Source organism: Hyalella azteca, unplaced genomic scaffold (assembly GCF_000764305.2).
Source record: "Hyalella azteca isolate HAZT.00-mixed unplaced genomic scaffold, Hazt_2.0.2 contig4222, whole genome shotgun sequence".
Classification (NCBI taxonomy): Eukaryota; Metazoa; Arthropoda; class Malacostraca; order Amphipoda; family Hyalellidae; genus Hyalella; species Hyalella azteca.
In genome coordinates this window covers 3513-118111 of record NW_025934443.1, presented here as the reverse complement: position 1 = coordinate 118111, position 114599 = coordinate 3513, and the positions used below count along the sequence as shown (strand labels likewise).

Sequence of the window (114599 nt, the reverse complement as noted above, 5' to 3'; positions counted from 1 at the left end):
GTTAATGGCAGCAGCCGTAGATTCTCGAGTCAAACGTCAGAAAAATTATTTATTACACACAAAGAATTTTTGCCACAAAATCTTATGTCCAATCCTTGAGAACTCGAACTTACTCGAATACACTTGTTCATTCTCAATACAATGAAGAAGCTATTTCATGCGATTTGGAGGGCAGACTATAATGCATGGTTCGAGCCTTCATTTTTTTATAAATGCCGCAATGTCTTTCAATTATTTATAAATTGTTGAGTTATAAATGGTTAAAAATTTAAAATCAATCACTATGCACTTGTCCGCTTACCCAGCCATGATATTTGCTAAGTTATATATTTTTAAGATTTAGTTTAACGGCTTTAATAGATCTGTTACTGTGTCTCATCGGACGTCTTCAAAATATGCGCTCAAGATCATTTTTTCTAAGGACAAGAGATAAAACTTGCAGGCAAAGCCATGGGATCATTGAAGCTTTCCGTTCACGACAAATGCGATCAGAGACTTGATTATCAATTTTCCGTTCTCGGGGTATCTCATGAAGTCTCGAGGTAATGAGATTTGGTGAGCTTTCATTCGTCCACGCTGCAGCAGCTAACGCGCACTGCAGTCTAGGGCTTCAATACGGTAAAAAGAGGACGAAAATCTTTACATTATTGCGGCAAATGTTGTGTTGCTCAGGTTGCTTTTCTTGTGTGCCTTGCTTGAAAAGTTAATGTTTTTCCTGTTCTTATCAATGTAATACTTGATTACTTTCATCAAAATTTGACTCTGGGCTACCACTGTTTCGGTGCTAAATTTAATAATGGACTAAAAAAGAAAGATGTTATTATTTTAACTTGTACAGCAAATCTTAAAAGTGAAACAGATATACATTATATAATGGTTGTGCATAAACACATCCTTCTGGCTAGAAATGAGTAATTTGATTGTTATTGATTAACATTTTCTAAAAATTTCACTATCAATTGCCTGTTACTCGGACAAAATAGGATCAATTCAATTGCCTGTTACTCGGACAAAATAGGATTTTATTATTATCGATCATAAATTCATTGATTGTTCAAATTAAAATAAATAACTCCATCTTAAATAGCACTTCTCTGTGCGTGAGGCTAAGGTGCGCTAGCTTACATGGAGGAGCAAACAAGGCACATACATCGCAGCAGGGGCTGTAGTAAAAACTCCTCTAACTACAAATGAAACTAACATGCAATGCGCCTATGGCATTCCCCGCCGCCGCTTTCGCTCCAAGAGATAAAATTCGAATACAGAACAGCCTGAGGCCCTGGTTTGGCTGTCCATTTCCTCCCGTGAATTATATGCACTTGTGCGTTGCTTATAGTAAGGGTTGAAGTTCTAAATAATCAGACCCTTAATTAAAGGAAATCTGATGACTAGAATTAAATTTCAAACATTTTAAATTAACCATTTAAATCAGCAGAATGTTGTCTATTAAATTTAATGGAATAAAATGAGAGTAGAAACTCCAAAATTTTACACAAGAATTAATAAATTTATGGGATTGAAAATATCATTCATACGGCAGCTCCTTTTCAATTTACACCAAAAATTCTGGATAATTACATGATATAATCGAATTGAATTATTTTCGACGGTCAAAACATATTTTTTTATTTGTATGCTGAGCCTGAAACAAAACTCGCGTCCTGTCAGGTGCGACACCTCCAATAATGAGTTCTCTGTTTCAATTCTTTCAATCCGAAGGTGCCGGATTTGCCCGCCCTTGGAATCGCATTTGATAGCATCGCATCGTCTCGCTTCAGCTTCCCTGTCTACAGGCGATACAAGGGCCGTGTTTTTGGTCGCCGCAGCGCCCGCTTCTCGGGCAGCGGTAATCTTGCGTCTATTTTGTTCTGCTTCGTATAGAGTCGCCGAGGTTTTTGTACAACACCGCCTCATAAACACGCACTTGAGCTTCCGATGGCGCTCCTTCTCAACTGCGACTCGAGAAATCTCTGCCGCTCGCGTGGTCTTTTCACCGGGCTATGTCCAGAGTCTGGGCAAGTTTTGTTTTACCTAAATATGAATCTTTATGCCCAAATATGCTCTACTGTTTCAGGGTTTGCAGAAGCTTCTGCTAGAGCAGAATCGCACTGCTCTGGGATGAAGCGAAAGTCAGATCATGGGTTCCACATCTGCATTTAGGTGTATGCTGGCTTGTTATATTGTCCACGTGCATTTTTAAAACTTGATTAAATTTTTGGATACTTCTGAATGCAATGAGTCTCGAAAATTTCTATTTGTAATTGTGCTTAAGAAATATTGTTTTATTTTAAAAGGTTTAAGGCAGGAAATGTTGTAGTTTTATTGACCGACAAACGTGAAATAAAGAGAGAATCTACAGATTAAATTAATTATTTTGAAAGCTCCGAATGAAGAATAACGGTTTTGGTAGCTTTAAAGTTTGTAATATTACACGAACACCCAGTTAATGTGATCAACACTTGTGTTTGAACGAGCGCATTTGCAAAAATATATGCATTTAAAAAATTCATGTTACACCCTTTCAAATATGCATTTAAAGGGAGTGATTTGGAATATAAAGAGACAATATCAAAATTTAGGTAAATTTGCATTATCTCCTACTTCCATCAAGTTATTTCATACTCGTATATCAGCACAATAACGTTTCAGTAATGATAAAAATGCATTAAAATAATTTTGTGAGCAGGGCTGAAGGTAAGACTCTACAGCCGAATATTAATGTAAATAGCAAATAGTAAAGTCTCTGGACGTCATTATAATCGAGAAACGTTTTTATTCCTAAAACGTTTTGGAAGTTGATTGCACTCATCGAAATATGTGATGATTCTTTGAATTAGAGTAATCGTCATAATGGTTTAAAAAAAGATCATTAGAATGCGCCTAGATCTTTTTTAGTATAAGAAACACAATAGATGAAGTGCATCTGCGACTATTTACGCAACAAAAATAGAATAATCGGACAACGGTCCTGTTTGCGCTTATTATCACTAAGAAGCAATCTATTTCTGAGCTGACTACGTTTTTAATTTTGAAGGCGAGGATGTGTCAGCAATGATTAATGTTTTTATTCATACATATGCGACAGCTCATTAACAATTTTAGTGAAATGCATGGGTAATCAATTTATGCCTGCATTTGATCATCAATATGTATAATCAGTACCCGTAATATATCTTCGAAATGCTGCAAAGAAAGTATGTAATTTTCATGTGAAGAAAACATCACAGAGTAAATCAGTTCCATTGAAATTAATTTCCATACCTATATAATAAATACAATCTAAGGTCTTTTCTTAACATGTTTACAAATATTTTTTATTAATTACAGGCAATTTTCATGTTATTTATTTTTAGAGCTTTTATCAAGATTGGCCTTTGAAGTCACACGAATGGAAATATGAAATTTTACAAAAAATTTAGTTCGCAGAGTTGCATAAATATTCGATTGCTTCTATAATTTTTATGTTATCGAATTTAAATTAAAATGAGCGCCATTTGCATGCTAAAAAACTGGAATGTTCACTAGTTGTGTCTTATTTCATAAAAAACGTAGTCAAGTGATTGTATAGACATTTTTCATACAATTATTTCAGTGGCTGCAGACTTAAAGTTCCCTTAGGTTGTACAATTATCTGACTTCAATGATTTTTTAGTGGCTCATTCTTGAAATTGTAGTAACAGTTGAAAGTGGAAAACTAAATTTTTCGTCTCATTAGCAGCTCCTGACAGTATAGATCTTCAACGACTATTACTCGCCGTCGATTTTGTCCTTAGACCGATTTTTAGAGAAAAATTCTATTAATTTCTTATTAATCAACTCGCACTGATTGGCAACATCAAACCCATGTTGCAAGCTACATCCAATAAACCGCAATCAAAATAATGAGTGAGAAGTCGGGCATGGAGGGAGCGTTACTTTGAGCGCAACTGGCTCCCGGTGTCAGACCCGCTTAGCACCAGCATTGAAAGCAAAGAAATTATTACATCTAAATTGAAATTACGCAAACTTAAAAATTATATTTTACAGATACCAGTTCAATCACTACGTGGCCCACTACAAACTGATATTGATTTAATAAGTTGTAATTATTACAGCTGAAACAACAGCTTGATGGCAGCGACCATCAAATCTATCCCATTTATTAAAAATAAATTGGTTGATACTAAATTTTTGGAGTAATTGTAGAAAACAATCAAGTAAGCAACATGAAGTCTTGAGTTAAATAATAAAGAAATGACCACTGATAATAAATATATCGACTTCAACCATACGTCTGGTAAAAGTTTTTCTGAATTAATTCTGCTCATTTATTAGTAGCAGGGATCATCATGCTCACTAGCTTATGAGTTGATATGAGCAGAGGGTAAAATGAATTTAAATTTTAAGTTGCAAAGTAAGCCGCATTTCAAACAAATTTAAAATAGATTAACATATTATCGATTTATTACTGCAGCTTTCTGCGCCAGTTTCATACACAGAGTGCACGTATTTCTCAAAAATGTCTACCAGAAAGAATATTCTGGATGAAGTGTCAACTGTCCTTTGCAAATCAGACCTGGAACGGAAGACGCTAAATAGTCCGCCACGCAACTGCGAAGCTAATGCAGATTTCTTAAAATAGTTTACACGACCTTAAGTTTTGATTATGATACTTTGATTTAATAAGTTAAACTCATGACACGAAATTTACTTTGAAAATTATTTGTAATGAAAGGAAAATTATAATTATTGACGTAGTGAAATCTTAGGAAGTAATATTTAGTTAAGTTTTCATCGGAAGTGAAAATATGAAACTCGCGGTTTCCAACATTTTTCCGAAATAATTTTAAGACGAAGATAGTGAATCAATTTTTTATGATCGATTATTATTATCGCGAAAAAGGTTTTTTTTGTGAAAAATGTATTTTCTGATCGAGTTAAATCGTTCAAGAAAAGAGTTTTTTCGTTCGCAGTTGAACCTGACAAGAAGAATTGAACAGGAAAGCTTGCCTCTGGCAAAGATAACTTCCAGAGACTTCAGCGCCGGGGGCAGTACAAAAAAACCATTTACGTTGATTTACGGAAAAGTTTGACAAAATATTAAAATACAAATAATATGTCACGTACATTTACAAAATTAGAGTAAACTTTATATTGAGTTATTTTCGAAGGAAGTTTTTTGATACAGGTAAAATAAATTTTGACACCGCGTGTGGTAGCGAGCATGCGAGGGCAGAGCAGCGCGAGGAGCTCCAACGCAACACCACCTCTGGCAATGGCCACAGACCAACTGATGATGCGCCGAAAATGTTGCTGCCTTGATTGCTACAAAGATGCGCAGTCACTCATTCGATCTTGGTTCCCCCTTTTGATCAGAAGAAATTTTTTGAGAAGACAGTGAAATATATTTTTAAATGTTATTCGCCAAGGGTAAGTTAAGTAGCCTACAGTTTTCAAGTTCTTTCTGGGAGTTTCATAATTAGTAAATTTTTTATGAACTTCTTCCGTTTTAATGCAGTCATATAATCATTTTCCCAGCACAGCCGAAACTTCTGATAGTTGATAATTTCATTAATTGATATGCGAGTATAAATTAAAATGCTATCATGTAATTTAATGGGTTATTAGAACTACATATTACATTGAAACTGAAATAAACTATGCATACTATTCAATCCAGTATTAATGTCGAAAAATTTAACTAGGAGCTTCATGTCTTACTTAGAAAATAATTTTCTATGTGATCACAGATGACTCATTTACATCCATGTTTCAAAAATTAGTATACCTGAATGATGAGTACCTTCTTCGTAGAGTGATGCAATTTTGATGCTAATTTATTTATATTTATAAAATTCTAAGTGGTTCATAAAATTCATAATTTTAGCCATTAGTGACTTCTCTGATAAAAATTTTTTTGGTGTTTGCTATTACTAGAAATAACGCAAAGAATGACCATGTCAGAAAGCAATATAATGTTACACATTAGATATTATGAATTATATATTATATATATTCAAGCTTCGGTCAATAGCCGTGTAGGATTGGTAAAATTACCGGAGAGGGGTTAGAAATCCGGATAAAATTGCGTCCTGTTATATACTCTGTAATTAGTTTGCACTTGAAAACCGGACGCAAAAATAAATCAAATACATTACCGGATATTCTAGAAAACGCCAACCTCGTTTGGTTAGGGGTAGAGTTAGGGTTAATGGTGTATAAAAGACTTTTTGATGTTACTAGACACCTTTCTATAGGTGTTAGGTCCAGCTAGGTAAACTTTTTAATTTTTTCCAATTTCATAAAGGTCATTGGGTACAAAGTGATCATAGTCCGGATAAACTTATATCTATCTATAACTATATAAATATGTAAAACGTATAAAATGAAATTGAAGAAAAAACTAGAATTATTCGGGTCTTCTCATGTTGTTCGAACTATTTGGCTGCTAATTCGCTAAAAATTTTCAGTGATCGAGAATGATACTCAATGAAAAAATATGAGTTTTTGAGACCCACAAATCTGAAAATAGAATAGCTCGCTCAACCGCCACATACGTCGCGTTATCGCCACCCAAAGCTTGTTTTTTTTTTTAAAGAAGAGCGCGATATTATTCAACGATTGGACACACACAATATTTGGTGCCGGCTGTGGCCTTAATAAAACACTCGCGCATTTATTGCATTTATTTTCATCATGTCTAAAAATTGTGCCGGAACGCAAATTTTTTATGAATATCCAGCTTATCGATGCCATCTTCAAGGATTGAATATCATTTGATTAAATGAAAAAAGTTTGGAAAAATAGAATCATCTTATTTTAGAAACAGAAATAAATATTGAGGCAACTCTTCATGAAGGATAATTCAACTAGGCAAATATGTATTGGTGGAAAAACCTTGTTGCTTTAAAAAGCGCATTTAAAATTGTCATAATATGATATAAAATTGGAAGATCGCACTTTACTCATGATCGTCTTGTTCACCAAATCTCGTTCTTTAATTAATTATCTCATAATCAACAGATACAATGTATTGAGGATGTATTACCATAGACGTCTTAACCAAAATCTAACCAATCGAGCTTAAAATTGTTGTCTGTCATTTGAAAAAATTAAAAGGTCTTTTTGCAATTACAGCCTCATCAAAAAATTGAGAAAAACAAAATACTGAAACAACGACATTAAAATTAGCTCTGTTTGTTGCAGATGTTCGACGTTACCGACTCTGTCGCCAAACAAGATAGCGTACAATTTAAACGATTCTTCAGTCATCCACTATGAATTTAGATAAATCCTGTTTTGGAATCGGCCGGCACTAAGCCGCTGTTCTCACGTGTATGTTTGAGCGGGGACTATAACAGATGAGGCAGCGTAATCGATGAGAGGTCTCGGGGCGCACGCCACTTTACACCACCGCATTGCCATCAATAGCGCTCCTCCAACACCGCCTCCTCGCCAAATTGGCCGCAAAAATCTAGCGTACGTTGAAATTTTGATATTACTGTGAGGATCGCAATTTAAAGCTGGATGATTTTGTTAGCGGCGAGGCGTCAGAGGCTTATTGCTTCAACGATGCTTGCGCTGAAGACGCATGGCAGCGGCTGTGCATAACACTGCTAAAGTGCTGTGGACAAATAATTCAGAGGGTGAATAATTCTCAGAAATGTGTTTTGAGATAAATGATTTTAAAATTAATTTTTACACATGTGAGGAATAAAGGAAAGCAACTAAATTTAATTTCACGAACTTACCTGTGAAGAGCTTCTTAAATTAAATTTGGCATAAAAATTTTACCCGCTGAGTTTACCTAAAGTCATAAATTTAGACAATATGTTTATTAAACAGAAAGTTAACAACATTACTGGATTTTCTCGTTTGAAGAATAAAGAAATTTGTACAATTAAACAATAATGATTGGTTGTCAGAGCGAATGCTACGATAAATAAAGTAAAAATTCTTCGTCATTCTTAATTTATGGCTGAAAATGATTATTTAAAAGCGTTAACAGATTTACATATAGTTCGTGACTTTGATGATTAAACTCAGTCGTCATTTTTAAACGGCTATCCTTGTTGTTGTTGTAGCTTCATCCTTCGCTTATTTGCGCTTCATTATTCGTTTTTTCGGCCTTGAAAAATTGCGGTTTGGTCACGATAATTCAAGAGCATATATGTCATAAATATTAAAATGCAAAATTACGGCATGATGGTGGTAAAGCTGCTCGCACGTTTGCAGCAGACAGAAAATTTTTACATAATTTTCAAATTAAGTCTTTGGTGGCCGGCTATATTACACATGGTGACATTGCACTAGGGTCATCTTTTTTTTCGCACATGTGTAAAGCAGGCTATTGAAACGCATATCATTGCGTACATGCGTAAAGCAGGCAATTAAATGCATCTTTTTCGTACATGCGTAGAGCAGGCTATTTAAACGCACATTTTTTTCGTACATGCGGAGAGCAGACAATTAAAACGCATGTTTTTTCGTACATGCGTAAAGCAGGCTATTTTAAACGCGTATTTTTTCGTACATGCATAAAGCAGGCTATTGAAATGTATATTTTTTTCGTACGTATTGAAAACCATCTTTTGCACGCCCATTCAGATTAAGCAAATCGATATTTTTGTTACACAAGAAGAATGAAGCAAATTTCCGAAAAATGCCGTGTCATCACCATACAGAAAAAACTACTTTTAGTTTATATAATGCTTCGTCAATGTGCGTTTCAAAATGTCAGGGAAATGTTAGTTTCAATCACGTTAGTCAAGGTCAATCTGGTATTATCCCTGAAATTTCAAATGAAAATATATGCACTTAAAATACTTATTGATACACTCATATTGAACTCATAACCATACACATAGAATACCAATATGTTGAAAATCAAAGTCTTGCGCTATTTTACGGTCTTTCAATTTCCGGTCTCTAAACCTTGATAACTTAACAGTTATTATATTTGAACAGATCTATGAATCGATTTGAGGCAAATAATTTGAAAATTGAACATAGCATATAGAATATGTATGTAAAAAAGTACTGGCGAAAAATGCAATCGAATGATTTAGGTCCTTATTTTGGATGCTAGATCGAAAATAAATTCCACGAAAATTGCCCGTGTTTTCAGGAAAAGTTCGTCATTTTTCTTTTCCGAGCTACTTGCTCTACCGCCTCTACGAGCCTGCAGTCACCCTCAACCTAGTATTTAAACAAACATAAATCGTGAATTTTTTCTAAAGTTTCATTTTCCTGAAGTTTTCACTTGATTTAATTATGATTTCAACCTAACTTCAACCAATACAATTGACTTGATCAATATAGCGACCTTGAAAAAAATATACTAGCCTCTTGATTTCGAACCCTATAAAGATTTGAGTAGAAACCAAATCCATGTGCATCTGTTTTGTAATAATATTTTCACAAAAATCTTCAAAGAAGCTCTGTTTGCTCTTGAGGAAATTTTTTCTGGTGAGTCACGGTTCTTTTGGTGCGGCGTGAGTTCACCTTAGGTGCTTTTTAAGGCAGCCATTAATCAGAGAACATCAATAAATCATGGCGAGACTAACAAGGCTCTGGCGCGCGGGGTCGCTAGGTACTGGCTCGCTCATCTGCATCAATGGTTCTAGAAAACATATGCACCTAAATTAATACAGCTCATCGTCATTCATAATAGGTTAAGTTATTTATTAATGTCGAAACGAAGTTATTATCTAACAAATAATCGGTTCCATGACCAATCTTTCTTAGCGATTAAATGTGAAGTTTAGCAATTTTTTTCTACACCACAGTAAGAAGCATTAAAATAGTTAATTCCTAAATAATTTCTGGAAAATAAAAAGCTTCAATAATAATTTATTATAGAATTATGTGTGACAACCTACTATAAAACAGGAGCAATCTCAAAGAATCGAATAACGAATTTATTTGCAAAGTAATATCAATAAAGACATTAAATGATTCATCAAATTCAACATACATCATCGTTGATAACATCAGACATTATTTCGAAAGGCAAATGGAAGAAGGAAAATGCTTCTCATTCAGTTCACAATACACAGCAAAATATACACCTAAAACACATAAAAACATCTCCAAGTATATCCGCACCCGACCAGACGTCATGCGTAGCAAGTTGTCATCGTTCAGAGGCATGGCGTAAAAAATATAACTCAGTACTCACTGCAGTGAGTGACAAAGAGCGCCTTTTCTCGTCGACGAAAACGTGAGGTCGCGGATAGACGGACAGACAGACGGACAGACAGACAGACGGACGGACGGACATGGCGAGCACAATAGTGCATTTTTTCCATAAATGAGAAAATGCGCTAAAAAGCGTGTATATGATTGAATAAAAACTACAAAATGATGACCTCAGTATGAGGAAAAGGTTTTTAAACGACCTGACCTCAGGTCGATTTTTTCAAATCGTATCAAAGACGGACATTGTTTGATGATGTCAGATGTTTAAAACAAAATGGCAACGTTGCTGAATTTATGAAGCATTTTTGGAAGTTTGTTGCTTTGTCAGTGTGCTTGTGGGTATGTTTGAAGTCTATCGTTGTGAAAATAAAGCGATATCGAAGTATTACCGGCATCTGAAATTAAGGGCATAAAAAATCGGTTACTGGCATCGAAAATAATTTTTTATTTATTGGATTTACTTCTAAAAATTCTGAATTTTCATGCAAAGTTTGAGAGAAGAATTATTTGCGAATACTATGTCAACAGAGAGTTTGAACGGATTTTTCTCTCATTATAATTAATATAATAGAAACGCAAATATAATTAGAATAATATTATTTCGGAGTGGAAAATAGGAACGGAATTCGGGATCAGAAGCCACATATCTCGGTCAACACATAGAGCTGCTGGTAAAAATAATTTGTAGTCGAGCTTCAAAAACGGCAAGTTTAGTAACGATCTTAATAGGAAGACGATCTGATATCTCACGACAGAAAGATAATAGAAATCTAATAACATATGAATTTAAAAAATTGATAATAATTTTCTGTCAAATTTTTTTTCTTCTATCTTATTCCTTATCACTGTATTTATACAGTGATATGTATAAATCTGTCTTTTTTCTTTCTATGCTAAATTTCACAGCGAATTTTAACCGGGAACAAATTAGTTCATAAATATTTCAAGATAGCTTAAAATAATAACTGACTAGCTTATTTTATTTCTAAGTGAAGACCAAGATTTTAGTTTAATATTAGCTTAGGTGTATTAAGCACTAATCCAGCAGTAGGACACGGCAAGAAAGCTCGTCAGCAGCTGCGAGGTTCCCAGATTTCTTCATTTGCGTCCCGTCTCGCCGCACAAAAGGCGCTTGATGGGACCTGCTTTGCGGAGGCGCCGTGCCGCGGACCGGCAGGCGGGGGATGAGGGAAGGAATCACGTCAAGCGCTCGACAAATCAAGGAAATCCCGCCAACTTCTTGCTTGAGAACAAGAATAATAATATTGAAAAATTACAGAATTGGAAAAAAAAAGTACGGAAAAAGTACAGAATTTTTGTCTTGAAGGTATAATATTTAATTGAAGAAAAGTAATAGGGAATGCCTAGTGAACATTGTGCAAAGCTTTTTTTATGTTCTTTACTTTTTAAAGGAAATAATAATAAGTAATTTTAATTTGACTCACTTAGCTTGTACGAATAGGAAATCCCTAATGACAATTTTTATGATATTTTGAAAAGTTTGAGTCATATTGTCTAAATTGTGACAAATTATTGCTCACAGTACAGCAGAGAGCGGACGTAGCATTGATGCGCCCTTCTGCCGGGATTAAACGGGTCAAAATGACCCACATAAGCGCAATAATTGCGTCGCTATTCGGACAAAGTCTCACTTATTTCTTTGAGTGCAAGAGTCACAGAAGTATTAAAATGAGGTTTGTTTGCTTGATGAGGCAATTATCGCCGCACTTGTATTGCCGGCCTGCAAACTGACCCCCGCTGAGCACTTGTGGTTATTCCCAGGAAACGAAAATCGAAATAATAATTTTTTATGTTATTGTCTATTCAGGTATGCAATATATTCCTTGTGCAAAGACGCAACATAGTTTCGTTGATCGAATCAAAATATGAATACTATTTAAATTAGCAGTAGGAATAGGCGTAAGCTATGAGAAAAATTACAATTGCTGCATTGATATTGAGGAAACTTGAACCTTCAGAAAGAACGTCACAAATCTAAGTCCCGATGATTAAATCCGGCGCATTTAGGTGTTTCATTTTGATAACTAATTTCAAGAAGACATGTACATTAAATGTCCGTGATCATAGCGCAAGATTGCTATTTCCTTGCCGTACACTTCTGAAGCAAATTAGTTTGTTTTGCGATATATCATATAGGGTATAATAACAGGTTGAGGTTCCAAGAAACATTGACTATACGTCTTTTCTCTGTTGAGATCATCAAGACACCCCAACTCGGCCTGATGCTGGTCACTGCTAGTCTTTTCGTCATACTATACATCAAAAGAAGCTAAATTGTGAGATAAATAATGTTTGTACTTCTATATTGAGTGTTGTTTGGTTAAATATTTTGTTCATGGAGATTTGGGACCAATGTTGCTATTTGGACCAATCGCCTTTCTCCTGCAAAAGAGCAGATGGCCCTTGTCACATCAGCATTCAGTCATAAGTTGAAATTCTTGAAAGATCATTGACGGAAGTTAAGTTGTAAGTTACGCCGAAACTCAGTGAGGTTACAAGAACTTCTCAATACCGAAAACGAAACCACAACAAAGACTGCAATTCTGTTATATTGTGTGGTAAGTGCCAGTCATTACCCACACAGTAAACCAACAGGATTGCAAATGAAAGAGACTGGAACTGAGATTTTAATGCAGTGAAAATGAATAACAAAGTGGGCTTTGAATATAAGTATTAAGATGTCTTAATGTCTAACACTACAATATGACGCCAAAAACAGTGTCAGGAATGACCTTCGGATCACAATAAGAAACATGGCTTGAGTTCAACTATTTTTATTAATTTAATTTATAAATAAAGCGCGTTCTGAGAGCGAAAAAATATTATTGGTAACTATAAAAAGTGCGACTCTGTCCAATGTCCATATGGCTGATCGGCCTAGTCCCGGCTGTTATATAATGTCTCAAATACTCTCAATTGAAAAAAAATTCCTAGATAAAATCTTTAACGCGTAAAATTTTAAATTGAACTGCAGATTATTAATGTCGGATATCGAACAAATAATTATAAAGTTTCTCCTTATGATGCCCGTGACATATTCACGTATCTTCTTTAACTTTGAAACATAATTGAATAAAAATATACAATTGTGCTTGCGACTTTTTCCATTAGTCTATTTTGTATCAATTATTTTATATGCCGATATGCTCCACTGATTTTTTTTGTTATTTCTTGATTTCTTGTAATGTTGAAATCTGTGCGGTCAAACGTAACACGAACTAATAAAATTTGTCAATGATCATAGGTTTATTGCCACATGTAAGTTCTGGCTATAACTTATAATGAATAACGTGGGGAAGTTATATAAAGCAAGTTCATAAAAATTGAGACGGAAAAGACATACAAATTATTTTCTTACAAGTCTAATCATTAAAACTTAAAGCAAGAGTCTTATGAATCCTCTATGACTTCCAGAAAATCGGTTTTCCCATGTGAATTTTAAGGCTAAATTTTCTGAGGGAACCGTAATGTGCTCATCAGACGATCGTAAGTTGCAGACACATTAATTCATCTGAGTCTCCCGAGACGGCCATAATTTCCATCGTTCACAACTTGTGGTTCGCGTACAAGACGCAGATGCCGTGCTCCTGTAGGGTTTCTTCGTCTCTGCCGAGTAAACGTTATTCTCGAGGATGAAGATGAGAAAATAAGTCAATTAATTGATTAACTAAAATAATTGTCAGACTTTCCCATAGCAGTTATCGTATTTATTAAACTATTATTATTATTCCACGAAGAGATTGTCGTGGCGTCTCGTTCAGATCGAACTTCGAGGGCACGTTACAAGTGGCTAAAAAAGACACGAGAGGATAAAAAGAGATGAAGTTTAAACAGAAAACAGAAAACCTATTCGCTATATATAGGTGGGAAAAGATACGAGTTGGTGAGTAGATTAAATGCTGCACGAAGGCAAGTGTGTTGCAAATAATAACGTTAATTTGCTATAAAATACGTCGCAAATTTATCGAGGCTACCTCAGCAATTGCGCAAAATAAATAATTGTATGTTTTAGATACGGTTCTTCAATATTTGTAGGTTATGACAGGAATCATAACGATTTTTTAGAGTTAACAAATAGTTTAATTGAGGAAACTTCCTACGTAGAAAAAGTAAGAACATTTTAACAGTTTGAAGGCGTTCTAATAACGCAACTGTTTATTGAGAAGTTCTATGTTTCCTAAAGAATTACTCCTCGAAGAGGCAACGTTTTTCGCTCCTAATTTACAACTTCAGTATGGCGATAGTTGTCGTTTTGTAGGTGCAAGATTTCCAACCTATTTTACTTTGTTAAGGAGTTATTGTTCTACTGAAAATAATATAATTGTTAACTTAATAAGTGGGTTCGCTGAAATTTAGTTCTTTATAAATGTTTTTTCTCCGCTGGATGAATCTTCTCGTTTTCTGACAGCTTTATTTAATACATAATATTTTAGTTTCCAGCTATGTTTGATATCAAACATCTATCATCATTTTAATAATCAAAACATAATCAATTGATTTGTTTTAATATTACCACAGAAATAAGATATTATCTTCGTGACGGCATTTGTTGCAAGGGACCCATGACACTTCCCTTACCATATATATTTTTCCGGAATGAATCATAAAAGCATCTAATATTTAATAGGTAATCAAACCAAAGTTGTTCAGAAATGTGTTTTTTCGTACTCATAAAATTACCTCTAAAAGATCAAGACGATAAATGAGTAATGAATCGATTTAATTTATTCTAATTATGGATTAACACAAATTTTACCTATAATAAAACCTTGGCTCTAAAAATTAATTAACCATCAAACAGACTAAAGTAAATTCTCAAGTAAATGCACTACAAAATAATTTTTTCATCAAGAAAGCAGCGTTTTCTCTACGCGGGCAAAAACTGCGTTTCGTGAATGTGACGGATCACCTGTGGAGGTTTTAATTAGGCGTCTCGGACAGCCCTTGCAGACTTAATTCATTTTAAAGTTTTTTTGCTCTATGAAAGAAATCGGCCATTTTTCCAGCATGTTCTCTAATTAACTGAGAAGGCTTCTCATTTTGAACCATTGATCTCGTAATATGTGCGCTCGGTAGGCTAAGTGACTGCATAATGTGTTCATAACGGTGACATTGTGACCGTGAATCTATGGACTTTCGAGCCCCGTATGATGAGCTTAAAATTCATTGATATTAGTTTTTGACTTTTAGGTTTTTATGCTAGGAAAATGTATAAATTTGTTCAGGTTCAGTTGATTGAGATGAATGGACTTCAATTCATAGGCTCCAATTTAGATGGCTCGGGGGTCAATAAAGTCTAAAAATCAACTGATGAATGCATGGGACCTATTATTCATTAAAAACACAATGATGTATTGTGATTGTGCTGAAAATATTCACTAAGATGCGTTGAACAATCACAGTTTTCACTAAGATACTGCAAATGAAAGAAAAAATGCAAAACTGAACATGCCTGATCAGTTTGAGATATTTGTGTCCATTAAACCTATAATAGAGTGAAGGAATTATCTCACACATCCGTCTTGGTTATTCACAAGTGAATTCAGAATTCATCTAACAGGCATGTCACCACTCACCCTAATAAAAAAAATAAAAACGAAAATATTAGATGTTTCTTAGCTTTGTATTTCGTTTCGGAATTAAATATATTTTATACAGTTTGGCAATCAATTTTGTATGGATAAGTGGCAGAAGCATAGCTACTGGAAAAACAACTGAATTTAAGATGAGATTCGAGCGTGTGTCCATGATTAATCCATGCACTACTCCAAATGGACGAGGTATATAATTGTAAAGTGGGACTTGATTAATCATACTTTATTAAAGAACAGACAATTGGACTTGAACGAGCATTCTCATGAATATACATGCCCATAGAAGTTACATATCTGCAAGTATAAATCACCATATTACTAGTCGAATGGAGGAGACGAGGCACTATTTAGGGTAACATGGGGCAAAGGGACCACTGCGGGTCATGGGCCCATAGCGGGTTTCTCGCTAAGTATGGCAGATATTGGTCCGTGTTCTCTCCCGCCGGTCCACAGTTTCACTGGGATGAAGTGTATGGATTTACGTTTTGCTAAGAGTTTGCGTTATCAAGTTATTTGTGAATAACTGTTTTAGCCCAGATAAAATTTTTTTGCTGCTAAATTAAATTGTTTTCGATAACTGTATGTGAAGCTTTTAAAACTACTGTGAATTATATTTTAAAAGGATTATTTATAGGGACAGTTTTGAGTTCAAGTTTAGACTATTAGCTTTTAATATAAAATGTTCACACGATATAAATTGAAATAATACCTAGTGGGAAAACAGGCCCACGCGAGTCACGGGGCAAAGCGCCCATGGTGGGCTCAATACCCCTCGGTGAAGACTTGTGTTTTATATCATTAGATTTGTGTCAATGAGCTTTTCAAAACTATGACTAGCTTTGTGAATTACAAATTACACTTTCGTATTGTATGATTTTTTTATTTGCCGCCTCAAGGCAGCAGGCTCTAGTTTCTGGTTATGCGTATTTATGACCCCGTATCGAGTTATTGACTCATGCCTTGCCAACTTGACTCATGCCTTGTTGATTTCAGCCAACACCAATGAGCCAAAAGTGGATGAGTTTCTATGGTGTTGGCTGATATCACGATTAAGTACTAATTCCCTGCACATAATATCTGGATTATGGACGAAACTGCAACGAAGTTTTTTTCTGATCAAGTAAATATATTTTTTCTTGTCAAGGATACATTTTTTCATGTCAAGAATGAATTTTTTAAAGCAAGGCTATATTTTTCAAGTCAAGGATATATATTTTTATGTCAAGGAAATATTTTTTTCACGTCAGTGATAGATTTTTTAAGCAAAGAATATATTTTTTTCGTGTTAAGGATATGATTTTTTATGTTGTTACTAAATGAATGACTGTAATATATTTTTCATTACATTTATCTTATTTTGAACTGTAAAGTGCTGCTTTATAATTTTTGAACAGAAAATACGCAATTGTAGTAAAGAGGCCAGAGGTCCCAAAGCCCATGGGCCCATTGCCCCAGGGGTGGGGCAATGGGCCCATTATGACACTTTTTACAAAATAATGTTTCATTAAAAATTGAATAACTCTATTGGCGTCTAATTCACATCATACATTCCTCATTAGTTGTAACTTTAAACAAAACAAAGAACCACCTCGTATCAATTAAAACTTCATCAAAAATTTAGTTTAACAAAAGGGGGGGGGGGCGCTGCCCCACGTTACCCTAACTGTGGAAACGCCTTCATAAAATCATCGCAAACATTTTTTTCGTTGGCCCACGCAAATTTTGGATGCCCAAACCAACTAAGCAAGCTTATTCGCTAAACAGGTGGACTTCTTTCGTTTATTTGTAACTTAATCTCATCTGCGAGATATCTAGCTACTGTACCCCATCAACTCTATCTAATCTAAACCTATCAAGGCAATGAACATTGAACAGTACTCCTGCAAAATATACAGTAGATTGTTGATGAGAACAACGATAATGTTCCAATTATAATTTTAGATTAAAGGATCCTGTAAAATATATTAGGATAAAACTGACAATCATAGAAAGCTGAATCGATACCTAGCGTCGATTGCGCTTATAAAAGCACTCTTGTATTATTACGGATTACTGAAGGCACGTTAAACATATGAAGAACACGCGAGTTCAAAGATACGCTAGTACTAGCTGAAAAGCGGAACTGGCTTTCTATGTTTTTTTTCTAATCGGAAAGAAAACTTTAATTGGACTGTCTAAAATTTTTACTTCTTGATGGTGTTGCAATGCAACTGCGAAATGCAAATCGAATGTACGGAGAACGCCAACATACCTTCTTCTTATTTAATTAGGATCTGAAAAAATTAGAGTACAAACCATGTTATAAATTAAGCGAGATCTTCAGAAATTTCTGAAGTAACCGTGTCGCGTACCAGTTCAATAATCAATTGCAAGCCAGCGCAGCCCACCTGCATTCGTTTTACTATAGACCTCAATGTATTTACTTAAAAATAGAATGATGCTTATTTTTATATAGTTTGACCTGGCTCACAGAAAACCGAGGTTATCTCTTGGTTCTTCCACTCGTTTAACGGTTACCAAGATTTGTCATATGCCATATCCACTGATTAAAGTCACCAAGGAAACTGAAATATGTAATTTAATCCAGCGTTTAATGCATCCAAATATCGTACACCACTACACAGAATATTTATAAAACGTAGATTAATTTTTATGCGAGAGGCTTTATTGTACAGTTTACAATACACAACTAAAATATTATAGTTTCGATTAAACAAAATATAAAACTCACTCAAGATGCGCAAGCAATTCATTTAAGTGACAATTTGGGGGAACCAGGAAAATTAATTCCGTGCGTTTGCATTCCATAACAAGTGCAGCATTTGTCAAATTGTGAACCAAAAGGATTAAAAATTTCGTAGTTATTTATTTAAAAACCACTAGCTCTAGTCAGTTCAATGCTTTGTAATAACAACGCAGCATAATTTTAAAAATTATTAAAAAAGTTCCATAAACTTAAACTAAAATCGAGCAATCCGGGAGATGTCGGAGTAAGATTTGCAAAAATTTATCGAAAAAATATGTTTCTCAACCGTTATTCATGGAATATGAAGGCGGTTAATTAATTCTCAATCATTGGATTTAAACCGTCAGTAATAAATTCGCAATTTTGAATTTAGCAAGAAATTCATTTAAAAACATTTCATTAATTGCAGAAAATCAAGTTCCTTTGGGTGCAAATACCAGTGAAATTACGTATATAGAATGGTTGAAACATGACATCGAGACCGTAATTTTGTACACCGAATTAACGACGTGAAATAGTTGAGGGATAATTCCTTACTGTTCTACCCAAGTTAATAATTCAAACTTGGTGGAATTACGATAACTATATATGTGAACAATATTTTTATTAATGCCGGGCCAAATACAAAACAAAATATTAAATGGATAACAGCCGCAAAGCTGGAATGTGAACTACTTAACATTACATGCAAAGCTAAAGCGTTCCTGAAACTAATGCACCAGTATCAATAGATAGAAGCAAAGGAACGAACGATTGTCCTAATAAAAATACGCTGTACAATATATTTACAATTGAAATTTCTGAAATTTGGGAAATTCTAGCAAAAATTTAGTCATGGAATATAAAGAATTGCGACAAGCGCCAACTTAAAATACTCGTTTAAAACATTGCATTGTCAGCATTCATTAGTGTCACTTATTATGTAGGAAAGCATACAGAGGAAGATATATTATCGGGTTATGCTTAAAAACGTGTAAAATAACACGAAAATATCATTTATTACCGCCATCAATTCTGTCGAGAACATCTAATTAAATACGATAAATTATAACTTATCTTCCGATCATCATAAAAATGTTGAACGAAGAATGATATAAATTTTTTGGCCAAATTTTCGAGGTGAATCGAAAATTTGATTGCTTTTACTCCATCAATTACACGAGTCAAATCTAGCTGTTAATCATTATAAGGTTCATTATTACGGAATTTCGTTCATATGCTCTATTAACATAAAATCATTTACATATATGAAAATACCATCCTATCAATGTGTTTCTGCTAAAATAACTGTAGTTGAAGCTAAAGCAAACATTTAGAATACGAAAACACGTGAATTTGTCAAAACACGTAAACTTATTTGTCTGCGTAATCAAATGTATCCTATTTTGCATATGCCAGATAGGCCGTTTTCCACGGAAATGCAGAAGTTTATCGCTATCGTACTAACAGATAATCAGTTGGCACGATGCATTGACCTTTCTCCGCTCACAATAGGAGCCTCTTTCTTTAGAAATAGCACTAAAGAGGAAACAGTAAAGTGAAAGTTGTGTGTAATCGATGAAAATAAAGATTGTGTTATCTTTCCTTCTGTAGATACACGCAAATTTGACAATATTCAACACGGACATAACCAGTTTGCAGACAGTTACCGTTTAAAATAATCATCTAATATATCAAAAACTCTGCGCTCACTGCTCAGTCTCAAATTATCCTGACGAGCAGGAGGTGGACGCGCGGCACAATCTGGCGACGCCTGAATCTTCCAGAGCCGTGTAGGTGCCGCCATGGTTGAATGTATTAAAAAACCCTTATTCTATGATTTTCAAACCATGGAACCCTTAATTCAACCATGGGTGCCACGGTCTTCAGGGTGCAATATTACTCGTGCAGAGTCACGTAACAAAATTTTAGCAGCGCATCGCGAGGCCATGAATGATGTTTTACTGAAACAGCGACGAAAACCAGCAAGTAAAGCTTTCAAATTGATCGCATGAAAAATGTCACGAGCCAATTCAGTTTACACGCATTAGAAAATGAAACAAATGTACGAAATCATTATCTGGCCGGTGCTAAATTATCTGCAATTATGACCGGAATCAGACTGAATCTCAACGACGATACTTACGGAAATGCTATTATATTTACAGCAGTTGTGCTTTTAGAGAATCCAATGATTATTTGTCCTCTCTATATAGATGACCCGACATTATTGTCGTCTATAGTCTAGACTCTCATGTTACAGTAATCGGGCTTAGGTGTCGCAAAGGAATCTTCATTTGTCACACAATCATCTTCAGGGATAGGTAAAAGGGTATTAATATCTTGCCCTTCATCATCACCTCCGTGACATTTGTCTTCGCCCATTTCACAACCATCGGTCGGACTAGGAGTTTGCAGTAAAGGCACATAACAAGAAGAAACACTAGAGGGAGTGGGAGAATAGAGAATCTCTGTCCGGGGTAAGTCATCTGAACTGTGAAAAGTGAACCTGAAAAAGAAATAAAACAGAAAATAAACATCACTAAGTTCATGCAAATGAACCGTTTAATTCGCCGGTGGAAAAATCAAATGGCGTGCAAATGAATCTGGAAAAAAAGTTTTTAATGCACATTTTGAATGGGAATAATAAGAATATTATAGTAAATGAAAATGATTAAGCCCAAATACCGTCTCGGGAATAATACTTAGAATATAGAGCACATGCATTGCCGACAGTCATTAAAAACCAAAACGTCTGAAAGTAAATAACAAATCGAATGCAATGCAGAAAGTATAATTAAAAAGAACACCGGCTCAAAATAGAAACATTACAACCGAACGTGCAATGCCCAAGTCTGAAAATGGTACTAAACGAAGCGGAAAACATTGAATAATCTAGAACATGCTTGAAACATCGAAAATACATAGAAAGAAAACTACACTGAATTGGCTAGCTTCTTTTAACTTTTTTTCTTGAAGTTTGCAATAATTTTAGGTTTCTTCTCAGGTCTGATAGCGGAGGAATCTGACCATATTTTGATCATAAGCATAACATTATATTTTATTAAGTAAGTGGGGTAAATTGGCGCGAAATGGTCCCAAAGCTCATTATATAATTTGGAAACATTTTCTACAGGATCATGGGCTTATGTGCTTAAAATATTGCTAATTTAATCATGTTAGCAGAGATGTTGCTACTTCGCAAAACGAGTGAAGGAAACTTGAGAATAAAAGAAGCAGATTTGTTTATGACGTATATGGACATTAGTATAAATTAATCTACAGTATATACAGTACTAGAGAACATTTCCCTGAACTGTAATTTTAAATATCCTGGTGGTCCAATGTCTTTCATTTAACAGTAAATATTTATTTGAATGATTACCGTTCAACCAGGATTAATTATACGACAGTAAGCATTCAAAATAATTGCTATATACTTAATATTGCAATATTAATATTGCATATTGCAATTAATTCCAACTTGTAATACGAGAACGTTACTCGCTGGTTTTTAAATACAAAGAGATTTCAGACAGATCTCTAGCTTTGAAAGAGCAATCAAGGTTGTTGCTGAAAACACGGCTCATGAAATCGATGCTCTCACTGATCAAGAATTTCTGCACTCATAAACGACTAAACTCTCTTCGCCTCTCTGAACTTGAGGGGCGAGTGCCAATTGGCATCAAAACGAATAGGGAAACTCGTGTAAAATCTAAGAGCCCAAAACCATGTTACTCGCATATATGTAGTATAAATGTAATTATCAAGAATTTTTCACAAGGTGGCAATGTGTAACGACTACAAAGCATGTTCCAAAAGTTTAGAAGTAAGCCCTCACGCTAGCCAAGTGAATAGCGCTTCAGTGCTACCTGCTGCCATTGGGTAGCGAAGTGTCCCGAGGGTTGGGGCTGAAGATATCGACGGGATCAGTAGCAGGAGGAGGAGGAGGAGGAGAAGGATGATGCTCAGAGAAGGTTTTCATGCTGAGATATCCCGGCACTTCGCCCTGGTCGGCGTACGAGGACTTCCTCATACTCAGATACTCGCTGGCTTTCTGGCGTTCTTGGTCAGTCATGTCCTGTACACAAGCGGGCAGGCTCATGATTATATGAACTTTCTGTGCGAAATGGGACTGTAATTTGGAAATAATGTAAAGAAAATAGTTCACTTATGCTATACAACTAACATCGAGTGTAGGAAAATCTGACGATATTATTTATAATGATATTATTCAGTGTTCAATCTTGCCGAAGTATTCGAAATGAAACGGGATCCTTTAAACATATAAATTTGTTTAAGCGAGACTAATTAAAGCCACTAATAAGATGCCTAAGTATTTTCGACGCTAAAGAAAAAATAATATTTGAGTCAAACCTCCATATTGAAATATCGACACTCGTCGTTCTCCGCTTTCTGTAAGTTGTTGAAGTCTGGGGAAGAGAACATGCTGAGGTAGTCCGTCCGCCCAGCGAAGTAGTTCTGGTTGCTGCGATCGTATTCTTCGTTCAGCTTCTCGAAGTTCTGAAAAAATCACCATACGCGATACAAACTAAAGTGAAATGTTAGATACTTTTTCAGAAGAAGAAATGTGAATTACCAAGGTTTATGTAACAAAGAATGACAAGGTATGTATACAGTCTAATATTAACTACGCACCACCACAGCGGTCATCCGAGAACATGGTGAGGAACCTGCATTATAATGACTGATACCGGAAATGAATTATTGTAATTAAAAAATGTAAGCTGATGAAGAAATGGAATAGTTACAATCAGTTAACCCTAATTATCACAAGTGTTAGGCGCGCGATGAAGGAATTGATGTAAGACATAATGACAGTATCCTAATCACACTAGCACGTGTCCGTATCCCCAGCCACACGGCGAGCTTGGCTCGTCTCACCTCGCGGACGTCGTCGTGCAGGAGGTGGTCGAGGCGAGCCAGGATCTCGGAGAAGCTCGGGCGGTCGCTGGGCTCGGCGATCCAGCAGTCCTCCATCAGCTCGTATCTGCCGCGGGGAGCATTATTATTACTTAACATTGACATGTTGTTGAGGCTCATTAAAAATCGGAGTAATGAATACAATTGCAGAGCCTGTTGGTGTAAAATAGTATGAGTGAAACGGCATTTTCAGCTGTAGTGGACATTTTTCTCAGAAATATTTCACCCGAAGTTAACAGTTATCAAAGCTATCTTGGCGAAAATGAGCCTTACATTATCCCGTTGCTGTATTTGGGCTTGGCGTTCCTCATGCCGTTCTCGAGGTCGCTCAGGAACTTGGGGTTGACATCCACCCCGGGGTACGGAGCCATGCCCAGACTGAAGAGCTCCCACAGCACGATGCCGTAGGCCCAGATGTCGCTCTGGGTGCTGAACATGCGGTCTCTGATCGCCTCGATTGACATCCACTTGATGGGCAGCAGGTCCTGATCAGTACAATACTTTAGTAATTTAGGAAGCGTTATACAATTACGTTGAAATCAAACGCGTTAAAGAGTTCCCGAAGAGTATTAGACTTTTTCGAGTCATAGGCAGCAGGTCCTGATCACACAAAATTACAGCACTTCGGTAATTTATCAAATGACGTTGCAATCAAGCGCGTTAAATATTTCAGGATGAGTTGTAGAATTTTCCAATTCATAGTACATATTCACGTGCGAAAATTGATTAACAAATAGCATAAGTGACAATAAATTCTTATTGAATCGTAAGTGATATAAGTAAAGTCTCCATTGAACTGGGATTTAAAACAGCGTATTACTGTTAAGATATATTCATATTAATTTAATGAGGCTATAGAGAAAGAACATTTCTTCAGGCCAGCAAATTATCTTCGTATATCGTACACAGTCAAGGTTTAAAGCTGAATAGCTCCTATGACCAACGCTTGAAGAACGCTAAGCATTGTCGAAAAGTAGGTGGTCCTAATAAAAAGGCTTCTCGATTCGAAAAACTGTTATAATTAGTATATATAGCCAAATAGTCATAAGAAGCACCGCGTGATGCTCACATCTCCTTGCTTGGTGTAGATTTCTTTCTTGTACATGTCTCTGGAGAGACCAAAGTCGCTGATCTTGACGATGTTGCCCTCGGCAAGTAAAAGGTTTCGTGCGGCAAGGTCGCCGTGGAGGATCTAAAGCATTTAGAGATTAATTTCAATTTATGATACAATGAATATATAAATTTGGAACGATGTTTGAAAATGACATAAAAAAAAGCTTGAAATGAATGCCTTGAGTTGCTCAAGGAACAAAACTTAGACAACGACAATTATTTATGAATCCCGTTCCTAAACATTGAAGCCGTTAAATAGGTTTTCGTTAATGACTAATAAATAAAGAACATATGTAGCCCTTATTTAATACTGAGAATTAAAAACCTAATATATACTCTTGACTATCTTGGCTATGCTACATTCATAAGACACCTTCAATCAATAAAAAACTTCTTCGATAAAAAGACATAATTTATGACTACATTTTAAAAAAAGATTTAATACGTATTTTTCTATGACTATCTGTGGAAGTAATTGCAAAAAAGGAGGACTCTAGAGGCAGGAACAATAATTTAGCATCGCTTGCCATGCAGTACACGCAAATTGCAACGACCATGTTAATCAAGACAGTGAGCCAGCCATGACAAGTTTACCTTCCTCCGCGTCAAATACTCCATGCCTTGGGCCACTTGCCAGGACCAGCAGATGATCTCCGTGGTAGTGAAGGGATGTCCAAGGCCTGGGATGGCCGTGCCATCGTTGTTGATGGGGTTACCTTGAGAGTCCAGCCAAACATCTGCTATGTGAAAGGGCCTTAATTATTAACCGTGTTTTAAATGATGATTGGATTGCGAGCAAAGGAAACAAAAGAAGATACAACAGAAATTACGATTGTAACGAATTTTGAACGCGAGAAATTTTGAACTAAAAATGACTGAATACATTTATCGCTGTAAATTACCGATTAGAATTAATCTCATTGTATCATGATAGTTTTTAAGCCATGTAATAGCTGAGTACGATGAAATGAAACGAAAAAGCCTGAGCAAGCATTTTGGACAGCGAATATTTCAGCAAATAAATTCGTTCATAATTGAAAGTAAGGAAAGTAAACACCGACCTGGCGAGAAAGGCCGTCCTGCAGAGCTGACTGTGGTCATGTCCGTGTTGTATCGTCGGTAAGGTCCAGTCATTGATCCTGACCTGTACGAGTTAGAGAACACGTTGGAGCTGGTGCTATCGTGCCTACGCGGGGACTTATTGGGTGTAAAGCTTTGTGTTACGTACGGAGGGGGACTTGTTGGGGATGAAAAAACGTCTGTATTGTGGGATTGGGTCACTTCTTCTTTGGCCGACTGTACCACTCCCATATTGACGTAAGGAGCGGTGAATGAGGGCGGTGTTGGTGGAGGAACAACGTCTGGTGGAACAACGGTCGGTGGTGGCGAAGCAGGACATTGAGAATCTGAGCCTGGTGTCGGTGGCTCTTGGTTCACAAAGGTGCTCAACACGCCGTAGCCTGGGTTGCCTACTAAGAGGTTCTCGGGCCCAGCGGCCTGCGAAAAATACAGCATTGTTAAATTGTATTAAGAGTCTTTGACAAGCAATAACTTTGGTTACACGCAGTCTGAGAAATAACAGGCGAGCTTAAAATACTCACGGAAGAGGGAAACGGAGTTGATTGAGGCGAGGTGTCGCGAGAAGAGCGAGCGGAGTGACCCTTCGGTGGGTCCGCCAACACAATGGGCTTTGAGAGCGACTGGGGCACCATATAACCACCGGGGCTCGGGACTTCGCTACACTCGCTCGGTCTGTCATTTCAAATGAAATAGCTGTGCATTAAATATGTGAATTTGATAGATGATGTAAGTGAGCTACGAACGCAATGAACTTTGCGCAGTGGATGCAGGTTGAAAAGTTTCTAAAATTTGTTGCTCTGGATTATGACAATTTTCTAACATATATTGTGTGTAAGTCCCTGAAAATGAGCCCCATGACCTTAAAAAAATGCTATCAATAAAATGTATAGCATAAGTTCAAACGTTCATCAATCGTTATTTGTCACAGTTACAACTCGAAAAAAGTCTCTTAAATACTTGATACACTGGCCACTGGAAATAATTATTGACAACTTCCTCATCAAAATATTAGCTAACCTATCGCGCTTCTTGTAGTTGTTGACTCCAGGAGAGAACGGAGACGCGTAGCAGTTGGGAGTGACCGCCATGAAGCTGTAATTGATTTCGTCCGTCACAGGATCAATTTGATCAACAAACTTCTTGCGGTAGCGATGTATGAATGAGAGAAGATCGCCGTACTGGCAATACTCGACCAATAGCCACAGCTCGTCTGAAAACACATTTAATAAATTAGAATTTATAAATTAGAATTTATAAATTAGAAGTGCAGACTAAATTCAAAATAACATAAATATTTCGCAATCATTTCAATGTAAATATTTGATTAGGCGTATAAATGAATTTTTAGTGAACCGTTGCATGCTAATTCAATGAGAAATTTGCCCAATTGATCAGACTGATCATTAGGTCAAGGCGTCGGTAACACAATTGACCAAAATTCTGCTCAATTCTGTAAGTATTGAAAAAAATGAAGTAAAAATACCTACGCTTATAAGTCGATAGAATTATCACCATATTTCCCAGCGTTCTATGGAACAAGCGAAAGCGATAACCAACACTAAATAAACAGTTGAGAATTTTCAAGGTAGGATTCAAAGCCAAAAGTATTTGGTTCATGTGCATAGGCTTTTAAAAACATCAGGAAAGCCGAGCCATCTATACATAATGCGAGGGCCGAAGAGAACCTTTATCAATATTTTGGGTGTTGGCTCCGATCAGGTTGACGATGTTGAGGTGCTTGCCAAGGTAGATCATAATTTTGAGCTCGATGGCGAGGCTTTTGACGTGAGAAGCATCGCTCATGGACTTGGTCATCTTGATGGCAACAGGAGAGTAGTTTCCATCATCATTGAGGTCAAAAACCTCGGCTTTGACCACACGACCGAAGGCGCCGCTGCCAAGTTGACGACCTTACCAAAAAAACGGAGACACTCAAGTTACATGAAAAATTTATATGCTAAAATAAACTTTTTCGAAACAAATAATACACCAAAATGCTCATTAGCACTAGCCGCGTGCTCATATGAAGATTCATAGAACGCCTCTTGATCCGATGTAATTTAGTTCTCACCAATTTTAATCCTATCTCGCGGCACTTCGAAGGATGTGTCGTACGGTAAAAGGTCTGCTTGGTCCTCGACCATGAGCTGTGCGTTGATCTCATCAATCTTGCCAGTTTGGAAAAGAATGCGTCTGGCAGCCTTCCGTTGCTCACTTTTGGCTTTTTCTCGTTTTAATCGCAGGACCAAAGACGTGGCTGCACCTATCAGGATGATGATGAAAGCCCCTGCAATACCCAGCACCCACCAGATAGCCGACGCTCTAGGGTCTGAAAATAAGTTATAGCATATTAAGTTATTACCTGATGCTAAGAACATAATTGAGAGATTACGACCGATTCAACGCCATCGGCTGCTTACTATTAAATTCAAATAGAAAAATACTCAGCCGCTTGCTATGAGCATATTTAGGCATTCACAATAAATTTAATCAAAACATAACCATGATTACTTTTTGCAAAGCATCTAGTCTGCTCTCCGGTTTTTAAAAATTGTATACTCATCATTGTAAAGAAATTCAATGTTTTCCATTCTAGCTATGCAGTTAACATGTTACTACTTTAAAATAATTATATCTGTTCAATTCGTTATTGTGAGGTCAATTTGTCAAATTATACTTTTGGATATACGAAGAGGAAGAATTCTACGTGGAAAATTAAATGTCATAATTTCAGCATAAATAGAAGCATTGAGTTTCGGCCTCATGGGCATTCCTGCCAACAAGTGCAGGATAGTAAGACAGACTGCTACACACAATATTGCAGAGAACCACTGCCAAAACAGCTGAAGTCTAACTGAAGTTTCTGCCTTTTAAATCGTTCAAAAACTGATTGGCTGAATGAACGAGGATGTTACATCATAAATCAGCATAGTTTTTATTTTTTGATTGTTTTTATAAAGCCATAGAGCTATGGTGCGGAAGGTTTGGTTAACGATGGGAAAGCTCGATGGCACTTGCATTTCAACCCAGATGCAGCAGGTGAAGTTCCGCAAACTAAGATACGATAACAAATTCAGCACACCTAAGTGTATATGGCAACCTTATCCAGCCGAAAAAAAAATCGTCACCCCGGCTAAACATCCCCCGCTACATATGCTGTGCAAGGAGACGCCATGCAGCAAGAGGGACGTTTCAAGATCACCACGTTTTCTATTTATCCGAATAACAATTTACAACCTATAATGTCGCAAACCGTACAAGTATAAGCCCTCATTTTCATTATAATATGATTTTTGACCATTCGCATTATGAATGCCAATTAATACATGAATAACTAATGAAATCATTATCATGAAAACTCGTTCACCTGAAATGTAAAGGGCGAGGGAGGCTTTATACTCTCTTCTTCGCCAACTCATAAGGCAAGTGTAGGTGCCTTCGTCCTCAGGCTCCAAGTAGTCGAAGTGCATGATCGTTCTGTTGAAGTGTATGTCCTCTCCGTCCTGTGGGTGAGGGAATGTTTCAAGCGAGGTATGCATCAGGGGTTAGTCCGTGCTCAGGACAAGAAATGAAGCAGTAAAAAGCAAGAAATCGCGGTTAGGAGAGTCGAATGTCGGCCGGCGAATCAGGAATTGTGTGTTAGTACAACCCCCTACCTTGAGCCACTTGATACGAGGCATGGGCTTCGCTTCAGGTTCACAAATGATGGTGTAATTTGTTCCGCGTTCTCTGTAGTCCTCGGGTATGACATCGAGCTTTGTATTACTTGAGGCCGACAAGGTAATGGGTTTTTCGTCTGTAAAAGGAAGAAATATGTCAGTGCATATAGGAATAGTGTGCATCCAATGTCAAGGATGCGGCCCAGAATCCAGAAATCCATTATAATACTTATCAAAAAATAAAATAATGAAAATAACATGTTTTTGCACAGCAGATCAAATCGAATCAGTTATTTTAATTCTTCTATTATACAAATAATATGACCATTAAATGTTGATAGCAGTTTGTCTAAAAATTATCATACAAAATTCCAATCCGGTAGAGACGTGTAACCCGTTTGAATAACAATTATCATTTATAGAGAATTATGTAATCTTTTCAACGCCATACCTTCGACGTTGACGTGGAAGCGTTTCACTTCAACTTTATTGCTTTCATTTAACGTAACTGAGCAGGTATAGGATCCAGTCGTGGATCTGCTAACAATTGAATCAATGCTACTAGTGGTTGAGTAGTGGCTGCTAGAGGTGTTGACCAGCGGCTGCTCGTCTCCTGAAAATACAAAAGCGAGAAATGTTGCCAAGAAGAATTAGAAGATTATGACCTTAAATAAAGCGTAACATTAAAGTAATCTATCATAAATTCTTTGTAACTGATATTTTATGGCATTCACATTTTTTCTAATATTTCTGAGTGAAGAAGCTAACACTCGTGGATTGAGCCACTGCTAAGAGATGAATGTAAGATTAGTGCATTTTATTACGAGCTAAAATATTCGATCGTTCAAGGTAAAAGTGTGTAAAAAAACTGTAACTGAATTTGGAGACTGTTTTGAGGATGAGATTTTTCAGTGTTTTAATTACAGACGTTGATCAGTGAAAGCCGTAAAAATTTGTGCAGCGAGGTGGGTATCAAAACCCCGCAGGTAGCAGGTAGCAGAGTGGGAGAGTGGTAGAAGATGTTGGTATTTAACTAGTAAAGTGGATCGAGTCCAAGTGTTTGAGGCTGTTGGTATGGGTATATAGCACTTGTAAAAGAGACAGTGGGGCGAGTGGTAGGCGCTGTTGGTGTTTCACCAGTAAAAGAACCCACGAGGGAGTGGTAGAGGCTATTGGTATCGATCACTAGTAAAAGAGATCTAAAGAAGTGGTAGAAGCTGTTGGTCTCTTACAACTGAAAAAGATCCTGGGAGAGTGATAAAGGCCGTTGGTATCGATCACCAGTAAAAGAGAGCGTGGGGGGTTGGTAGAGACTTTCTGTATCTCACCATTAAAAAAGATCATGAGGGAGCGGTAGAGGCTGTTGGTATCTCACCATTATAAGAGATCATGAGGGAGTGGTAGGCGCTGTTGGTATCTTACCTTCAAACCAGATCATTGGGGAGTGGTAGAGGCTGTTGGTAGCGCTGCACCGCAATAAAAACTTGTCGTTCATCACAACCGTGATGAGGCTTTCGCGCTCCTGAACGTATTCAACGGATCCGTCATCACCAACATGAGCAAACTCCCACCGATTCGTGAGATCTGAGCAAATTGTTAGAAATTTTTGATTCGAAACTAAATATAATCTAATTATAATTTGGACGGAATCTTATGGTCACTGGTATCGACAAGTTTCATCGCAAATCTATAATTTTTGACAAGAAAATGGGAGATTTTATTCGAAATTTGCTAGTTTTATAGCCTAGTTACTATCAAACTGAGAAACCAAATATTTGAAATGCGGAGCTGATTAGACCATAACAGCCTGACAAAAACTTGAGCCTTAATCACTAATTAATTACCAAACGTACCAGTAACCACAATAATTTTCTCGTCCGAGTCTTCCTCGGTGTCGGTCTTGGCCGAGCACTTGAGCGTCGCCGATGAGTTGATGTACTGCAACTTGGTGCCCTGCACTACAGGCGTCGCCCAAATCTTGTTCCCACTTTCACGTGTGGTCGACTGTACAGTAATAATTGGTCTAAACAATTTTTCATCCCAAAACATCTCAAAGTTCAGAATTTTTTATCAAAATGAGTGCGAATTTTATACATTTGGATTCGTATTACCTCTATTTCCAATGGTTTTAATTCGCAGACGGATAACTGGGCAATGCAATCAGCAAACAACCACGTGACGTTGACGCTTTGTTTGGTGCGGTTGCCTCCCTTCGCAAAGCGGTAACCCGTGACGTCACAAACAACTCCTTCTACTGAGCCAGGTTTTATGGAGTTCGGCACATGCAGTTGTACCTCTGGTGAACCTGATTACAAATACATGAAACATAGGTGTTACGTAAAGCAACATTGATCGAATAGTTCAAGATGCATACAACAACATTACTGATTTTAGATATGAAGGGATGTTTTTATGGAAACGAGACGTTGGCAATCACGAAAGACTCAGGAGTTGGCATAATAATGAGTATGATTTTATTACACGGTACGCACTGAAAACGATGATTTGTACACTCGATCGCACGCGCAAATTGTCCATTTCTGCGATCAACGTCCAGTTGCCGAAATCCGACGTTAAAACATTCTTTATGTAGAGCCATGCTTCTCCAGTAGTCGAATTGAATGCCCAGCTCACCTGAAGTTACCAAATTACAATTCATCAGGAATCTGTATAGAGCCTGCTTCCAACACCCAGCAAATTCGAAAACCTTATGAATGTGAGAGTAGATGCAATTCTGTTAAAACACTATCGCAAATGAGAATTGAGAGAGGGCATCTTTGAGAGACTGTATCTGCAGAAGACAACACAATTCTCTTGCGATCAACGGCATCTCGCATTTTACGCTACGAAAACTGGTACGACATTGATCAGTTTGGTATCGAGCTAGTTTTGTACATGATATCGAACCAGTTGTACCAAATTTAGTAGGCTTTCTGAAACTTTAATTTATACACAACGCTATTGATGATCCTCGTACTCTAAGTTTGAAAAATATACTTTTGACTACAATCAAGTAACCTAATTTAAGAGCTTCTCACCTATACTGTGAATTCTAGCTCAATTGTAAATGGGCGCGCTAGAAGATCATTTCATTCTGAAGTAACTTTATTAACTGTTCTCTCAGGGAGGCCTATGATCAAACTAAATCCATGTACAGAATCGTACGTACCCTTTTACCCGAAGACGAGATGCTCTCATTGCGGGGATTGTAGTAAGAGAGGATAGGATTGTCAGGGTAGAACTCAACCATTCTCTTCCACGACAGGGGCGCAGTTTTATTTACATGAATTACTGGCGGTTCCGATGACACGTTCAACACTGGAGCTTTAGTCTCTGTTGGAAAGTACACAAGGAAATACAACACTCGAAACAAGGAAATACAAGAACACTCGAACACCGCAGCTAGTAGGAATTCCTGCACTGCTTCCCCTATCTGCAATTTATCGTGCGAATCGGAGTAGTTTTCAAGGCTTAAAGAATATTTTACGTTCTATTACGTGATTTTCCTATAACTTATTATAGTTATATTATAATAATATTATTATTATACTATAGTTCCTAACGTGATTTTGCTATAATTTCTCCATAACACTTTCATGACTCACCAAGGATATTGACATTGAAGTTACGAGATGTGGTCCTGGCGTTGCCTCTTCTCACCTGACACTCGTAAACTCCAGTGTCTGATTTTTTGGCAGAAGGTACTGATAAAACCGACTTCTTAATACGGTCCTTGTTCCGAACTTCTTCTGTCTGTAATGAAGTCAGTCTTCAGCCTTATTAATTCTTTTCATAATGCAGCATTAATAATAATGAAGACTCATGCAGCAGCTAGTGCATTAAATAAAATTGCATGAACGTTTCAATATGTCTTACTCTTGCAAGATATACATATATGCTTTATGACCTGTTTGGCTCATTTTTTTTCCCAGGAATTATGATCAAGCTAAGCAAAATTAAGCGTAACTGCAAGCACTAATGCGTGCTTTTAATTTCATATACTCCTTGGTGTCATAAAACACAATGAAAATAAACTTTATAAAGCATGATTTACATCTATTATTGTTTTGCCTAGATGAAATTATAACGAGATTTACAGTATTAAATCTACTGCGCCCACCAGAAAATTATCGTCATTACACCTTTCGTGCAATAATTTCTCTCAATTAAACTGAACAATGATTTAATCGTAATTCGCACAACAGGCCATTCTCTTGTTCCTAAATTTCCACATACTGAACCCTTTCTCTGAATTGACCTAGTCATTATTTAGTAATATTGTGTATCAATTCGCACTTACAAACAGTCCAGTTGGAGTCTCGTCCAAGTGCATCCAAACGAAGGTAATTTCGGCCATGCTCGGCACAACACACTCCAAGTGGAACGGGTGACCCACTACGAAATGAGTGTTTGGCAGCGCTTGGATGGTGGGCGCAGGGAGCGTCGGCAAGTTGCTTGCTGTTTCAGAGAAAAACTGCATCATTTGACGATCCATTACGAAATCTTGTCATGAACTTGAGATATGATTCGAGGGCCATTAAAATTAATTACTATATATATTTTACATAATCACATAATCTTTTTGAAATTTCGACAACGTTATATGTCGGAGAATTTTTGAACAAATAATAAAATTAGTTAAAATAATGTAAAATAATATTTTTAGTGATATAAACTCAATAAGGCAAGAAAATGTGTTCTATGATGGTCGAGTTTGTGTTCAAGATATGAAGATCACAAATTCAGTAGCAAGAAAATTCAGTAGCAACAGCCGAGTAGACAATTAAGAATGGTAGATAACGTGCATGTAACTCCTGGTATGCTTGATAACGAACACAGTAAACATACCCTTACTTAATATAGCCAGTATACCATACCAAAAGTTATTTATACATTGGGTACAACAGTCATCCATCAAAAAGCTCAACTATAAAAATTAACGCATGAAGAGATTTCTATTTGATTACAAATACATAAAACGGGTAGAGGACGTGAAGCAATTTCATTTTCCAATTTAACTCAAAATTTTCAAGTTGGCATTTTAAAATCCTTTTTTCACTTTTTTCGTTCTTTAAACTAAGGCTGACTTAACAAGCTCAATATTTTAACTGTAAAAATTTCCTTCATTAAAGGTTGTATATACATACACAGATGTTATAATATGCGCAAGGTCTGCGCACACCGATGCATTTCTAACAACCCTTTGCATGCATTTAATGTGCAAAGAGGAAGCGTTAAATAAACATTTTAGGTTGTAAAAAAATGACTGTACGCAAAAGGACGGCATCCGATGACTCACGTGTGATGGTCAACGAAGTGTCTCTTGTCAAAGAATCAATGCGTTGATTATTAGTGTAGCAGTTGTAGAGCCCACTGTCTGTCACGGCTGGATTTCTGAGCACGAAACCCCGTCTTGCATCGAACATAAATCGGCTATCGTTTACCTGTTGGAATACGATCAACATCAAGACCTCGTGGAAGACGAAAAGTTTAATTCTTCGCTCTAAAACAGGACGGGTTTAAAGATGTTTGCAGCTGGTCGGTTGTATATTCGTTTTTGACAGTGGCAATGAGTGGCTATATAAGTACAGTAAAAAATTTGAATTGGAGTGCAACTGAGTTTGTTAACTAACTCTATTGCGGTATGATCATCATTGCTTCGTTCTTTTAATTGACATACTCGTCACCTGATTTTCACTCGATGGAACGGACTATTGTCACATTCCAGCCTCTAGACACGTTTTCTTCTTCCTGTGTACTGTATTATGGACTGATTATTCAGTCTTTGTTTTGAAAAAGTTGTTTGCCATTTTTCTTGAGTCAAGTTTTACTCAAAATACTCTTCTAGGATCTAGCATGCATTGCACAATGATTGTGCATTGCACAATCATTTTACAGATCATCGTTGTAACATAATTCAATTTGCGACCGCAGGAGGCTAGAATAATTCGCTCACTGTTCGCGGATTGCGGGAACAGCGTTAAGTTTGATGGAGAAGACAAAACTCGGAGGTTGAATTTACAGTTATTCATCCATACGAGGGATCTGTTTTAGATGAATGCATTCAGCGTGATTATATTGTAATAATAATAATAATAATAATAATAATAATAATAATAATAATAATAATAATAATATTAAATAATAATAATAATAAATAATAATAATAATAAAAATAATAATTGCGGTGTCATTGTTGATTACACCATGTTGGGCTGTCTCCGATTCTTGAAACTTGCCGATAAAGATCATATTTTTCACAAGTTGCAATGGATTTCAAACCAGCAACTCTCTGCTTTTCTCTTGGTGATTGCAATCGCTCGGTCGTTCCGAGCTTGATGGTGAACCTCTAAATTTCCAATATTCATAATTATTTACATTCTGAACCAGTGATCTACACCAATCTCAGACGCTATTAATAACATATATTATTATAATATTATAATATAATAACTCTATAGCTTACAATTTTTTTATCCTTCTTGAGGTAGACGGTTGTGTCAGGCCTGGTGGTCCTACAGTCGATTATGGTTTCAAGATCTGAGGTCATGGCCTGGCTCGTTTCGTATTCATGAGGGTTAACGAAGTCATGCGTGCCGTCTGAAATACGCGCATAGACTTGTGACTAACAGTTAATCGTGATTAAATTTCACAAATTTTTGATAGCATCAACCCGAACTTCCGACTCAAGAAACTTAACGAAGTTAATTGTTTTAGTAAAACATTTTTCATCCATCATTTGGATAATGAATATAGTGAGATTAGAAAAAAAAGTTTCATTTCTATTGATAGATTATTTGAAAACTTTTAATTCGTTTCCAGCAGAAATGTCTGTTACACTGGAAAAGTTTTAATTCTACTAAAGCATTAAGCTCAAAGTAATATACTCTTAGGTTTGTAACAAATTACAGTGTTTTAAAACGAGAAACTTGAATTGAATTCTAGAATTGAATTAAGCATTTCAGGAATTAGCAGCAATGAAGTATAAAATGTGGGAGCGTAATATGATGGGTTTTATTTTATTGATAAATGGCAAATTAAACCATGAATAACACGAACAATTCCGAATACTCACTGTCAATGAAGACGTAAACTTGCGCTGAACAATTTGAATCGACGTAACATTTGAAGTAGCCAGTGTCTTCAACATACAGATCAGAGAGCTGCACAAGAAATGGGGCTCAAATAGATTTTATTTCACCAGAATTCCGCTAATGATTAAAATATATTGATTATTAAAATATATTAATTATTAAAATATATTAATTATTAAAATATATTAATTATTAAAATATATTAATTATTAAAATATATTAATTATTAAAATAATTAACACGGACGAGATTAAAATATATGCTGATGCATGCCACCGGATTAACATCTTGAATGAGGGGTACATCCAATTCAATTTATACATTTATACCTGATCCGAGCGTGATCTAATTTATTGTAACTTTTAGGAATCATGTTCATATATTTATATATTTATTTTATTTTAAAGTAATATGACAAAAATTTAAAAGTCATGATAAATTGGATCACGCACGGATTAATAATGAAAATATGCAATAAATCTCGGGAGAAGGTGTTGACTGAGTTGCAATTGTACAAGTCATTTGCAGAACATAACATCCATTTAACCAATCGAATATGAATAAAACCTCAATATATTTTAAACAATACAAATTCACATTTGAATAATGTTTCGAAGAGGCTCATATAATTTTCAACAAATAAATAAAAATTTACCGTCAAAATTGCAGTATAAGGACCATTGTGTGTAATTTTCGCAGTCTCTCCCCAAACTGCCTGCAGAAAGATTAGATCAAGTCAGATTAGTTGAATAAAAATAACAGCCGCTACAAACCGCTATAACAACCTAGTTGAATGACTAAACAGGCTTATTGCACACTCATCCATTTTTTTGTTCACAACACTCGACACCCGTTGAACCTATTCCACTTGTCTCAGCCCCGCAAGAATTATTATTACTTTTAGTTATTATATCTATTTGTTCAGGCATAAGGGTAATCGTCATCTGTATCACTTGTACGGTTAGTTGATGAGGCAGTTACATGAGCATCATGGACATAACCATAACTCCTCCATTGTCGATTGTCAAGCCAAATATGTTATTTATGTGGTAACAGAGGGTGGTCGATTGGCTAGATATCAAAAAGACTCGTCGCACCATTCAGTATTACAGTGTGTGTTCGTCAGATGAGAACATGTATTCGACACACTGAAAAATTAAGGTTACAATGTATGCAGGCAACATTTGGTATTGATCGCTTAGCAGAAAATAAAAAATTAAAGTGCTATCACTCAACGATTAAACATTTTGCCCAAAATATTAAAATTATTAAATTTTGAAAAAAAATGTTCGGGCTGTAGCTACTGAACTCCCTAATAGCAGTCGAGCTCCTTTCACCAACATATTATAGATATTTGAGTAAAATTAATTGGCCCCAAAGTTTTATTAACAAAAATTGCTCATGACTCACATCAAAATTGTTCAGCTCTCGTGCAAAAGAAGTTCAATCAAACTCTTATCTCATCTAGATTACGGTGCCTCTCACCTCCTCCGTGTCCCACGTCACACCGGGGTCGCCGCCCTCGCAGTGCAAAACCAAGTCCGTGTTCGGCCGCATCTTGAAGACGTATTCGCCGTTAGTGTCGCTCTCCTTGATGACGAGTGGTCGGGTGCAGGCCTCGCTACCTGCAACAGGGGAAAACGTTCATTCTTAAGCCAAGTTTAGAAAATTACATGATTGACGTTGTTGATGTTGCAACGTGTTACAGTCAAGAGAAATCATATGATAAATAAGTATGATAAAATTAGGTAACATTTTACAGACTACCATAAGTGAATTTAAGGCTCGTTCATTGCATGATGTTTCCTGTTCGGTGAAGTTATGCCAATGTGGCGTAGGCAAATGATGTCGTGTTACACTCATGTCATACCAAACCTACATTCACTCCCTATATTCTACAACCTGTACACAATACGTTGTAGAATATAGGAACGAAAGTCATTCAGAAGATTTTCAAATCAGAAGAAAAGGAACATATGAGATAGAAAACGGAAAAATTCCCATTCTTGCAAATTACTAATTGAACTCGACAATTGAAAAGAATAATTATTTTTCAGCTATCCTCTATCAAAAAAAAGAACAACTGGAACTATAGGAACCATTAAAAATTTGTGGGGGAAATTTGATTAGTCAAATTTTAATTAAGTACGTACACAAACACTTACTTGGAAACTTGTCTACATGTACAGTCTCCATTACCCTGCGATTCACGTTCAAATGCGGTTATTACTTTGCGCATAATTTGGGAAGTATCATGTTCATAAAATAAAGAAATTTACTTACATAATGCAAGCGATGCGTAAAGAAGCACGCGTGCAAGCAGCGTGCCCTCCCTCCTAAGCCAAGTCATCATGGCAGAATCATTCTCTGAAAGCAAATTCATCTTCAAGCACTTGGTTCAAATGATATAATTCAAAACAATTTTCTGCGTTGTGAAATAAGTTAAAATTTGGCCTATTGTATATGAACATTCTCCGCTCAATTCGGCATGCCACACAAAATTGGGCGTTGGATCATGCAACAGAGAAAACCTTCAAGGCACATGAAAAACATTAAACCTTTTGTCTGGCGGCCTCTCAACTGTCATCAAATGGAAATAAAATTATAAGCAGTTTATTTACGCCTGCTACGGTAGGAGTATTTAAGTTTTAACAAGATACCCTGAGCTGCGAACGTAATAAATGTAACATTATATGCTGCGATTTTCTAGCGGAAAGAAGAAAACTGCATTAGAGAAATTACATGGTTGATGAGCGTATGATGAATATGAATTATAGACGGAGCTTTTCATTACTTACCCACTGCAGTGTACTACGTTTGGCTAGGAAAATTCTGTACTGGCTCACTTGTGAACTGAAAGCGACTGCTTTAGCCGACGGATGCAGGGTGTGAAAGGAGCGGATGCGACTCACAGTGATAAAGAAACTGGCAAATGATGTTAAGTTGCTCAATGCATTGGTTCTTTTTTCGCCGAAAATGACTTTGCAACAGCACTGCTAATCCATCCATCTATAGCACAATTTTAAAAAATTCATGGATTTTTAAAGAATGGATTTTTGAGAGAATGGATTTTTACCAAAACATGTTTGCTTTGCAGGAATCAAACTAGAAACTTTATAACTTTATAAATGAGAATCAAATTTAGATTCAAAATGTAAAACTTGGATACTAATACGAGATAAATGCATTATGAAATTCAAAGAATTCAGTTAAATCATTAGTTAACATGCGAATAAAAATCTTGAGCAAAATGCTTTTGTATGTTGATAAAAACTTAAACTCAATATATGCATAATGAATTGAATATATGAATATATACATAGATTGTGGAATAATATATGCGCCAACACTGGCCATTCTTCTATAATTTCACAAATAAGTCTGTTCAACACAAAATGTTAATACTAATACTATACTTTTTAAGCTGGTGTAAACGTAAAATTATTTTATTCAACTCGGTCTAATCACAAATTTGTTTATGAATTTGACGACGTGTGCGATTTGGGACATACCTTAAATATCTCATGAATTATATTATGTGACCATAATGTTACATAATATGAATTGTTTGATAATTTGTTAATACTAAATAGCTTCATAATAAATAATAACTATTTATAAAATCAGCTGCTTTCAGACGACAGGACTTGAAATGAACGAATGACTAAAGCGTTGACGTATGACCGCGATTCAAGCATGGGCGTTCAGTTCTCAAGTTACGATAGCTCTGCATTGCATGCAAGACATAATTAATAATTATAGTTATGTTTATTCGGGTTATTATTCAAAGCTTCCGGCTTCCGATCTCTAAAGAGGTGACGATATGAAGAAAAACTGTTCGCATTTGCGATGTTTTCAACAGATAGCCAATGTGATGGGCCGGGTAGAGACAGAAGAACAATATTATTATTGTTATAAAACTCACATCAGTACGGCAATCATCAATTTATTCGAAGGATGGTTTGATTTTGATTATTCTTAAAGCAAGCGTTCATAATGAAGACATTAGTTATGCATGTAGTTGATTGTTTTTAGTTTTTATTCATTTCAACCATGTTTTATCCTTAAACTTAATGATGCAATGTGGCCAAGAACGCGTTAAAATGTGGCAGGAGATGATACTGTATAAATACTACATCATATTCAATAAGAATTGTTGCAATATTTATTCCGATTTTCAACTGCATGGATCTGCCAATCAATTCTTAATTGGCCTTCTTGCGCAGCTTCAGATTCATTTTTTAGATTAACGGACAATACAGGAATTAAATATCGTTAAAAAATGGAAAACACAGTATGCACTCATGAGTTTTCGTGCAAAATTTATTTTTGAATACATTTTGCTGCTATAATTTATTAGTGAAGACATTCTGTTGCAGTAATCGGGAGGCAGGACGCCCATATAGATCAGAATTATTAATTGATAAATTTACGATACAAGATGCATATCTGCTACACAATACGAAATAAAAAATTAATTTTACCAAAACCTAACCGTTTTTGCCAGTAATCCATCTTGGCTCGCAATCTGAACTTTCATACAGTAAATTTATTGGCCTTTTAATTTTATCCACGATGAGGTTTATGTCCACTTTACTTATGCTACGCGTAAAAACCACAATTTAAAAAATTACTAATATTTGGGGACATCTTTACTATATATAGTTCTCACTTAGGAAGGAAAATAACAACGTGGAGTCGTCACACTAGCACGAAAGTTGTTCTTTTACCTTCTTTACATTCATTATTAAAATAATATACATTTTGCATTGCAGATTCTTTTATCACGAAGCAAACTTGATGCCAATCTAGACTTTATTATGAAAATTTTCTTACTACGAAAAGTTAAAAGTTTTTCTGGAAATAATCAACTTCATTCGTTCAATTTAGTATTAAAACTTCATCGAAATATTAAAAAACCGCCTTTATTATTGAATATTATTGTGCGGACTTCATAAACTGTCAACAATTCTTGAGAGCAAAGTTCACGAAACCCAAGAAACTGACACTCAATCGTTCATATTTCCAGAATATGTGTGCGAGAATATTTCCTTTGCACACTTCACGATAAAATTTGCTCAAGAAAAGAATAAAATACTCCTTCATGTTATAAATTAATTTAAAACGATAACTCGGTGTTTATTTCGTGGGTAAATAAAATATTTGTTACGAGGTTCACATCATGAGTGAACAATAACGATTATATTAATAATTCTCTATGGGGTCGTTAGTCACTATAAAGTCAGCATTTGGTAGTTTCAGTTAACGCCTCACACATTAATGCACGCAATCACATTATTTATTTTATACATAAATGACAGGCTTTTAAATGAAATGTTCAGGCAGTCTGATGCAAGCAAAAATATTTAAATAAAAAAATTTCTGGTAAAATAATGGTCTGAAATCTACAACTAATAGCGATGAGCGTCTAGGTAGGAAAAATGCCGCCGCAGAAACATCACAGTTGACTGAAAAATTGATTGTTGCAGAGGTAGTTATATATTTCAGCCATAAGCCAAACTATTTAGACATAATAAAATAACTTTGTTAATCACAAACTTCAAAAACGATGAATTGCAAGCAACAAGTAAATTTCCAAATTATTATTCAAACTATAAGGCAACTGCATGATAGTGGTTAGTCAACACAAACCAGTTGTATTATTTGTATATAAGTTGACCAGTTGACCACTTGTATTATTATTATTATTTATTTATTTAAATCCTAACGATATATACCAGCATGAATTAAATTTGAGTTTACTCAACTCCTAAAATAAATTATTATCGTGATGGACAAATTAGATTATTATAATATTAAGAATTTGGCGGGAATAATGAATATATATAGAGCAATGAACCACATCAGTACCGCGCACCGCACCATGAAGAGACTTTGAACTGCACTGCACACGTATACGTCGTTAATTCACTGCTGCCTCAAGGATCGTCACTCGAGTGAAGTGGCGCGCATACACCACGAGCACAGCAACTGAAGTGGACACCTGTAGCTCGTATAAATCTACATGTCTATTGCCTATAACTTAGTTATTTTTTGGTTTAAAATAACACACATTTTTTCATTTAAAAGAGTATCAAACTGTCGAATAATAAAAAATATAACTCAGTACTCATTGCAGTGAGTGACAGAGAGCGCATTTTCTCGTCGTTGGAAACGTGGTCACGGACGGATGGACGGACAGACGGACAGACGGACAGGCGGACAGACGGACAGACGGACAGACGGACAGATGGACAGACAGACGGACAGACAGATGGACAGACAGACAGTAGGACTGACATGACGAGCACAATAGCGACTTTTTCTATAAATGAGAAAATGCGCTAAAAAGAAACACAAATAAAAAACACAACGACATACTCACATTCTAAATTTTAAGTTTGAATAAAATTAGAATAATGTTCATTAGTTGCTAATTAAATTGACTGCAGCGCCAAATAATTTCATCAGTGAAACCATAGACGACATGCAGCGCTTTCTCGTGTCTTCATAAACGACGCGGTCGAGTATTGAAGCTTGCAGCATCCGTTAAGATAAATTTTTTCAGATATTCACGAAATCAATCGGAAAATGCAATATTCGTAGGAAATAATTAAAAATGAGTTTTTATTCTTCAACGAAGGAATTTGTTGCATATTTTGCGTTAAGGAGTGCTTGGTTGTTTGTCTGGGTCCTTGCTTGCGGTCGAGGTTAGCATCAAGGTATTTTTTTGCACTATAATGTTAACTTTTTGGATTTTCTCGATATTTTGGATTGATATTTTCGTAGTTTTTTAGTACACCTCTGTAACATTTATCGTCTTAACTTATTTTAATTTCACGCATTATATACCATCCATTTTCATAATATTTTTACATGTTTAAATTCACAATGGAGAACATTTCAAAATTGTTCAAATACTTTCTCTACGTGCAGAATTTATTCGCTTCAAAGGATTTGAGTACGTGAATTCTCGTCATTTCTTCTTAAAATCGGTTTCTGCAAAACGAATATACAGTAATTTCTGATAAATTAATATTGCACATTGTGCTAACAAACTAAGGAAAATGATGAGTATGAACACATTAGTGAACACATTAATGCGAGTATGAACACATTAATGCCGTAAAACGACCGTAAATTGTCTGAACATGATTCCTAACAAAAACACGTACCAAATATTCTCTTCAACCACGGAAGTCGAGAGCTAAGGTCGAAGTACAATCAAACACGGGGATTAAAATCATAGTTGAACTATACCGGGTGTCCAAAAAAACTATATTCAACTTTGAATGGCTGAAACTGGAAAAGTAATAGATTTAAAAAAATTTGGAAGGTCAGGATTTATTCCCTATGTTTTTCTGCATCTCTCCACCAAAAGTCCGACAGATCGATGTAGCCATAAGCGTTTGATAGAACTTTCAGTGACGTGTGCTAAAATCGTGCTTGCGCAAAGTTTTAGTAAGATCATTTTGCATAATCATTACGTTGTCTTGACATGTTTTCTTTTCGCTGTTTTATTTTTTATATCTTTGGTGAGACAAAAACATGGCAATCTTTGGTGAGGGGCAATCATGACAATTTTGGTGAGACACAATCATGGCAATCTTTGGTGAGCGAGGCAATCATTACAATCTTTGGTGAGGCACAATCATGGCAATCTTTGGTGAGAGACATTCATGACAATCTTTGGTGAGGCACAATCATGGCAATCTTTAATTAGAGGCAATCATGGTAATCTTTGGTGAGAGGCAATCATGGCAATCTTTGGTGAGACACAATCATGGCAATCTTTGGTGAGAGGCAATCATGACAATCTTTGGTGAGACACAATCATGGCAATCTTTGGTGAGACACAATCATGGCAATCTTTGGTGAGAGGCAATCATGACAATCTCTGGTGAGAGGCAATCATGACAATCATTGGTGAGACAAAAACATGGTAATCTTTGGTGAGAGACAATCATGGCAATCTTTGGTGAGAGGCAATCATGGCAATCTTTGGTGAGAAGCAATCATGGCAATCTTTGGTGAGCGACAATCCTGGCAATCTTTGGTAAGAGGCAATCTTTGGTTTTGAAATTCACCAAAGATTGCCATGATTGCCTCTCACCAAAGATTGCCATGATTGCCTCTCAGCAAAGATTGCCATGATTGTCTGTCACCCAAGATTGCCATGTTTTTGTCTCATCAAAGATTGCCATGATTGTCGCTCACCAAAGATTGCCATGATTGCTTCTCACCAAAGATTGCCATGATTGTGTCTCTCCAAAGATTGCCATGATTGCCTCTCATCAAAGATTGCCATGTTTTTGTCTCACCAAAGATACAAAAAATAAAACAGCGAAAAGAAAACATGTCAAGACAATGTAATGATTATGCAAAATGATCTCACTAAAACTTGCGCAAGCACGATTTTAGCACATGTCACTGAGATTCAGAAAAACATAGGGAACAAATCCTGACCTTCCAAATTTTTTTACCTTTATTACTTTTCGAATTACAGCCATTCGAAGTTGAATATCTTTTTTTTACACACTGTATAAGGTTGACCCACGTGAATTTCCGTCTTTCAGTTCAGCTTTCTTGTTGCGTCACGTAGATCAATAAACGTAAACAAACCCGTCATTCCCATTACGGATTGGTCGACTGGTTTGATTGCGTTTTGGTGATTGGTTAATGCCCGTGACGTCACTGAGATCAGTGACATCACAGGAGAACATCAAATTACATCAGCAAAAATGAGCTTCTCATGGGTCAACCTTATACTAGTTCAACCATGGATTGAAATTGATTAATAATAATTAATATCCATATTAATAATAATAATAATAATAATAATAATAATAATAATAATAATAATAATAATAGCGGTTTCAGCGTTTAGTAGGCCGTTGGCCTGTCGCCGATTCTTCACATTGCCGAACATCCACAGCTTTTAGCGGTCTCGAACTCGCAACTCACTGCTCCAATTCTGCTGTGCTTAACCGCCCGGCCTTCTCGCCGATTCTGACCAGAAACTGGCACACAGAGCTGGGATCGAACCCGCGCCTCTCTGCGCCAATCCTGGTACTCTGAACTTTAACCAATGGGCCACCCTGCCCAACCACTGGGCCGCCCTGATATCACCATCACATGATATATCAGAAATGTTCTAATGGGTAATTCAGCTGCACCTACCCATTGCGTCGAGATCTAACCATGATTATCGCAAAAGCAACATGATCTGGCATCTGAGATTTAGAGAGTTATGATTTAAGTAATTATGCATGGTATAATCCATACAAAAAACTATATATTACAATTTTCGTCACAATTCCCGACACCTAGAACTAGAAATATAGCTTCTTATACTGTATTCCATCCGAGAACATTAGGAGCAAAAATTATTCATTTGGAGATCCCACGTCAGAATGATATAGTGCTGCTCGTTCAAACGAGTCTTTTATGCTACTTTATATTGGAATTTTAGAAAGACCCATGTTAGAAATAAATCAAATAATTATAAATGCATAAAAATATGATTTTTTTCTGACCAGCATTAATCCAAAATGAGATTTTCAAGTCTCAAAGATCATTTATGTAAAGTTGATTCTTATCAAGTGGATTGCACAAGCTTTTTGATATTGTAAAGCTCCCACACAATTTTTATAATCATTTTGAGGCTAAATTTGTAACTGGGATTTAAGTTCATTTATTTTATCTCCACTTACTATTCGACCAATTTATTGTCATAAATTCAGTTGCATGAACAAACTATAATTCATTTTATTCCATACCTTAGGATAACAATGCAAAATTATGGACTGATATTACTGCTTCGTATACTTTATCCGTACAGAGAATCACATCAATGATAATAAAATACATACAAGCTATTTTTCCAACTCATACGGAATGAATGCTGAGTAAACGCAATAGACACGCATTTAATTATGTACGTCACTATATAATATCAATAGAATGTACGACACGCTATAGGATGAGCTAATTTGCTTAAGCCTAAGGTATGACTTGTCTATGACCTTTGGATGTCAAACAAAATAGCCTTTAAGAGGATTGTATGGAAATTATCGCCGTGATTGAACCTTTGAAAAATGATGACAGTCACTCTAGGGAGAAACATATGTCCTTTAATTAGAAGCTAGCGACATTGAATATGGTTGTTAGATTTGAAAAATAGAAAGAATGCAAAATATTCCATAAATATTACAGGATAAAACTTATGCTTCAATCAGTTATCTGCGTCGTCAATTCTTACGCATATTCACATCTTACACAATTCTTACGCATAGATATTCACATATGTTAGAATCAACTTATTAGCAAAGCTCATGCGGCAGAATATTAAGATGATTTTCTACGCTCCATTTTCTGAAAAAAATAAGAAAATTGTTTATGAAATTCCTTCGTTTCGACCTCAACTCCTGCCTTATTTCATATCATGAATTCTTGGCGGTATAATTAATTTTCATCATCGAGCACAAAAAGCATAAGACTGTAGACGAGCCACTGGTCCACTGTGCAAACTCAGGCGCTGGAGGTTTTATGTGTGCGTCTCAGGAGCGGTGGCGTTAGGTTTTATGTGTGCGTCTCAGGAGCGGTGGCGTTAGGTTTTATGTGTGCGTCTCAGGAGCGGTGGCGTTAGGTTTTATGTATGCGTCTCAGGAGCGGTGGCCTCAGCAGCAGTAACATTGAGGCAGTCACTTCTCCACTAACCAACTCCGTCAGGACCGCCAGCCAACGACTGCTAAACACAGGAGCCTCTGTGTCTCTGATCCCCGAACTTTTGTGATCACGTACCTTCTTAAGATCCTTTACTACCTTCAATCGAGGGTTAAACGGTTCCTGGAAATTGACTGCTTTCACTTGTGTATTAAGTATGAATTATTAAAAAAGTAAAAAAGTACTTGATAATTGTAGTATTAGTTTCAACTTATTTTGATTCAGGCGCAAATGATTAGCGCATCAATGAAGTGTAATGTTTTCATTTGATTGTGGGTTGCCGACACCAGGTAAGTGGCTTGCGACAACAGCTGGCATTTCATTGCCAATTATTCTAGTTTAAACTTGCACACAATTGTTCTTGAAGTCAAGAAGCCTAGGTTACAATTACTTTAACCATGTTTCAACTCGATCAAATATGGTCAGCAACTGGTCGCCCTCCATGTACGCACAAGTCCTATATTTATCATGTTCCGCTCAGTTCGGCCATGGATGCCAAAAAGATCTCACACTTTTCCCGCGATTTTAAAGAAGTTTTAACAGACAGCAGGCACTTAAACACCAAAATAAGATCTCCACCTCAATTTAATAAACCAGCGGTTTAGCTTAATAATCTTTGTCGGCACACATATCTTTTGATGATATCAATAAATGAATTGGTACTAGAAAAAATTATGGAACTTCGTTGTGGGAGAGCTTCCTACATATATTTTTTTCGCTTGAACGTTGAAAAAATACGTTTCGCTTGAAATATGAGTTATAAGTTGAATGCTTCAAATCCGTTAGTTTCTCAGGACTGGTCGGCAGATACTTTGGTAATTGACGTTTCAACCGACAGTTCCATGCGAGCTAGAGCAGGCGAGCTAAAATCTATGTAAACTGCAATAAATTATGGAAGTGCAGAGTTATTCGCTGGTAACAACTCAAAACGTACGCTAAATCTAAGATTACGTCATAATTCTAACTTGAGAGCACTAAACAATGACTTACTTTATGCCACTGAGGAATTGAAATGGCTCCTAATGTGAGGAGTAACTCAAAAATATCATCGGCTGAATGCTTAATATCAGTTCGATTAATACTGATGACACAAACCTCGATTGAATATCTGCGTGATTCAATGAAGCATTATTAAATTCTGTTTTTTAAAATGCATTTGTCTATGGATAGAATTGGCTTACGAGGAACTAATTAAATCAAGTGGAGTGGAACTAGATTTTGTTGGGTTGAAGTATGGCCAAAAGTTGAAGTGGTAGAGCTCTGTCCTCACCGCCTGCCACTGAGGGGCTTCACAGACTGGGTTTCCCCGCCCGCTTCTGCCTGCACTGCCAATAGTCGCGAATTGATGACACCGCTGCCAAGGGCACGGCCAATGTTGTTAGGTAATCCGATGATGTAGACAAACAATTCTTTTTTTAATTATCAAACAACGGGCCTTTAAACCAAGGGTTGACCGGGATTCGGGCCAACCTAGCAAACAATTATTTTTTTAATTATCAAACAACGGGCCTTTAAACCAAGCGTTGACCGGGATTCGGGCCAACCTAGTACTAGATTTGTCTTATTATAATCCGAGGGTTAACCTTGATTTGTTTCAAATCGTGCCAAACTGTTCTCTAGATTTATTCAATCTTATTACGGGGATTTCGTTGAATTTGGACGAAACTGGCCCGATATCTATGCGAACTTTATCCGAAATTTTTATGTACATGAAACTGCGAAACTTCGTAAGACCTTTCACAGGAGAGTGTTAGACTTTTATTTAAATCGAACTCAACTTCGATCTTCAAACTTTCCTCCAGACAAATGACGCTGAAACAACGTTTATTATCAGTTGATAACTGGATTTCGTTGAAATAACATTTAATCAACGTTATTACCTCATCAGACATATAGTGGGCTACAATCCATTTTCACCCGGATCCTTTCCCAAGTCGAGACAGTGACATGGTATATATTATACAACTTAGTTCTTATTGATATATTTTTATATATTTTTCATTTTTTTCCTACGCAGAGTTTCCTAAAGCCACCACAGACAATCGCTGAGAAAGGATGTCCATCCTACGACTGAGTAACATGCAAGTGATACTTTAAAGCCTAAAGTAACCCTAACATGAGAGCAGATTTGACGTCTGAAGGTCAGGAGGCAAACCAATAGACAAGCTTTCTTTGTATTATGAAATTAAATGTTCAATAATGTCGTTGTAGTTGCTATGCCACAGCATAACGATGTCGCCGGGTCGTGAGAACAGCCAAGCAACATCGGATGCTTAGATTTAACTGAACAAATTAACATTCAGTAAAATTTCACAAAATTTTTGTTCAGTAAAAAAATGCGAGCTTGATTCGATTTCAAATACTGCCAACACATGAAAGTTTTATAGTTTGTAAAATGCTGAATCTTTTCTCTAGTAAACTAGTTATACTGCAAGTCAAAAAAAAGAGGTCAACCTCACAGATACTTGACGTCTTTAACAAGAACCACAACAACAACCAAGTTACCCAGTTTATTCCGACGGACGTTCCTTGTGTTGGGACGTTTTTCTCGCGTAACTTTTGTGTTAGGCAACAATGAAGTAATAATAATAATTCATGGCGGTAATGAAGTGCTCTGAACAAGCCAGGGTGAACCAGGGTGAACCAGGGGCAGGGTGGCCCAGTGTTTACAGTTCAGAGTACCAAGATTGGCGCAGAGAGGTGCGGGTTCGATCCCAGCTCTGTGCGCCAGTTTCTGGTCAGAATCGGCAAGGAGGCCGGGCGGTTAAGCAAAGCAGAATTGTAGCAGTGAGTTGCGAGTTCAAGCCCGCAGCAAGCTGCGAATGTTCTGCGATGTTCAGAATCGGCGACAGGCCTACGGCCTAACATACGCTGGAACCGCTATTATTATTATTATTATTATTTATTATTATATTATATTATTATTATAAGCAGTTGAGCAGAGGACAGTTAAAATCATAAATTGCATTACCGTTTACTCACGTTTCGAATTATAACAAACCACATTCATACAAGTATGACTGTCATGTCTACACCGCACTATACAAAGGATTCAACCTGTAATCCACTAGATTGCAATTTCATAAAAAGGTATTATTTCCGCAGTGATTCCGTAGCTTTCGCAAGCTTTGAGATAATTGTAAATATTAGATTATTGAGATAACAAGTTAACTGATAACAAGGCATACATTTTTAATCAAAGAGGAATATAGAAATATTTGTATATGAAAGATCGCTACAGGGAAAAGATTCAATACACAAATTGAAGTATCAAATGAAGTGCATAGCGGCATAACGTTATTGTTTAGAACGAGTCCGCGATCATATTATTGAAATAGAGACGATTGTAATAAAAGTATCTATGCTCTAATTATCTCTCCTAAAACATTCACTATAAGCATATAATCAATAAAAAAATATTTTTCCACGCAACGGAATGCTCAAAATGCAGAATCTGGGCTGCGCATGTTTTAATCCCTCATAAAATAACACGATTACATAAACATCTAAAAACATTGATAGAAGTTCGTATAACATGTCCAAAAATCCAAGATGATTTGGTCTCGTAAAGAAAATTGAAAGAATATGAACACGTATGTTCATAACAAAATTATTGAGTGTAAATAAACAAGTTCCCGATAAGTATCAATGCGAAGTGATAAGGATGAGAAGTGTACCAAGGGACAAGATAAGTTAGACAGAAAACTCCGAAAAATTTCATAAGCAAGATTTTCCAGCGCGTAAAACTCAAGACTAGCGAGCGTTAAACTTGCGCAAATAAAGGGAAACGGAGATCTAGAACAAACACCCACAGGAAATTACGCTTTAAAGTAAAATAAAATTAAGAATCTTGAAGGCATTTGTGACAAGAAATCTTAAAACTTCAAGCGTTTAAGATTTGAAAAATCTCTTTAAAAACATTGAAAACAATATTCTTATTTCATGATTCTCATGATCAATTTTACAAACTTTCCCCGTTCATTATTTCTTTTCAAGAATCATAAGACGAGTCCTTGGCACTCGAGGTACACCAAGTTATACTCGTAGGTTATATAAGATATTTACATAGAAGGAAGATATTAATTGCATCACATAATGATCATTGAAATCATTTAAATGCTCTCGGAAAAAGAACTAAAAAGGAAATTTTAAATAATTTTAATTCTTAATAATATTAATAAGAAGATGTATTTGTCTCATCATTTACTGTATTAAAAGTATAAATTTCAAATTATATATTTTGACTCTGGTCAATCTTATAATGTTTGTATGTACATTACGAATTATTGAACATCATTTTATATACATAGATAAATCTACATAGTAAAATATTAATGAAACAGCGGTGTGAGTTGGAACTTCCATTTAGAATACAAAATACAGTTTCGATTTTGATCATTATTTCATACGCACAGTAAATGCGTTCGCACTAAACATAAAAAAATATCTTACACAGAATAAACATAGGAATTTGTTTTTTCCTGTATTATTCAGACGTTTTATAGACCCTACAATTAGCTTCAGTCGTGTTCAATCATTTTGCGTTCAGAGCACAATACTGCTCCTCCCGGTGCGCATTCACGAGAAGATGTTATTCTATTATTAATATAGTGAGCAATAAATAAATAAATTGAAACACACGAAGCCAGCAGCAAGTGAGCCATTGCTTAGCATCTATTTCAACAATGGTTTGCTCTTTTAATAATTCATACTTAATACATAAATAAAAGCTGTCGATTTCCAAGAACCATTTAACCACGATTGCTATAATCTTAAGCAGCTTAGGATTTGAAAGATAATAACTTTGGGCAGTCGTATAAATTTCGGTACTTAATTGGAAGTCAGTACCTCAGTGTCAGTTTACTGTGGTTTCCGTAGGCTAGCAACCAGGTTAACCAAACCCAGTACCAGTAATAACCTGCAAGTAATTGGTCTTGGCACAACTATGGTGGTAACAATTATTTTTCTACAAGAAAAAAACATTACATAATATGCATAGCACGGATAAAAAATCTTAAACAATTAGTGTATGAATATTGTACTGGCCGAGCGTAAATCACATAAGCGGCGGACGTCTCAATGACTATGCTTGCGTATAAACGAATTGTTATATGTACATCTCACTAAAATACTTATAAGTATTAATATATATTCGTCTGTCGATGGTTAAACTTTGAAGTTACGGTATTTGGCCCCATGTGTAGTGAGCGAATCATCACTATGTGCATCGTCATCTTCAGGGATTGTTAAGAGGGCATTTTTTTCCGGCGTTTCTTCGTCGCTCCTACGGCCATTATCTTCGCTTTCAGGGTAACTTTTCTTACCTATAGGGTAATTTTTGGTCGCACTAGGATTTTGAAGCAAATTTGTATAAACACAAGAGGATACACTAGAGGGGGTAGGAGAATGAAGTACCTTTGTCCTGGGTAAGTCATCTGCTGTGTGAAAAGTGAACCTGAAAAAATCGGGAAAATAAACATAAGCATGCAGACAAAAAAAACATTCCAAATGGCTGTAGACAATCGAAACGAAACGGCCGTGTAATGGGAAGCACATGCATAGTGACTAATATTTTGGTTAGTTTTGAAATAAAAATCACACTTAAAGCAATGAGCATTGAACTCGACACACAGTGCACACGACAGAAAGGAAGTGCAGCTAAGACACCTTAAAGAGAATATCAATATTAAATGCGAATGTACCAGCAACTTCCAGGCAACTGAAAAATAGAAAATACGAATGGAAAGCACATGGTAACATTTCACACGGTGAATGTGTTTGCTTCTGTCCATTAACTCTGGTGTTTCGCTGTAAGGTGGTATTCACAAGTTTATAAATAAAGTTTCAGAACCGGAAGCCATTTGAAACTGGATAAACAAGTTTGAAGTTTGGTTAATCGAATCGTGTTGGCGGCGACCATCTTGAAACAATAAAGATTTACATTTTTTGCAACATTCAAACAGCTAAAAACACGTGCAATATTAAACAAAATGACAGGTTTGTTAGCATGATGATGCACGTGAATCTTTTAGTAATTACAGTGCCACTTTGCTCCGAAAGATCCCAGTTCCCGAAATCCATAATAGAAGAATTAATCTCAACGATCTAATGAAGTGTAAGATTGTTTTGAAAGTGAAAACTTGCTTCAAGAATACAAATCCGTGATAGTTCACTCTAAAACAACTAAAAAATTGTGTAAAAATAAAGCAGCAGTCAACAATCGCCACCGATAGTAAAATTGTCATGTATTGGGAATGAATGCTGCCTAATAATATTCAATTTAAAATTGAATTAGGCAACTTCATTCATAGGGTGGGAATAATTACTCAACGACTGTTGATGTTGGACAGGAATAAATGCAAATTAAAATGTCCCGTTTTCTTTTCAGAAAATTTTGTTAACAAACCATTAAGTTGAGTGCGTCGGTACCATGTGAAAAACAAAAACAGAAAAAAATATTTTGGCATTTTTTAGTGAAATGACTTCGAACTCACCTCAATGAGCACAACACAGTTTGCATACTCAGTCAGATGTAGACAAAAAGAAGCATTGAGAGTGAGTCAGAAGATGACAATGAGTTCAAAACCCAAATCTGGACATCGATTAAAATTTTACTGATTCGGTTCCAACGAGATTAAATATTGCATGAGTCTGACTCAATGAAGATTCCTGTACAGATCAATCTTTTTCGTTATGTCAGAGATTTCATTCTTTTTCAGTCGCATATTCGTAAAATGTATGTGTTTTCACATTTTTTACGCATTCAATATAAACTGCAACGCAATTATTGAAAAAAATTAACAAATCTGATACTAAGATAAGAATATCAACTCAATCTTAAGGTCTAAATATTAAATTTCCCTCGTTTCATTTGGTGAAACCTCACTTATTTCTAACTTTATGATTATGACGTCTTATATTTTCAATGACTGATGTTGCATAAATGCTTGGATGCCAAGCATTGTACGACCCCGTTTCTCTCACATCAGACGTTCTAACCCAACAATGTAGCACGACTACGAGACTAGAGCCATAGCCAGGAACAGCGCCCTTACATTAACTAGTATAGGGAACAGCTCTTCAGTTCTACCTGCTGCCGTTGGGTAGTGAAGTGTCCCGAGGGTTGGGGCTGAAGATGTCGACGGGATCAGCAGCAGCAGCAGCAGCAGGAGCAGGAGGAGGAGGAGGAGAAGGATGATGCTCAGAGAAGGTTTTCATGCTGAGATATCCCGGCACTTCGCCCTGGTCGGCGTACGACGACTTCCGCATACTCAGATACTCGCTGGCTTTCTGGCGTTCTTCCTCAGTCATGTCCTGGACACAAGAATATATCTAATGAAAAATGTACCGTTCTGTTTTAATCTAGAATGAATTGATTTTCAACAAATTTCTGGGAAAATTTCATAAACAACGCCTGAAATTGGGGTTCGGAGAATTCAACACTGAACAAGAACTTCACAAACTTTCCAATTACTAAATTGAAAAACTTATTATTACCAGTCAATAACAATAATAATTGAGTCAAACCTCCATATTGGAATATCGACACTCGTCGTTCTCCGCCTTCTGCAAGTTGTTGAAGTCTGGGGAAGAGAACATGCTGAGGTAGTCCGTCCGCCCCGCGAAGTAGTTCTGGTTGCTGCGATCGTATTCTTCGTTCAACTTTTCGAAGTTCTGATAGAAAGAGAAGATATGAGACTGAAAACCAACGGACACTCGCTTAGGTAACGAATCCAGATCATAATCCTCAACACAAAAATGCAATCGTAACTTGAACCTAGATTCCTTAATACAGAGGGATCGGTGAAGACACAAAGAATGGATTACATAAATAACCGTAATTTTGGCCATTAAAAACCTTAGGTTGCAAAAGTTTACAATTAACATGAATTGCGGATCTCAAGTAAAAGTTTGTAACAGAAGTGTAATAATAATAAAATAAATAATCAAGATACATCTGAATGGAAACTCGAGACTGCCATCACCACCAGAACAAGCAAAAGAATTCACATTCAATATCAATCAAATTCTTACGTAAAGTGATCAATAAATTGTACAGTAGAAAGAAAATAAAGCTAATTATTTATAAAAGAACACACAGGAAGGGCATCATTAGGTCTGGCAACCACACCAACGCGTGTCCGTATCCCAGCCACACAAATACGCGCCCGTATCCCAGCCACACGGCGAGCTTGGCTCGTCTCACCTCGCGGACGTCGTCGTGCAGGAGGTGGTCGAGGCGAGCCAGGATCTCGGAGAAGCTCGGGCGGTCGCTGGGCTCAGCGGTCCAGCAGTCCTCCATCAGCTCGTATCTGCCGCGGGGAGCATCATTATCACTTAACATTGACATGTTGTTGAGGCTCATTAAAAATCGGAGTAATGAATACAATTGCAGAGCCTGTTGGTGTAAAATAGTATGAGTGAAACGGCATTTTCAGCTGTAGTGGACATTTTTCTCAGAAATGTTTCAGCCGAAGTTAACAGTTATCAAAGCTATCTTGGCGAAAATGAGCCTTACATTATCCCGTTGCTGTATTTGGGCTTGGCGTTCCTCATGCCGTTCTCGAGGTCGCTCAGGAACTTGGGGTTGACATCCACCCCGGGGTACGGAGCCATGCCCAGACTGAAGAGCTCCCACAGCACGATGCCGTAGGCCCAGATGTCGCTCTGGGTGCTGAACATGCGGTCTCTGATCGCCTCGATCGACATCCACTTGATGGGCAGCAGGTCCTGATCAGTACAATACTTTAGTAATTTAGGAAGCGTTATACAATTACGTTGAAATCAAACGCGTTAAAGAGTTCCCGAAGAGTATTAGACTTTTTCGAGTCATAGGCAGCAGGTCCTGATCACACAAAATTACAGCACTTCGGTAATTTATCAAATGACGTTGCAATCAAGCGCGTTAAATATTTCAGGATGAGTTGTAGAATTTTCCAATTCATAGTACATATTCACGTGCGAAAATTGATTAACAAATAGCATAAGTGACAATAAATTCTTATTGAATCGTAAGTGATATAAGTAAAGTCTCCATTGAACTGGGATTTAAAACAGCGTATTACTGTTAAGATATATTCATATTAATTTAATGAGGCTATAGAGAAAGAACATTTCTTCAGGCCAGCAAATTATCTTCGTATATCGTACACAGTCAAGGTTTAAAGCTGAATAGCTCCTATGACCAACGCTTGAAGAACGCTAAGCATTGTCGAAAAGTAGGTGGTCCTAATAAAAAGGCTTCTCGATTCGAAAAACAGTTATAATTAGTATATATAGCCAAATAGTCATTAGAAGCACCGCGTGATGCTCACATCTCCTTGCTTGGTGTAGATTTCTTTCTTGTACATGTCTCTGGAGAGACCAAAGTCGCTGATCTTGACGATGTTGCCCTCGGCAAGTAAAAGGTTTCGTGCGGCAAGGTCGCCGTGGAGGATCTAAAGCATTTAGAGATTAATTTCAATTTATGATACAATGAATATATAAATTTGGAACGATGTTTGAAAATGACATAAAAAAAAGCTTGAAATGAATGCCTTGAGTTGCTCAAGGAACAAAACTTAGACAACGACAATTATTTATGAATCCCGTTCCTAAACATTGAAGCCGTTAAATAGGTTTTCGTTAATGACTAATAAATAAAGAACATATGTAGCCCTTATTTAATACTGAGAATTAAAAACCTAATATATACTCTTGACTATCTTGGCTATGCTACATTCATAAGACACCTTCAATCAATAAAAAACTTCTTCGATAAAAAGACATAATTTATGACTACATTTTAAAAAAAGATTTAATACGTATTTTTCTATGACTATCTGTGGAAGTAATTGCAAAAAAGGAGGACTCTAGAGGCAGGAACAATAATTTAGCATCGCTTGCCATGCAGTACACGCAAATTGCAACGACCATGTTAATCAAGACAGTGAGCCAGCCATGACAAGTTTACCTTCCTCCGCGTCAAATACTCCATGCCTTGGGCCACTTGCCAGGACCAGCAGATGATCTCCGTGGTAGTGAAGGGATGTCCAAGGCCTGGGATTGCCGTGCCATCGTTGTTGATTGGGTTACCTTGAGAGTCCAGCCAAACATCTGTTATGTGAAAGGGCCTTAATTATTAACCGTGTTTTACATGATGATTGGACTACGAGCAAACGAAACAAAAGATACAATAAATGGTTCACAAGACATATAAGCACTCTAATATCAAAGGGAAAAATTATATAAATATCTCTTAAAACAGATAAAAACCAGAGCTTTTTATTATCACAGCAAATATTGAATAATAAATCCGATTGTAGCATGATATTTTACTTGAGACGTATTAAATATGGAGGCGAGGTAAAATTTTGATTCAAAAACAAAGCCATTAATATGTCGGGTTTCAAACGAAAATTTTTTTATGGAGTGAAAGGAAGCAAAAACCGACCTGATGTGAAAGGCCGTCCAGAGGAGCCGACTGTGGTCATTTCACTGTTGCATCGGCGGTATGGAACACTCATTGAACCTGACCTACTGGAGCTGATGCTATTTAGTCTACGCGGGGACTTGGTGGGCGTGAAGCCTTGAGTGACGTACGGCGGGGGACTTGGATGAGAGGATTGAGCATCGCGATTGGGGGATTGGAGTGCTTCTTCATTGGGTGACTGTACCACTCCCACGTTGACGTAGGGTGTGGTGAATGGGGGCGGTGATGATGAAGGTACAGCGTCTGGTGGAATATCAGTCGGTGGTGGGGTGCTAGGAAACTGAGAAGCTGAGGCAGGTGTTGGAGGCTCGGGATTTACAAGAGTCTCCAGCACACCGTAGCCTGGGTTGCCGGCAAAGAAGCTCTGGGATCCAGTGGCCTGCCGAATATATAAAAAAAGTCCTATTCAACATTGTGTTTCGAAATGAAACATCGTGGATACACGGCGAATACCGGTACATAAGTAAGAAAAACAATGACCAGATTTGGAGAACGTACAGAGGAAGGCAACGGAGGAGATCGAGGCGAGGAGTGGCTGGAGGAGCGAGCTGTGTGCCTCTTTGGAGGATCTGCCAACACAATCGGGCTGATGACCGAGTTGGGGACCAGGTAACCATCAGGGCCCGGGCCTCCGCTAGACACGCTCGGTCTGAAATTTAATCGACGAGAATTATAAAAATGAAATTAATTCATTGCGTAGGTGAACGGTGAGAGCGAAGAATTCGTTATCGTTTTTCGAAAGAGGATTCAACATGCTACGACTAAAGGTTTAAGTCAGGATGGTTAGCGTGGTTCAAGTAAAAAAGCTTCAAGTTTTTCTAAAGATTACGGAAATAGACTGAAGCCATGATCGATACCATAAATAGTGCATTGCATTCTTTTGCAAATGACTCAGAGTTCAGATCTAGAAGATAGTGTTCGCTTGATTTTCCTCAACAATTCCATCAAACGTTTGTTTAAGTGAGACCTAATTTCATATCCCCCCAAACAAATATTTGTGAGCCATCTATAAGCGAGTTCCAGAAATCATTCCACCAGGAAGCCATCATGAATTGCGTCTCGATAAAAATCTCACGTATGAGCATACGTGATCCAGCATTTGCTTCTGTTCTTTGGTGACAAGTAAAATGCAATCCGCATATGAAGTACCAAAGCAGGCCTAGCCTTCTTCGTTAAAATAAAAGCTAACCTGCCGCGCTTCTTGTAGTTGTTGACTCCAGGAGAGAGCGGAGACGCGAAGCCGCTGGGCGTTACCGCCATGAAGCTGTAATTTATTTCGTCCGTCACAGGATCAATTTGATCTACAAACTTCTTGCGGTAGCGATGTATGAATGAGAGAAGGTCGCCGTACTGGCAATACTCGACCAATAGCCAAAGCTCCTCTGAAAATGGATGGAATATGGAAAGATGAAATAAGGTCACTCGTAGATTGATAGATAGTGATTGAAAAAATTCATAAAACCCCCCAAAAAGGCTTTGAAATCTTTACTATAGACTTCGAGTAAAATATAGTCTCTTAAAGAATCTCTAATGCAACTAATTTGATACGTACCAATTCATTGGCTATATTTGGATCAAAGAAATGGTCACGAATTTTTAGAGAAAAATAGTGTCTTTTACGACGGTTGCGGTACTAAAATCTTAAATATTATATCAAAATAGTATAATATAATATTATTATTATATGTCATTCAAACCTTTATCAATATTTTGAGTGTTGGCTCCTATAAGGTTGACAATGTTGACGTGCTTGCCAAGATGTATCATAATTTTGAGCTCGATGGCAAGGCTTTTGACGTGAGAAGCGTCGCTCATGGACTTGGTCATCTTGACGGCAACGGGTCGGTAGTTTTGGTCTCCGTGAAGGTCCACGTCAGCTTTGACCACGCGACCGAAGGCACCGCTGCCGAGCTGACGACCTGGAGAATTTGGAGACGCTTGTTATCGATTTGAACAATATATTCCGAGATTAGAGACGAGTTTAGACGTGGTTATTTCTAACTCACATAGTATTCTTATACGTCTAGACCTGAAAAGAGATCATAGTTCTAATCACAGTTGCATTAGTTGTTACGGAAAATCAGTTGTTTCAGATTGTTTCATCATTCTTAAACATGGTACAGTTAATCAGGTTAGGAAATCTACCTCGTTTGAGCACAAGTCAGAGTGGGTTTCGAATAAGGTTCAACTTATAGAAGCATAGAGAATAACACTTAGACTGAGATAAAACTTAGGTTTTATCAAATATAATATTTTTTAACAGGAGTTATGTATTCCTAACAGTTCTGGAGTCAGCCGGAATAAAATTCTATTCTATCTATCGAGACGTCGCCGTGCCTGCATTGAGGAAAACTGGTATTGTCATCTATAAATGATGCATTATTGCAACATGTCAATGGATGCAGCTGGATGAGCTCTCACCAATTTTGATCCTGTCTCGCGGCACTTCGAAGGAGGTGTCATAAGGTAGAAGGTCAGCCTGGTCCTCAACCATGAGCTGTGGGTTAATCTCATCGGTTTTGCCATCATGGAAGAGGATGCGTTTGAGTTCTTTGCGCTGCTTGCTCTTGGCTCTCTCACGTCGTAATCGCCATATTAGAACTATGGCTGCGACCAACAGCAGGAAGATGCAAACACCTGCAGCCCACAGAGCCCACTTATTGTACGAAGGTTGTTTGTCATCTGAGGAAGATGAAGAGAAATTATCATCGGAAAATTATAGTGTATTTCTCGGCCTTGTGTGCAAATTTCGACGGTCAACCGAACTATACAACATGTGCGAAAAATGAATAAATACACAAGAAATTGGACAGTGTATGGCCAGTCATTTGCTGATTTTGTTGATTGTTCACTGAATTATTAATTCTTTGAATTAGATGCATCAGATGCACTGAGGTAAAACCAAGAAATAATTAGGTTTATATCGTCTCGTGAGAATACTTGAAATAAGCACCTATTTTTACATAGGTTGAAACATTTACTCCTTCCTAGTTTCTGCTCTTAACAGCAATGTAAACCCATAAGAAAAAACTTGAACAACAAAACCCCATTTTTAACGAAATTTCTATTGAAAACTCTTCAAGTGTCACAATTCATTGGTATTCTAATGCTTTCCTTCATATTAATTCAATATTCTTAACAGTTGAACTCAGCAGCAGCATGCAGAATTCTTACCCTTGATCTTGAGTTCTAGAGATGCATTGTACTGCTTTCTTCGCCATGTCATGACGCATTTGTAGAGGCCCGCGTCGCCAGGCTTCAAGTAGTCGAAGTGGATGACCGTTCCGTTGCGCTGTAAGTCTTCCTCGTTCTGTAGGAGGAGGAATGATCGAAGCGATGCATACATCGGACAGATAAAATAAATCATGGACAGATAAAATAAATCGACAATGAGCAGAATATCATGGTGAGGAGAGTTGAATGTCGGCAGTTAAAAGTAACGCGTTGGAAGCCCACAATCAATCCCCTACCTTGAGCCACTTGATACGAGGCATGGGGTTCGCTTCAGGTTCACAAATGATATCGTAATTTGTTCCGCTTTCTCCGTAGACCTCGGGTATGACATCGAGCTTGGTGTTACTCGAGGCCGACAAGGTAATGGGTTTTTCGTCTGCAAAATCGATGTTACATGAGTAAGGTCATTTTACCATGTCAAATCGTTGGTTTAACCTAGAACTTCATTAATTAACCAAAAGGTAAAAAGTCAACCGATCACAATGATTAATTTTCTTCTATCACACGCATAAAATAATGCCGTAATGTCAACAGTGTCTCAGTTATCAATCATCGAAAAAACAATTTAAATTCAATAAATATCGGTAAAATTCAAATCATTCCAATTTCGTTAACATACTAGTGTGTTACTAGTAGCATTCATACAGGTTTACAAAAACGAAATTGTTTTCGTCATCATACCTTCAACGACTACTTCAAGGCTCTTCACTTCAACGGTATTGCTTCCCTTGTGCGTAACTGAGCAGGTGAACTTTGTTCCATTCAAAGCTTTGCTCACATTGAGCCTGATCCCACTAGAGCTCGAGTAGTCGCCATGAAAGATGGTTTTTTTATGCTCTACGTCTCCTGTAAACATATGATAAGACAAAGAGCAGACGATTTATAAGACAAAGAGCAGAAGATTTAAAAAAAGCATCTACCAAATAACCTAATGATAATTATTTTATAATAGCCTGAATATAACGCCTCAACCGTGTCTTGGTATCGCTTTTAGGAGACCGGATGGCCTGTGAGGCCAAATATGGATATGGACGTGCGGTTTGGAGCACTGCAAGGCGAAGAATGTCAAGCTGTGACATTCACTTTGAATTAAATAGTTCTGTTGTAGTAAATAATTATTAGTGTCTGTGTGAGAATAATATAAACAGATTTTAATGCCAGTGATAATGGTATTTCAATATGTTCGAGTACGGGTGGTGGTTGATGACTAAGAATTCAACGAGGCGTTCCAGTGGGACACATGGGTATTATTTTTACTTTTCATTTACTTCAATGAATCGTTTTGTGAATGAGTATCTAGTTATTTGATTTCTAGCTTGTGTTAAGTGTCCATCTTACAAAGGTAAACATGTTACTAAGGATTTCACCTGCAATGCTAATCATGAATCTCAGCAGGTAAAATTAAAGTCACAAGGTCATAAAAATTTAAGAAAGTAATATTTGTGACCCAGTATGCGATTTGCAAGCGTTTCTTGCTGTTTTTAACAGTAAACATGTCATATTCACAACTGTATCGGTAAAATGTGATCTCCACATGGATCTCAAGCCTGCTCTCTCAAGTTTGTTTTTAAATCAATGTGCGTTTCTAAATCAATTGTTTTTAAAATATTGAGAAAACAGTATATGTTATCAAATCGGTAGAACATCGCATTGATTGGGTAGCTTTTCCTCATCAGTACGTGTTATACATATAGTTTTTTCAAATAATGTTGGAGTGTGGAAGAGGTTGTTGTATCTCACCACTGAAAGACAGCACGGGGGGAAGGTAGAGGATGTCGGTAGCGTTGCACCACACTTCAAAATTGTCGTTCACCACCACATTTATGGAAGACTCGAGCTTTTTGAAGTGCTCAACGGATCCGTCGTCCCTACAGTGGGCGAACACCCACGGATCAGCGAGATCTGGGGAAATTTTTTCACAGTAATGATTTAGGTGAAAAGAATATATCTCAATTAAATTTTATGAAATAATCTTATTGAGCTCAGTAAGCATTTATTAGACCTGAGTGATATTCACAAACAGAAAGGAAATAAACTTGAAGTTCTACAGGAGAACCCATTCAAAACAAATCACAGCTAATTAATGTCAGAATATACGTTCCTGAAGTCAACTAACTAAAAAATATTAAAGCAATCGCGCAAGCGCTAAGTTAATAATAACCTGCTAGTATATGGAATGTCAGTTTTTACCCAACAACTCACCAGTGACAAGAATAATTTTCTCGTCCGAGTCTTCCTCGGTGTCGGTCTTTGCCACACACTTGAGTGTCACCGACGAGTTGATGTACTGCAACTTGCTGCCATCCACTACAGGCGTCGCCTTAATTTGGTTCCCGCTCGCCCGTATTTCCGACTGTAAAATAATTAATGGATTATATAGTTCATGTATAATAATCTTTAGTTTATAAATATTTTAACAATTAAATATTGTTGAATTTTTGAGTTAAAGACAATTTTTACCTGAATTTCGAGAGGCTTCAATTCGCAGTAAGATGATTGGTCAACGCAATCAGCCAACATCCACGAGATATTGACGGTTTGTTTGGTGCGGTTGCTTCCCTTCACAAAGCGGTAGCTCGTGACGTCACAAGAAACGTTTACAGGGCCAGGATTCATGGAGTTAGGTACTAGCAATTGTACCTTTGGTGAACCTGAGTACAGATACATCAAATCGCTGTTGTAGTACGTTTGAAAAGAATTCAATAGTTCAGGATTAATACAAAGGAAAAAATAGCTCAAGATAAAAACTTTGGACAAGTAGGCATCTCGTAAACCACAATTGAGCAATCGTGAGTTGCACCGAAAATCATAAATTGTTCATGATCATGATTTGTTCAGCAATGAAATATTGTTGAACTTTTGAGTTCAAGACCACTTTTACCTCAACGAAAATTTTGTTCAAAAAAATTTCAAGTTTGTTTTCAATTGCAATTCGGGAGTTGCATAGCAGTTTTGTGCGTAACGTTGGCTTGAACGGGGCTTTCTTAAATCAACTCAGCTTAAGCTTGAAAATTGAGAAAAACTGTATAATCAAACCATAGGGATTATCTATCTTGGCACAGCCAGGTTGCGCTGCAAGCTGAGAACACCACCAAGATTTTTGTTATCTTGAAAAGATAACTTTCTTTATCTGTGAGTCAGAAGAAAGTGAATGTGTGCTCTGTGACTGAGTAGCACATACATCTTGAAAATCTTAGCGTAGCAACCGCAGAAAGCAAGCACTGAATCTTAACACTAGATTTAAATCATACACTGACGTAAATAACGACACGATATCGTGAACATTATACGCACTAAAAACGATGATTTCCACCCTCGATATTACGCGCAGGTCGCCCATTTCAGCGACCAACGTCCAGTTGCCAAAATCTGAGGTTTGAACTTTCTTGATATAGAGCCATGCTTCTCCTGTGGTCGAGTTGAACGTCCAGTTCACCTGTCCACAAAAATCTCGAGATGTTCCAAAAATTCGAGTATCAGTACAATTCAGTTGCAGAAAATTTTTTCGTTCTTCGTTAAAACTAGGAAGCTTAATTGCCCGAAATCTATGACCATCTGTCATTTTATCCTACGAAAGTTGTTAAGAGTAATAAGTTCAGTCTCCACGTGTAGATTCTTTCACTTTTTTTTCCTGTCGGGGAAACCTTGTAACTCAAGTTCCCGTGCCTTGAGTTACAAATATTATTTACGACGGTTAAAACAACCGCAGACGCGAGGTTGCGCAATGAATTGACACGCAAGATAATTGTTTGATTCCCACATAGATTCAATAAAAAATTGATTCCCAAATAGATTTATCAAAATACTAAACATTTTTGGAGTCATCAGCATCCGTTTCTAGAACTCGTGTTGCTCGCTCCCTGCTGACTGTAAATTAATGTGTTGAATTGCGAATTTTTTCGAGAAGAATTTTAGTCATTACTCATCTAAAAAAAATTCGTGCGGTCCTTGCTCTGAAAAATGTTTTGCTTACCCTCGGGCCAGAGGACGAGATGCTCTCGTTGCGGGAATTGTTGTAAGACAGCACGGGATGATGAGGGTAGAACTCCACCATTCTCTTCCATGACAGGGGGTCAGTTTCATTCACATAAATAATTAGCGGTTCCGATGACACGTTCAGCACCGGAGCTTTACTCTCTGACGGAACAACACAAGAAAACAAAACAATCAAACTTACGTCATAATGGATAGTGTATAATTACATTTCAGAATAAGGCATTGATCGTAGCCAGTCGGTAAATTTCCAATGTCTCACGAATATTTTAAATTAAATTTTTAAATAATTAGTGATACATGCTCATGTATTATATTGTGATTACTCACCTAGAATTGTAACATTGAACAACGGGGAATCTGATTTATTTATGCCTCTCTTCACCATGCACTGGTACGAGCCTGAGTCGGACGTCTTGGCGGACGACACCGAGTAAGTTGACTTCTTGATGCGGTCGTTGTTCTGAACCTTTACCTCCTGGAATAGCGTTATCGTAATTCGTTCTCACATCGAAACCGTATCAGTGTATGAAAAATAAAAATAAAGAAATAACTCACAGCTACACTATTTTCATAGAACGTTGATAAGAGGTAATAAGCAAACGAGTTTCTAGTTAGTCGCGCTTATTAAATCGGAACTATGTGTAATTCTCGTATTCCTTCCATTAAACCACTTTGAAATGGAAGTTGTATACTATTTCGTAAGATTTTGTCATCACCAGTGAAGACTTTCCTAGACAAATTTTCAATAATGAGATCAGCGGCGATGTTTAGTTACGTGAGTTTAAATTATGTGAAAACCTATGACAGCAGGTACCCAGTCTATAAATAAAGCTAGTTGAAGCTAGTCTGTTAGTACTACTAGCTTGCTTAAGCTTGCGTTTGAGTGATATTGACACAATTTGGAATATTTGGCTGGACATACATTTAAATACAAAACGCCAACAGTTGATGCTACAGATTCCCCCAAAAGCTCAAAAGTTTACGTGCATGTAAAGTGTCATGTGTAAATGACTTTAACCCTCTGAGTACTGATCACTCCCGATTCTAGGCCTTTACATATAAAAAACATTGGTGGAGGCTTCTGTATCCCTAGACAGGTTAATTAATGTAATTCATCGTGAATTGAACGTATAGATAATTGAAGTTACCGACATGCACTTACCTTCAGTCCCACCGGGCTGCCTGCGTGCATCCAATAGAAAGTTATTTCAAGCTGGCTCGGCACGACGCACTCAACGTAAATAAACGTACAGATAATTGAAGTTACCGACATGCACTTACCTTCAGTCCTACCGGGCTGCCTGCGTGCATCCAATAAAAAGTTATTTCAAGCTGGCTCGGCACGACGCACTCCAGGTGGAACGGATGACCGACCACGAAATGTGAGTTAGGTGGAGCTTGGATGGAAGGTACAGACAGCGGAGATAACGTGCCCGCTGAGTTGGAGAGACGCCATTAAAATAACATTAATTGCAATATAGAATATGTGAGGTTACATAAAGTATAAGCGGAAAGGTTTAAAAAATAGATAAAAAATATTATCGAATTCATGACGTTAACGTTTGTAAAGACATTTGACGATGAAATTAACGAGTCAATATTTATATTATTATAAGAAGAATTTTCAATAGCAAAGAATTGAAATTCATGCAATAAATATTATGATATTATTTCGACTGGAATAGCCTGTATACATAACACAAAACTTGAACCATTAAAAAGTTGTTCTGCAAAAACATCACATTTATTCGCCCTAGAAACTTATTCTAAAATTCCAACAAAAAACTGACACGTCCCAGAACATATAAAATAGAACTTAATAATGATTAAGAACAATTGACTAAGAGTTGAACTCTGAACAAGACCAGCAAGCCCAATGTTAGTTCTGTTAGTAGCCGAAAATAATAGAATAATTCTCTAGGTAAAGAGACTTAAATAGAAGAAAAAGAGAACAACCTGAGAAAAAGACTGAGCAGCAAGTTATATGGCGTATCAATTGGCTCGGAAGTGATATGGTGAACTGTAAACAATCTCTTTTGTAATTCTCGAACAAACTAACTGTGGTTCACTTTGGTAAGTTTGAATAATTGTTGTTAATTGTAAAGCGCCATACAGGATCTTACGGATGATTTTGAGGATAATAGTACGAGCTTTATTCTTATCCTCGGCCATTGTACACTTGTACTGGCCAGACATGGTAACCGTGGCTCCTCGGATGACGAAACCTCGTCTCACGTCGAACTCGTGGTCCTCGACCTGCGAGAAGCAAGGGCCTACAGAAGTCGTGCAGTAGAAATGAAATGGAGTAGTTACAAGTCAGAATAGTGAAGTAGTTACAAGTCGGAATAGTGAAGTAGTTACAAGTCGGAGTGATGGAGTAGTTACAAGTCGGAATAATGGAGTAGTTACAAGTCGGAATAATGGAGTAGTTACAAGTCGGAATAATGGAGTAGTTACAAGTCGGAATTGAAGTAGTTACAAGTCGGAATAATGAAGTAGTTATAAGTCGGAATAAGGAAGTAGTTTCAAGTCGTAATATTGAGTAACAGAAAATCAACCTAGACAAGTTCCCGTTGAGAAAAAGATTAATAACATGTACAGGAAACAGCAGGAAAATGGAAATTGAGTGTGCACGTAAACGAAAGTCCGGGGAGGTAGGTACCGAAGTAATTTTTTTTTTAATTATAAAAAATATTACGAGTTGGCATATTCTGCCCGATAGTTGATCAACGGAAAGATCAATAAATTCATTTTATAGATGCATGACAAACGTACTGATTAAATGATGTAGTTAGAACGTCGAAAAACGCGAAATTCGAATTCGAAGCCTCATCAGTTGTGTGAAGAACTTCTATGTATAGCTCAACGAACAAACTTCAGTATTACTGATGTCTCTTGCAATACTTGGGATAAGTTGCAAAAAATGTGTTAGTGAGCAACCCAAACTCAAGGCAGGCGTTTGTTAGGAGGAAGAGTTAGCAGTTAATGACACGTTGCTTGTTAATCGTAAAGGATAGCGAATTTCAATTGTAATTTATAACTGCGATGATATAGAAGCAATCGGAAACAGAGTTCGATGCGATTGCGATGAGGAAACGTTAATTTATAGAAAATGTTAATAATTTAAGCTGTTAATTCAGACACACTTAATGTATTTATATTCAACGTTTAGTTAATGCTGACTGACAATCTAGCGCATTACACCTTACAGCCAACCTGAAATAGAGAGAATATAGTATGGGTTAGGGACATGCCAATAATGAGATACCACTGTATTTTTCATCCAAGATCATTTATGTTGAATTCGGTCCCCCCAATTGTCTGACTATCTTCAAGATCTGCATGACTCAGTCGAAGATACTGCGATGAAAGCTCAGAAACCACATGAGGCTCCAGCGAAGTATTACGAACATGCAGGCATGCGTAGCAGGCAAAACGGACGTATGTGCATTGCTAAGCAATGTACGGCCGCGGTTATACGGTGTTCAGTAACTCACGTTTGACCGTGACTGTGGTGGCTCGTATCAAAGAATCTGGGCGTTCATTATTAGTGTGGCATTTATAAAGCCCACTGTCTGTCACGGCTGGGTTTTTGAGCACGAAACCAATTCGTGCATTGAACATAAATCGGTTATCGTTCACCTGATGGAAGACGAGCGACGTCATGATCTTGTGAAATAATTATCGGAAGCCCAAATGGTCGGAGTTCAATTTTTGTAATCATGAAGTTGCTGACCAATTTCCGTGAATTAGATAGGATTAAATAGGAATAAATTTTTTAGATAAATTAATCTCTCCTTGTCCATTATCGAATACAATTCATAGCAGAAATACTACGAGTAACAAACATTTGTGGTGAATGCATGATTGTGATGAGGCATTGTGATGCGCACACGCATGCTAGGGCCAGCCACAGAACAGAGTTAAATAAGGTCATTAACTGCATCATTAATTTGAACCTACCAAGTGAACTTATTTGTAAATTACCTCGCACATCTACGGAAATTTCAAGGTAATACAGAGTTTTACTCGATTTTAAACAGAGTTCATATTATGTTATACGAAGGCTAACTATTGGGCACTCATATGACGAGGGTTCTCTCAATAGTTCAATCCTGAGGTTCTCATAGATTTAAAGGAAGAAAAGTGCCAAAATCTGTATTGTATATTTCAGGAATATTGGAAACGGTTACGTTGAAGCAAAATTATTAGTGCCGAATTTACAAGGCAGCAAATGGGCACAGCTGGTCATAACATTTTACTTAAGACAATGCAAAGAAGACATTCAAAAATATTTCATTAGGTAAATTTCTTGTGTTCAGAGACTCTACAGAGAAGTCCTTCAAGAAATAATTAATGCAGTACCTATCAACCCCGCTACGTATGTCAAACCTGATGATTCAATGCCTAGTACGTAATCAATACCTAAGTGTAATCAATTCTATTCAATTTTGAGATTTCAATCTCAAAATATAATGCAGAATGGTTTGGTAATACAGATTTAGGCACACCAAGATTTTGGATCAAAAACACTCCCTCTGAAATGCCATGAAACATATTGAATAGGTATGTTTCAGGGCAATGGAAAGATATTGTATATGTTTCTGAATCGTGCCATGGCTTACATTGACGCCGTCCTTGCTGAGGAAGACGACGGTGTCAGGTTTGTTGGTGCGACAGTCGATTATGATCTCAGGATCAGCGGTCGTCCCCTGCACTGTCTCAATTTCATTAGGATTCACGAATCCGTGGGCGCCATCTGCAACAAACACTCACTTCTGACTCGATGCAACTTTAATTTAAGTTAAATTACTTTCCTTAAGTGACGCTGAGTAGAACACTCGCTCTAATATCTTACTCGATCACTATTCTGAGGATAGCTATGCACAAGTTAGTAATAATGTACATTTAGAAGATTTAAATTTGAAATTATGATCGGCCAAAAGTTGCTATCGTACCAGCGAGTATTCATCTGTCATCTTTTGTCAATGAGGTTTAAATCGAACCCTCAATCAACAAATTAGTATTAAGCAAAATTTTAGCTTGAATTAAATACACTCAATCTCAGTTTTAAACTGAAAATAAATCTCTTCTAGGATTAGGAATGAAGTAGGGACCTAAAGGACATAATTTGTATAATACCAAGCACACAAGAAAAACCATCTCATCATTTCAGTGCAAAAAGCAACGAAAAAAAGTTCAATTGTCTACCTGCGTAATTAATATTACCGACGTATTTCTAGCCTAACAACATCCGAACACTCAATGACGCACCGTCGATGAAGACGTAAACTTTCGAAGAACAATGAGAGTTGGCGCGGCATTCGAAGTAGCCAGTGTCTTCGACATATACGTCAGTTATCTGCACGAACAAACTTATTAACAGTTACTCTGCTTTCCAGGAAAATGTTCTCCCTTGATGCTGGGAACATATACGATTCAAAATAACACGAGCGAGGCAGCTAATTACTTCACGAGTTATTTATAGAATCAAATTAAATAATACTGAGAAACATCGTAAACATTGATCCTTACAGACAGTCTGATGAAAAGATGTAGTGAAGAATATTGGGCATGTAATTAACATTATATTCACAAAACTATATAATATACATAAAATTTTGCTATTGAATGTACAATAATGGTAATAACTGATGCACCAGTAATTCACCGTTATAATGGCAGTGTTGGGGGGTTCTTGCGTGACGCTCGCTGACTCGTGCCAGGTAGCCTGTAAAAATAAAGACGTCGAGATAAATTACGCGAATAAATTTATATGACATGTATACATTCCGTGAACAAATATTATTCTTTTTTTCAAAAGTTTAAATAATAGGTTATACGTGGAGGTGAAAAACTTCAAATAAAAATTATCAAACCAGAATAGCATAAAATTTTATTGAAATTTAGATAACTTAGAACTGGTTACCGAATAGTGTTCAGTTTCCCGATAAACAATCAAAATATCGTCCGATGTTTGCGGTGCTTAAATGCACAAAGATCTGAGGTTACACTAAAAGTTATCCAAAAACGTAATAAAGTCGATGGTAATGACAAAAGCTGGCACAAACTTGGAAGCTTTTCAAATGAGAAAAGAGGGAAAATGTGGGTACAACGACTGTAACAAAAGCAGCTCCATATGCACAAATGCGAATTTTAGCTCGGGACTGATTCTGCCCTAATACCTTCTGGAGCCCGGTTTCAACTTTAAATTAAGTTAGGTTAACTAACAATTAAGGCCTTTCGACTCATCAGCTCTCGTATAATGAACAAAATGATTTCATTGACATGAAAATAGGTTCTTCTCGATTGAACCAAGATGTCTCAAAGCAAAACTCAAATTACGCGTCGATCTCGCACAATACGAGGTCCAGAGCGAGTGTATCACATTTAGATTGTGTCGTCACTCACCCCCTCCACGACCCAAGACACGCTGGAGTCGCCGCCATCGCAGTGCAGAACCAAGTTATTGTTTGCTTCTTTCTTGAAGATGTAGCTGCCGTCCGCGTCGCTCTCCCTGATAACGGGTGGGTTGGAGCAAGCCTCGCTACCTGCAGCAGAAAAAAAGGTTTATGCGAAACTCTTCAGAAATTACAAATTAAATGCAATGAATTTCTTTAGCTAATCACAAATTCAATGCACACTAATGATGTCAACCTATTAGTAAAATAACATTCACATCAATATAACAGATAACTTTTTACACGTCAGCACCACGTGCAAAGAAGGTCGACATAATAAACACAAGAATTTGAAGGTAAAAGTAGTGATTATGAGACGGGCGTAAAGTGTCGGACTCTCAGTCACAGGACACGTGTATGTAAGATAGCCCACGGTGCTCCGGGAATGAGTCAACGATGTTTAAGCATGAATGTTATTTTTCGTATTATTACTAAATCTCAATCGAATAAATATTTATTCAAGTGTTATTCAAGTGTTATGCCGTTACTGCTTCGATTCCTTTAAATCTTTTTTGCTGCATCTTTCCTACAAGCGGATCTTCATTACAATTAATTTCCTATACTCATTTATATTCAAATATCAATATGTTCCATATTGGACCAACCGTGCACTTATTTTATGTAGAGTCTCTCGATGTCTCGTTTTTAACCTGTATTTTCGAAATCATAGTTCTAGTTTCTCGTTGTAGCATTTATTTGATTATTACTTGCTCATAGCTTAGTAACTTCGCTTATTGTGATATGGCTGCCTAAATAGAATAATCAGTGCTATTATTCATGGGAGCTCAGCTGCTGTTAGACGTACAGTCGTTCTAATTAAGTAGTTTGAAGTTCGCTATGATACGGTTTATTGGTTGTTCAAATATGGGTTGTTGCGTACAATTTAAATGGCCTTCACTGTCCCTAGTTTATTTCCGTCAGGATAATTAAGTTTATTTTTGTTTCCTCAGTGTATTTCTGGTGTTTTTGATGTGATTCCTATATACGTTGTTTTTTTATATTTTTAATGGCTGCCTGTAAATTATCAATAGGTAATCAGCGGCATAACTCGTCTGCCGTAGAGCGGCTATATGTGTGACAAGATTGTAAGGCGAAACGGCGACCGTCTCAAATGTGTGTCTGGTAGACTGAAAATCCGGCACTTATATTTCTTAAGGGTCATAAATCTACCGTTTGCGAATATTGAAAGTTTTTGGATCTCGAGACAGAAAACATTCAAGATGTTTACAAAAATGTATTAAATGAAATTAATTAACTGATGAAGGTTTCATAAAAAAACAGTAGGCAAACGATTCTACTCAGGAAGTGTTATCACTTAAATTTGGCAGGTAACGCCTGTTTGAATAATCCTTTTCAAAAGGGCAAAAACTCAAATCAAATCAACCTCTTGGTCGAAAATAGCTATGAAACGAATAAAAATATAAAAAATTTCTCGAAGTTTTAACCCGTTACTCTGCAATTAAGGTGTTTCCATGGGCAGGAAAGCTTTCGATATTCCAATTTGTTGACATTGCACTCACGTGACACGAGCAGGCAGAGGAGGAGCACGCGAGCGAGCACCGGGCTTGTGCTCAGCTGCCAACCCATCATGGCAGCATCGCAGTCTGAAATTAAAATATTATTTATATTATAAAAAGTAGGTACAATACCTAAATTAAGAACATATATAATATATTTTACGACGTTAACTTGCCAACCCATCATGGCAGCATCGCTCTCTGAAATTAAAATATTCATATCATAAAAGTAGGTACAATACCTAAATTAAGAACATAAATAATATATTTTACGACGTTAACAGTTCTACATGCTTTTTAGCGCATTTTCTCATTTATGGAAAAAATGCACTATTGTGCTCGCCATGTCCGTCTGTCTGTCCGTCCGTCCGTGACCTCAAGTTTTCGTCGACGAGAAAATGCGCTCTCCGTCACTCACTGCTGTGAGTACTGAGTTATATTTTTTGTAAATTTGACGAGGTTTCCAGACAAAAAAATTTTCATTTGTAATTTTGAATGGATTTTGCTTTGCAGATTTTTTGGGAGCTAGAGACCTCATATATGAACATTTGTTTAATATAGAAAGTAAGGTAAAAATGCTTGTACGCGCACTCTATAACGATGCTACTTCCAATGAGGCATTATACTCTTTTCACGTCTTCGATTTGAACTCAAGCATCTTCAATTTCCGCATGCAGATACCGGTTGTCGTGTTGTATTTAGTATCAAGATTGCAATAAATTAACATCCATTCTATTCTCAGGACGAGAATCCAAATCTTCTTCTTAATTCCACGAAGTGAAAAGCACAAAATTTTCTAACGCAATAAGGTAAGCTAACGTTACGGGGAACGACGCACCCCTCTCGTCAACACGCTGTGCGTCATGAAATTAGGCAATTTTTATGGGATTTCGCCCTGATTTTAAGTCTTCCAGAAAAATCGCTAACAGGCACCCTTTTGCTATAAAACCCCAAATGCAATGAATTAGAAAAAAATTACACGAGAAGAAGAAGATAATTCGTTTTTCCCGGCAAATGTGAAAGTCGTTATGTTGCTTGAAGGACCTCGGGGATACTTATTCGTTGAAATAATAATTCAAATTTCCATGAACTTCATTCTGTGATGCAGGTGTATTAAAAATTTAGCAGTTCCCCAAAGCAGCATACAAAATTTATTTCTTTCTAAGATGAAAGTTTATCTTTGGATCAGATTCAAAATAACAATAAACTAACAAGTTGGCAGCATTTTTCTCTGCACACATTAATCAAGATAAGAACGATTTTAAGCCTTCGCTGACATACACATCAGCGGTTAAATGTTTAATAAACGAAATGAATGGCTGAATAACGCGAATTTAAGATTATAGAACAATACGAATTACTCGTATCTGCGATATATACCAATGCCGTGGGGTCCATGCAGTGACAGCGATTTTGGTACAGATGACCAGCGATGATCTCGGGCCGATAACTGAAGTGAGTGCAAAACTTGGTCGCTCAACGAACACAAATCAACAGACCGGCATTAGATTTGTTTGACAATTTTGGCAGGAAAGACTTAGTTAAACCTGAAAAATTCATAGTTATTCTCTCATGTAGAGATGAGAGCAAAAAAAGTCGCAAAAATCCAAGATTAACCTGGGGAGCTACGAGCATTAAAACGTATCAAAATAGAACCTTTAAATCTCTAATTTTGACAGCGAAACTGTTATTATAATTTTGGAATGTAATTTATAAACACATAGTTTTATAGAAGAAGCCTAAATTGTCATATGATCATTTGATTATGCGAGAACCCCTGTGTTCTATCATAATCTTCGAGAATAATAAAAATTATTCAAATAAAATTTATTTTTTTACCTTGTTGTATCATTCAAAGATGGTTTTTTGTATTAAAAATAAATCCAGTTAATCCACTATATCCTTCGTCAAGTTGTCTCTTATGGTTTAAGCCCGCCAAGTATTTTAAAATTGATCAAACATAAATGAAGGCTCGTACGTGATATAAATCTATTTAACTAATACCCACATAATTCAAAGTTACTCCAGCGGACGAGTATACCTAAAGATTTCAAGATGTTCATAAATAAAAATTTTATCAAATGTTTGTACAAGAATATTCTACCGTGAAAATAACATAAGGATTAACGTTCACACTGAAACTATTATGGCGCTCGGACGTGTGATGTAAGCAAGCACTGCACACACGTGGACGAGGCCAAAATATGAAACTGCATGAAACTGACCTGAAGGCTGCTTGGCTTCTTGCTTTGGTTACAAGAATTTTCTACCGTGAAAATAACATAAGGATTAACGTTCACACTGAAATTATTATGGCGCTCGGACGTGTGATGTAAGCAAGCACTGCACACATGTGGACGAGGCCAAAATATGAAACTGCATGAAACTGACCCGAAGGCTGCTTGGCTTCTTGCTTTGGTTACTTGGCACCGCAAAATAAGTCCGCCACTCTCTAATCTCTTCCCTTAATAGCATGCACGTGCATAAACATAGATATTCAGTTAGACACACCGATACATGTGGATAACATCGGACTTAGCTCTGAATAACCATACCAGTGGCCATTTATGCATCACTGTACTGATGTATTAATTGGACTAACGACCAAGACTATATATACAGTCGAATACATCGATTATAACTCAAGTTATATTAAAGCAAGACCGAATCAACAGCTAAAAAATTCATTCCCAGACAAGCTTCCGAAGATTTCATAAAAGAATAGTCAACACATTTATTAAAAAAAAAAAGGGAAATTACTGGGACTTAGAATTGCCCTTTGATCAATATAAATGCGTTATATTAATCACCATTTAAATTCGCAAATAATAATAATAATTCATAATATCTTCAATAAAAATAACAAATCAAGCGTTCGTAAAGTGCATTCTTAACACACATTACATCGATCTATTTCTACCCGCACTCATACACGTTTCAAATCTCATTGACATACATCTCCTTTTAGCATATATTTTAGATACTGAAGTGTATCAAACATTTTGGTTAACGTTTTGGATGATGAACATTCAAACTTCCGAAAGTCTTTAAAGTTATTATTCGTACATTGCAAGGAATAACCAATTAGAGCTATATGAAATATTGATCAAATTGAAAGGGTCTAAAAGAACCAGATTATTGTTCTATGAGAAAGCACAGTAAAATTCATATTGTCACTCAGCCTCTAATTGTCATGCGACGCATTTTTCTTTTATTTTCATGCATCACTATAATTTAAGTTAGAAATCTATATAAATTTTCTGTGTTTCTGTGTGTTGTGATACGCGACAAAAATGAGATTAATTAAATGCCTATAAGCTAGTTAAAGAATCGGTGACGTCAAGCACGAGAGGAAATAACAAGATAAAGGTGACTTATCATAACTGACTCATACAAAGTGACATTTTTAATTTCAATCTTCTCAGGTTAATTAAGTATACATTATTACATACAAAAAGCACGCGACAGGTTCATGGAGAACTGCAGGAGATACTGCACGAACTTTTTTGCACACTCGATTCATGGATGCATGGAACGTAATTTTAAGCAGTATATATGCATCTACGATGAATATGATTATTGGTAACATTAAATTGACGCTTATATCATTTCTAGTCTTTCTCTACATTCCTTTCTCAACATTGAGGGATGAGCTAAAGAGGCAAATAAAAATCATTTCCCTATGAAAGACAAATTAACTCTCAGAGAATGTAGTTTCAGATTGTATAGCTTTTTAATGCATACTCCACAACTCGTACACAATACACTTCTTCATACTGATGGTCAGCTAAGCATCAAACTGAGAAGCAGTAACTTCCTTGCCGTATTCTTCGTTATTTTTGTACCTTGCAACGATCAGATTTTTTACGCAAGTAAATTTAAATTTTGCATAGAAATGGGAGACAATTTGTGGTTTAAATTCACCCCAATCCATCAATATTTATTTTGATTATTCAAAGTAGCTTCACCGTAATTTGAATCAACAAGTCAAACATAATCCCTGTCCCGATATATGGTTGATGTCATACCGAGCAAGTCCCAAGTTTCAGAGAGAGTTAATTTTTTTTTTAAATTCACCCCAGTACATCAATATTTATTTTAATTATTCAAAAGCACCTTCACCGTAATTTGAATCAACAAGTCAAACATAATCCCTGTCCCGATATATGGTTGATGTCATACCGAGCAAGTCCCGAAGTTTCAGAGAGAGTTAATTTTTGGTTTAAATTCACCCCAATACATCAATATTTAATTTAATTATTCAAAAGTAGCTTCGCCATAATTTGAATCAACAAGTCAAACATAATCCCTGTCCCGATATAGGGTTGATGTCATACCGAGCAAGTCCCGAAGTTTCAGAGTTAATTTTTGGTTTAAATTCACCCCAATACATCAATATTTATTTTAATTATTCAAAAGTAGCTTCACCGTAATTTGAATCAACAAGTCAAACATAATCCCTGTCCCGATATAGGGTTGATGTCATACCGAGCAAGTCCCGCAGTTTCAGAGTTAATTTTTGGATTAAATTCACCCCAATACATCAATATTTATTTTAATTATTCAAAAGTAGCATCACCGTAATTTGAATCAACAAGTCAAACATAATTTCTGTCCCGATATAGGGTTGATGTCATACCGAGCAAGTCCCAAATTTCAGAGAGAGTTAATTTTTGGTTTAAATTCACCCCAATCCATCAATATTTATTTTAATTATTCAAAAGTTGCTTCACTGTAATTTGAATCAACAAGTCAAACATAATCCCTGTCCCGATATATGGTTGATGTCATACCGAGCAAGTCCCGCAGTTTCAGTGATGAATCAGACAACGCGCACTCATACTTCAGAACGGAACCTTGGCCACGGCACTTAGGACAGCTATGCTTATCGCCTCAGCATGGACGATGTTATCGCTTCACCGAAGTCGCTCATTGAATGACGCAAGAAAATCATCAAGTCGAATAACATAGAATTATCAATGTAATTTGTGCGTAATACTAAGAAATAATATTAATAACAATATATAAGCTTAATTTACGATTCAAAATTATTCAACTGAAATTGCAAATATTTATGGCATAATAAACAGAATATTAACATGTAGATACCGTTATCTTCAATGTATTTATAATGAACTTCCGACTTCATTCACACCTCGTGAAATCTGATATTCTACATCGATCTGTCATGGAAATCTTGATGTTACTAGAAAAATGGATTATTTGTTCTATTAATGGGCTTAAATATGAATAACATGCAATCATTATGAACGAAGTGCAGAAGTGGAGGTAAGCTGCAGCCACATATAAGTACAGATCAGATAAGCATCTTCAACCATCGATAACGGAATAACATATCAACCAAAACGTCAGCAAATATTACAGAAAGAACCATTAAAATCAATGTTAGAGAACCACGTGAATCCATGGCAAGTAATACAATAGAAATGATGGAACGCGTCTGAAACCTAGCGCGGGTAGAAGAAATCGTTGTTCTGATGACGAATAAAATCTATCGTGAAGTAAGTACATAACCGCGACAAATTGCGCTAAGTTCAACTACAAACAGTATATGTATATATATATTATGACATGATTTATGCAGCAAAAATAAGTTCCTCGCTATTAAACGAAATTAATAAAATTATTCAAAACCATCAAGAAATAAATTGCAAGCATTTATTATTAGCTAGTCAGCATGATTCGGGTTCCTTAAGAAAAAAAAATATCAGACATCAGCTTAGATGAAACCATGAGCGCGATGGTTTAACATAACAAACTGCAGTCTCACAGCGAGGCTCATAACGTACATGGGAATTATTTGTTCAGCACACAACATGGTTAGAACTGAGACGCTGCTTGAGAATTTTCATCAATTACTCGTGCGGGTGCCTGCTGTCTGATCCCATTGCAGGTCATTGAAGTTCGAGTCTACAGCTACGAGAAGACATTCATCTCATAACCTAGCCCATAGTTAACACTAAAGATTCCTTGTACCTACTTCGAGAGATAATTAACAGGCATACATTACGTGAAAGGTTCTTTTGATGATTTCCTTCTTTTATGTTTATGTTTTTGCTATTACTATTAAGGCTTTACTATTAATAAACCATTACGACTAATCCAACTATCGAGTAAGCGATAGTATCGAACTGTTTATTGCTAGGATTCTCCAGTCATTCATTTGTACTCTAGTAACGCGAATTATTTATTTTTAAATCATTTTTTTACCGTGAAGTTGAATAGTAAACTATTCTTTTATGAAATTATTCTTTTTAAATACTGCTCATCGAAAGGTGCATGAAGTGAATACAAATAAAAATCTCACTGAACAATGACACTCCAGTTGCCAGATCGTTCTGTACATACGCTACCAGAGCTAAGAAATTTCAGGAACTATTCACATGTTTACCCTTTAGCAGGAAAATGCATCCGATATCAAGAACAAAACAGGAATAGAAAAAAGTCACATAAGACGGTTTTTTACGTCCTTGTTCGCTGATTAAGATTATCAATCAACACCAATCACCCACAACTCAGCCATGAAATGATTTGAAACTCTACTTTCGTGGCTGTAGTTAAAACATCACTCAACAACTTCTCTCCCGTTGACGTAGCACTAATTAACAGAGTGGGAGATATGGAGCACACTCAGTTGCACATTCGAAGCCTGCAACGATCAATGCCAACAAGTCATGCAGCCCATCAAACATATGTAAACGTGACAAATCGTGATATTAAAAATTTTTGTACCGCGTTGTTTCGAGAACAGTAATTTGATGTTCTTATTTCTAGCTTAGTACAGTAATTTGATGTTGTTTCGATCATAGTACAGTATTTTGAAGTTGTTTTTTCGAGCTTAGTACAGTAATTTGATGTTGTTTCGATCATAGTACAGTATTTTGAAGTTGTTTTTTCGAGCCTAGTACCTGTCTCTTATACACATCTAGATGTGTATAAGAGACACGAGCTTAGTACAGTAATTTGATGTTGTTGTTACGAGCTCAGTACAGTAATTTGATGTTGTTGTTATGAGCTCAGTACAGAAATTTGATGTTGTTGTTACGAGCTTAGTACAAGAATTTTATGTCGTTGTCACTTGCTTAGTACGGTAATTCGATTCAACTTCGTCATCATAGACGGGAAGGAAATTTTCTCCGAAAAAAAAATAAAAAAATATAACTCAGTACTCACTGCAGTGAGTGACAGAGAGCGCATTTTCTCGTTGATGAAAACGTGATGTCACAGACGGACAGACGGACAGACGGACGGATGGACGGACGGACGGACGGACGTACATGGCGAGCACAATAGTGCATTTTTTCCATAAATGAGAAAATGCGCTAAAATGGCAGAATTTGTAATTTGACAATTTAAAAATATATTGAAATCAGCAGTCGATTTTTGTAATGTTGGAACGCCGGAAAATTCAAAGTCTAAGATTAGAGTACAGCTGGGGCCATACTGTCAAAACTCGCTACGTGAACGTAACTACTTATACGCTCGGTTTTTTTATCTATGATTGGTGGATTTTGTTCGGAAGGCCGTCAATGGTTGGCTGATGAACTTACGACCTCTTACCTATTTTTGAAAATATAGGCCCAGAACACAGTGGACTACAGAAAACTAGACCCGAGAGCAAGAAGCGCGGTTGGACGTGTTACGAAGTGACGGATAGGGGAAGGGATGCACAACAATATGTAAAGTAATTGCGAGTTCAATTTAAATAAAAAAAAATGTTGCGAAGGCGAGATACTAATGCTTTATGGGCGAATTCTGAGGGCACTAAGTATTTTTTTCAAATATTCAAATATTTTTTTCAAATCAAATCATATTGATGACCAAATACAACAAAATGAAGGCGAGAGACTAATGCTTTATGAGCAAATTCTGAGGGCACTGTTTTTTTAGATTGTAACCTCATTAATTAAAAGCAATTGAGTCTTGATAATGAATTCAATCAAATCATATTGATGACCAAATACAACAAAATATGGTATGACGATACGATGATTAGAATGAGACGTAATTGTCACATTTACTATTCTGTGAAGATTGTTATTTATTCAAGCATTAATAAACTGACGTATTCAAGTGACAATAGAAAGAAGCTTCCCAAGCTTCTGCGTGACCACGTACTACACGAAGCGTTGCGTGGGTTCTGTTTTCCTCGTTTAAATGCTCAGTTGTGTGAGGGCCCTGATCGAGTGCAGCCTTTTGTACAGCTGATATTTAGGGCACAGATGCACAGCGGCATGAGCACAGTTCTCACCGCATGCTACTGTGAGGTTTATATCTTTATGGGCTTAATACCGACCTTGACTGCTGCCACTGCTTTGGATGTTTAATTTATAATAATGACGTCAATGACGCCGCGATTATAATAAACAATTAAGAATCCATAAGGTTTTGGGTTGTCGCTGTGTTGTGATGTTTCTGAAAGCTTTAAATCAATCTTGTTAGTTAAAACAAGCATGATCTGATCTAGCAAGCGTGCTTTGTTGACATGAACACTCATCGTTTTCTGTTCATTCCTGAACAAGTATCGTTTTGGTTTGCTCTTTACATCAGACGCTAGTGGAAAATTTAAAATGCATATATTTTTTGCGAAAAACGTATAATTACAACAAAGAGTTGCGATTGCACCGAGTTTTATTAACAGAAGAATACAACAGTTTTTTACACACAAAGAGGTGAAGCGTGTTTAACGATGGTTTGGGGATATCTTTTCTGCAATTAACAAATTTATCCCCCCGGGCTATCAACAGCCAATGCCAATTTTCCATTCAATAAATGAGCGGATTAATTTTTCAATTTTCACCTGCACCTGGAGCCGTAGAGGCACACAAGATTTTTGCATTAAATTTTTCTTAGAAAATTTTCACGTATTGAACAGAGCTTCAAAAATATGCTTAGGAAGGATGTCCGTCCACCTTGCCCTAAGGAAACATAGAAGCCATCGTTTGGAACAGCATAACCTTAAGACATGTGAAGCTATCAGTCCAGAGGACAGTCGGCAAAGCACCAAGCAAATCAATAGACAAGCGTTCTTTGTAATATGGCGTCGCAGGATCAAGACAAGCTATGCCAATACTGTGCGTCCAATGCATTGACATGGTCCAAGTTACCGGTTCAAAGAGCTTAAATCAAATCGAAGACAGAACGATCGTTCAACAAGATAAGAGCGATGAATTTCGATTTATTTTAACACTCACTACATTAAATGAAATACTCATTTTTTGCCACAACAACAGCAACCAAAAGCTGGATGCAACATAAGTAAATGGCGGCAAATTTAAATCGTAGTCATTAATGTCATATGTACGAAGATGAAGCTTGTACAATAGATTGGCTGCCTTTATACTCTATCTCAGCCATAGGTACAGGTCAAAACGTAGACGTCAGATCCTGGATTTAATTCAGCGAATGAATTAACCACGCTGGATTGCACATGTAAGAGAACAAATCGTACCGATGTGTAGGTACCTGTCGCATTGATAATAAATCGGATGTAACGTCTGCCAATAGAATGCATGAAAAATTTGAAGATAAATTAGCGATGTTTCGATCATTAATGAGCGTCTGGCTCCACTTGAGCACGTGAAGACGGCAAATGAAAGTATCGGATTGGAAATTGTAATGCTCAAGATGGAGCAATAAATAATATAAATAATTGCGAACGGCTCATTACAAGAAAAAAAAATAAAAGGACAATTGCTTTGTCACACTGTGGTGCGAAACAATGTTATATTTAAATAATATAATTCCATGTATTGTTTATTTAAATTCAAATGAAATGAATGAAAAGTTCAGCCTAGGTATAATGCACTTGAATTTTTTAATTAATACGAATTTCTTGAAACGGTTAATCTGAGGGCTGCGATCAAAATTGGCCACATCGACATGGAGCAAGAGGGGCTTAGTGGGCTGACAGACCATTAGATAATGAAGTGACGCACAGGGACAGCCCACGCTCATCACTCTACCTGCCGACACACGCGAAATAATGAAAAGAATTAACACGTCATGTGACTTTATATTCGATGATCGGGTCACAATGTACGGTCATCTCAGTTAAGTCAATGCCTCAATGACCTTAAACTCATTTCGAATTCAATGCAGCGCGGACCAACGTGTGATGTTGCCACTGAATCAAAGGAACGCTGGTTCAATATTTTGAATTGAATTGAAACAATTCATATTCATATCATTCATTATAATTAATCGGCCAAGATTATCTTAGTTTGAAAATAATTTAATTATGTGGTGATGGGGGCTGTCTCTCTCTAACTTCAATATGACTCTCAACATCGAGGCATCCAGTCAGCATTTGGCAATTCACATGCACGATTAATAGTCAAATTGTAACCGCATGAAATATTTCAATATATATTAGTACAGTACATGCTCGTATGTATATGAGCGCGAGTGTATTGCATACGACAGCAACTAATTTCATCTAATTATATACGCTCGACATCCAATGAAGCCATGGTTTTTATAAGATATTTTGATAGATCTTGAAAAATTGACTATATTAGAATGGCGATGACTATATTATACGGTGTTAAAAGCATTAGAAACGTCCGTATTACTTTTAGGCCGACTATGGAGTAGAAGTTTTCTTGTATTCGCGAAGTCGTTTATTAGTTGTCTGTCAGCTGATGTATATGCATGAACCCCCAGTAATTTGGTAAGATTTGCTTCATTAGTTTAAGGATTAGCTAAAACTGTGAATATTGTCACTATATTTAGATTTGTCGATTTATTTCTTATGCTAAGTTTTGTACTGATTTCAGAAACCGGTCAAAAATCACCTACGAAATCCGTGTATTCATTACTGTCCTCTACGACCTTAAAGACCTACAAGGAGAGTCTTTACATACGGGTCCGATCGACAGTCAAAGACAATGACGGTTTAAAACTTTGCTCCGGAAAAAGCTATAAGGTTCAGAGAAATTAATCGTTCTAACCTTCTAAGAACGTTTTGAAAGAATAGGTGAACATCAATCGTTTGTTGGCAAAAACCGGTTACCGAAGGACGTAAACTAAACCGGTTCGGGCATCAACTCTAGCCTTTACACTCGATTGAACTTGGTAACAAATCGGCAATTCTAAACAAGAAGCCATTAGGATAAATATTGCTTAGAATAATATAATCTCTTATGAGAGATATAATCGGTATGGAATGCAGCTTAATTTGTACTGTAAAATACGTCGGAGAACGGATAACTTCAAGCGAAGTAGCCCATAATTTAATAAATAGATTGCTTTCCCGATACAATGACTGAAGTTTCGTCGAGTAGATACAATTTTTAGAAATATATAAGAAATCTATTAGTATGAGGGACATGTTTTCACGTTAAATCAAAACAATTTTGAGATGAATACTTACATTTGTAACCAATTTCGAAACAAGATACAGTTACGCTGTTATTAGCGAATGGTCTAGGATGTAAAAATTGAACATGAAGAATGAAAATTCACGACATAAATGTTTATGTCACTCAAGGTTCTATTGTTCATCAAAAATCGCGCGCTGACAATCGGCACAATCAGCTGAATGGGACAATAAAAACGCTTACATTTTGATTAAACAACAAAGAGTTATACAGCAAAATATATACGGTATTTGCTTGTGATATTTCAATTATGATGATTTTAGTTCAGTCTTACGATGTCAAAATAGATTATAAGAATTGTTATTATATCTTATATTATCAAAAATATGTCCAACAACATATACTCTGGGACTTTGATTTGTCCATACCAAGAACGCTACGACAATTTTCCATTATTTGTGAAATCAGCAAAAAATTTTCATTTTCGGGAAATGGTCCTAATGCCCGAATTCATTTCTATTAGAATCACTGTAGTCTAGTGAATGAAAACATTACCTATCTTTTCATTCACATTAGTGAATGAAACCATTATCTTAGGATGTTATCTTTAACGTCCATCAACTGGCTATGTGCGTTCATATCTATAGTTGGCTGAGAGCTCGCGTTATTGAGGATATGAGCACTTTAAAACGTGGCTCTAAATTAAAATAATGCATGCTTGAAAACATGACTGAGAATTATATTAAAGTGCCACGACCTCACGGTTGTATTAATTCACGCTTAAGAAAATATTTTTGACCATTAATAGGCATTATAGCCAATAGCCAAACATTACCGATTTGTTTGTCCGGGGAATGAGGGAAACATTTAAGAATGGGAATAACTATAAAGTATTTGAGTAAGCCTCGTTTCTTATCTAGGCCCACCGACATGGTTATATCTTATCAGCAGCAGCAGCAGCTAAGCCAATCTTATGATAGAAGCATTCATCATCCTAAGACGCACAATTCCATAAAATACTCATCGAGATTTTCGAAGCATTCAACGCGTTGCAATGCTCACGCCAAACTACCAAATTAGAGCTGTACAATTTTCACTTTTATCTTCACCTAAATGATTTTTGTTCACTTTACAGAGAACGATTTTCTGTGGTGTTCACATCCATTTTATCTGTGCCCTGTCGGAAAATAAAATGATCAATTAATTAATTGATTGATGACGTAATTATTTTTTCCCCTGACCGCATAACAAACGTTTTCACAAAAAAATCGAAACTAATATTCTCGAAGTAATGTTTATGTTACAAACTTTAGCGTTTACTCCTCGTCAGCAAATTATTGTCCAAAAGTCCGTAAATTGGCATTCTGAGTTTACCGTCCCAACAGAAATAAATAAATTAACTTATTTCTTGATTTCATACTGAATAACAATCTAAATAATCTTTCCCGATAATTAAAAAAAACATTATCATTCGAATAATTTCAGTCATATTAACTGAAATTTACAAATACGTTATGCAGAAACCAAGTTAGAAGAAAATATCGACGTGGCATGATGAATATACAGCTTAACAACTCGTCGTTCCGTCGTTCAAAACTGAGAAGCGGATTCAACACAACGAGCGTTGATCAACCCATGGTTGAATTAATACAAAAATTGTTCTCGGCAGCTTCAGTAACTTTCGGAGAGAGTTTGGAAAAAACGGGGTTATTGGCAGGTGGTTACAACAAAAATACTGAATGTTAAATCCGCAAGTAAGATTACACAAACGAAGAAGAAAATAAAAATTTCAATTGTCCGGAACGACAGGTAATCTTAAAAAATTGTTCTTGTTCATTTATTATATATAGAAATGGGTACACGGTGAAAGCAAATTCAATCTATAATTGTCGTTAGGTAACAACAGGCCAGGTTGTCAGTGACTATAGTCACAGACTTAAGCACGAGAATCGCCTAAGCACACGTTCATTGCTCGCATTCGTAGGCAGTGGCCATACGTATTCGTATTAGACACACACCAACATAACTTATCACAGTAAGCTTTGTGGTTTACTTCAGCATTGCCAATTCTTCTACGAAAATCCATAGTAGGCGTTCAACTGCGTTCAAAGTTCAAACATCAACATAATATGGCAATCTATCAACATATGTACTGCAATCTATGCAGTACATAAACAACAAGCCTATGTTCAAGTCACCTATCGTTCAAGTGAGTCAGGAATTGTGGCAGGCAAGGACTCCAGACTGTAACGTCATCAGCTCAGCCGGCACACCTGAGAAGCAATGATGCATCATCAATTTCATCACTACACTGGAGTGACTGGACTGGAGCAATCCGGGCACAGAATCAACGGCTCTATGAGGTGGCGGGCGGTACATGCATCAGGCATCGGCTGGCGTTGTGTGCGCATACCAATGTTGTGATAAAATGCTGCTTTCAAGTTGTCACATTCATGGGCTCATGGCCTAGTATGGCTTCCATTACATAACAATAACAATCGATTAATATTTGAGTCACAACGCTAGTTACTCTACCAGAGGTCACATTGAGGCCTGCCTAACATTTTCTATAAGATAAAGAGAGAAAGATTATAATGTGCCATGAAATTGTAACAAAACGGCACCGTAAAGATATGGCAAAGTCGATTTAAATTACTAATTTGGCAATTATTCAGTTGATGTAAGAGTTGAAGTGTAGAGCTTTCCCACTTTTCTACAACCGAGAATCATTCAAACATTGTCATATTAATTAATTTATTACAAACGCATATTAAATTAAGTAAACTTCTACCGCTTTGTGCGCTTACCAAAGAAGGCAGTTGTCAACTCTCTCTGCGATGAAGTTTCAACTAACGTTTTCCTACTATGAGTATGAGGTAACAACTTAACAAGTGATTCCACACACTAGAGATACAGTATGATAGATTTAAAACATTAATTCAGTACATTTTTTAGATATAATTGTAAACTTAAAGACGTCATCTATGTTCATTCCTACAAACAGCACATTCCAGGAAAGATCTCACACATCTGGGCGACATAACTGCACTAACACAACCTCACAATGCGGTGGCACGCATGACACTGAATGAGAATGAGTACAAAGTTACGAACACTCACCTTTCGCAGACCTCATAGTAAAGTGCCGGAATTTTTGACGCCTTAATCTGTCGGAACAGAATCTGTTATATAGTCCATAAACTGAGGCTACCTTTTATCTTTTCCAACCTCTTGATGATGCTTATGTCAGCTGCCCGAATTCAGTGTATTTATACTCTTTTCACTGTCTTGAATCTAGCGTGAAGCGCAGGTATGTTAGAAAGACATTTAGTTTCTACACCCTTTTTACTCAAGGTAAGGGACTATTAGGTGTATTTAGCCACTGGAAAACACAAAAAATTGCTTGAAGGTACATTGTTGATAGATGTTAAGTTATGATATGCCTAATATTATAATATATAATCAATAGTATTTATTAACATGACATATAAAAGTTATACTATGATATTCGGTATGAGAAATTCAAATTTGGACAACAAAATCTGTCAATCGCATACTCATCTCATGTAAAAGTGGATTATGGCTTCGTTTTTACAACACTTCTCTTTAACTTCACTTCTTGTTGTTTGTTTGTCTGCCACAAATCTTATAATCAAAATTTAACACACTTCTACTTATCCTATCGATCTGAAATTTTGCGCACTTGCGTAAAGTTGGAGACAATGCCTGCATCAATTAACAAAATGAATATTTTTAATAGGTAAAAAAAATTTCTCCAGAATTAAAAAATTGAAAAAATAATTTTGTCAGCTATAAATCTTATTGTTGATATTTGACACACTTTTACCTGTCCAATTTATCTGAAAATTTGCATACTTGTGTGTAGTCGGAGGCAATTCATGAATCAACTGACAGAATAAATAATTTCGAAAAAATTTTTATATATTAAAATATTTTGAAAATTGAATTTTTTATATTCGAAAATAAAATTAGAAATTAATTGTACATACGGTATGTAACATTGGATACACTGGATTCCTTAGAAGTGTTGTCCTTAAAAAGTAATTTTTAAACGTATATTATTTAGCTAATGCAATCACAGCGAAATTAGAGTAAACGAAATTTAATTTTTTACTTTTAAGACAATTTTGACCTCACGAAAATAAATTGTTGAAGTGACTAATTAAGTAATTCAACTAAATCCTCCTGAACACAACTCGACAGCACAGCTTTAGGTCAATGTAATTAAAGGCTTTTTGAACGACATTTCCCGCATTTTTCCAACTAAGTATCATTCTCTCTTGGAATAATGTAAATTTGTGTGAAATTTTCGAACCGCAATCATTAAACTACTAGAGCCATCTTAGGAGGGCTTGTTAATGGAAGTTTTGGATGTTTTTTTATTCTTCTGACAAAAAACTTTTGAAAAATTAATCCTCCACTAAACCAAATCCTTCAACAGCAGACCAAGTTCGTGTTATCAATAATTTCTGGTTGGTTTAATTCCTAATCTAGACGTGGAAAAGTTGCAGCCATTAAAGGCTTATGTTGAATTTAAACTCTTTGCATTCCGTCGATGATGCATATCGTCTATGGTGCGCTCATCAACACGCTACTGTTCCTATCTCGAATGCTGGTGAAAATAACGTGCGTAATGGTAATAATAATGGATATCGAAATTGTTAAAATTCAAAAGAAATTCAGCGTTATAGCTCCAGACATCTTCATGAAGCTATAAATGCTCTTTGCACCAATAAATTAAAACTGAGAACTCCTATTATATAAGGAGTATTCCTGTTATCATGATAAACACTTAACTTGTTCAATGCGTGCTGAATGACACCACATTAATCTAATCATCTAAATAACTGTGTTGAACTCTAAACTAGCATTAGCCTTATTAATTAAGAGCTCGTCTAGCACAGCACCACATTCTTCATAATATTTTTGTCTCCCCTCGAGTTAGTATAGAAAAACGTTAGTTGTTAGGATATACTGATTTAAAGTAGGGGAACGTTAATATTTATCGACAATGAGGCTTTTGCATGTTGCACCTGAAATTACAGCGAGAAGTCCTTGATAAATTCAAGTGTATTAGGGATTTTTCGATAGCCCTACACGTTAAGGAAAAGATGGGTTGTGACATCCATACAAAACTTTCTGTTTTATTGAATCTTTTAATAATGACTTGAGTCTTGGGTCTATCTCATATTTTTGTTGGCAGCTAGAATTAAATACTTTCTTTAAAAGTTTACTGGTCTTCGCGAATCATGAATAGAATTAATCGTGAACTGATGAAAACCTTGATGTTTAACTATCTTAGCCAGTGGATGATATTAAATTAGATCCGTAAAATATTAGATCCGTTGTAAACAGTGCATGTTGTACCGATTGCCTTCAACGAAATATCAAGATGAAAGATCAGGTTTACTTGCTCATGTGTATGAGCTAGTGGCGGGCTGGGACTCTATTTAACCATCTAAAATTAAAAGATAAATATATAAATAATTTTTTTATTCTAATTCTTTGAAAGACTATCAATTTTAGTAAAAAAATTATTAGGAACGAAACTTAGCATGCGCAACACTGAAGCTTTAGATGAGCTTCAGTGCTGCTTTCTTCATTGATGTCAGAAAGTTCTAAAAATATTGGGGAAATAAAATTAATTTGTAAGAAACTGAAGCAGATTCCTGTAGTTTCAAACACGTAATAATAAGGCTAATATTAATAAAATCAATAATAATAATCTTACATAGTAAAAAACGTATGACGTGGGGATCCAACTTGTAATACAATTTAACAAAACGTTATCAGAGAAACATGAATTCGAAGTATAATGTCAAGAACTTTTTTCAGGATTGTTGGACAAATTTCTGCAATTTTTATAGCTAACGAAAAATGAAATTTTTACAAATTTTTTAGCTAACAGAAAATGAACATAGAGCTACGGAACTTGGTAAAATGATTCGCTTCAATTGTAAATATATGACATAAACGACTACTTTAGCTAGAATTATTTAATTTTCCGATTTAGAAATGCGCGGTAGTTAATTAGTACATTTATTTCATACCTATATTCAATGATTTTTCAACTAACGTCAGAGCAAAAAACTATACCCCTCATTTATCTTTAACATAATTATTTCAATTATCTTCTTAGTTTGTCTTCTTTGAGCTATCATTTTTCGTATTTAAATGGCCAATTTTAGGTAATTGTTAACTAGTCAATCAATAGATTAAAATCAGATGCCATCGTTGAACATTCCGCCGTTTCTGAAATAGCGAGCTCTAGTCAACGACATGGAACAGGCATAGCAATGAAGTATTGCTTGGCAGATATAGTGACAAAGCCGTCAGTGCAGTTGTCGAACCAATTGACTGGAGCAATGCACTGACTTCACGGCCCGGCAACTGATAACGCAATCTGTAAATGGTTTGAGTAAATCGATATGTTGAGAGTTCCATTTCGCTCCAGAATAGAACTAAATTGTATTTGTTGGGGCTAACCCAAGACACAGTTCATTCTAAATTACTCAAGCTCTTTAGGTTGTTGTGCACATCCAATGGTGTGTATATTTTTGGAATATAAATCAAGAAATGACAAATTTTAATGTTATATTATGATCACCGATGCAATGAACTTCGAAACTTAGATTAAAAAATTATAAACGCATTAAAAGAAAAAATTCGTACTTAAAAGAAGTTAAAGTTATATTAAGCTTTTCCTTCAACTCTCGTTGTGGTTTAGATGGCTTATGTACACATAAATCGGATTGGAGAGTTTTGAAAGATGAAAGGCAGGCTTGATTTTATATTCTTTATTTATCAAGCAGCACATCGGCATATTGAACTCCATAGAAAAATGTAACAAGTGTTTATCAGCGTCGCTATTGTCATACAAATAATGAAACTATTGTAATTTTTATATCTTAATCCAAATTTATATAACAGCTGTGTGGAATATTGCCGTAGACCTCGGCTATTGAAGTAGCCATTTACTTGAATTATTGCCCCCAGGAACTGATATTATAGTGAGGTTTCAGGGAAGATATTGATCATGATTAGAAACTTAATAGAGAATGTTCAAAGACGTGCAACAAGGATAATTCCAGGCTTGAAGGGCATGCAAGTCCTATGAAGAAAGATTGAAGATTATGAAGCTTCCAAGCCTCAGTTATCGACGTCTGCGTGGGGACCTCATCGAAGTATACAAGTATACTCATGGTTTATACAAGGTCCCCGAAGGGTTACTAGAATTTGAAACAAGAACCAACACCAGGGGCCACGGCTATAAGCTAAAAAAATTGCGCTGCAACTTCTCCACGCGACAAAATTTCTTCTCGCTTCGAATCACCGACATGTGGAACAGCCTCCCCGATGACATCGTTGGCGCTCCAAGTATGAACGCGTTCAAGAACAGACTAGATAAAGCTATGGAAAAATATATGTTCAGATTTGAAATGCCTAGCTCCTTATCGAACCCGGTGGAAGACTAGTAGCTACTTCAAACTATCGTCAGTCATGAAAAGATCCGGTCAAATGACACAATTTTAGATCTTCTATGAACAAGGCATGAAAAGGAAAAGAATCGGCGACAGGCCACATCAGGCCTACACTTCAGCGCCGACATCACTATGCTATGCTATGCTATGATTGATATCATGTCATTCATCTAAAACAATATTATGAAGACGTGTTGCTGCTCGGGACGCAATTAAAATTATGCTTTCTTCATCCCTACATCGTGCAGCCAGGCGATTTGTCCCATGAGCCACAGTAAATAAGTATGAATTTTTCTAGAGTATCTTTATTGGCGAGTGAAGCAACACTGAAAATATGTAATAGCTGAGACTTGGGAACAAGTCTGGGACTAAGTTCCAGGCTATTACTGAAACGCCTAAAAACAAATGAACCAAAATATATATGTTGCTTAGAACTATGTTGAATACGAATTAAGTATATAATAGGCAACGTTAAAATCAATCATTAGTTTTTAATATTTGTTCAAAATATACACGCATGACCAAAATGAATGTATCTCGAGAATGTATCTTACTCATCGAGTTCAGTCACGAAACTAAACAAGCTTTACTGATTCGACTATCCGTCAAACTCGCTCGAACATTATATAAAAAGCATAATCAGTTCAATCCCTAACATTGCGAAATCAATACAATGAAATTATTGAACAATTTCGGAGAGAGAATTCGAAATGGAATTCAATCAACCGCGTTATTAACAGACGAGTTCTCACGAGTCGGGTTTTGATGATGGAACTACACGAAGAAGCTTATCACAATTCAGGTGGTGGAATCTCACGATGAATATACAATGTCATGTCAGGTATAGAAAATGCGGCTATAGCTTTGATGAAATCAGCTGCGATAAAGCCGACCTCCGTCACTTACATACACCTGGAGGTGCTCGGGACTTCCCATTAAGATATTACTGAAGAGCTGTTATTAAGGAAAATAGTAACCGTCATAATATGAAGAAAGGGAAAAACGTCAATATTATTGGCTTTATTACTAAGAAAGTAACGGATTTTTTGTAATTATATTTCTGATCTGGCAAATATTATAGGGAATGAGGCTTAAATTGTACTCAAAGTTACAATTGAATATTTGGCATAAATTTTATTGCTTCTTATGGCGTCATTGCTTTATTATACCGATATGTTCTTATTAAATATATTATCCATTATTATTTCAGTTTATATTATCCATTCTTATTCTGCATAGACCAGTACTCAATAAATAATTTATTAGCATGCTCCATAAATTTTCGATGTGGTTCAGATGCGTGTAGTTGGCTTGTCAGTTCATCGCATCGTTCCGATCTTCATAAAAATGAAACGAAATATTCTTGTGTCATGTTTCATTTTCTTTCAGTTTCACCGATTTATTAAGAAATGATTAATCGTATATCCAGGGTAATTAATAAACGAGTCTTAATTACTACTCATACACAAGGCAATTAATAGCTTCCACTATTTTCTAAACCTGGGGGTCGGCTACATGGTCGATATCGACCCTCTGAGGGTAGAGAACAGAACTCGAAGGGTCGATAAATTGATATGGGATGAAAGAGGTTTGTTCAAGGATAGTAAAATGAGTCGATAAGGTTTTCCACGACTTTGCTCAGAAATATGTTTATTGTTGTAAATTTAAAGTTTAGTTAAACTTCAATCTACAAAATTCAAATGGAAAACTATACGTTGAAATATTATGAAGGAAACAAACAAGCTCGAACTCCAAACAAGCTCGAAAATCTATTCAGTTAGTGCAAATTCTGGGCAGCCGAGCATTGATAAATTGCCTTTTATGTTGAAAAAATTTAATCTCTGAACTCAACTTTTTATATATACAACTCAACTTAATGACTCAACTTATACTTACTACTTAAATTTTTTAAATTTAAATTTGTTCATGGCCCAAGTAAAGTTGGCCGAGCTGTTGGTTTTAGGTCGTTGCACTTCTCCAGTTATGACTGAAGATGAGAAGTACAATAACGTATCTTTCGTTAAACGTTGGGATCATTAGTCAGGAGCTGGACCCCACTCTAATCTACTGTCATTAACTTTTTGTTTACATTTTTGCAGGCTGTAATTGTATATCCATTATTACGAGTACGACCATTGTGTAAGATCTTCATAATCAGTGGATTAAGTACTTGCTTACTTGAGTTTTATATGTAGCTATATAGTCTACAGCTACAGCTTGTTGAAGTTTATGATTCCACGGAAGATATTTTTGGTTCAACAAAAATAAATATTCAGCATCACGCGACAAATTAGAAAGGTGCAATAGTCATTCGCGTTATGTCGCAAATCTTCTAACATAAATACAGAAAATCTTCACGACAAAATTGTAGCAACCATTCGAGCTCGAACAATTATCACGGGCTTTCAAGCAGAAATTGAAATATTAAATTGTTCATTGGAGCGTAAAGATATGAAATATTTTTAAAATAGTGAATGCTGGACTAGTCTGAGAACAATTCAGGCAATAACTTGAGATTTATTATGAATATCCGAATAAATTATATGCAAATAGCAAAATAGTTTCCAAGCTCTACAAGGTGTGCCCGAACGGCTTGTTCCTCCATTTGATATGAACACAGTCAATGAAATCAAGGATTATGACTTTGAAGATGAACTTGTCGCAATGGGCGTAGATTAGAAAACTAGAGCGTTGTTAGAACCTGAGGTCCTAGCTGAATATTAGACTCTGTCATTAATACAAATGTCTAATGTATCAAGTGTCCGACAGGAAGAAAGGTTGCCGTCCGTTGTTTCTTAACTGTGTCTACAACTGTGTTTCTCAAAGGCTGCAGGCGAACTGGTCAGATTGCAATTTAAAACTTAGACCTTATTTCACTATAAGAGTCTGAATATATTATATGACTGTGGCCATATTATTTCACAAAAACACGACTTGCCATTTGATTGCAATTTAAATTGATCCAAGGCGAATTTTGATACTCGCCTTGCCCTAAATTTTGATAGAATGTTGAAGATATTATAAATTCTATTCGTATTAAATGACTTGGTGATGAAAGTTGCCGATAGTAATTAAGCAATGAGTTAATAAATTAAGCGAATTATATTAGAAATTATATGGATTTGACATTGTTTCGAAGTCAATTAGAACTGTGGGGGAAACAAATTAAAATTACGACAAAAATAATAATTATATTCGATTAATTGTGTATGTACATATAGTTTGTATTAAAAAAAAATTTACGCCTTTTATATAACCTTATATTATGAATATTGTATGAAAGACTGAAGAAGCAAAAGGAAAAAATCACATTTTGTCAAGGTTTCTAAATTTCAATATTTACGTTTGGTACAAGAAAATAATTACTCAAAAATTTGATTCTTATGACTGCCTCTCAAGCCAATAACGGTGACCACCCTTACTATATATAGCCACCTGGCCTCGACAACACGGCTTACATGGAAGAAAAATAAAAGTTTTCAAACTTGAACGTATTTTGCAGTCGTCGTGGATGAAGAACAAACTCTTGCAGAGTAATGATTACGCCATCATCACACTGCCATGTCCGAACTTGAATGTCTTCTTGACAAATTGATAAGGCAATCTTGCTGATGTTTGCGGCGTAAGGTAATTTGACTGCCATAACATTCAATTTACCGCGTAAACGATACGAAATTTGACTGAATTGTTTGAAATTTGACTGAATTGTTGAAAGTGAATTGTTGAACACATTCGATTCTGCATTACCATTTAAAATCATTAAATTTCTACAAAAATTAATTATTCACATCAACCAGAAAATAATTCTTGAATATTCGAACTAAAACTGGAATTTTTTTCTATTCTTCAAAAGTTGAGAAATTATTAGAGTAATTCAATTATTGCAAAGAATACGCTGCAGCCTTGGGACATTGCGATGTGACTTTGATGAGATATTTTTTTCAAGGAATTCCCAAGATTGTGCCAAGTGCATGACGGTAAGCATGAGAATATAGCGCGTTGCAACAACTTGATAATGATCACTGCTACAATATAAAATGGGTCGCAAACCAGCGAAGTTCATCTGATCGAGATGAAGACTTTCGTACTGTTGAGCGTAATTGCCTTCGCTGCCGTGGTGAGTAGTCGCTAGATCTTGAAATATTATAGCCTCGATCGATAGTTCATATTTGATCGCTGCATTACGTTTTGTTTGCATTTTCTTGCTGACACCTCATTCTCGGATTAAAATTCATTAACAATACATAACGACGAAAGCAAATAAACTTTGATTCTTTATATGCATTTTGTAATTATTAACTCTCAATATAGCGACAAATGTAGTGATCGCACATTTCTTGCCCAGCTCGGCAACCCAGCGGCCAACACCGAGTGGCGCTGGAAGCCCAGGATGCCGACCTTGTCGAGCAATCCTCGCGCTCTGCCCCTGCACAAGTTCGTCGAAAGGCACGTCAGGAAGCCCTTCGTGCCCGGCACCAAGGCTGGTATGTCGAGACATGGTATTAAGTCATATTAAGTGTACGTCAGGAAACCCTTCGTGCCCGGCACCAAGGCTGGTATGTCGAGACATGGTATATTACATAAGTATTGGTGCTGAAGAATAGGCCCTGGGTCGTCATCGATTCTTGTAATTTTCCTGATTTGTTCAAATGAGATCAAAAAAATTGTCGTTCGAGATTTTCTCAGAACTGACGTTGAATTAAATAAATAATAGTTTTCTACCAATTTTCTACCAAGTTCGTGGGGTCCATGTGGAATGCCAGCAGAATTTTAAGCTAATTCTCAGTGATTCGTGCGAAAATGTTGGTATTAGCAAGCCATTTGCATCAATATCTGCATTAAAGAAAGATGACACAAGATTTCGCGGACCCTACATTAACTGAAACTAGAACTGACCATGTTATTCAATAATCTTAATTTTTTATGAAACGCAACTGTTTAACTTAGACATCAGTCGTTCACACTAGAATGATTTGATACGGAAGATGACTTTCCAGGGGCACATGATCTATGTTCAGAAATGCCATTGAATTTTACAAGCGAGAATAGTACGTCCACGATCTATTCAACAAGTATTTCAACACTAATTCCATTTAATTCTTTTCAGTCGCGGGCTGCGGTCCTACAAAGGATGCCTCGCGCATCGTGGGCGGCACAGAGGCGGTGCCTCACTCGTTCCCCTGGCAGGTTGCGCTCTTCATCGACGACGCTTACTTCTGCGGTGGCTCCTTGATCAGCGACGAGTGGGTGCTCACTGCCGGGCACTGCTTGGACGGGTGAGTTTCTCAGTCTTATTTTATCATAGCATGAGAGGTTATCTGGTTGATTAGATTTAAATGCAAATTTTTTATATTGATATTGTATTTCATCATTGATCCCAATTAGTTATTAGTGATCTAATTAGTTAAATGAACCTAAATTCAAAAGGAGGTGAAAAATTCACTTAAGTGCATGTTTCAGCTATCATTTACAAACGCAAACACTACTTTATGTTTAAATTTAAAATCTAAATATAAATTTTAATTAATCCAAAAGATCCCATTGATCCAAGATCTCCAATTTAAAAAGATCTCTAAATAGACCATTAAATTTTCTTCAACAAAGAAGCATAAGAAAGTAAACTTGACTGAAAGCATAGCATTATATTAAATCTGTACGAAAATAGCATTAAATCTGTACGAAATAGTACGGATAGTGAAAGTCAAGTTTTCGGTTAAACATAATTGAACAAAAAGAAAGCAATATCTGGTTTCCAGTAGCACAACGCTCGACGCATTTACGCTCACTGTCATGGGTGTTCTAACGTCAACTTTCTAACTGCATCAGAAAAACTCCTGTATAACTGAAAAAACATAAATTTTACCGATTATTTACTGAATCATTTTTATTCCAAATCTCATAATCTTATGCAGGGAAAGCTTCATAATGGTTCAAGAATCGATAAATCAAAGCCGATAAATTGGAGATATTATGTTCATAAATTCCTGATCTCCTGATCGGGAAGGTTGGGAAACCAAGCAAACTTTCAATTACCATCGTAAAGCTAAATAAGCGTTGGAATATTCGCTGAAGAATGATTTTTAAAGCTAGTTTCAAATAAATAGGATAGAAATTACTCCCGATTCGTTCCAGTTAGGAATGATTAATGAACATAGGACAAACTAGAGCGATTTTGAGTAAAATTGTTAATGTTGATCACATAAACGTTATGAACTTGTTCATTTGAACACGACCGACATAATCTCAACACGTATTATTATAAACTGTGCAGGGCTCAATCGGTTGAAGTGGTTGCAGGCGCTCACAACATCCGAGAAGCCGAACCGTCTCAGGTTCGGAAATATATTTTTCCTTATATATTTATTAGTTCTCAGAAAATTTTCCTATCGTAATAACTTGTACCCTATATCTATTTTGGCCCTAATTTTTTAACAACGACTCTAGATAACTCTTATCGCTTACTTTTAAGTGTATGATTGAAAATGAAATAATATAGTAAATTCTCCAGATGTAACTCCGTAGACGTTTATTAATAAGATCCTTTATGCTTTTTAATTCATTACTGCATGGAACCTGAGTCCTTCTTCGAGTTAAGCAAACTTTCTTAAATCTGACATTAGTGACCCTGCATACATAATTTTATATTTCAATTCTGTAGAATGTCGATATCAAGTTTCGATCCAAAATTAGAATGCTATGAATTTGTTTTCTCGCGTGCAACAGAAATATTCTTATATAGAAATTCTTCCCAATAAGCTAAAAAAAAATTTTTACGCTCAATCTTGCACCATTTTTTTAACTCCAAAGAAGTCATTCAAACAAGCGTAACAACTAGGAAACTTCTCACATTCTTTTTCCCAATTCCACATTTATACAACTAAACTGAAGGAATAACGCTTGATAAATAACGACTTAAATTCAAGTATGGCATCTTAGGTAAAAGTTTACCATAGTGTCTATGCACTTTGAAAAAGCATAAATCCGAAAATTTTCATAAAACTCATGGAGAATTTTTGTGCAGGTAACAATAACATCGACGAACCTGAAGGTGCACGAGGATTATGGCTCCATTCTTCTGAGGAACGATATCGCTATTCTCAAGCTGCCCAGCCCAATCACCTTCAATGGTAAGCGCGATACAATTTTCTGATTTCGACTTGGCTGATCTGAATTTATTAACTTATCAATTAATCGTCGGTTAGAGGGTTGGGCCAGCTATCACTATAAGGATTTGTGCTCACTTGTTATGCTTAAATTCATGTCTAGATTGAACGTTACTTGCAAATGCTTTTAGTTTGAGAAGAAGAGTGCTGTGGGTAAATTTATGAGCTTCTTCATCAGTACATGTTCCGATCTATAATTCTTCATACGACATTTTATTGAAAAAAATTTCCAAGTATTTTTTAAAATAATTATTTATTTTTGCAGAGTTCATTGCCCCCGTGTGCTTGCCTACGAGGAGTGACGCTATCCTGCCAGCGGGTACCAGCGTTACTGCCTCCGGCTGGGGGAAGACCCGAGACAGTGAGTGTGATGAACTGACTTTGGATAAGAAAATTATTCATAACATGGTTTCTTGAAATCAATTGATGTTTTATTGGTACTGCAAGATTTTATTTTTTACGTTTATTAAGGTGAGCTGAATGATAATTCACTTTTTTCATACGCATTCAAAAACCTTCATACAAAACAAAACTTCGCGTTTCTTTATTCGATCTTATCTTGGGTCAATTCTATTAGCTTATCCTTGGAAATTGAATTTCATTTTTATGCAGGTGGGATTTATATTTTCTGCTTCTGATTATAGACATTTTAAAGTGATACTTTCTTCTCCATCTCTCGAAATTCAAAATAATGTAATTCACTTGAGCTTAAAGCAACCTTATTCAAATATTTAGGACTTTTAGGCTTTTCGTCTCGTTCTTTTTTTCTAAAGTTGTCGTTTGAGTAAATTTATGACAAGGTAGAACCTTCTTCCGATAATTCATTTGGAATTCAGAATTAAGAGCATATAAAACAACCAAACAACATAAATATTTATCGTCAAACTAATCTGTTTTAAACCGCGTCATGGTTGAATGTGTGTGCTAAATTGTCTGCAAATGAATACAGACCCGAGTAGAATTTTCACCTGTCGCTAAATTAATACTTATTCATTATGTTACTATACAATACTTACTATACAATACTTCATTTCTTTCTGCGAATTCGCAGATTCATTGAGCATCAGTGACGTGCTGAACGAGTCCACAAACGACGTCATCACCGATAGTGACTGCGAGGTCTACTACGGCTCTACCATCAACGGCGGTGTTGTCTGTACCGACACTACCGGCGGTCACGGCACATGCAATGTAAGTACTTGATTGAAGAACTTCATTGTTGTGCCATTATTGCCATATAAGTCGTCACTTATCAGCTCCCGCTAAGTGACCACCTCGCCGTTCATCAGTAACAATCGTATAATACTGGTCATAATTACGATTTTTAGGGTTCGATTGCTATACAATAATCTGGAAGCTTTTTCGATTGCGCGTATAAGTTGAGGCCCAGTTTTGTTAACAAAGTGCATAGATCCTTTCTTTTGAAGACCGGCGTCTTAAGTGCTGTACTGAAGATCATGCAAAACCTGCCGGTACAAATTTTACGGCTAATGCCTTACTCTGTCTAGAAAGGTTATGAGCAGGCATAACAAAGCCATCGTCTTGATTGTGTGATAAGTAAACACAAGAATTATCTCAAAGAAAAGTTCTTGAATAACAAACCAAGGCGAGTTGCTTAATGAATTCAGTTACTTGATTAAATAACTTACAAATAATTTGGATCGAAGGAATATGTTCAAATACATCATGCGGAATTTTTTTCGTAGTACCATAGGCACTAGTATCTGTAGTTATTAAAATATTTCCGTTTATGAGTATTGACGATTCTCTGACAAATTTCTAAAAAAGTTGGCACAAATCGAATGCTAAAATTTTTCACAATTTTTGAGTCGGGTGATTTGAATCTCGATAGGGATTACATAATTACAATTTCTTTAAACCCATTGTTGCCATGGAGCATTCTCTGTTTCATATCAATTGAATTGCGTTCCCCCGTAGGGTGACTCCGGCGGACCCCTGAACTACCGCACCGGAGGCGTGACTGTGACCCGAGGCGTCACTTCTTTCGTGTCCAGCTCAGGATGCGCTGCTGGTCTCCCTGACGGCTTCACGCGCGTCATTTACCACCTTGACTGGATCGAAACCAACACCGGCATTATCATCGACAATTAAACACAATTGTCGCTCTAATAAAGCCGTAACAACTAACTACGTTTTGTTTTGTGGTCACTTTTTTAAGCACATGGATTGTTTTCATTAAGAAAAAGGGTACTATAGATCAAACAAGACGAACCATCTTTAACGCTTAACTTGAACGCTTCATCTCTTATCAAAGAGAAACATCGAAGGCGGAAATTTTCTATTTTGCTACTGAAATTCTAATCGTCATGATCAAGACAATCCGCCTTTCGTTTATTAAAGGCGCCGAGTGTCTTGAATTGCTCAGTATTGATACCAACATCGCATAGACGTAACTTAATTTTCTCCAATTAAATTTTAGCGGAATTTTTTTATGTGCTAGTTGTCCAAGAATGCTAACGAAATTCATTTCAAAGCAAAAGACATCTCTGCGAGGAATCAATATTTCATCATGCACTCCATATATCAAATTATTGATAAATAATGCAATCTATAATTGACTTTATATCCTATTCCAAATGAAGTTTATTCTCGCTCAAGAAAGTATAGAAAAAATACGTGCCAAATTTCTACATGACTAACTGATCATGTACATTATCTAAATTCAAGTTAATTTAGGTATATCTCAGCGTATCAAGATTTTAGTTCGTTCCTAATTAAAAATGTTAAAAGAAATGTCAAAATAGTTTTTTAGTTTAATCCGAGATAAAGCTGAAAACTTAACTGGGATTCTGTTGCACAACATTGCCTTTGATTTTTTTTAATTCATTGGATAGAGCTTGTAGAGAGCATGGTATATTTTATAGTACACATTCAAAAACTAAAGACAGAAACAAGTCTGATGATATCCTAACGAAGAAAGCGGCTGAAATTGCGATAGATCCTAATAAGCCTGAATATGTTAGAACGGATGCATAATTAGTTGATGCTATAATGGCTGAAAAAAGTTATGTAGGTCTTGGAGTATCAAAAACGTAAAAGTCCACTCACAGAAGTGAGTGGTAAAATTCTAAATTAAATATATTACGATCCTAAAACCGGCTATCGTGGGAACAAATGAACTCGGTCGTAGGAGTGGTTTATCTCGAAAGCAAGTCACGAATTGGATGGAGTCACAGGAAACATACATTCTACATGAACCAATAAAATATAATTTTACCACAAGAAGAGTTATCTAGTTTATCTAGTTGGCGTGCAGAAGTATACAGATAAAGGTAAAAACTACATTCTAACTGTGATTGACATATTTAGCAAACCTGAATGGGAAGTTCCAATAGGTAGAAAAACTGGTGGAGAGATTTAAACTTCTTTCCAAAAGCTTTTCACTGAACGAATTCCCTCAAAAATTCAAACAGACAAAGGCCTAGAGTTCATTAACAAGCACATACAAGAGTTATTCAAAAAGTTTGAAATTCAACGGCTTACAACTGAAAATGAAACTAAAGCTCAAAAACTCTCAGTCAAAAATGGGGAAATATTAAAAAAATGAGTAGATATTTTACCAGATTTAGTCGATAATTATAACAATAGTTATCGTAGATCAATAAAAACGACTCCTCGCGAAGCTTCAATGAAACAGAACAGTAAAATAGTCTATGCAAATTTATTCGCCGAGATAAAGACGGCGATATAGTAGCGATATTTATGAAATTGATAAAATTTTGAAAAAGAGTAGAGGAAAATTGTTTGTCAAATGGAAAGGATATGATGACCTATCTTGGATTCCAGAAGCTGAACTAACATTACGTTGAACTGACATTAAGTTAGACACACATTAAGTTCAAAATGAACAAACATTGAGTTTAAGTTATATGAGATATTTTACTTGATAAAATGGCGTTAATTGATATACAAACAAAACAAGATTTAATAAATTTAAAGAGAGACTTGAGAAAACAATTCACACAAGAAAAATTTATGGAACAAGATTTATGCATTGATGCTTAAAAATTATATAAACAGCTGATTGAACCTCGCACCAAAATGGTGGAAGAAACTAAACAAATAAGGATAGCTCTGACAAACAAGGGGGGCAAGCAAGGATAGCTCCCAGAGAATTATTAACAGTCAAACCTGATGAAAGATTGGCATTAGATCCTCCAGATTCAAAATAAAGGACCCGACTCAAAAGGACTAGTTGGTTCAATAGCTAAAACTTCTTTAAGTCTTACTTTCAAACATGGATCAGAGTAGGACAAAGCTTATGGCATGAAATTTGGTGGAAAAAATGTCATGCTAGGAGATACGATTGTTATAGCATCCAAGTTAATGATTTAGGGATTGGTAATGAAGTTTTTGAAGGAACTGTTAGATTATGGGAGCTATTAACATAACAAGCTCCCGAAAACTTCAGTGAAATAATGGTAAAAATTATGTGCGACTTATAAGACAGACAGAGGTTTATCTCAGGTCGGATGGAACAATAAAAGCAAACAGAGGAGATAAATACTGCATCAATACTACAAATTCATCAGACCACTTTATAAACAACACAGAAAGAGAAGTTGCTAGTCATGAGAAGGTCAGTCATGAAGTTGCTAGAATTCGAGCAGCAAGTCCCGCATCGTCTAGGGCAGTGGTTCCCAAAGTGGGCGATATCGCCCCCCTAGGGGCGGTGGAGAGATTTTGGGGGACGGTAAGGAAGAAGAGGGCGTTTGGGGGGCGGTAGTCCGAAACCGAAGATAGAAGTTCGAGCGTTCGTTTGACGATTTGTACACAACACGTGCAGCACATCATGACTCCCAGCGATGGTTTTTTTTCACCCAGATCTGTTTTATTAACCTCTCCTGGTTTACGTCTTGGACAAATTAACGGCCGGACTCGCGGCCGATCTCACGGCCAATTTCCAATGCAATGTTCAAGTAATATCTCTCAAACTAATGAACTTAACTTGATGAAACGTGGTACACGTATTCATTAGGACCAAAGGGTAATGTTAAGATCGTGAAGTTTTTAATAATTTTGCCTTCATTTATTTTTGCCATAGTTATATGGCAAATTGGCAATACGGGCCGAAATTCACAGTACCGGGTAATCAAGAAATTTTTTCCAAACTATTGAGCAGATTCGAACGAAATTTCGAATTTACAGTCCTAACTACCGAACGTTAATGTTTAGCTCATGAAAATTTATTCGATTGTGCCTTTGTTCGCGAGTTTTTTTTCGTTTCACCTTCATTCGTGATTTAAACAGCAATACGTGCTTACATTCGCAGTAATCAAGAAATTCCTTCCAAAACTACTGAATGGATTTGAACGAAACTTAGTATTTAAATACCTAACCTCAGCAACGGTGATGTTTAGCTCGCTACAATTTTTTCGTTTTGCCTTCGTTTGAGAGTTATACGGATATACGTAAACGGCTCTTGGTTAAACCGGCCGGTAGAAAAGCCGGTCGTTCCTCTTATATCTGTATAACTCGCAAACGAAAACAAAATAGAAAAATTGCCGCGAGATAAACATCACAGTTGACAGGTTAGGTATTTACATATATACAAAGTTTCGTTGAAATCTGTTCAGTAGTTTAGAAGAAATTTCTTGATCGCCGCGAATTTAAGCGACAAATTATCCGGCGATACGGGCCGAATATAAGGAAGTGTGAAATCAAGAATGACTGTGAAATGAAAAAAAACTCGCAAACGAAGGTAAAATCGAAAATTTTTAAAAGCCAAAAAAATCAACGCTTGGTAGTTAGGAATGTATATTCAAAATTTCGTTCAAATCTGTTCAGTAGTTTGGAAGAAATTCTTTGATCACTGCGAATTTTGGCCTTTATCGCAATATAACTCACGAATGAAGGTGAAATTTAAAAATTTTTTTACGAGCTAAAAATCAACGTTAGTTTCTGATGAATATGTGTTTCAAGTTTCCTTTAGCTGCGTTCATTAGTTTGGGAGATATTACTTGATAATTGAATTTGGAGATTGGTCGTGAGACTGGCCACGAGTCCGGCCGTGAATTTGCCCGAGACGTCCTAGGTTTCTAGTGCTGAAAAAGTTAAAACAGCTTAAAAACATATTAGTTCACTAAATGGGGTTCTATTTGTGAAATACACATTTGTGTTTAACATTTATCTATTAAAATTGCAGCGTACTAAATTTCAAGAAAGAGGCGTATGATTTTATATGTGTCTGTGGGGGCGCTAGAAGTTCATTAGGGAGCCAAAGGGGGCGCCAGCCTGAAAAAGTTTGGGAGCCACTGGTCTGGGAATTCAACTTCGGATACTGATTCAGACGTTTCAGGATCAGGAAGAAATGTTATACCCTTTAACGTTAATGGTGATATTGTTGCAAAACATCGCTTATTATTTGGCTCTCTGAATGCTGGAAACACGGGAGTTTTCAATGAATTGCATGCACCCACTCATGAACCTTAAAAACGTAATTTATTTAATGATCAAGATGTTAAACTACTGAATGATTTTTGTTTCAGAAATGGAATTGCAACGCATAGTTATTACCGAAAGAAAAAGCGATATTACCGGTAGAAAAAACAACGAGAAGGTTATGATTGAGAACAAAAAAGATCGCGCGGAAAAAGATCTTGAAGTTTGTGTCGACAATTGGAGCTAAAATTTTCTAGGCATATTGAAAAGCAAGTTAATAAATCCAATAAACTGCTTGAGCTCATCAGACGCTCCTACAAGTACCTAGATATAAAAATGATGAAGCTGTTGTTCACCCCTGCCGTGCGCCCGATCCTAGAGTTTGGAAACGTTGTGTGGTCACCGAGATTTGAAAAGGACAAAAATTTAGTTGAGAGTGTTCAAAGACGTGCAACAAGGATAAATCCAGGCTTAAAGGGCAAGTCATATTAAGAAAGATTGCAGATTATGAATCTTCCCAGTCACCGATATTGTCGCCTGCGTGGTGACCTCATCGAAGTATACAAGTATGCTCATGGTTTGTACAAGGTCCCAGAAGGATTACTAGAATTTGAAACAAGAACCAACACCAGGGGCCACAGCAATAAACTAAAAAAACTAAAAAACTGCGTGCAACTTATCCATGCGACAACATTTCTTCACGCTTCGAGTCACCGACATGTGGAACAGCCTCCCTGAAGATATAGTTGACGCTCCGAGTATGAACGCGTTCAAGAACAGACTAGACAAGGCCATGCAGGAGTCTTATTTAGTCTTGAAATGCCTCGTATCCTACGGAACAACTGAAATCTAGAAGCGATTTAAACCTACCGTCTGTTGAAAAGATTTGATTAAAAGGCCAGTCTAGTCAAGAAAAAAACAAGAATCGGCGCGGCGACAGGCCCATCCAGGCCTATTCTTCAATGCCGAAGATACTATACTATACTATACTATACTATACTATACTATACTATACTATACTATACTATACTATACTATACTATACTATACTATACTATAGGGTAACATGGGGCAGCGAGCCCACTGCGGGTCATGGGCCCATAGCGGGTTTCTCGCTAAGTATGGCAGATATTGGTCCGTGTTCTCTACCGCCGGTCGGCAGTTTCACTGGGATGAAGTGTACGGATTTATGTTTTGCTAAGTGTTTGCGTTATTAAGTTCTTTGCGAATAACTGTTTTAGTCCAGATAAAAATTTTTTTGCCGCTAAATAAAGTTTTTTAAAATTGAATAACTCTATAGGCGTCTAATTCACATCATACATTCCTCATTAGTTGCACCTTTAAACAAAACAAAAAACCATCTCGTATCAATTAAAATTTCATCAAAAATTTAGTTTGAAAAAAGTGGGGGGCGCGCTGCCCCACGTTACCCTACTAGGCTGTGAGATAGAAAAATTCAATAAGTTTATCAATAATGCATGCGGAAATGAGGGTTCGATTGATATAAGAGCGAACACCAATACTCTGAAATGCTTTATAACTATTCGTGATCCTGACGTGAAAATTTATTTCAACAAACCCAACATGGAGTGATAATGGAGTGTTGGACATGAAGTGATAATGGAAGGTATTGGATAATGTGAAGGCACAAATATAATAAATATGATGTCTGTTAATGCAATACTTGTTCACTGCAGCATAATCAATGGATCATATCTCAATGGTGATTTACACAATATCTTGTATACATTTTTTCCCAGCGTTATCAACATCTAAGAGGTCATCCAGGTATTGGCTTTCAGTACCTTGACGCTGAAAAAATTTTGATCTGAATAATCGGAGACTTGCAAATATCTCTTATCCAATTGAGGATAAGGATGCCGCATGCAAGAGTTATGTTGATGAGGAGGTCGTAAAAGTCTCTGATGTTCATGTAAAGGATTCAGAAATGAGCAATATAAAATAGATGTAGTTAGGGAGGGTGTCATGGTGCATATCAACTTTCTCGAGAAAGAATTGCCTGCTGTAAAATCAATAGTAGAAACTCTTTATGAAAAAGTAACTCAGGAAATGACAAATCTTGACAAAAATGTAGCTCAAGAAATTATTGAGGTAAAAACAGAATTGGAAAATCTTGGTGAAAAAATAATTCAGGAAATGACAGGTAAGATCAAAATTGCGAAAACATGAATAATTTGAAATCCATCGATGAAAAATTTGATTAATAAAGATGAGCATCCCAGTTGTTGTTGATTATGTTGATTAATGAAGATGTTGCTCAACATAATTAATAATAATTATGTTGATTAATAAAGATGAGCATCCCAGTTGTGGAAAATATTTCAAAAATTTAAATCAATTACACATCCCACAGAAATACTTTTCCGATAGCCGCTTTAGGTTAAGCCCTGAGTTCTCGGTTAAAAAGTGCTTGGTCAATCGGTCATAAGTCGTTAACCCATGATTTTGATGGTTAATATTCAGGGTACGATTGTGTGTTAATAGTCAGGTTTTTGATCGGAAGACAGTGCTCAAATTTTTGGTGGCCAAGATTCGAGTAAAATTGTGGGTTAATAACCAAGTAATTGGTCAATTTTGATGGGTAATATTCGGGGTAAGGTTTGGGGTAAATGACCAGGTTTTATTTAGGGATAATTGGTTTATTTTGATGTACAAGATTCGAAATAAAATTGCGGGTAAATGATCGGTAACCTATGATTTAAGCTGTTCAGACAAACTGTTGTGATAGGCTCACTTCTACGCTGCCAATCACACGTGTGCTAAGAATTTAAAAGCAAAGAAAATTCCACAAAAATTCCTATATTTATAGAAAACGTTTCGGAGTCCAGCTCCATCGTCAGTTCATAGACTCTAGAAGTCTCTAGAACTGATTTAAAAAATCACAAATTAATACAATTGAAAGCCGTAGTACCGAAATTAAAATCTAATTTTACAAATGATACCTTTCTATTCACAATTTCAAGGAGATAGGAAGCATTCAAGAAAATTACTGGTCAGACTCATCAAAAGAAACTTTATAACCTCGGCATCCACAAAGAAATTCATCCTGTCAGCCTAGAACAGCAAATTCGAAGCCTTTGATTGGTCAGTTAGCCAGATGGTTTTGATAATAGCTTTCCTGATGAGTCTTGCGTACGAAAGTTTTGATAATGCCAAAATTAGGGTGTACTTACGTAACACGTATCTTCTTGTACGTACGTATAAAAAGATACGAAGTTTTGATAATCCGGCCCCTGATTATAGGTATGGGCGTTATGTTGAAGGACCGTAGTCGCTACAACAGTAGCCTAAATGCACTCATCATTGATCCTTCCAATTTTGTTGAAATTACAGATCAGCTCAGATCTCTAAAACTATTTTGAAAATCAAAGATAAAATCAATAACTTCTTGCGTAAACTTAAAGATTCTTCTGCCTTTTCACATGGAACTTATACTAAACTTCATACCTCTGCTTCTTACCCTGGGGCCGGATTATAAAAAAATCGCTAAGTACACGTAGCGACTTACGTGTGGCGTAAGTGCTGATATGAAGAAATAACTCTAGCGGAAGTATTATCAAAACATTTGCGCGGGAAACTATATACGTACAAGAAGCTGTACGTAACTCTACGCCTGCTCGGAGGTGTCGTAAGTGGAGTTACGTAGACGTTTTGAGTGTGCCGAAGCAATATATAAAACTATTGATTTACTTGCAACACGGTGAATTGTGATAAAATTTTGTCAATAATTCAACATAGGCATAATATGTGATCGTGCTAAACGGTTCTTTTTGAGAAAAAAATTTCAATTAAGTTTATGCCAGCTAATTTATTTTCCTTTTGTGCTATAATTTGCAAGCAAATCTTGACATTCGTATCTAAGAGTTTTATGATCATTCACTAAAATAACATCTTCATGACTTTTTGATTCAAAACTAATTGGAGTTTGACAAGCCAACCATTTTTCTAGCTACGTACACAAATTCCTTTCTTTCTCCGCTGATAGTTGAACTCCAACTCACAAGAACTCCAACTCACAACACGATCTAAATTCTAGGTAGCTCTCTAAAAAGTCCTCAAATTTTGAATGGGAAAAATGCAATATTTTGCCTTGATTGCAAAAAATTACAATCAAGGCGTTGTCATTGCGATTTAGACAAAGTCTCACTCATTTCTCCATATGCTCCCTAGTCAGTCAATGTGCTCCCTAGTCTCCATATGCTCCCTAGTCAGATAATGATGCTGATGAATGAAACCTTCTAAGAATGGAAAATGAAATTCCTTTTCACCTTTTTGAAGAGGAAAAGGATAGAATTTTATCAATTCATACCAGGCAGTGGTGGGCACAGCTAACCTAAAAGTTAGCTTCGATAACCGCTAATCCGCTAACTGAAATGTTAGCTTCGATAACGCTAAACCGATAAATCACCAAAAAATATAGCGGAATTTGCCGCTAATCGCTAACCGCTAACTTCTAAAATATAAATTTAGATTTCGCTTATTTTTTTTTTTTGGGGGGGGGAACTCTGAAAAACAGGCCTAGAGAGCTGAACTTTCAGCCTTGAAAAGGAGCTTTCCAAAAAGATGTAGCATGCTAAGATCAGACGATGATCAAGATGTACGTAACATAAATAATTACATGAACAAATGAAATTAGGCAGTAGTTGACGTTCAACATACAGTTTATTAAACGAATAAGAAATATTAAGGTTACACCAGGGTTACACACTCCTTTTACTCTGGCTTGCTCTTCGCCTTCATCTCCTCGAGGTGATGATTGTTGCCCTTCATGAACATCAGCCTCTCAAAGTTGGCATCTGACAGGGTGGCTCTCTTGGCACTCAAGATGTCCTTGCCTATGGAAAATAGGCGCTCAGCTGCAGCACTGGATGGGATGGCTGTGTTGTACTCAACGAAAAGGTTCATCAACACCTGCTCGCCCAAGAAGGCAACGTCAGTCAATTCCTTCTTCAAGCTGCTTTCCAGCCAGGTCTTCACCAAATTCTGTGCCTTGGACTTCAGTGACCCGTGGCTCCTCCTGCACTCCAGGGGCTGAGTAATGCTGCTGAAGAAGTCATCTTCCCCATCCTCGTCATTGCTGGTGGTGCTGCTGCCCTCCTCAACGGTGTCCCTATAAGGGCTGTCTCCACGGCGGTCTCCATGGCCTTCTGTACCCTGCTGAGATGGCTGTGATTATGCTTTTCCAGCCAGAACAGGCGAAACTTAGGGTGGACGGCCGCTGCCAGCTGGCACTCCTTGTCTTCTAGGAGGGACCCAAACCTTTTCGTGATGCCTGCCAGCATTGCGTCCACCAGAGGACTGCAGTATAGGTGTGGGCGTGGCACATGGCTTACGATACTTTGCATTAAATCAGAGATTTTTAAACATTTTTAGCGGACTTCCAGTTAGCGGAACTAAATTTAGTGGAAGCTAATTGGTCCGCTAAAGGTTTTCAAAGTTAGCTGAACAGCTATTCCGATAAGGAAAAAGTTAGCTTCGCTAATTAGCGGTTAGCGGATTAGCGGAACTGTGCCCACCACTGATACCAGGTAGCCAGGGTTCGGACGGCTCATATATAGTAATACCGATCCCGATACTGGACGCGCTCATGTGACACCTCGATCAGACCACAGAACTGACCAACAACACACCAATTCACCAGAAACCTCGACGTTTTGCAAAACCATTTATATTGAAATTGATAGGCAATGTAAGGAACTCGAAACATTTGATGTTATAGAACAAAGCGAATCATTTTGATCTGCCAACAAACCAGCCAACTGCAACAACACAATCATCGCTGCAGGATAATGGATCTTAACAATGTTATCTGATCTGTAAATATTATTACGTTTTATTCTTACTTATGTACCTTATCTAAAGGCAAGTAACAGATTTTGTCCCTGGAAAATGTATAGTATCGTATATAATAAATATTCATGGCTGGTAAACTGATATACGATACGTATATCAGTACGAGCCATAAACTGATACGATATACACGGCATTCACGGCTAGTAAACTGAATAAACGCATTCCATTGTATAGTTTTCTGTTTAAATGGCCGTGAGAACGACTGGTACATCCTACAACGGTGCAGTAGCGTCCCATCTTCAAGCAAAAACTTTAAAAAGAGACGATCGCAGTAGATTTAACACGTAGGCGAAAGCTAGACCCTGCCACAAATATGGCGGCCGATCCCACAATGCATCTGGCGATTCGGTGCCGTGACGTCATCCTTTCGAGCCCGATACAACCTCCTTTTATCCACGCGCACTGAGTCGACAGGAGCTAGGAATGGCAAATTCGAAACCTCTGATTGGTCAGTTAGTTGGATGGTTTCGATAATACCTTTTCAGATGAGTCTTGCGAAAGCCAGTTGTGTTAATGCCAAATTTTGACTGACTTACGCAATACGTAACTTTTTGAACGTAAGTACGAAAAGTTACGTGTACTTAGCGAAGTTTCGTTAATCTCTGCCCTGGTTTTTATATGGCATACCTCAAATTCACAAGTCTGATTTTGCTTCGAAGTTTCAATTTCGACCAATTTTTACTGCGTATAATACTCCCAGTTTTAAACTATATAAATTTCTGGTACCAGTTTTAAACTGTCTTACGACTAATCAGCATACTGTTAATAATTCTTATAGGTTTGTGGATCGTTTGAAGGATTTTACCGACGTTCAGCGCTTAACTATGGCCTCATTTGACGTAGAAAATGTGTTTACCAATATACCCTTCATGAAACAATTGAAATTTGCCTCAATTCTCTGTTTAAATATATTAATGATACAGCATTTTTGCATGCTGTAACTGTACTACGATTATTTTGTACGATCTTCATAATTAGTGGATTAAGCAATTACTTTGCGTGTCTCCTTACTATTTCGAAATTTTTTCTTCCCAACCTCGTATGTGAGGGCTAGCTAGCAGAGACCCTAGCTTTTTGAATGTAGCTAGTCGTCCCGCTACAGCGTGTTGAATTCCTATAATTATTATAGGATTCAACGGAAGATATTTTATGGTTCAACAGAAATAAATATCCATCATTAGGCGACAAATTACAAAGGTGCGCAAGAGTCATTTGCGTTATGTCGCAAATCTTTATTCAAAATTTAGCGAAGCACAAAAAGTCTTCAAGACACAAATGTAACAACCATTCAAGCTCGAAAATTTGTCATGAGCTTTCATGTAGAAATTGACTGTTTAGTTGTTCATTGTAACGTAAAGATTTGAAATATTTTTCAAATTGTGAATACTGGACGAGTCTGAGAGCTATTTAGGCAGTGACTTGAAGACGTATTATGAATATCCGAATAAATTATTAGCAGATAGCAAAACAAGTTTCCAAGATTCCAAGGTTTGCCCGAACTGGTTGTTCCTCCATTTCATATGAGCACAGTCAATGAAACTAACGATTCCGACTTCGAAGATGAACCTGTCGAAAAGGGCGTAGATTGTGAAGCTGAAGCGGATGAAGAACCAACTCTTGCAGAGGTGATGATTACACAACATCACACTGCCATATCCGAACCTCTGAGTTTCTCCTTCTTGGCAAATTGATGAGGCAACCTTGCTAATGTTTGCGGCATAAGTAAATTTGACCGCAAGAACCGAGCAAGTAGTTACAATTGAATTAAAAACAAGCAACGTGTTTTCTCAGTAACTCCATACGCACCTTTTGGTTTTGATTTGGTGAGAAAATCTAAAGCTTGACGTACAATACACTGCACTATATAAACTACCATAAACTGGCAGCCCGAGGTGTTTATCTTCTTCTTACCATTAATTTTACGAGGTATTGGTAGAGTAAGTTCCAAGTAAACATCAGCCAACATTTACCGCGGAAGTGACACGAAATTTGACTGAATTGTACCTACCGATCACAAGTGAATTGTTGAACACGTTCGTTTCTGCTAACTACATACCATTAGAAATCTTTTAGCTTAGGTAAAAAATTTATTTATTCACATCATCCAGAAATAATTTTTTTCTATTCGAACAAAAAATGAAAATTGTTTCTATCCTTCAATAGTTGAGAAATTATTAGAGTGTTTCAATTATTGCAATGATTGAGCTGCAGCCTTGGGATATGATGAGGTCACTTTGATGAGGTAACCTTATTGTTTCAAGTATTTCCCAAGATTGTGTCAAATGCATGACGGTAAGCATGAGAATGTAGCGCGTTGCAACAACTTGATAATGATCACTGTCACAATATAAAATGGGTCGCAAACCAGCGAAGTTCATCTGATCGAGATGAAGACTTTCGTACTGTTGAGCGTAATTGCCTTTGCTGCCGTGGTGAGTAGTCGTTAGATCTTGAAACATTATAGCCTCGATCGATAGTTCATATCTGATTGTTGCATTACGTTCTGTTTGTATTTTCTTGCTGACACCTCACTACATAAGTCTCCCGATTTCTCAGATTAAAATTTATTACCAATACATAACGACGAAAGCAATTAAACTTTGATTCTTCATAGGCATTTTGTAATTATTAACTCTCAATATAGCGACAAATGTAGTGATCGCACATTTCTTGCCCAGCTCGGCAACCCAGCGGCCAACACCGAGTGGCGCTGGAAGCCCAGGATGCCGACCTTGTCGAGCAATCCTCGCGCTCTGCCCCTGCACAAGTTCGTTGAAAGGCACGTCAGGAAACCCTTCGTGCCCGGCACCAAGGCTGGTATGTCGAGACATGGTATATTATATTATATAAGTGTCGGCGCTGAAGTATAGGCCAAACTTGGGTCATCGCCGATTCTTGTAATTTTCTTGATTTGTTCACAGGAGATCTAAAAAAATGGCCTCTCGGGGAGATTTTTTCAAAACTGATGTTGAATTGAATAACTAATTGTATTCTACCAAGTTTGAGGGGTCCATGTGGAATATCAGCAGAATGGTAAGCTAGTTCTGGATGCTTCGTCCGAAAATAGTGACAAGGCTGGCCATTGATATTTGCATCAGTGGCCCGTATGCTAAATAGGGCACTAGCACTACGAAGTAGCACTACGCACTACAAGCCGTAGTGCCTACTATAGTGCGACATGGAACGCCACGGTTGGCATGCTAAATAGGGCACTAGCACTATGAAGTAGCACTACGCACCACAAGCCATAGTGCGGCATAGAACACTACGGTTGGTATGCTAAATAGGGCCAAAAGCATAACGCGCACTACAAAAATATGAAGTGTCATACACACCGCACTTCACGACGACACTATACGGTATATTTAACCTTGTTTACTTCGTCAGCTATGGATCTGTTTGGCTTACAGCAAAGGCATCATCGCGTAAAAACCTCAGGAACTACATGCCATGAATATAAGAAAGTGTACCGCTTCAGTGAATAACATGTTATTCTTATGGCT

At 36.6% G+C, this 114599-nt stretch overlaps 2 protein-coding genes across 7 annotated transcripts; one reads left to right on the top strand and one right to left on the bottom strand.

Moving 5' to 3' along the window:
- Window positions 1-18371: 18371 nt before the first annotated feature.
- LOC108677608 (vascular endothelial growth factor receptor 1) lies at window positions 18372-87227 on the bottom strand. Of its 6 annotated transcripts, none has more exons than XM_018165855.2 (29): window positions 86963-87227; window positions 72817-72900; window positions 71247-71386; window positions 70507-70566; window positions 70110-70197; window positions 69461-69594; window positions 68333-68477; window positions 66117-66271; window positions 65163-65310; window positions 64813-64976; window positions 64134-64275; window positions 63300-63490; window positions 63042-63192; window positions 62580-62741; window positions 61521-61685; window positions 29313-29452; window positions 29024-29159; window positions 27728-27985; window positions 27342-27566; window positions 26674-26866; window positions 26178-26328; window positions 25638-26073; window positions 25171-25316; window positions 24533-24655; window positions 23737-23948; window positions 23425-23530; window positions 22897-23043; window positions 22392-22600; window positions 18372-21028 (listed from the first exon to the last, which is right to left on the bottom strand). In XM_018165855.2, the coding sequence occupies exons 2-29, from the start codon at window positions 72884-72886 to the stop codon at window positions 20764-20766; spliced, it is 4662 nt and encodes a 1553-aa protein (XP_018021344.1). In that variant the 5' UTR covers window positions 72887-72900; window positions 86963-87227; the 3' UTR covers window positions 18372-20763. The 6 variants fall into 6 exon arrangements, with proteins under 6 accessions (XP_018021344.1, XP_047735884.1, XP_047735883.1 ...); XM_047879928.1 differs by lacking the exons at window positions 61521-61685; window positions 62580-62741; window positions 63042-63192; ... (10 more) ...; window positions 72817-72900; window positions 86963-87227 and adding exons at window positions 29767-29928; window positions 30738-30899; window positions 31169-31319; ... (10 more) ...; window positions 38693-38776; window positions 48125-48180; XM_047879927.1 differs by lacking the exons at window positions 61521-61685; window positions 62580-62741; window positions 63042-63192; ... (10 more) ...; window positions 72817-72900; window positions 86963-87227 and adding exons at window positions 29767-29928; window positions 30738-30899; window positions 31169-31319; ... (10 more) ...; window positions 38693-38776; window positions 39208-39255.
- An 8462-nt stretch (window positions 87228-95689) lies between these two features.
- LOC108677612 (brachyurin) lies at window positions 95690-100969 on the top strand. The gene is made up of 8 exons (XM_018165864.2): window positions 95690-95774; window positions 96003-96141; window positions 96765-96933; window positions 97929-97989; window positions 98679-98784; window positions 99086-99181; window positions 99872-100011; window positions 100759-100969. Exons 1-8 carry the CDS (start codon window positions 95730-95732, stop codon window positions 100930-100932), a joined length of 930 nt encoding a protein of 309 aa, XP_018021353.1. The 5' UTR covers window positions 95690-95729; the 3' UTR covers window positions 100933-100969.
- The last annotated feature ends 13630 nt before the right edge of the window (window positions 100970-114599 follow it).

Bases quoted from the DNA above. Each gene is read 5' to 3' on its own strand.
- LOC108677608 (XM_047879926.1), bottom strand. From the start codon at position 72,886: ATGATGGGTTGGCAGCTGAGCACAAGCCCGGTGCTCGCTCGCGTGCTC. The intron at 67,092-69,460 runs GTAAGCCATGGC...TGCTTCTCGCAG, and splicing joins TCAGCAAGGACGGCGTCAAT to GTCGAGGACCACGAGTTCGA. The intron at 52,590-54,224 runs GTAGAACTGAAG...CGATTTTTTCAG, and splicing joins TCACTACCCAACGGCAGCAG to GTTCACTTTTCACACAGCAG.
- LOC108677612 (XM_018165864.2), top strand. From the start codon at position 95,730: ATGAAGACTTTCGTACTGTTGAGCGTAATTGCCTTCGCTGCCGTG. The intron at 95,775-96,002 runs GTGAGTAGTCGC...TTTCTTGCCCAG, and splicing joins TAATTGCCTTCGCTGCCGTG to CTCGGCAACCCAGCGGCCAA. The intron at 98,785-99,085 runs GTAAGCGCGATA...TTATTTTTGCAG, and splicing joins CAGCCCAATCACCTTCAATG to AGTTCATTGCCCCCGTGTGC.